Source organism: Bacidia gigantensis (genome assembly GCF_019456465.1).
Source record: "Bacidia gigantensis strain McMullin 20006 chromosome Unknown contig_125, whole genome shotgun sequence".
NCBI lineage: Eukaryota > Fungi > Ascomycota > Lecanoromycetes > Lecanorales > Ramalinaceae > Bacidia > Bacidia gigantensis.
In genome coordinates, this window is record NW_025408591.1 from 27,762 (window position 1) to 139,757 (window position 111,996).

The window sequence follows — 111,996 nt, forward strand, 5'->3', positions numbered from 1 at the left end:
AATAATTTTATTAATATATCCTTAAATTAAAAAAAACTTAATAAAGTAAATATAATTTCTAATAAAAATAAATAACTTTTATATTTAATAGTTATATTTTATATAGTAAAAGAGGTTACTTTATTAAGTTAAATTACTTTATTAATATAAAAAATAATTAAAAATATTCTTAAATATACCCCCTTTTAAACCTTATTATTAATAACTTTTAAGTAGTAGTAAAGCTTTATTAAGCTACTAACTATTATTATATAATAATTTAAACTTATTTAACTAAACTTATTTTTCTACTTTTTATAATAATATTTTTTTATATAATAGTAATCCTTTTTTATTATTAAATATTAATTTTTAAAATATTAATATATAATATTATTTTAATTCAAAAGCTTAAGGTAATAAATAATAATGCTATTTATAAGCTAGTATATATTATTAGGAAAAAATTATATTTATTAATATTAAATATAAAAAAAAATTTATAAATTTAATTTTTTTATTTAAAATAAGAATTATAGTTAAAGCCTTAGATCCTAAAGTATTATTATAAATAAATCTAGATAATAAAATAAGACTAAATAAACTTATATAGTTAATATAAAAAGAAATAATATTTAAGTTAAATATTAATTTAAATAAGCTAAATAATAATATTAATTTAAAGCCTAGCTTAACTAAGATATAGAAAGTATATTATTATTAATATTATTTATAAATATAGCTAATAATTAGCTATTTTCTAGATTTTTAATAAGCTTAATAAAATTAAAATAAAATTAATAATTTAAATATAATATATTATTAAGAATTATTATATTTTTAATAAAATAAAAAGTTTAATTTCTAAGAATATAATAAAGTTAATTACTAAAAAATAATAAATAGTTATTAAGAATATTAACTTTATAAATTATATTATTATTATAAAGTATCTTTTAAAGTTTAAATATTAATATATTTATATTAATCTACTATAGTTTAGAAATATAAAAAAAAGTATAAATTCCTTAATAATATTATTATAAAAGTATTTAAAAACTTGTTTTTTATTAAACTTAAATATATTATAGATTTTATATTTATAATAATATATTTATTTAATTTAATCTAACTACTTCTAATCTAGTTACTATATATAATACTTTATATAGCTATTTAGGATTTTTAAATAAGTTCTAAAGAAATAGTCCCTTTCTAAGGTTTAAATATTTTTAATAATAAAATACTTATTTTTTTATATTTAAAGCTATATTAACTAGTATTATATAGAAGCTTAAAAAAAATATAAAAAAAGCTAAATAAAGTAGTTTATTTTTTAATAAATATTTATTTAAGTTACTCTAAATAAAAGAATTAATTAATTTAAAAATATTATACTTAAAACTAAAAATAATAAAGAAAAAATTAATAATAATTTAAATAAATTAAAAAAAAGCCTAATTCTAAAAATAATAAAGATATAAGTAAGAGTATAAGTAATATAAATATTCCTTATACTTTAATATATTAATAAAAGACTAACTAATAATAAGAATAATAAAACCCTTATATAAATATAGATAATAATAATATAATAGGTAAAAATAAAGAGATACTAGAGTATTTATAGTATAGGACAACTTAAGTTATATATAATAAAAATAGTTTAAATACTTTTAAAAAGCTTAAGTATATAGATATAAAATAAAAAAGTCTTAATAATAATTTCTTAATATATACTTATACTATTATTTAAATTTAAAATTCTAACTTTATAATAGCTTAATCTAGACTTCTTAAAGCTTTAAAAAGTTAACCCTTAACCTTATCCCTATATATAAACTACTAGTATAATAAGTATATTTATAAGTAAAAGTCTTAAAATATATTTATTTTAAAACTAATATATTATAGGAAATAATATACTTATAATAAATCTTAATATCTTAAGAAGAGAGGGAGCTTATAAATAGTCTTAATATTAAATACTTTATTTTTTAAGTTACTAAATATAATAATAAAATAAAGATAAATATTATATAAATAAGCTTTATAAAGAAATATAAGTTAAAGGAAAATAATTATATATAATATTTTAGCCTAACTTAGAAAATTATTAATAATAAATAAAGCTTCTAGTAATTTAAAAAATAGGCCTTACTTATTAAAGTTATAAGAAATTAACTAATAAATAATAATAATAAATAGTTATTATAAAGGTTAATTATATAAAAAGGATTAAAACTATATATTATAATAAGGGTATTATTAATAAAAGAGTAATAATATAAATATTCTATTATAAAATTTAAAAAAATTATAATTAAGTTAATTTAAGCCTTAATCCAACTAATACTTATATACTATAGATTATAAATATAATATATTTAATAATAATATATAAATAAGTTTATAAATCTAATTTAGAAATATTTTTAAATATTTAAAATTAAATTAAATTTAGCTTTTTAATAAAATTTAATTATTTATTTAAGTTACTTAAAAATAGTTATTTATATATATATAATAATAAATTTAAAGATAATATTAATAGCATTATATATAATAATAATATTTAGAGAAAGTTATAATTATATAAGCTATACTAAGGAATATTGTATTTACTAGTACTTTAATATAAGATCTACTTATAAGAAAAGTATTACTAGCTATAGTGCTCCCTAGTATAGCCTATATAATCTATTAAAGTTTATAGATATTTATATATAAATATCTTATATTTAAAAAGTCTTAAATCTAAAATATTAATTATATAGTCACTTTATTAATAAAAGCTAGAATAGAAGTAACTAGTTAATTTTAAAGTAAATTAAAGTATAATAAAGAAGTTAGATTTAATAAAGTTAAAAAGTACTAAAGAAAGCTAGTATAAAAGGAGTAAAGTATTACTAAATAACTTTATTACTCTAGTAATTCTATTACTACTATAATTCTAAAGTTTTTAAAAAGCGCTAGTATAGCTTAATCAAATATTATTATAAAAATAAGTAGTAATAAAAAGAATTAATAATATATTCTAAAGTATATAAATATAATAAATTAATATTTCTTTTAATATAATTAATTAAAGTTTTTAATAGAAAGAAAAAAGCCTTTATTATTTTAAATAAATATTTTATATTCTAGAGGTTTAAGTAGAATTTAATAAAGGTAATTAAAAAGCTAATTAATATAAAAACTAATTAATATATATTAGTAAAGTATATATTAAAGTATCTTAAAGGTCTAGAAAGCTATCTAGTATACTAAAATATAGTAAGTATATACTATTATTTAATAGGAACTAGATTTATAAGGTAGAAAAAGCTTATATTTTTAAGTGCGGCGAGAGCCGCTTTCTAAAGTGCTGTCCTACTCGTACTAATGCGGCGTCCTATATGTATCGCGCCGCACTCTAACCTAATCCCTAACACTTAGTAGTAAGAGATCCTTAAACCACTAGTACTATTATAGAAGTCTTTGTTGTAATTTATTAAATAAAGTCTTCAACAAGTGAGAATTGGGCTAACTCAAGGATATGAACTAGGTATAAGAATTTATAGTCTTGTTTGTTGACATAAATTCAAAACAATGTAGTACTTGCGTATAGCTGCAAAATGCGAGCTAGAGTTTGCGACCTCAATCGATTACTAGGCTTCTAAGCTCTCCTATATGCTCGCCTTAACATTCATATAGTAATTCCACGTTGGAGCTCAAAGAGGATAAGCTCTTGTGTGACTTCAAAGTTCTCTTCTAATTGCCCTACAGACCGCATATTTCGTGTCATGTGTGCGAAATCTCATGTCATGCTTGACTTGGTACAAGCCTATCAAGTGCTACTTGAACATACTTCCTCAATGTACAACACGATGATTGCAAAACCTGAGCGAGCGCACGTGGAGCTTGAATCAACGCGAGCCTATCAAGTGCTACTCTAACACGGCTTCCTTAATGCACAACACGATCTTTGTACAACATTCACCAGTACCACGTCCACATATTCCAGTGCTCCTACTCTTATAAATAAGCTCTATGAATCCTTTTGCTCTTTCCTTCTACACATTCTTCACAATACTCTACTACATCCACAAATAGTTTCCTTACTACGCTAGCACAGTATGTCTCTAAGTCTCTCAGCACTTGAACAGCTATCAACTTTCATGCAATAGACTGTTCATATCCCCTTCAAGTTAATAAAGCTAACAGCTGCGTACTAGCTCGCCTCATTACCTTCAACCTACTATCGCTATCACAGTGTACCAAAAATCTTCCTAGTCCAAGACACTATGTGTTGCATGACCTTGTACATCTACACTGTTTGCGGCCACAGCCGTTTCAGAATTGAACGATGCCCTGGCTACCATGAGCAATTGACCGATAAGGAGTGAGTCTATAAGCAGAGCCCTGTGTTCCGCTGCCATGGCTAACTTTGTTCCAGGGTTAGGATCCCCAGTATCTGCGGCCACCATCATTGTCAAAGATATTATGGCATTGGTCCAGAGGGCTAGCTTGAAGCAACCTACAAGGCCTTGACGCAATCAAAGGCATGGAAACACCACTGGATCGGAATTCATATTGGTGATAGAGGGCATGTATTGCGGGTATCATACTGACACCTTGCGTAGAACCATTCTTGTGAACATACATGGACGACTAGGACAACGGTCAACACATTCTTTCATTCAAGACTAGTGGGGGATTCATGAAACATAAGTATTTGCGATCAAGATAGATCGGACACTCTTTTAGCAGATAATCACATACATTTAGTGACAAGCCTCCATGATTTCCCTAAAACTAATAGTCTTTCAGCTAAGAATGCTTGAACTCAAACCTTTGTTCTTGTGCTACTACTGACACGATGCTACATAACAATAGTCCCTTTCATTAACTGGGACATAAAATAAAAACAGTCTGTGTGGATGCCACAGCTAATGGTCGTCTGCTGCACTTCGAGGCAGATTTCGAGTGAATAAACTTCATACGCGTGCTTACGGAAGTGGTTAAATACGGCTGAGAGCGACCAGAGCGGAATGTTATCATATCAACCCCTTCTAAATCATAAATGCAGATGCAAGTGAAAGTTGGTACAAGGATCAAAACAAAGGAAAATTTCCCCGTCTGATGTCCTGAATAGATATCACCATGTAGCACTGACCAGAGTTGGAAAACCTCACAGTACCATAAGATTCAGGTCAGAGATTACGCTGTCGCAAGGCAACATTGTCCTGCTTCATTTCTCGCTTCATTCCTCAAAAGTAAATACCTGACATTCTTCATGCCGAAAATCCTATGCGATCCTTTGACCAAGCGTTCTAAAGTTCTCGTGCAACCAGAAGCCTTACTGCCAGTGCAATTAGATGCACAAGACCTGTCGCCCTCATACGGCCCGGCTGAAGGGAACTCACATGTTTATGCTCAAGACTTACGACCGGTCGCTCTGGAAATGTGTCTCCATTTTCTGTGCAACTTGCCTATCTTTCTCCTCGCGTTGCGAAAGGTATCTATCTTGCGGCGAATACTGAAGCTCATTCTTGATCCGGGACTTGCAGGGACGTCAGTGATCTGTATCTTCGGGGTAATGACTCGTAATCAGCGTTCTCTGTGTTCAGCGAATCGAAGGTTATTTAACACACATCCTCAAGAAATGGGTGGAATTGACGATTGGTTTCTTTATAATTTCCAGCAATGTGGAGCGCGTTCCCAAAGGAATTGATATCTCTGTCCGCTTTGCATTCATACTCAATGGCAAGTTCGATGCACATGGAACAGTACACGGTAATGTGAAGCGTGCCCACATCGTTTTTATCATGAGTTAGAGGGTCAGCTCTAAGACGTATGAGACGGTTCAACACATCTGGGCTACACGCTATCGCCACAAAATATAGGACATTCCTCCAGTGTCATCATGTGCGTCGACCAAGTCACCGTCACGAGCATGGTGATTGAGATGATCCAGCAGAGCTCTTACCCTCCCTAGATCCCCCACCGAAAAATGCGGAAGGGTTTGGCCGTGCTCTGTTCTGGCTGGGTAATCGGTATCGCGGTCTTGCAGTATCTCAATAATTTTTTCGCGTCAAATGTCGTCCAGGATTACAATCCATAACCCTGGGTTGATGATGAGCTAAAAAGGCAGAAGGTTCCACGTCAACCAGTCATCTCGGCCCCTTGCAAATCTTACTCTTCATTGTTCATCAAGATTCCGCAGCTGAAGAGAGTTGTAAACCCATCACGTATGAATGCCCCTCGTTGATGGAAGGCATTGGGTTACATGACTACCTTTTATAAGAGCGATCTATCTCAGTGAACAATTCTGGTGGCTAGGCTTTTCGTTGATAGTGTCTTATACAATCCTGATCGTCGTCATTTGGTCCCAAGGGTTGCTTCGGGACTTCTAATTCCGTTCTCATTTTCAGTGGCTTCAGATCTTTGCAAATATTCATGATGGCCTGCTTAGCTCTAGCTACGTTAAATTTGCGATTGTTGGGGTGTAGGCTTTGATTTCTGCGGGTAGGCTCAGACGGCCTTGTCCCTTAAGAACTCTTTGTGTCTCATGGAGAGCTGATTTTCATGATATTCAATCTACAGCCCGGTCCCATTGAGAGTCACTGGTAAGTTTAATGCTGACGTATTGACAACAGTACCGTTGATCACTGATTCACAGGGTCGGACGCTAAGTGTCACGAAGCCTAAATGACATATCAACAATGAAACTTTCACATCTGTCTAGGCATAAGAGTAGGTTATGGAGACTAAGCAGCTTATTGAAAAGATCGTCGTCACTGCATTCAGCTCTTGCGCAGGACGCCGTAGCATTCAGAAAAGTATTGTTGGTGCAGACTTTTGAGTCCGCAAGGCTGGTGATGCCTGAGACAGCGAGGATTGTGGTTTGGCATTCTTTCTTTATCCGCTCAACGTAAGCTTTGGAGTGGAGCCAAGTTCGAAGGACGTTCGCAGATTCAGTCATCTCACAGCACAAGCAGGACAGCTCGCACTATCCTTCGGATCCAGTCCCTCTACAGCAACGGCGAGAGATAATACCTTGGCGACTGCCGAAGTTACCGCGTTCGCAAAGCCATTGGTATTCTAATATACCACATCACAACCTTTCGTTGCCAGCATCTGCGTCGCTACCTTAACCACTCAGCACAAAACTCTCCTTTAAATACATACATTATCGAAGAAGTAATCACCATTGAAATCCCCCCACTGCAGAGGTTCCTTTCGCAAGCGGCTGTAACACTCCGAGATTATGGGCCGCAGGAAGACGTGAGGTTGCCTGGGACATCGTACCCGGAAGCCTCGGAGATGATTTGACAGATTTGTTGCTCCCATGACGGGATGGGTGGAAGAAATGATCAGTAATACTTGCGGCACAGCGGAGGTAGGACTTAGTGTCGCCTAGATCGCTGAGTTCTTGGGTTGTCAATACAGCGGCGATGAGGATGAAGTAGAAAGAGATTGGTGGTGTGCGAAGCCTCCCCAAGACTTTAATTATATGCTCCACTTTGTCGACAGTGTACGGGGGAGATTATGGATTTGAGGGCTTTTGCTTCTCTTACATTCTTGCGCCTTAGCATTGGTGGTGTTTTTCTGGACTACAATCTACTCAAGATTTCCAGCTCCGGAAATTCGTAGCCAACGTTTTCAGAGGGCGCTTCTAATCGAGTATTTTCTGCACCGAGCTCTCTTGGTCGTAGAGTTTGTGGATCATCGCCCTGAATTTTGTCTGTCCTGTGGGGCATCTGTCTAGCTAGGGGGTGTATGACTCGGCGTTTAGCTCAGACTTCTGCCAGGTAGTAGTCACTTTGGTTTTGCCATAGCGATTTCGGTTTCGGACGAAGAAAATGCATATACCGCTCATCGCAGCTACTCCCATGAGGCCACAGATTGTTGAGCCAATTATTGTTCCTTTATTTGTAGAAGATCTTCTTGTTCCCTTCATGTTTTTTGACATTGATGCTGGCTCGTTGGGCTTTGGTGAAGCAAGCTCCTGATTTGAACGCTCGGGATTATATTTCGATATGGTTTTCTTAAAAATTGCCACAGTATCGCCCAAGGTATCACGCTCTAAGTTTGCTGATCTTGTACTATAGTTTAACGCCAAAAAAAAGCGTCTAATTCCGAAATTTCCGCGTGTCGCGTTCGTGTCTTGTTTTAACCAGCTCCTTGATCACTAGTATTACTCAACCACCATGGCTCCCAGTACCCCTAGACGTCGTCGAGAGCAAGCCAAGACCCAGACGACGCCGTCGACCCGCGGGAGAATAGTAGGTCGCCGCCAATCAGGTGCTACATTCGCCGCGATTGCAGAGGACGAAATCTTGCCCGAATCCACCGTAAAAGACAGTTATTACAGATACTTTGAGCGAGGTGATGTCTATCGTAAGGAGGGTTCTGGACGTCTCCCCAAGATTACCGATCGTCAAAGACGTCAAATCCTAAGAGATGTCCGCTCCAGTCCAAAAACACCATACCGCGTCCTCTGCGATCGCTATAATGTCAAGAAACGGACACTGACACGAATCCTTGCTGAATATGGTATCAAAAAGTGGCTTGCAGCTAAGCGGCCGGCTTTGACAGAAGAGCACGCACGTATACGCCTTGCCTGGTGTCTTGAACGGCGGAATTGGAGCTGGCGACACTGGTCAAAAGTGATCTGGAGTGACGAATGCTCGGTGGAAATAGGCTCGGGTCGACAGCGTGAATGGGTCTTCCGTACACCATACTCAAAATGGGAAAAGGCGATGATACAGCCATATAATAAGAGTAAAGCGCCATCAATCATGGTCTGGGGCGCCTTTTGGGGCAAGAAGAAAAGCAATCTTATACGTATGCGTCGCGATCCTAATAGCCCAAGAGGAGGATACTCAGCGGAGTCATATTTAGGGGTGCTGGAAGATCAGGTTGAAGATATTTGCTTGGATGGCGACCTCCTCTTCATGCAGGACAACGCTAGAGTACATACAGCCAATAAGATCAAAGAGTGGCTCCGAGAACATGGCATATATCCTATTGATTGGCCACCATACTCTCCGGATCTAAACCCGATTGAACACCTCTGGCGGTGGATCAAAGAACGGGCATACCAACTAGACCCTGATATTAAAACCCGGCCTGGTGGCAAAGAGGAGAAGCTGAACCAGCTATACGCCACCTTGGAACGAGCATGGGAGGACATCCCGAAGGATATGCTTAAGAGTCTATATAGGAGTATGAAGAGGAGGGTGGAGGCCGTGATTGAAGCGGAAGGGTGGTACACCAAGTATTAGGGGTCGTCGGATTAGCTTGCAATTTGGACTGTAGCTACTCCACCTTATGACGTACATCCAGCTTTAATTCCAGCTTAAAAGGACTACTTTTGAATAAAATATAATGGTTGGAGAAAAGTGCTTTTTTGGTGGGGTAAGGGCGGTTTCCCCCGCGGTCGGTTTTTTTGGCCTAGTACTATACCGTCGGGATCACCTCCGACGACATCGATTACAGCTTGCGGTACTTTGTACTTCGCGTTCAAAGGCCAGTGTGTCTGTCATTTATAGGTCGTTGTATGAAGCATCTTCAGCGCAGGGTTATTGTCATCGCAAAGAGCAGTTTCGTAATGCTTGTTATCCATTTCACCTACTATAAGTAATTAATATAATTTTGATACTGAGACTTATTACTGCCACTACTCAATCCTTCGCCCAGCTTGCAGGCATAGACCCATACTCGGAGAATGGATAGTAGACTAGGGGTTCCAAAGAGCAGAGAGATCAAAAGGGAGGAATATGCGCGCGCACTTGAAAGTCTGAACCCCCGATGGCAGTAACGGCCAAGGCTAGGGGCTGCCATCGCGCCTTTGGCAACAGATAAGGATGCGTAAGGTAAGCGTTAGGACGGAGGAAGTTTTTGTCACTTGCCAAGTCGGAGCACCGTGATTAACGAGATTGTAATGTAGGGCAGTAATCCCAAGCTTCACTGCGACTGGAAGGGCTCACGGACGATTCATTGCAGCGCGTGGGCCTTGCTCGTCCACTATTCCCTAGCATGGAAAAGCTTCGTTGGCGTCGGTATGCGGAAATAGGTGGATTGTTCACGTAGATAATTAGTCCAAGGCTACAGACTCGCTTTAGGATCGGATCACGTACTCCTTCACCGCCATTCTTGTCATCGGTGCCTTCACAGCCAGTGCAAAACAGGAGTGTCTTTAGAAGATCTCGATAGTAGCTACAAGCCTTTAAGTACCATCTGTACATTCTCTGTTCTTGGTGGGAATGCCTGCCTGCGCAGCTCGGTCGACCATTCACCCCAAGGACAGGGCACTCTTCTTTTCTACCGTCACATTCTTTGTGATAATCAATCGTTCTTTTGCCATTATCGTCCGTGCAGGCAGCATCAGAGCATTTTGGCTGTTCGTTCAACGCTTCAATCGGGCATTGAGAATCGTCGCAAGCAGCTGTTGTTAAATAAAATGTAATCCGACGATATCGCTCGCTGGCCTCGCTACTTACATCCAGCGTCTTTAACGATGACACAAAACTGGAGCTTGCCATCGCAATCGGCACATTTATGTTTCTGATCTGGGCTTGTCTTGTCACCTCCATCTTCAAGTGCCTCCTCAGGCGCCTCCAGTGCTGCAACTGCCCTAGCTGTTCCAGCAAAGCCTAACAGCTTGTGTCAGCATTCGTGATCTGAGATGAGATTGGCAAGGTTCAGTGAATCTTCCACATCATATATACCAGCAAGGACCCATGCAACACCACCTGAAAAACGACAACCGCAACGGTCCCAAGTCCATCACTTTCCGATGCCGTCGTAGTAATTGGATAACCCAATACTGATTGAGCGTAAATTTGCGACACATCGTTCTTGCGAGCACTGCCCCGTTTGCTCAAAGACATTATTCCCTCATTCGTGGATTCGTGTCAAGATATCGAGAATGATCTAATACCATGGTATGACTCTTTTGCACGACCTTACTCATGCGCCCATGGCCTAAGCTCTGTTGAGTATCCTGGTCCATGAGCAACGCTGACTGACGAGCTTCCAGGTCTGGATCCGGACAATGATACCTTTGGTTGGTTTGACCAGACTCGTGTGATTAGTGCTGATATCTTGTGTCGACCACGTTTGTGACTAGTCTGCTGATTTATTCATGTGCACGCGCAGCATTCTTAGGTCTGTTCGCCTATCTCATGGATCAACACAAGTCTCGACTCTGTGCCGATGATACCGAAGCGAAAAAAGGCGAGCTGGAGAGTTTGAATGACCCTCACAAGCAATGATGAAGCCAGATCTCATCTTTAATGAAAAGTCTTGCTCTTAATCATGGCAAAGTGAATGCAGAGCGGTCCGTGGACTTGCTGAACAAAAGATCGAGGCTTTTTGTAGCTGGATGCAGCTGCTCGCAGGACGCAGCGCACGCTATCAGTTGCTCATCCTAGACAAGCTGCCAAAGACCCCATGGAGAATCTGGGAAGTAGGTCATTCCTGCACTTCAAATCAAACACTCGCATGGAATGGAATCGCGGGCTAGGGTGATGCCTTATTTCACACCTAATACTAGATTGTCAGCCAAAATGCATAGTCAAGCACTTACTCCAAGTCAATCGAAGTACTGACTCGATCATCAGCCGATATCTCCATGCAACTTCTTGAATGAGCGCAACCATGAGCATTCCAACCCCTGCGAAACAGAAATCTCATACTCATAACACACTAATCTTACTGAGTACATCCCCCAGAGATCACCTATTGCATCATGAAATGAAGATCAGGCCAAGCGATATATGGCACAAACCGGCTCGACATTGACTCATGACTTCGAAGGAGCAGAATGATTGGGGACCTGAGTCTCAGTGGAAGACAGCACGCCATTCATATTGTCTCCGCGTTGAGAAAGAGCTTGCAAGGACAAAACTCGACTCGAGAATCATTGTTGCAATTTGCGATGTATTAGTACAGCGAAAAGTACACCCACTGCAAATTGCGATAACGTGCCGGCCCCAAGCACCCTTACGATGAATGAGATTGTGAATTTGTGCCTTCGGGAGGTACGGTTTGCGCAAAAAGGACTCACAGCTCTTCAATCCAGCTCAAAAGGGCTGACAGATATCAAACAATCTTGTGAAATCCCGAGAGAGCCAGATCAAATCCTCTCTTCTCCCATGCTTCCTCTTATCCGATCGGGTGAAGAGATTACAAGTGGCAGTCGCTGCTCTACGCGTGACCATGGCACAATAGCGTAATATCCGCTTTCATAGTACGAGAGACGCTCTTTCCGTTCAGTAGTGCGGGATCGAATTTTGTCGTATAGTGGCGATGTGTGTCTATCTTCCCCGGCGGGCAGTGCAGGGACGACGCGTCTTTTCGCCTTTTGATACGTTCATTCCAACGGCTGAGGGAAAAGACCCAAGATTTATGCGCATTGATCGTCTCGTAGAATGATAATTCAAAAGATGAGATCATGTTGGGGGGATTGGGGGGGTTGTGAAGGAGATTATTGCCCAGCCAAATCGATATGAGAAGGGAAGGAGCGACGACTCCTCAGGAATCAGATCCCATTCCCGCCCTTGTTTACATTTCATTCTACCTCCTTGTATACGAATACTTTCCGTCAGGGTCACGCAGAACTTCATGGCGCCTTTCTCTTATGAGCTGGCTATCTATGTCTGCAAATCGCATGACCACGTATCGATGGCAATGTGCACATTCTGTCGCACCCCCTAGAATGATTGCTGACGATCCAACAAGTCAGCAGAAGTCAAGTCCATCGGAGACTCTCACCTTCCCGCTTTCCGGAAGATCGTCATGCGTCTACCAACGGCTGTTAGGGTTATCGAAAGCATCTCTACAGGATCGGGGCCTAGAGTCATGTCAAGAGAGACAGCGCCCCAAACTGGCCTCATCGAGCGACACCGCATCACCGAGCCGTATCGTCCTGCATTTACCTCCTCTGCCACAACCTCCTCTACCACAACCTCCTCTACCACAACCTTCTCTATCCCCTACCACAGCCTCCTCTACCACAACCTCCTCTACTACAACCCCCTCTACCACAACCTCCTCTACCACAACCTCCTCGATGATAAAGAACCCTCAGCGTCACAATACCTCACACCCCATCCTCCCTCCGCCCCAGCTCAGGACATCCCCATCAAGATACAACCCACAACAGCTTTTTTGGATCTGCATTCACGGTGATGTTGCCTTCATGCTAGCACTTTGCCAGGAATTTGCACTGACTGAATTAGCTATCCATGTTCCCTAGCTACTCGTGTAAAGAAGGCCGACACAGCCTCCCTCCCAAAAGATCCACTATGAACAGCCTACCTCCGCCCTCCACTCGTCTCCGGTCAGTCATCACATACGACAAGAGCTCGCGGTCACAAGAAACACAGCATGATGATTCAAGAAGCAAAATGATCATCCATTACACAGTGTGGCCGACGTTTGACTTGTCGAGACCTCGATGACACTACCGCTCCCCCCTCCCTCACTCCCCTACAAAATTCTCATTCACTACCGTCCTAGCCAGCTACCTCATGCCTCTCATCGCATCACTTGCTACACATGATTCCCCACAACGAACACAAATCACATTGTCACTTGTGCTTGTGCCTTCCTCAATTCCCCTGCCGTTACATCTCCCACTCTCCCCTTGATCTTTCTTTGTGGTGGCGGACCTCCCTCCCCCGTCGGCACCGCTTGCGTGTTCTGTCTTTGTGCAATGTGGCCTCCTCCTCCCCCTCCCCTCTTCCTCGCCGCCCCCCCTCGCCTCCCGTCTCCCTAACCCTGCCCCCCAGCCCCACAGCACACCCACTTCCCTCCGCTGTGAGGCTGGGATGTCTCCCTTCGCATTGGCGATTCTATCCGACCGACCCAGTCCTGATGAATGTCAGCTGTGACGATCGGTACTCGTGCGTTGCAATGGGGCACTTACGAATTTGGTCTGATGACCGCGTCCTCTCGTCGGCTTGTACCCCTCGATGTGTGAGGTGGGGTGGCGGTGGGGTAGGCGCGATTCGGGACGGCGTGGAGAGTAGCTGTTGGAGAGGGCAAGTCGTGTCGATATTGTTGCATCGGAGTCGAGTTCTGGAGTGAGCGTGGGTTGCGGTGGATCGGTGTGTTGTTGTTCATTTATCTGTGGATTTGATCAGTCGCGATATCATGATCTCGGGGGTTGGGGGTGGGCATTTGAAATCAATTTGAGCGCCACTTTCCTTTGTATGCTTGAAAAAAATGAGTGAGTGAGTCGCCGCCTCTTGTTGTCATACCCTAGATACTGATCAGCCAGCGTACTGTAATCACGGGGGTGGGGGTGGGCATTTGAAATCAATTTGAGCGCCACTTTCCTTTGTATGCTTGAAAAAAATGAATATGTGAGATGCGGCTTCTTGTTTTCATACCCTAGACGATGATCAGCTATCATCATATCAGCACTGGGGTAGGGGGTGGGCATTTGAAATCAATTTGAGCGCCACTTTCCTTTGTATGATTGAAGAAAACGAGTGAATGAGTCGTCGTCTCTTGTTGTCAAGCCCTAGATACTGATCAGCCAGCGTACTGTGATCACGGGGGTTGGGGTGGGCATTTGAAATCAATTTGAGCGCCACTTTCCTTTGTATGTACGCATGAAAAAAAAAATTGATGCTCCGCCGGCTTCTCGTGTTGAAACCTAGATATCGATCAGCTACCATCATATCAACACTGGGGTAGGGGGTGGGCATTTGAAATCAATTTGAGCGCCACTTTCCTTTGTATTGAGATATTGAGTGAGACTGTCTTTTCGATTTCAATCTGTGGCATGATCAGCACGGCAGCATGTTCACAGGGGAGGGGATGGGCATTTGAAATCAATTTGAGCGCCACTTTCCTTTGTATGTATGTGTGTTGAAAAATTGCATAAGACGCGCTGAACCGGCTTGTTATTGTCCATCTGTGGCATGATCAGTTGCGGCAATATGCTCATAGGGGAGGGGATGGGCATTTGAATCAATTTGAGCGCCACTTTCCTTTGTATTATCTGAATTGAAGAGACACTGAGTGAGACGCGAGGGCCGCCTTTTCGGTATCAATCTGTGGCATGATCAGTCACGGCAACATGATCACAAGGGGCGGGGAGTGGGCATTTGAAATCAATTTGAACGAAGACTTTCCTTTGTATGTGTATGGCGCGGCAGATCGGCTTCTTCTTCGGGACGCCGATTGTATTCTGAATGCAGACCCTGCAACTGATCAGCCACGGCAATTCGATCTCAAGGAGTGGGGAGTGGGCATTTGAAATCAATGAGATAGACACGTTCCTTTGTATGAATAAAGAATAGATGCAATGAGACGCAGCTTCTCGCTGAAGACACCGAACAAATGCTGAATCAAGCTCTGGAAAATGATCAGTCACGATGGTATGACTGCAGGGGAAGGAGAGTGGGCATTTGAAATCAATTTGATAGACACGTTCCTTTGTATGAATGAAGCACAGATGTAGAAAGACTGTCTTGCACGTGTCGGGTTCTGATCGACCTCGTCATGATAAAAGGAATGCTGAAAAAATCAGGTGAAAAAGCCGCAAGATGCGTCGAGGATCGCGATGGTCAACGGGGAACGCGGAGGAAGGAGAGGTAAAGATATGAGAAATGAATCTGTAGCACTGGTCAGTTGCATATTTCTTGAGTTGGAGTTCTTACTCACTGTCGCTGCAAGCTATGGGCAGGAATGATGAAATGTTTGATTCGCTGTGGAGAGTGGTGTATGAGAGAAGAAGAGATGAACACCATCCAAAGGTGTTCTAAGGCGGGGATCCGAAGATTCTCCGAGAGGCGTAGACTACGATGGAATCTCATGGAATGCGAATGCGTCAATGGCAGCCAAATATGGAGAACATGAGCTTCCACTCCACAGCTGTAGACTACCATCAGCCACCTCAGTCGAGAGACGCAATGATGAATTGGCGTATGGCTGCAGATCCCCCAGCATCTGCCCTCCTACGAGAGGGATTCCAGAGGGGGAAAATGAAAATTTGCAGCGAATAGTGGATTCTGCGTACCCTCACGAAGCGCTCAGACCGTGTGTAGAGACGCCATGGGTGGCGGAAGTGGAGATGTAGTGGGTTAGTGACGGCGGGTCGCTCTGGGGCGTGTGGGCCGGACAGGGGCGGCTCGCTTATGGCGGCCGATGCCGGTATAGTTTTGGAGCTTTACGGGCTGTAATCTTTCCGATAGGTATCGCTTCGGGGCTCCCCCACCCCACACACTCCACTCTTAGGGCGCGAAAAATTACATTCCCCATATTTTACGGTATCATGATCTAATCAATCTTTCAGCTTTGCCTTCTTGGGCTAGCGCCACGGGTGCATCCGCCGCTATCAATCAGGATGACATCTGTATACTGACGTTCGCAGGTGCTCCCTCCAGTGTAGACTGCCTGCTAGAGGTATACAAAAGTGAGGCAAAGGTAGTTAGAAGTGAATGACGTCGTTGTTGCAGCCTCGTTGAAGAAGAGAATCGATTGAAACAGGCTCTTGCACATCTTGTCATAGTCGCTAGAGCCAGGTATAGATTTGAACTTTACGTAGTGGAGACTCTTGCAGCCTCCACAACTCGTGAGGCTGCCTGCAGAGAGAGAGAATCTTCTAGAATGAACCTGCCTTTAGCTTTCCCAGATTGTTTTCTGCGTAGCTTCGCTTGGCATTCCCTTAGAATCAATTTCAGGCTGGCATTCTTCTTTCTTCCTTCAACCCTCCCGTCAAGCAGCAATGCCTGAGGGCAGTCATAGTTATCGTTTCAACTGGCAAAAACACGGTCAGCGATACCCTCATAACACACAATGCTGACTTTTAGAATAGGAATCAACAGTAATCAAGCCTGCACCAACCAGCCCACACAACAATCAAACCGATTTTAACCAATTAATTCACTTTTAATGACGATACCAACCCTCCTCCACCACCGCAACAACCGCCCCGCCGACCTCGCCAACATGTTTGGCGCCATCTTTCGCCGTCTTTTCTGCTGCGGCAGCCAGCAGGGGGAGGAGGAACCCACTCCTCCCCCGTCGTCAAGCCCGCGGTGCGGGAACCAGGGTGGTACACCCTCCACCGCGACCCCAACCCGCCCGCCAAAGCAGGGCAATTCGGCAACAGCAACCCCTACCTGGTCCCCCAGGACCACCCGAGATGGATCTACGACGCCAACTACAGATCCTGCCGCCGGTTGGGGGCACCATGGCTCGAAGACCCCTACGCGTAGGGGCGGGTGCGGGTACGACTAGTGCGAGACAGCAACCGACACCATAGTACGACAATATTACGACATTTACCAGGCCTACGAGCCGACTTTCTTTTGTTGAGGCGCACCCGTCAGTCAGAGCCAGAGCGGCCGCTCGACTTAAAAGGCTGGCGGGGGCGCAGCGGGATATCGCGAGTGGGATTTAGGCAGGAGAGCACTCCTGTACTGTTCGATGGCGACATCGAGCACATTGTGGTTACCCGGCCATAGTGCGGTCCTAGGGCTGAAATACTGCCTAACAGCACCGGTACAGTGAACTGTCCTGCTTCGCGTTGCTTCAGGTGGGTTGTCTGAGCACTCCTTTTCTGTGATGGCGACATCGCACAGCTGGTCTACGAGCCACGCTGCGGTCCTGGGGGCTGAAATATGCCCCGATAGCACCGGGAATGTGAACTCTCCCACCTCGCGGGTGTTGGATGGCGTTTGGAATTGGTGATTTGGGGACCGGGGCGTTTGGAGTTGGGGCGTTTGGAGTTTCGGCGTTTGGTGTTGGGGCGTTTGCAGCGTGTGCGACATATTACTACACCATTATTCTTATCGCGACGATATTCTTACGCCTTATTACTATACGACTATTGTTACGCCGGGTGGGTGGGAGCGGCGGTCCAGACGCGGGCGTCTGGATTCGGGGGCACAACATATCATTACACCACTATTCTTATCACCACCCTATTTTTACGCCGTTATTACTACTCCACCACTATTCTTACGCCCTATTTCTATTCAACTATTCTTATGCCGGGCGGGAGGGAGGGGGCATTCGAACGCTGGCGTCTGGATTCGGCGGTGCGACATATTTTTACGCCTCTATTACTATCACCACCGTATTCTTACACCATATTTCTACACAACTATTCTTACGCCGGGAGGGAGGGAGGCGCGGTTCGGATGCCGGCGTCTGGATTCGGCGGCACGACGCATTACTACACCACTATCACTATCACGACGATATTTTTACGCCGATATTGCTAGACCAGAGCTGCAAAACCAGGCAGCAAAGACAATCGCCACGACGCCGAGTGGCACGTCAAGACGCCCCCAGTCACACGACGGCCTCCTCGCCCCGTCGCAGCTACGAAATCAGGCTCCCTCCCGACGAGACCAGCGCTGTAGAGCCAGGCAGCGCCGACAAGGGCCATGACACCGGATGGCAAGCCAACGATAGCCACCCAAAGCGACGGCAGACAGTCACGTTACGATGGCTAGGTGGTACCGTCGCTCACGATGTTCTAGTTACATGCAGTCTGTTCATAGCCAATACAATGTTTTTCAATGGCACTGTTACTAGCACAGGCCTTCTTATGTGACGATGGTACTACAGCATGTATTCTTAGCAGCTATCATTCCTACTAAATCTATTCTTTTGTGGTGGGAATACAATAGAACATAATGATAGCAGCCACAATGAATACGAGACTTCACTCCTATCAACGAATACTCTGATCCGATTCATTCTTTCTTGCCCGTGGCAGCCAGCAAGGGTGGTCACTGTCGTCAAAATCACCAGCGAACCGCACCCAATCGTACCCGCTACAACCAACAAGGCCGACAATCAAGGCAATATAAAGCCATCGAACACGTCGGCGCCGGCTGCAACAAGTGACACCAAGATACGAACGTGGAGGCGAAGCGGGAAAGAACGAGGCTGGTGGGCTGCAGGGTAACAAGTAGCGTTCATATACCACCAGATAATGAAATTTGTTTGAATCTGCCTTCTTCTCGTTCCCTTTTGCGGCGTAAGAATAGTTGTGTAGTAATAAGGCGTAAAAATGCTGTCGCGATAGTAATAGTGGTGTAATAATATGTCTTGGAGGAGGAAGGCGTAAGAATAGTGTCGCAATAGTAATAATGGTGTAAGAATAGGTCGTGAAGAAAGAAGGCGTAAGAATGCTGTTGTGATAGTAATAGTGGTGTAAGAATAGGTCGTGAGAAGTAAGGCGTAAGAATACTGTTGCGATAGTGAGAGTGGTGTAATGATAGGTCTTGGAGGAAGACGGCGTAAGAATAGTGTCGCAATGGTAATAATGTCGTAAGAATAGGCCGCACACGCTGCAAACGCAGAGTTGACAGTAGAGACTCCCAAGCACACCTGTTACACCTCTTTCGATCAATGAGAGACTGACTCATCAATCAAACGCTCATTGATCAATGAGGTAGTTCAATCCATGTATTCGACCGATTGACGGAGGAGGTATGACAACGCCCATTGCTGCCGCCAGACCGCCTGCGCAACCTTCCCTTGGCCCTCCACCTCCAGATAGATACCGCTACCGCCTCTTCGTTACTCAATTCCTGCTGCCTCTTCATCATGAGACTCGGCGTTCGAACAGAGATCATTCGTAACATCGGCTGGGACGACGTGGTCATCACGATCGGGTTGGTACGTCCTAACCCATCATCGGACCAAGCCAGCTTTCAAGAACCACACCATCTCATACCGCCTCTTCATTCCAGACCATCTTTGTTATCAACCTCTTAACCCATTGCCAATACTCTTAAGCGGCTTCGGTCACCATCTCTACTACCCGATAAAGACCGCGCTCCTACTCTCATTATTCGTAGATCCGATTGGAGCAGCACATCGGAATCTGCGGCCTCATGAGCCTTGGCTTCTTCACTGATTGTATGTGTGGCGCATGGTGACGACACACCGAGCAAGCGTGGGATTCTGGGTTCGGATTGTGTTGATTGTCGGGGAAATCAGGAGGAGGATGTCCGGGCAAAAACGAATTCTGCGGGAGGAGCGCGGAGGGAGGTTCGAGTACAGACTAGGATAGGGGTGGATGGATGACATTTGACGAGCGAAGACCGATGTGGTGGTTGGCGAGGACAAATAGTATTATGCACCAGATTGGATGAATGGTATTGGCGATGGTGGGAAGAGGTTGGGTTACCAAAAGCAGCATTGCTTATGTTGATACGAAAATGTTTGTAAACAGAGCAATTTGAGAAGGCGTTGGAGGGTCAACGGTTGCCGTGTCGATGTCATTTCTGGATTCAGAGCAAGCGCCTTCTACCATAATGGAAGTAACGTTCGAACAACATTGAATTGATTAGCTGAAGGATACTTGCGCTTGTACTACGGTCTAGAGAACTGTTTGCAAAATCATTTCATACTCCACATCCCGCCTTGTGGTGGACGACCTCCGTTTCACCTTGCTCGACATCGACATTGGCTTCAGAATGTTCCCCCCATTCCGTGTTGTTTCCGCGCGCGCACACCTGTCATTTACTGTGAGAGGACGGAGGCCCAAGCGTAATGGGTGCTTGAAATCGACCGGTAGAGAACTCGATCCCCAATGGGATCTGATCAATCGCTGACGCGATCCTTTTCAGATGCATGGGCATCCAAAGCTCATAAATATTCTTGACAAATTTATACGATGTCCATTTGTTTGCGCCATCGTCAGCGGCGAAATCAAACACATCGATAGTGTGGCGATAATACGCTGTTCCTGGACCATTGATCAAGGCGTAATGCCCATACAATGTGACATGGCTGCCATCAATCAACACCGAGAAAGCGAGAATTTCCCGGTTGATCTCGGCCTCGCGATTTGCTACGCGGAATAACTCGACAACACCTCTGACTGCGACAGTCATATCGTGCGCATTCTTTCGATCGGCGGCTTCGAAGACTTCGGCACCCGATGTCATTCGACTTGTCAAGAATGGGAGGAGCATTTGAGATGTGGCGCCAAAGAATGAGGCGTCGGTGGAAGGGTCTCCGAGTAAAGGGTGCAACCTCTTCATTTGCTCTGCTGAGAAAGCAGAGGGCCGGAATCCAACTGCGTAATCCGGCTGGGGAAGTGGGCCTTCGAACGAAATCGCAGCAGACCAACGTTCGTTGATATTTTCGATCAAATTGTTGAGTTGCGTCGCTCCATACTGTGCTAATGTCTCTGCGGAGGGGACAATCAAGCGACCAATATCTTGTGCAACTCTTGCCTTGTTCCTGTCCTGCAGCGCAAAACAGGTCTCATGGAACAAATCGTCTCGGAATATAGTGTCGGTTGGGACGGTCTGTGCAGTGGTTTTCAATGTCTTGCACCATTCTCGACTTCTCAGAGCTAGCCCTTCTTGCGCCGGCCCCATATGACTTCCTTTTACCGCAAGCGATTCGGGATATCTTCTGTCGATGTATTTGAGGAATCTACCGTCGCTTGATTCGCGATCTCCAAGATGCACAATCATACTGTCGGACTTTTCAAGCCTGGCGATTGGGACTCGCGGCCTCGCCATGTGGTCCACTTTGTCTGCTTGGTACTCTTTAGGCTCAGTGATAGCTTCGTATTGGGGGATTGATGCCTCTCTTATCTAAAGTGTACTCATCCTTGATACCCGACTCTTTAAGGGGGAGGATGTGAGGTCCCTCCGGCCGTTCTCTTGCAGCAAGGGCGAGAGATAGGGAGAGAGGGAGATATTTTCTCTTTTGTGCATCTAAAATTGAGTCAACCTCTTCCATTTTATGTACAGACTTAAGCCAGGCAGAACGGGCTCATGAATCATGCTTCTTGAGAGCCTTATCATCATGAAAGTCATCAGGACGGTCCAGTGCGACGACTCATCCATCACCAGTGCCTGTGAACCAATCCAACATTCAGGGTACAGCTGCAAAGAGAACGATGCGCAGGCAGCAGTTTCGATCCTTCCTCTCATCTTCACACTTCTCCGAGTAGACTGCATAAAGCCTGTAATCGTACCATGGTTGATGTAGCCGCCGAGTGAGGTGAAGATGGGACGAAAAGATCGGATGGATGACATGACGCGTCGGAGATAGACGTCAAAATCCGACGATAGATCTAGCATCGATCAGGCTAGCGCGATGTAAACAAAAAAAGACCGGCTCTTGGCATCCCAGGCAACGGAGGGTAAGGTATTCGCAAGAGGTGCACACGAGAAGAACACCCCTCGCTGCTGAGAGGTTTGTGCCCGACTATTCCAATAACTTGGGTAACGATCAATCTTCACGCAGGAAAGCCCATTTTGATCCGAGGGACTTTGCTTGACTGTTGTCATTCCATGGGTCGCGCTTGCATCGGCGCATCCCTTGATACCTACCGATAAACAACAACCACTGCCGCACCGATGAAGCCTTCCCAATGACGCTCGAGAACGGACCAAGATTTAGCCTCTCGGCCTCATTTAGAGACCGCTGACAGTGCATGCATATTTTTATTGTTCCAAGAACGCCTGTCTCGCTGCAAAGTCTTTCTAATTCAATTTTATCATCATCTTCTCCTCAACTTCATCATCATCGGCCTCAATTTCCAGCAGGAACGAGTCTGGTCGCACAACAAGTTTCAACTCCACCTCAACAACCCTCCCAAACTTCCTTCCAAATGATTCAATCACAAAATGCACCTTTGCCAGTAGTGTTTGCTGCAGTACGACTTTAAGTCTTGTGTGACAGGCTTGGCGTACGATGAATAGTACAAGCAGCCGGGACCAGGGAAATGATGTTACCGTCGCTGCTGAAGGCTACGCATGCGCAAAAGAAGAGCTTGGGCGTGAAGGAGGAGGCACTGGATTTACATCAGCGAGCGGATCAAAATTTGCAAGGGGGAAATATTGTGCACTCACGATGTGTCGATCGGCTTGATGAACACTCCTGTGCCATCGTCTTTCATTTAGGCATCATACGAGGGCGGACTCGGTGGCACAATATAAGTCCCTTACAGGTCTTCAATGAGGCAATTAAGGTCCTCATAAGCAAGCGTACCACCGGCCGCCTTATTGACGGGCGTAATTTGCGTCAGATTTAGAGGGTTGCTGAACTGGCGGGGGATGCAATGGTCAGTGAAAGATAGTGCGATGGATTGAGATATCGTTTATCTTGTCGATGAATGACACCGTCTTTACACTCGCTGAAGCTATGGAGACATGCTCAAGGAGGAGGAGGAGCAGTATTCCGAAAGCATGGGACACGAGCCGATGAGGGTCATCCATCCGTTGATGTCTACTGACGAATGATCTTTCTGAAGTGCGACCTGGGGACTTTGGTGTGTCTCGACGGTTCGTGGGATGTCCTAGCGGCCGGTCAATACACGATATCATGATCGATGTATATGTCAAAGCGCGCCGAAGATCCAGTGGCATCGAGAGAATCCAGTAGCATTCATTTGATCTGAGGGTACTCACCTGCCTTACTCCAACAACATATCTCAACGTTAATCCGCTCGTGTGGCGCAGAAGATGCTCCGTTGCGAGGGGTATTGATCCTCATGCTTCCGGCTTATTTTTGGTGTTATGCTTGACACGTACGGCCAAAGGAGAAATCGACCAACAACAAAGAGAGATTTCAATACGAGCACAATTTGAGTGAGGACGGTGGGACTGAACGCTCTTGATTGATTCCAGTGAGAAATCAAGACAGCCCAGAGCTCAATGGATGTAAGAGCACTCGAGTCAAGCAAGTCATTTCATTGAGTGTCCAAGTCTTTGCTGATATGCGCACAAGGTCAGGCAAAGCCAGGCATCATCTGAAGACCTATGTTCGACTTCAATCATACCAAGCACTACGAGGATTCTTGATAAAGCCAATTCACTCGTCTCTGCAGATACGACGCTTCAGGAATTTGGACCATGAACCATCAAAGCCTAAGTTTATGCCGTCGCCATTGCGCAACGTCTCAAGCATGATATCCGGATCAGCGGTGAGCTGGGGAGATTTCATTCTCATACAAACATGATGTTGCAATTCAGCGAGAGCCAGGACTTCTCGCATCCAATGAAGGAGATGGCTTTCCCATCCAAACGAACCTGAAGACCTACACCCGGTCAAAGGTTTATCCGGCTCCGGACACCGCCCGGCATAGCCACTTTTGCGACAATCAATTTAGGCACGTTTGGCAAGGCAGATTCGAGGGATCACAATACACCACCACACAGCTATAGTTCTTGCGTCATCCAGTCGATTGGCGTCTGCAGCGTGATTGCGCCTTCCGCCAGCCTACAGCATTTTCAAGGGCTACGGTCGCTCTTGCTTTGAAGGTGCATACATACGATATTCACCCATTTGTTCTCCTAAAAACCATCTATTGCAGTGACGCGCACTGCAATTGTCGTATTTATCCAGTTCTTGAGCCAGCAAGATCACTTCCTGGGGCTTGCAATTTTGCTGCGCAGTTGAAATTTCCTGCGGCGAGACGAGATTCTTATTTCTCGAACATTCATACTGAAGAACACCTTCAACCAAGCCGAGACGAAGCTGTCTTGATCAAGCCTTAAGTATTCAGGTTGAGGTTGAAAAATACTACAAGGCTGGCTGTAGTAGAAGGGAACCTCCTGTTCTACGGGGCGCTCCGCCGCAGCTAATGCACGAGGTTGTGATTACAGTGGCTTAGACCATGCTCCGGCTACAGTAGCCTGTCATCCGCAATGATTAAACACGGCTACTTGCTGCTTTATTCTGGTGAAACCAATCAAATGGGTCTCTCAGCCAATCGTGCTCACGACAAAAGCGACCTTAATCGTGGCTTAACGCTACCTTCAACAGGCGTATGGCCAAGCGAAAGCCTCGTTGTGGCTCATGGCGAGGCTAGTCTGACCACCTTCAAGGATACAACCTCTGCGACCCCGATATATCATGTGTCCCTTGGTTTCTGCGTAGATCATCCATTTAAATACCAGCCACCTACTCTCTCGCCCCTTCATTCATTGAAACTCTCGCCATCCAGGATACTACACGCATCGCGATCATTAGTGTAACCGATAGCTCCTTCCGTCGTCATGCCGAACCGCAACCAACCACCCTATGAATCTTCTTTCAGTAAATTCTATTCTCAAGTACAGCAACTTTGCGACAGCACCTTAGGCCAAAGTCTGTATGATGTCCGTACCATCGAATCCTCAGACGATGCGGAGCTCCTCTACAAGGCTATGAACAAATTGCATGCTGCTGTCCGCAAAGTACGCTCAGACCACGGATCTCAAGGACCAAACACACCATGGAACCCCGTGTTTGCGCAAGGAGCAGGAGCTCAGATGCCTCCGACACCTCCGGACACACCACCCACTCACCGGAGAAATTCAGACTTGAAGTCAGATATTGAGAAGCTCAACAAGGAGATCAACAGACTTGAAAAGAAAAGTGCAAAGCTCGACGAAACCCGGCAAGAGCTTTCGAAAGCGAACGAGAATGTCGAGACTCTTGCGAATGCACTTGCATCCGAGTATGAGGTCAACAAACACTACCGGTCAGCCGCTGAGCAGTACGAATTCTTGAGCAAGATCAAAGAGAAGGATATGCGCCAAAAGAAGCTGAAGAAAGACGATGATGGTGCTCGTGTTGCAGAACACGAGTATCTCAAGTACCTCCATCTGCAAGGGAAAATGTGGCTTCAGGCCGCTAAGTTTGATAAAGCCGAACACGCGCTTTGCCAGGTCCTTGAGAGAAAGAAAGTCCTCCTCGGTGATTCAAGGCTGAGAAGGCAAGAGAATCGTGACACTCAATTATTGTTGTGTACCGCTCTCCGCTCACAAAATTCGACGTCCAAGCTCAATAAGGCAGAGGAGTTCTACTATCACGCCTCACTCTTGACCCATCTTGACACGCAGAACACAGCTGATCGCACCTGGGCAATCCGGAACGCCTTCGAGCTCGCCGCCGTACACATCGAACAAGGCTCCTACGAAGGAGTCATTGACGGACTGGGTGGGGTCTGGGCTGCACGGCACCAGGCATCTTCGGAGTGCAAAAGCTACCTGGAGAAAGAGATCGTGCGGCTCTGGCAACTCCTCGGACGGCGACAGCAAAACAACCTCGCCACCAGAGTGCTCAAGATGTGCAGCGATGACAGCGGTGGTCTACCACAAAGCTTCCTCCCTCATGTGCGAGAAATCGGCAAGCTTGCATACGAGCAGGGCCAATACGAGACAACGATTCTCTACCTAAAGAAAGCGTGGGCAGATGCTTCCGAGCCCGAAAAGGATCGACTACAGACTGGTTGGCTACTCGCATGGTCCTTCTGCCACCTGAGACAATACCCGAAAGCCCAGACAGTCCTCGCAGCGCTCCTCAATCACGCCAGCTCCACCACATCTCCCTCAAAGCTCGAAGTCACAGCCCTGCTCGCCCACGTCTACTTGCACCTGAAAAAGTACACTGAGGCAGAAAAACACGCTCGTATTGTCTACAATCAGTGCGGCGCGTCCACCCTGCTTAGCTCTCACGCGTACAACCATGCTGACATCTTGATTCGCGCTCTCATCGCGTATGACCAGAAAGAGAAATATCAGGATGCCCATGGTGTTTGGAATCGGATCTTTGCGGGTAGGGATCGAACACTGGCACAATCGCAGGGGAAGAAGGCGCTCCGACACCATGCTGATGTAGGCAAGGAGCTGAGTGCGGCATGGGCGAAAAATATCAAGGCTCGACCAAACGGAGCCGCGCATCCGAAGAAGCCGGCGGAGATCAGTGCGGAGGTAAAGGTACTTGAGAAGATGATTGCAGGATAAGAACACGATGAATTAGTTTGGGATGATGGAAGGACATCGGTGTATGAGTGCCTCACGACCTTGATGCTCATCCAATTCCTGCTTCAGTAGACACCATTAGTCATACAATAATGAATGTATTTTCATATTTTCATAAAAATGAACTAGAATGTGCAACTCAGAGCTTGACAGCCAATCTCCCTTCCCCCCATCAATTCCCAAGAAGTGCGCACTTCGCGCATCGGGTCCGTGCGTAACTTTCGAAATTTTCAAAAAGGGGCGTTCCGAAAACCCGCACTAGCAGCAAAACTCCCGGGGGACGCCCCCACTTTCGAGAATTTCTGCACTCTAGCGCCCCGTAACGGCGCTCGGTACCGTACGGAAACGGCACTAGTAAGCTTCCGCTCTGGAGCTCGTGCCTGATCCGACGTGGTGATGTGGGTACGTCTACCAGTGCGTCACAAGCATAATCTTGAAAGCGCCTATTATACGTGGATTCAACGGACTTTGGAGGCAGATTAGGATAGAAAAGGAAGTGTTGCAGTCGCTTCCATCCTGAAATCTCTGAATTTGAGCCACATATAATAGATCACACGAAGTCTGGAGCCGATTACAAGCGGCAGGGGAAGTCTGGTAGCCAAGTTAGCCCCGAAACAGATGAATTTGAGCCACTTTTGACGTTTTACACGAAGTTTTCGACCAGTTCCAAGCGGGATATGGAGATTTGCAGGTACGCGTACCCCGAAACGGACAAGTGTCAGCCATATATAACCTGTCATGTGGAGTTTCAAGTCAATTCAAAAGATTAGCAGAACTTTCACAATCAGAACTAGCCTCAGATCCACAATTTCAAGCCCCATTTGAGATTTTTCAGAGATTGTCAAGCCCGATTCGCCTGACCAATAAGATATGCCTACCAGATATCCACAGAACATACTGGAATTCCAGGCTCGCCGCGAGGGTGCAGCACGGAACGGAGGCACTGGCAGTCCGAGATGGGTATAAATTAACCCTTCCCCCCACTCCCCTTTTTGTTCTGTCCCCTTAGATCAGAAGACTTTGGGGACCCGTTGGCAAGCAATTCAAAACTAGATAGCAATCAAACCAGATTTACCAATCAATTCAATTGAACAAACCAATTTCAACCACACCATTCACTCCGAACAACGTTTTCACCTGGATACCTTTGCAAGCTCTACCAGGCACCTCCTACCTCTCCCACCACCACAACCACAACCACCACCACCATCATGTTCCGCTGGCTGCTTTGCTGCTCCGGGCAGCGGGGAGGGAAGGGGTACGACCCCGACCCTCCCATCCAAATGACAATCGCCATACCGAAAAAGCATTGGCAGCACGCATCACCACCAACCCTCCGCCAACACATCAAACAGACGACCAGCGAGAACTGCGCCGGTTGGGCAATCGGCGGCGACGGCAAACCATTCCTCCGACCATGGCACAACGTCTAAGTGTGCCTCCTCAGTGCAGGCCTCAGTCACGAGACGTTCGCCGCCAGAAACAGCGGCGTTCGGCCTTTTCTTTCCTCAGTGCAGCTCTCAGTCAAGAGACGTTCGGCCCAGGTCACGGGGTCGTTCGAGCTTTCCTTTCCTCAGTGCAGTCCTCAGTCAAGAGACGTTCGTCCCAGGTCACAGGGGCGTTCGGGCTTTCTCCCCGACAATCGGTGTGGCGCCGGACACCAACCAAAGACAAGCGCTGCGGTGCAAGGCAGCAAACCAGACAAGCGTCACGGAGCCGGGTGACAACAAATGACAAGCGGTGCGGCGCCGGGCACCAAACCAGACAAGCGTCACGGAGCCGGGTGACAACAAACGACAAGCGGTGCGGCGCCGGGCACCACCCAAGACAAGAGCTGCGGCGCAGGGCAGCAACCAGACGACAAGATCCATACGCACGCCAGATGGAACCAAATTTCCTTACGTTCACACCATTATTATTATTTAGCATGGTTTTTTACGGCGTTTGCAGCGACACACATATTCTTAAGAGGCATCGATTATACCAAGAACATACTTATCCGGCATCAATTACGGCACAAACATAACTACACGGCATCAACTACGGCATGAAAATCACTAGACACCACATCCCCAAGAGACGACGGCTGGAAACGGGCTCGCAGGCGAGCAGAGTGGGAAGAAAAGGGCTGCTAGCGAGCAGCGTACGAGTGGAACGAGGCTGGGGGGCGAGCAGAGAAGAGAGAAACGGGCTGCTAGATAGCAGCATACATACAGAGCAGGATACAGCCAATGAAATCACATTCGTACGCACTATTTCCACGCATTGGCATCGTCGTTATTACCAGTATACATACGAATCGCGACGTATCGAGGCAGCAGCACCATCAACGAGACTTATTCCTGCTAGTTATCGACGCCGATATAGCGAAGAACGACGGCGGCAAGCGTGGGGGGATTCGGAGAAGGCACTGTTACACCAAGCGCATGATGAATGCGTCGAGTCGACGGGATGGAACCGAAGCCACGGGCCACGGAAACGATGATGTATCGGCGAGATGGGGTTATGAGGGTTTCGGATCGGGGGTTTGAGAGGGCGTTGGTGAAGGCTGTCGACATGAAGAGAGGCTGTATTACTTACATAGCGAACAATCAAGTGGTTCCAACATCTTCATGACCTGTCTCTCACTCCATATGTTCCTGATCCGACTCATTCAAAAAGACACTTTCATCGCGCACCTTCACTCCTATCATTCTTTGTATCGAGATAGTACCTCCTCATCGTCCCCAAATACACTCTCAACACATCCCTTCCCGCCTCTGCTTAGCTGAACATTTCCCTGACCGGCCCCATCCCACCGCCCTACCAACCTAGACATGGTTTGCAGCATGAATATCTTCATCTCCAGCGCCACCATCTCACGAAGTATCTCACCTAAAGAGCCTGGCTCCACAGCTTTCGTCCACTAGCCTGCCCTCCCCCCTCTCCCCATGCCCCCGTGCCCTCGACAGCACCATCCTCCTCCCCCCCTCCTCCCCGGGGGCCGACGTACAAGCGCTCCCTCGCCCTCGCTCAGGCATACACACTCAGCCAATTGAGCCGTCAACCGTCCTTTCTTGTCTTCACCAAGATAGACTATAGGTATATGGACAATTGTACGACGATTTGGTATCAGGCGCGGGAGACGAATGGATAGACAAACTGCGCGTGGGAGGGGGGTGAAGGGTAGGATTTTGTTTTTAGAGGAGCTGGGGGGGGCGCTGGGGTTTATGAGGGGTGTTGAGGTGGCTGGTTGGTTGGGTTGGTCGAAGGAGGGGAGGGAGGGAGTGCGAGAGATTCGATGAGGGAGGGTGGAGGCTGGAGGCTAGAGGGTGGGGGAGGTCGTGGAGATGTCTGCTGATTTGGATGCGTATTTGCGGGTTTCGAGAAGGGGAAGACGACGGAGTAAAAGGGGGGAGGAAATGCGATGACCCTAGCACCACGTAGAGTAAGCCGCAATGTTTGGATATATGCATTCGACCTTACCCGGAAAGTGGAGAGCGCATAATGCATTATTGGGTGCGGATCAGGGTGAGTAGGTCTACTATGCATGCTTGGATGCAGCGTGTGTAGGCTCTGAGCCGTTGCGTTTCTTGTATTGTTTATCTCGAAGATGGAAGGGAGTTGCCTGTAGCATGGTTCCTGTGAGAACGGAAATGAAAGGCAAGAAGTCTCGACGCTCTCCAAATGCTGCCACTGCTCCTTCTTTGAGAAGTCATAGCCCGCTCTACTACCTGTTAGAGTCGGTGATTGCTCCTGTGCTGAGAAAAGTGATGCAAAGCGGACTACAACATGAATTTCGCGCAGGAACAGTACGAAGAGCTCACTCGAATATGGTATGTCTTAGAGATAAAATTCTGTGGAGCAATTGCTTCTTCCCTCCAAGGGTTCATTCATACATTTTCGATACAGCTATGGCGAAAAGATCACTGGCACTTTCTCCTACATCGAGACATGTAGCGTTACCTAGCCAACGACGCGTACACGACCATGACAACAAAGGCGATCGTTCGGCTTGGAACGGAAGACTGTCCATTTCACGGCGAAAGCTACTCGACAGAATTTTGCACAAAGATCTTACTTCAGCACATTGGATACTCATACACGCGAGCTTTCACAACCATTTGGTAGAGTCATCAGAGGTCAAACTCGCCTGATGCAATGATGTAGCAAGACTGACGCTAGACTACAGAAGGTGCTAGCTACCGCCAGCCCTAGCCCTAGCTAGAGCCTAATCGGGACGAGAGTGACTCATTGCCCCAGGTCTCTTTTCTCCAATTGTCCAATGACTTTTTGGGTAGACACAATTGCTATCGCAAAGTGAGCATCCCATCCACCATGTTACAAAACCTCAGCGCCGTCGAGCTCGCGCCGCTCAAACCGGGCATCTCCCACCCCATCCCGCAACCCCACAACCCCCCAGAAAGCACGATCCACGCCCTTAACAACGACACCGAACCCCCCATCCCCACCCCCTCATCCTTCCCCATCCCCAACCCCACCCCACACCTCTCCAAATCCCGCTCCATAATCGTAATCATCATCCTAACACTCGTCTTATTCCTCAACAGCGTCTCCACCGGTTTCCTCACCGTCTCCCTCCCGCGTATGTCCCTCCCCACCGAACTCTCACTGCCCCCCAACCTCCTGTTGTGGCCTCAATCCGTCTTCGGCCTCACCACAGCCACATTTCTCCTCCCCGCCGGCTCCATCGCCGACGTCATCGGTTCCCGCGTCGTCAACCTCACTGGCACCGCTTTCCTCGGTGTCTTCATCATCTTGTGCGGATGCGCGAGAAGTGGGGGGAACTGATCGCGTTCAGAGCCCTGCAGGGCGTTGGGTTGAGTTTGTGCTTGCCTACGGGCATGGGGATTCTGAGTACGGCTATCCCGAACGGCAGGAGGAGGAATACGGCGTTTTCGGCCCTCGGCGCAAGTCAGGTTGTCGGGTTCGCGGCGGGACTGTTGTTGAGTGGCGTTTTTGTCGATACGATTGGCTGGAGGGTTGGGTGGTATGGGGCTGGCGCTCTCACGCTGGGCTTGAGTGGGGTTGGCGTGTGGGCGTTGCCGAAGGAGAGGGTAAGTGAGAAGCCCGTGTGGGGGAGGTTGAAGACGGATATTGATTGGGTCGGTGCCGGGCTGGCTTGTGGTTCGTTGGGTTTGCTGTCGTATGTTTTGGCGTTAGTGGTGATTCTCTAGGTTGCGTGGCGAAGTGAGTTGACTGTGTTTAGGATGACCACGTCGGATGTGCGTGAGATTCGCCGGCCGGCTCATGTTGCCATGCTCACCATCAGCCTTGCACTTGTCCCCGCTTTTGCGTTTTGGGTTGGGCGACAGGAGCGACTGGGCAAGCCGGCACTTATCCCTAATTCGATTTGGAAGAATAAGGCGTTTACGAGCATTTGCCTGATGGTTCTGTTGGCCTTTGGTGTCATGCAGACGATGGAACTGTTCGTCAGCCTCTTGTGAGTTTTGAGTCGATTTCCCCATCAAGGTCCTTCTCTGATTCGAGTCAGCTTCCAACAAGTCCAGCGCCTCTCAGCCCTTGAGACCTCCATCCGGCTACTCCCTGCAATCGTAATGGGCCTCGTTCTCGAAGTCACAACCGGTTTGTTCGTACACCGTATCTCCGTCCTCTACCTCGTCGTCATCTCATCCCTACTTTCCGCTGGATCACCCTTACTGATGGCAGTCATAAACAAGAACTGGCCGTATTGGTATGATGCCTTCTTCGCGCAGTTCCTGATGTACTTTAGTGTCGACGTGCTCTTCACAGTGGGAAGTTTCGTCATCAGCGACGTCTTTCCGCCGCAAACGCAAGCTCTGGCCGGTGCCATTTTCAATGTAATGAATCAATTCGGGACGTCGCTTGGTCTGGCTGTAATGGGTGTCATTGCTTCGGCTGTGACCAAGCAGTCGGACATTGCGGACAAGGCTTCTCCTGAAGCTCTCGAGGCGGGATACCGTGCTACATTCTGGGCCGCGATGGCTTGGATGCTTGTGACGTGCTGCATTGGTGTCTTTGGGCTGCGGAAGATTGGCAAGGTGGGTGTGAAAAGAGACTGAAATTTTTGCATCATTTGTGGTCATGTCTTGAACGAATGATTGGATACAGTATGATCATAGAATTCCAGATAAAAATTCTTTGTGTTTGCGAACCTTAAAGCCCTTAGCATTGTGTCCGCTGGGTACAAATTCCAGGATGACACGGTTCGCCACGCAGAAATGGGTGTTGAGATATTCTGTTTGCCTTTGTCACGACACAGCGACATCTCAGTGACACAATGGAGTCCCGTCGCACAGAAAGCACTCCACGTCACATTCGACACCGCAAAAGCTCGAGAAAATCGGGCCAGCAAACTATATCTCACAGCGCAACCCCTCCGAAAGTCTCCATCATCCCCCCAAACCCTCCCTCCTCCAAGAATTCCGCAAACAACCCCCCTCACAATGGAATACATGCGCGCCCTCAGCTCCAACAAAGCGGACTTGCAGAAGAAATACCTCACTAAAGACAGCAAACCCTACGACCACATCACCATCGGCGCCATAATCCTTTCCAAAACAAACTCCCCCGACCCCGAACCGCGCCTTTTATTGCTAAAGCGCGCCGTGCACGACAAACTCCACCCGAACGTCTTCGAAATCCCCGTCGCCAGTATGGACGATACTGATCTTGATGTGCAGGAAGTGCTGAAGCGCGTGGTAAGTGAAAAGATGGGGTTGCGGGTTGGGTGGGTTGTTGGGGCGTTGAAGCCGCTTGTTTACACGACGGAGAGGATTTTGGCGGAGGCTGATGGGATGGGAGGGGGCGATGAGGGGGTGGCTGGGGTGGGAGAGACAGCAAAGGAGTCGTGCATCCAGTTTACTTTCATCTGCGAGTCGAGGGCTGGTGAGAAAGAGGTTGAGGTGGATCAGACGGAGTACGATATGGCGGTCTCGCTGGACGTGTTTGAGATTGATGATTATTATATCGTGGAGCGGACGAGGGAGGTGCTGGAGGAGGCGTTTGAGTTGCTGGGAGAGGGTTTGGGTGCGTGAGGCGATTTGGATCCATGTCGGAGAATGCAACAGTCTTTTGGAGGAGGAGCCTTTACACGCTGTTGGTAACAGCTGCGAGGGGCTCGATCAACGCTTTGGAGAAGGAGAACCTAATGTTCGTTCGTGCTTCGTAGGATTTTTGACTAGTGTCAGACTCAGCAGAGGGTTTAGAATTGGACTTAATTCAACGCCTAGGTGCTTTGAATAGCAAACAGGGCATTCACAGGCTAACATGTTTGGGAGTTCCCTCCCAAAATGCAACACTCCGGATCGACTGGCGGTCACGTTCACGATTACTTCGCCACAGGCTTCTCAAAGCTTCGCGGTATCTGGGTCGGTCGGTGTTTATCGTAGCGCTAGGCCGTCAATCTTGATCAGCAACCCACTTCATAATGTACCAATCTTATGCGAGCCACATTCAGTTTAAACTCGTCGCGTTTCTCATTATCCTCATTCCGAAAGAGTAGTATAGAAGATGTAGCACCTTTAGAGATCCCCTCTTAACCTACTTTCGACCTACGGCATTACCTCTCGATTGCCTACACCTAAAAAGATCTGTTCTTTCAAGACGTTTTGAGGAGCTTGTAAGCCGCTCTCAAGCGCAGACCACAGCCAAAGAAGCCACAATGTCCATGTGATATTACACCTCGCAGTCACTTCCCTCAAGCTCTCACCACCCCCTTGACTCTTACACCCTTCGCTTCCGCCGACGGCTCTCCCAAGAAGAAATCCCTCTTGGCATCGATATCGCGTTCGCGGATCGTATCGTACAATTCCAAGTCAAATCTTCTTACCACGCTAGCGATCACGATGTACAACTCTGCCATAGCGAGACTATAGTGGCATCAATACTCATTCGCAAGACAGATAAGAGAGGGACGGGCGCAGGGAAGAAGAGTGGAGAACGAGGAGAACGAGGAGGGCGTACTTTAGACCGAGACATATACGGCTGCCGCGACTGAATGGCGCGAAGACTTGGTTCATCCGATCCAAGTGCTTTGAGTCAGGGTTGGTAAGCCAGCGCTCGGGCAGAAATGTTCCTGGCAAGGGAAAGATGGTAGGGTCGTAGAGGGTGTCGCGCTGACTCATACCCACGGGTGTCTGAGCTTATCAACATGAAGTCTTGGTCGAGTAGTGCATGCTTGAATAATTGCGACTTACTCCTGGTGGAATCACCCAGTCACCGTACCTCAATGCTTCTTTAGGAGAGATAAGGGGACTACGAGACGTCACGAGTGCGACAATACGCAATGATTCCCTGATCACCGCTGACTAGAAATATTGAACGGGTATTAGCGACGTATCTCCCCAAGAAATAATTGGAGACCTACGAGCCATGGCAACTGTTCGAGAATCTTGAGATCAACTTGCGAGTCCGGCTCGCTCATGACTTCACCCAATTCCTTCTGCAATCTGTCGAGTACCCTCTCCTTGTTTGCCAACATGTGAAATGTCGCGATGCTAAGGACGCGAGCTGTAGTCTCACTAGCGGCTGTGAGTACTACAACTCCTTCCTGAGCAAGTCGTTCGGTAGATTTCTCGTGTGGCGGCAGGACCTTGCTCGTCATTATGCTCTCAAAGAGGGTCTTATGTTTGATGACATCTTCTGCTGACGAGCTGTCCTTTTCCGATGTCATGTCCGGTCGGGTGCGGAGGAAAGTATCGGCTTGATGATGTAGATCCTAGACAATCAATTGTCAGACAACAGGTGCAGGAAAATTATTGGCACAAGGGAACCTCACGCGATCTAGTTTCAGCAACCGGGCAGCGTCAGGTACTAATACTTGCAAAGGTCTCAAAGGTAGTCTCATAATCAGAGGATTAAGCCAGGGAAATTGTTTAACGATGGGTATAGCTAAAATGATTGAATCCAGAGTTTTCAACCATTCCCCAGCTTTCTTATCATCATGTAGCAGGCCTTGCGTCTCACTGAAGACGTAGTCGCAGATCGTGTCTGTGGTGTAAGCCAGATACTCGCGGCGTATGTTCACGATCCCGCCGTCTTTCAAAGTGCGCTTCAATTTTTGAGTGAGTAGGTCTATGTTTTTGTAAAGAAGTGCCTGCGTTGAAAAGACGGCGCTTTTGGAAAAGAAGGGGCTGAGAGCTGAGCGACGTTTTCGATGGAGCTCGTGATCGATCGTGGCAAACACTGCCTTGATCATTAACAAAGCGATACGAAGCATGTTGATCTGAGAAAGTACCTCCGACAGGGCTTCCACTCATCGTTGCCGCCGGCGGATACCTATCCCGAGCGCCCTACGACTCTCAGTATCCACATGTATGCCAGACAGAGGATGTCATCACCGCTGCTGGATTTGCATACAACACTCCTACCCATGAGGGATCCTTGACATGAAGCTCCTGAGGATTGATTCGCACGATTGGTCCTGTCCACCAGTGCCTAGATCAGACTTGGACCAAAATATGGAGAGCCAGCAACGTTACGCATGGAAAGAGGTGTGACAAACCGTAAACATCATGCATACGCTCAAGCTCCCACGCAAATTGGCCGCCAGGCGCCTTCAGAATATCGAAGTAGAACTCGTACCATTTCGTTGCTGCGGCGAGTTTTGGTCCCGGGAAACGTGCTAGAGGATGCAGATAAAGACGATAGATGACCAAAGACAGTGCGTATATCAGCAAGACACCAGCGGCATACACGAACGTCTTGAGGATCTCAATCATCATTTTCGGCAAGTATCAGAGCAGAATCATAAGTATTATGAGCAAAACGGAAGAGGAAGATTCCATGCAGAATTGAAAAAGAGGATTGTGCGGGGTAGAGTCATGGCTCTGCAGAAACTTGAAGGCTGGCACACCTCACGGATGATGCACAGAAGAAGTCATGCAAGTAGCCGTGGAGAGACGGGAAGCCAATCGACTGTGCGTGGAGGCAACGCCATGCATAATCAATGCGAAGGTATGCCAAACTAAAGCCTGCCCTTGAAATAAAACGCGGTATCTCCCCCTCAGTGCCTTACCCCTCGTCTAGCAGACCGTTATCTTGAGTGTCGAACTGAAGTCACAAGCTCAAATTAATGTGAATATTCATTCCTTGGCTTATAATCGATCCCATTGCAGAGAGGGGTCTTGAAGCACCATTCGTGATGAAGTTTGACTGTCAAGTCTATAGTGAATCTAGATGCTAGTCAATATCGTAGGGTAAACTTGCGAGGCACGCTCTCTCCAGGCCTTGAATAAACAACGAGAAGCCGTTCGTAGCTAGGCCCAATATTTTTCGTTGACTTCATGGGATAGGCTTGTGCTACGGACTCCTGCAAGTCTTCAATCAGTCTAACGACGGAGCCATAGCAACCATACTAAAGTCCATCTCTTCTTCTCTAGCATGTTTCAGGAAGCTTCGGACGCCCAGTTGCAAAGCCTTTTCACTCAGCATATCCTCATTTTCTGCCAATGCTCCTCGATCTACCGGGCCCTTCATACCTCCATTCAGCTCCCACAAGTGCCCGTCACTACCCTTGGCAAAGCATATGTAATGGTTTCCTGAAGGCTCTTCCGACCGAGGAGCTTCTGTATCGCCAATTGTCGCAGCAGCCATGTGGACATCTTCCAATTCTTGTGAATCATAGAGCACCTTGGCTCTTTCTGTTGGCTGCAGTGGTATGGCTTCCTTCAGCAGCTTTGCTAACAATGACCCTGGCTTGATGTACTGCTTTGCCTCGCCATTGCTCAAACCATGTAGCAGTGCCATCAATCCACATGTATGACCAATAGTTTGACGGAACCACATAGCGGGTTCGGAGTCGCCAGAGCCTTTGTACTCTTCCATTGCCTCATAATCGGCGTCTCGAGCTCTGAAGAACACGGCTTGCTGACATGTGAAGAGTAGGGCGTATACGGGGCGAGGAATGAAGGAGAGGAGGTCAGGATCATCGATGCTGTAGACGTCGTAGAATCCGAGGGTAGGCTGCACGCCTAGGGCTTGAGAGAGCTGGGTAAACACGAGAGGGTTGTTCTCTATGGATTAAATTAATTCGAGTGTTGCAGCAGAGAATTCGATGCTTGGCACACACCCAGAGGGATCAGAACCTTTCCATTCCCAATGCGTTCACCCATGGCTATCAGACGTTCAGTACTTCAGATTCACGCAAAAGCGCAGGGTGTAAGCGATGTGTTGACTCCGAGGATACCAACTCAAAGTGTATCATCTCCCTCGTGCGTGGTACAGTACCCTGAGCCAGGGGCAAACGGGTGAAGGACATTTTCATTTTGGGCTTGTCATACGTACGAGCAGAAGCCTAGAATTCCCGCCCGGGAGATCTTTAGCCACTGCCGTTTAGGGGTGGCTGACCCCCGGAGCTAGGAGAATTAAAGCCGGAGCTGCGCCACACCAAACAAGTTGACTAGGCCATGAATCGCGACATTCTTGACATCAGCTTGCAGCATCTTGCATACTTGCTTGCAGTCTCAGAAGCCTTTAGCTTGAAGTCTTCTGAGCTTTACACGTATTCCCCGTATCAGTCCCTCACACCCTAGATCCTCTATTGGCAAACGTACACAATGAGCGCAGAGGAAGAGGTAAGCCATTCGCTTGCCCAGATATCCCCGTCGACTTTCACGCTCGATGGCTAAGATGCCCGCCTATGTTGTAGGGCGCAACACCACGCGAACTCCTCCTCGAATCATGCCGCCGCAACAACGCCTCCCTCTTGACCTCCCTCCTCACGCCCTCATCCCCTCAATCACACCCAAGCCTAGCATCACCACCGCAACGAGCCCATTTCCTCAACACAACCACCGACGGCATAGGTCAATGTGCGCTTCATGTCGCAGCTCTGAACGGCTCGTGCGAAGTACTGGACGTATTGCTCGACCAGGATGGGTTGGAAGTGGATCCAATCGATAAGATTGAGGGGGACACGCCGTTACACAAAGCCGTGAGGTATGGGAATGACGGGAATGATGAAGGAGGGGCCCTGGCGATGGTGGAGATGTTGGTGGATGCTGGTGCGGATATACGGTGTGTGCCACTTTCCGGAGGGGGTGGGGGGGATGTGGGAGAAAGGCTGACGTGACCAATGCGCAGGATACGGAATAAAGGCAAACTCAAACCGATAGACTTGGTGGAGCGGCATGTGCCAAAGGTGAAAGAGGTGCTACAGAAAGCCGAGGTTGCGCTAATGGTCGCTGATGAGGTCGCTGTGGACTCGAAGGAGGAGGATGAGGGCCCGGCTGGGAGCGCGAGCGATAGCGATTAAGTGCTGGCGAATAAGCAACACAGGAAGATTAGAACTTCTTAGAAGATTTGGCGGCCTTGAGTAGCATCTGAGCGGGAAGGTTTGGTTGCATTTAGGTAGCATGGCGTTTGTAGCGGATAGAACAGCTTCTTCAATTATCTCTTCGCACCTAACATGGTACAACGACTTTTCAAATCCAGTGCCTGACTTGCTGAATGCTGTGGTGCCCGGCCTTGCTTCCAAGTCAGTCCGCACCGTGGCCTCCCTTCGCGTCTTGAGACGATGTTCCTACAGCACATTCTAGCCTCTGCGATTCTCCACAACCCCGACTGCCAGGCATTTCTGTTCAGGCTCGCCGATACACTGATCAAGTATCTGTTTATCCACCAGGCAAAAATGCAGCTACCTTCGCCAACCTCGATGACTGCTCAGCTTTGATCCATGGCAGTAAATCAATTCTCTTTCCACTTCGTCCCACATTTCTTACACTACCAGGTGTCAATTCCATTTCCTGATCCACGCCAGAGAATGATACTTACCTCATAAAACGTAGTCATCGGCTCGTCCGCGCTTCTCGTCTGTACTTGGTAGAATTTCGCCTCGCGGTTTCCGCACCCTTCACGAACACATTGTGCTATTGAAAGCATGGAGTCAGCGCCTACAACTCTAATAGTCTTCCCACTTCGCCTCTACTCTCTCATACTCCCCTACACCCATTCCAACAAATCGATTTTCCCGCGGCGTCACGTCGTGGCTCACACCAGTCAAACAACACCCACAAAGATAAAACAGCCCAACCAAGTCGCAAGAACACGAAAAAAGGAGAAAAACTCACCATCCGTAACCTCGCCCTCGTCCTCCTCCCCCACCGCATCCTCGACCTCCTTCTTGGGAAGATATCGACGCTCATAATGGCGCTGTTTCGGAAAGACGTATTGGAACGGGCAAGTGCGACATTCGAGGCGGTTCTGACCTGTCAAGTGTTCGTCGGTGGGGAGCGTGCGCGAGACAGTTAGCATGTTGCTGCAGGTGGGACAGACTGTGGGGATGTTAGTTTAAGAGCAGGAAATTTAGGTCCATAGGGAGGGCAAGAGGGAGGGGGTGGGGGAGTTACAGAGAAGCATTGTGAGTGAATGTCAGAAAGATGATTGTAGATGGGAGTCTGAGTGTATGAGTGGAAGATCTGATGGCGAGAAATCGGGTTAGTGCCCGCTCGCCAGGCGCCGCTGTCAGTCAAGCCTTATTTTGGGTTTAGCTCCGAACTTTTCCGGTTGCTGGTTCTCAACGTCTTTCCTTCCTGTTGTACTGCCATAGACGCTCAAATTGAATTATGATGCTGACTAATTAGACTCAGCCAGAGCACTAATGGCGATTCCCGGAAAGGCAGTCGATCTCATTGCTCCACGAGCCTCGTTGTCCTCGTCGCGACTGGAGCTTTACATGTTCATTTCAACCTCATCGTCTACGCTTCTGTAAGTTTATGTGATCTTCGATACTGGTCTTGCATCTCTCGGTAATGTCGGCCTTGCGCTCAATGATTACTCTATGCTTCAATGTTGACACTTCGGGCCTTTGATCATTGTGATCGATTTGGATACACGCAATATGCTTCAAAAGATCTGTCATGTTCCACACCTAAGACAAAGCGATTGACATAAGTGCTGCATATGTTGTCTGACGTCTGGGCTTTTTGGTCCACCTGATTTTTAATTCACAGCAACTATGTCCTTTGGGGTAGCAATCGGCGACTTTGTCGCCATCGGAACCTTGGCATGGAATATTTATCGCTCTTGCAAAGGCATGAGAGCCGAGTTTGAAGAGGTGGGAAGGGAAGCATTGGCAGCTCACACAGTCATGAAGGAGCTGGAATATGAAGTCAATGATCATCAATCAGCACTAAATCGATGTCATTTGACCAAGAGACAAGAACTGATACAGCTCGTCGAAGGTCTTCGCACTACGCTACAAAATTTCGATAATATTATAATCAAATACAAAGGCTTTACTCGGCGAGAAAGACGTGTATGGGATCAACTCAGATTCGCCGCCATAAACTTGAGCGCGCCGCGGGAGCAGCTGACACTCCACTTGACTGCTATAAATGCGTTCATGGATGGCGTCTCGCGTGGAACCCTAGCTCGCCTCGAGACAGTACTGCTTGAGCTAGTACGTGAAGTCCGCGAGGGCCGGCGCGCTCCAACAGTAGTATCAATTGATCAACCTCAAGACACCTCTGGGTGGAAAGAACTCGAGCTCGAGTTGGCGGAGGACGGAATTACTGCTTCTGACGTTGCAGATCATAAAGTTGCAATCAGAGCCTTTTTGCTCGGGCGCTTGAAAGACTCGACCACCGATGATCTATCATTTTACGAGGTTGCATCCGCCATCGTGACCAGCAAGTACAAGGGAACAATGGCCGATGACATGTCGTTCTTGACTCTAGAATCAGCGCAGAACTCGATAGGCTTTGAAGATAGTGGTCATGCTCGAAACAGTGAGGACCCTGCTGCCAGCCAGCAATCATTCAAAACCGCTCGTGAGCATATCTTCGAAGAGATGGAGTCGATGCCAGCTACAGAGGCAAGGCGTATTTCTTTCGCTCCTTTTACTAGGATCCCAAAAGACAGTCTGCCTGATTTAAGTGCCCCATCTAAACCAAATAAGCTGCTAAGACGCTTGTCCATAAGCAAGACTAGCGACAAACACATCCTTCGCCATAAAAGTTCTCTCGAAAGTGTGCTTTTCGACACACTGATACCGAAGCCACAACGGGTGCTTATTGTCGATCCGATTCATTCGTGTGAGTTCTCTCACCGTGACGTGTGAACTGATGGCTGATTCGTATTAGCTTTCTCGAAACTAATGCACGCTTATCTCCGCTCGCTGACCAAAACACATCCGACGGTCGGCCAGAGAATTGACGCCGTTCGCTCCACGGGTTGGAGAATGCACGAAAGTGGTGGCATGGAAATGTATCCGGTCGACAACATGATCAGAGAACTACTGCTAAGCAAAAGAATCGAATTGCCAAGTTCAGATACGTACATGATCAAAGAGTTCCGCTTCGCCGACGTTCTGCAATTCGACCACATCATCTACCTCGACTCACCCTCATTCACAGAGTATCTTGAAGCCAACATCCAAAAGATTGCCAAAGCCAAAGCTAAAGAGGAATTCGAGGGTGCCCAATTCGCCAAGCTTACGAGATACGATCGACCTAGCGCCCTCTACTTACCGGAGTCGATGAGCAAAGGCATTGGCTTCGCTGCCGGCATGTTTTCATATCGACAAAAACTGGCCTTGGAAGAGATCTTGAGGACTGCACAACGCTGTGTACATGAATTCCTGGAACGCGAGTTCGGGTTGAGGAAAAGTGGGCAAGGGTTTGAGAAGACGCTTTCTAAGCGACCGTCGAAGGCCAGTCTTCTCTCGCATTCGGATGACAGAAGACGATCTGCGTCGCCTGAAGGTAAGGGGTAGGGCAAGTTATCTGGTGGTGCTTGTGGGGATTTGCCAATTTCATGATAATGAATTCGGCAATGGGGAGATCAATGCTTTACGGCCTACCTACCTAATGGTATGTGACCTTGGACTAAGCCTACGCAGCATCTATGGGAACTCGAGCATCTTGAACAGCTATTCTCGACCACTCAAAAAACATGGCAGCAAGCTTAATTACATCGTGGAGAAACATCAGCATCCGGATGAGTTCCGACGCGGTAATACGGCCTGCGTTTCAGGCGAGATGTGACTACAAAACTTCAGTCCAGAAATACTGCACCTGCGACTCACCGATCAACTTCTCGAACAGTGGAAAAGCGTGCGTTGTAAACAACAGGTTCATTCAAGATCTCTAGATTCATTCAACATCCAAACTACAGAAAGACCTGCAAACACCAACAACTTCTTTAGCTATGACAACCTGCTATTCATCGCCCAGATAAAGAATTTTCTATCAAGAAGTGCTCCCTCCCCTCCCCGCCCGTCTCTCTGCAGAACGCCAAGTCCGCAGCTTAAACGCCACAAATTTCACGATATCTTGTCCAGCGCCATCCTTCATAAACAGCCAATCTATCACCAGTATCTTCCTCCTCTGAACCTCAATCACCACCAATCTCCATCATCACTTCTCCTCACTCCCTGCCCCTCCTCCTCCCCCTTCCCCTCCCGCCTGCCTCAATTGATCCAAATAGCTCCAGCGCAAATTCACCGGCTTATTCCGCGCACCAACTGCCGGTGGTGGCCGGTGAGGACTGGTCGGCACGGTGCTGGTTCGCTGCCTGCAGTGCCTGGGAGATGGAGAGCGTGGGTTGTTGGGGCTGTTGAGGTGTCGCGATGTTGTTGTTTGGTGTGGGTGGAGAGTTGTGAGGTGAGTGAGGGGGTCGGGGTGTATAGGGGGGCAGTGGGGGAGTTGTGAAGTCCGCTATTATTGGCGCGAGCAACCAGCTGCTGAGAACGTGCTAGAGTGGTCTGAAGAGCGCTGCGCAGAGCGGTGCTGCTTGGTGCGGGCTGTGGCTGCACATTCTGAGACTCTGTAGCTGGCTGAGCCTGTTGCCGAGCCTGTTGTTGAGCTTGACGCTGACCTTGTTGTTGAGCTTGTCGCTGAGCATCACGCCATGCATCACGCCTCTCATCCCTCACCTCCAACACCCCAGCATGCGCAGCCGACAAGGGCATCCGATTCCTCACCCGCTCCTCCGCCTCCATAAGCACCTTCTCCTCCCCCGTAGCGCCCGACTTATCAATAGCGCGTTGCCGCTCCGCACCGCGCGCCATCAGCGCGTTTCCGTGCGCGACTGTCAGGAGCTGGCGGTTTCGCATGCGCGAGTCTGCTTCCGCGAGGAGTTCTTCTTGCGTGAGAGGCGGCGCTAGGTTGCCGAAGCTAATCGGGCGAGAAGATGTGGTGGTTTGACGCTTTGCAGGCGGTAGGCCGTTCTCCTTGTCGCTGTCGCGCTTGCGCTTTGAGCCGGCGGCGGGGGCGAAGTGCAAGGAACGTGAGGGGTCGTTATGGCGTATGGCTGCGTTGGTGACTGGGTGAAGAGCACGCGAGTGAAGGCGCGCTGGTATGTCGGTCTGCTGTACGTTGAGATTATTGGTGAGAATCTGGTTCGTTGGCCGTAGCTGCGTGGCGAGTGGATCGATGGTATCTGGCGGAAAATGCGTGTTGTGTTGCAATGGACCATCGTCTCGACTCGTTGAAGATTCAGCTTCTTCATCAATTGTGTGCAATACTTTTGTGGAATTTTGACCGTCAGCGATCTTGGGTGCATTCGTTTCATGCTCCTTAGGCTCAGGCGACGGAGCAACTTCACGTTCTCGGCGCAAGTCCTCTTCATCGTCGTTTTCTGATGCACCGGAGGAGGATCGTTCCTGGCCTGATGTAGTATCTTCGACCACCTTTTCTTCTTCAACCGAAGAGTGCACATCAGAAGCAGGAAGCTCATCATTAGCAGATTCACTGGAGTGATCTTCTTGGCTGTCATCCTCGAATAGGCTAAACTTCTCTTGTTGCTCGATTCCATCAGGATCCTCGTCGTCTTCGGAGTCACCCTCGGAAGCCTCCGCCGTCTTACTTGATGTGGAGGTCTCATCGTAAAGCTGTGACTGGCCCGAAGATGAAGGCATCTGCGACAAGTTACCATTGAGATTGCCCGAAGCCTGGTAGAAGGCCGCCTGAGGATCGTAAGATTGATACGGCACACGAGCAGAATTCCATATCTGTAAGCCCCCCTTCACGTATGGGAAGTCTTTGTTCGAGCCGCGCGAAGATTGCGCCAGTGTCTCCCCCAAGCGAGCATGGGTTCGTGGAGGCAAGTTCTTTGATGAATTTGCTTTCGCAGCACCGACCTGTTCCGGATCATAGGTATGCCACTTGCGATTCATGATCTTATTTTCTCGACTCTGTCGCTCTTCATCGGAGAGGTTTCTACCATTGGCCTTTTGGAGAAAGTTGCCCCTATTAGCTGATCGTGCCTGGAGTTGCTCTAGAGGCGTCAGAGGCGGAATTCCGCGGATCGAGTTGCTCGAGATGGCAGCAGCAGGCAGTCGTTGCGTCAAATACTCCGTCATATTATCAGTGCCGGTCCTCTTGTCCCACGAAATCAGTCCTTCTTTCACGCGGTACCGATCTTTCCTATTGCCGAGAGCTTGGCAGGTGAAAATTGGCGTGACCTTTCCAGCCTTGCCCTTTCGGAATTCGCGTGGACAACGAGCCAGGATATCGATACGCTTGATGCGCGTGTCGAGACGTGTGATGGCTTCAATGTACCAGTCCTCGATTTGCGAGGATAACGTGGCTGGTAGGTTGTCGAGATTATTAATGTTTGTGAATACCTTGACGGGGTTGTTGTCTTCGTCGATAACCAGGCAGACGCCTTCGAACATGAAGTCTGTGTCGATGTCATCATCCCGACCGACGTATCCTGCCTTGTCTAGGCGATTCAAGATGTCGTCCCGAATGTTTGATTTGTTGCGGTCGCCGTTCCAGTCATCTTGTTCTGGCTGGTAGGCTGTCTCATCCCAAGGAAGCTCTCCTGATTCGCGCGGGGGCTGATATGCTATCAGTCCGTTTTGACTCGCCCGCTCAATCAGGTTCTGTCGGATGTCATTGTGGTATACCGCGGGCGCCCAATGTTGAGCAGTCTCGTTCCACCAAGATAGTGAGCCATCTCGGTTGTTGCGGACGCTGCCTTTTTCCTTTTCATTTTTTCCAGGATCTGCCAGGCTGGCGAGCTTTTGCTGTCTCTTTGAAATCCCACCTTCGGAGTAGTCTGTCTCCCTCCGTTTTCCCTTCCCATTGCGTGCCATATTACCTTGGACTTGGTAAGGCGCTGTTAATTGTCTATGAAGGTCTGTTCAGTGATGAGACACAAGGAATGACGAAGAATGGATTTAATACCAGAGGCTCATAATCACTTACGACACCAACAATGGGTATCATGTGGTACCACATGACATTCTCAGTTCTCACGAGAGGTACTAGAGTGTCGACCCATTGTACTGTGGGTTGAGGGGAGCAGAGGCTTTCCCACAGGCTCAATCGTGACACAATTTCCGTGAACGACACCAAGTGACATGACAATGGCATTGTGTCGCCATTCTTTTTGTCTGAAATTTCCATTGTTCTGTATTGTCAACGAGGAAACAAAGAATGGACTTGCGTCCCTGTGGATGGTGAAACTTCGCTTGGTGTATTCCTCTGCGCACGTGCCAAGTGACGGATCGTTAGACTGATCATGATGAAGTCAGGACGTTCGAGTCTGAGCAGAAGTTGTCCAAGGAGGTTTCGCTAGTAGAAGTTTCACTATGACGGTCCTGTAGAGCAGAGCACCATAGTACGTACGTATGTCTATATGTCAGCATTCATTTTGCAGGCGCAAGTAACAGAGATGCAGGTTTGTGAAAAAGGATGAACGAAGAGAGGTAGATTCAAGCTCTTAAAAAATATAGAGGATGTTGTGCCTACCTTATAGTCTCAAACTAAGTAGAGTGTCTGTTGGCCTCCCATGTGTCTCTCATGGCACTGACCTAAACATTGCCTGAGGTCGTGGGAGAAATCGAAGACATTTGACCTTTATTCAGACACCATATTTGACCATGGATTCGTTTAGTGAAGCTGTTCCAACACATTTTGTCAGTAAAGTAGCGCAGATCAAAGCAACGATGCGCAGGCAATTTGCTGAACCCTCAATTGTAGGCATGAGCTCCAAGACGTATATCATAAGCCGACTGGATCTAATTATGTTCAATCGGCTGCTCCGACAGCAACTCCTCTCTCTTTCTCCTCGCACAAGCTCTCATCGGCGGCTGCACGATATCATTGAACAAGAAAGTCCCATAGACAAGCAGCGCAAAGCCCACAATCTGCAGCCATTTAAACGTCTCCCATCCAAGTCCCAGACTCACGATCCATATGAACAAGGTCCGACAGGTATCGATGATACTCCTCGCCGTCGCACTGACGCTTCTCGTAATACTGAGTCCAAAGAAGTTGAAGCCACCGATGCTGATCATGATCAGCACTGATGAAACAGCAATGGATCTGTACTCCGTAATTTCCCGCCACCCTTCCACGGCGTCAAAGTAGCCATTTTTGCCCTGCTCTGTCCGCCCAACGGTCAGGTGCAGGATGATCATAGCGACGATTGTGACAATGAATCCAAAAGTGCCTTCCCACCCCACAACCTTCAATGGCTCCAATGCATAGTTTTCCAGGATCCACTCCTCCAGCACGAATTGACTCGCCGTAAACACTTGCGCGCCCGCGATCGCCAGTATACCCAGGATTGTAAGCAGCACAGCGCTGGGCTCTGCCATCGTCTGCACCTCTTCACCCATCCCTCTGACCATCCTCATCCCTCTCTCCCCTAATGTAGGATTACCATCAGCGCCCGTCTCCGGCTGCGCTTGTGGATTTGGCTGAATGGCCCCCGCCAACCCCACGACAGCCACACCTAGTACAACAATGAAGAGTGAACTCCACTGATACGCCTGTAACCTTCTTCGCAGGAATACTACGCTGAAGAGTCCAACGAATAGCACCAGCGCGCCTCGCGTCATCTGGTAGATACTAGCGGCCACGAAAAGGAGTCCGACATTCATGAGGGTTGTACCGCTGAGATCGCAACACGCCGGTAGCGCTAGCAGCAGTATCTTCCAGCCATTCAGCTCACGCCGGTGTTCTGTAGGGTCTGGGAGGAGGGATTTTGCGATGGGTGTGTGAGGGTCGAGTGAGCTGAGGGATTGGCGGAGGTCTTCGACGGGTTCGTCGTCGTCGGAGGGAGGCGTGGAGGTGGAGGCTAGGAGGGGCTTGTAGCCGCTGTTTTTGGAGCGGGACAGAAGCCTGTTGTAGAGGTTCAGGAGGAGGACGATTAGCCAGCAGGCTGCTTCGCCAATGAACATTTGTGCACTATGTCGAGGTGAGTATTGTGCCTGGAAATATTGAGGGAGGATGGAGAGGGAAGGGGAGGGATGCCCACGTTTGAATGACTGGCTGCGAGAAGCGGCGCGGTTTTGGGGTGTCGCAGTCACCGACGCATACGAGATCCTGTTACAATTAATTGTGAGCCTTGGGGAGAACGGTCGAGGGATAGACTGACTTGGTATTTGGTAAGGAGCGTGTTGCAGACTCCGGTCAGCAGCATCATGCCGACCAGGAACGGTATGAGGAATTTGTTCGCCATTGTTGGAGTAGAGGAGGGGGGCGTGGAGAAGAGGGCAACGAGCGCCGATACTGCCTATACACGGTAGAAATGAGAGAAAAGTGTGTCTGCTAAGGCGTCATGGGGCCATTGTAGAGGCACCACTCTTATGATGAATGACAAGAGGTGGTCATTTACCGGCCCTATTCGGTAACTGTTATCAGATGCTGCGAGAATACGGCGAATGACTACGACATGTTATCGGGCTCTAGCTCTAGATTACGGTAGCTCATTAACTCAATACTTTCAAAATTAATCTTTTGCGTCAGCGATAATGGAATCCTCAGCATTTTAACCGGAGAATGGCAACAAGTTGCCTGAAGGGAGAGATGATCTACATACTGCATTCATAGTCATGTACAGTAGGTGTACATCGAGAGAATGCCTCGCGAGGTTGCGAGCTATAATTAGGCTGCTACACGTCAGCTCAGCCTTGTCGAACCGCCGCTTTCAACGACATGGCTGGGTTCCTTACCACTTTCTTTCCTTCTCACTCCTTGTTAAGACTTTTGATATCTACGAACTGTAGAACGCGGTATATTGCGTCGACGGCCATGTGAAAATGACTCATTTAAGACGATAGTCTCGTGATTCTGACGGAAATGGAGGTCGCTTTTGGCGTCATCGGCGCTGTAGGCTTGGGAATTCAGCTAACGGAGACTGTGAAAAAAGCGCACACATTTCTACGAGGCGTTGAGGATGCGCCAGAAGACGTGTTGGGGCTCGTTGACGATCTTGCACAACTATACATGGTTCTTGACCAAACATGCCTTCTTGCGGAGCAACAGCGAAATTTGCAGCCTACCATTCAATCTCTTACGGTGATTGAAAGCGCACTTGAAAGCTGTCAGATCAGTGTGCAGAAGTTGGAACTTATGGTGAACAAGCTTCAAGCATTGTTCGACCGTCGAGGAAAAGCTCGAAGAGTCTGGGCGTCGGTGAAGACAGTGGTGAAGAAGGATGATGTAGCGCTGTTTCGGAGTCAGATACAGGGACGTTTGCAGACACTGCAACTGGCTGTGTCCCTGAATTCGAGTAATCTTATGTAACTGTGCTGCAATTCTTGTGGTTTCTGTACTAATAGTATTTGCAGATTACATCAGATGCATGTCGGACCATTATACATGAAGCCAGTGCTTTCTTCCGAGGCCTTGACAGAGTCTAGCAAAGATCTAACACCCATTGCACCTAACCAAACAGCTTCACCTCCCGAGACCACAGCCTTAGTTAGACCGAGCTATATCATCGAGACTTCAGAATCATATGAAACACCCTACGAAGGCATCCTTGGCTGCGTAAGAATGCAAAGGAAAGCCAAAAAGATCATCACACCTTACAATCGCGGTCAGAAAACGATCATTGAGGAATCAAGGATCATTGTTGCTCCAATTTTCATGAATAGGGTTTTTGAGTACCTGTATTTTCAGAGCTATGGCCAAGTTGCGCGAGCTCTGAAGAGCTTCCCGGTCCTGCCGTGGCACTCACCTATTTTTACAATGTGTCGGATGGGAGACATCACAGGCATTCAGCGAGCTTTTAGCAATCGTGAAGTGTCGCCGTTCGCAATTGACGAAGATGGCTGGACGACTCTGCATCACGCTTCAGATACCTGTGATCTGCAGGACAAGACAGCTGATCTCTGTCTCATGCTGATTCAAATTGGGATTGATTCCATGCAACCTTGTCATGGCGGCGACCAGGCTTGGCGTTTGGTATGGCAACGAGATTCGTCAGAGAGACTCTTAAGAATAATCACTCCAGATTGGGATGATGTCACGTTCAATGATCTTGAGTCGATCTTGGACTCATGGGAGGGACCTGTATCAAAAATGGAATTCATGCTCGCCCATGAAGGAGTCCAAGACAAGATAAAGCGCGGATCTCGTCTGTGCGGTTCAGATGTTCTGCTGAATCTGGCCTTGAAAGAATATGGCTCGGGAGAAGAGGAATGGAAGAGTATTATTAAAACTCGGCTGAGGTGCCATCCTAATCTTCACACCTATCAAAGTCGGTACGGCTATGGAGACTGTTATACTTCTCATTTGGACGCCGTTTTTCATTACGCAATGTCTCCCCTTGAAGCAGACATAGCCGGGAAGAAGTGGCTTGATCTTTTGGCTGAGGAAGGGTATGATGTGGTCACATACTTAAAGACAGAAGAGAGACTACGTCTCAAGCGTGCACTGATTCTAGATCACTCTAGTCAATTTTCTTATCTTGGTTACGAACCCCCACGAAAATTGGTCTTTGCTTCAGGGGAATATCCTATGGTCACTTGGGACTGGTGGATTGATTCCAAGTCACCTGCCGGCCTTGTACGTCATGAATATCGACATCTCGACTACATAGAAAATCAATGGGAAGCGTTGTATCCTTGTCCTTGGCCATTTAGCTACGCAAAGTGGGACTTTGAAGGAATAAAATGGGGAAATGATTGGCATATTGATCAGTATGATTTTGCCATGAAACGCTACGACCGGCGAGCAGAAAAAAAACGACAGAAGCAACTACGAGCACAAGGCCGTCACAAACGTTCTCGAATGCCAGGAACCTGGGTCGAATAGAGCCCATAAAACACGCGACCCGATGAAGCACAGTCAATTGGCCCCAGCTTCAACACCATGATACCTCTAAATTGACGGGGGCCCACGTCAACGGTACCAGCGAGGAAGCACTTCCTCATACCCATCAGCCGCCTGATGGACGTCCACCTGAAACCCGAGACCACGGAAACGATTGACGGCGATGCCGATCTTTACCCACAGAAAGTGGTTGAGCCCTCAATCTTCGCCGCCGACGGGATCACCACGACTTTGGACAATTCTTAACCTAGTAAATCTAAATAGCCCCAAGCAATGAGACAAAATGTTGCATAGAAAAGAGCATCACGAAACGAAGCGATTTGTCCCCGTGAAGTTCTCCTTTATTGCTGTCAGCGCGACGTACCAGTATATAGAAGGTAGGAATGGAAAGAAAGCGTCAAGCAAGACAATTTGAGAAGCCGAGGGTGTTTGCGGAGTCTTTAGGACTGAATGGGATGCATATCAGGACCATCATGGGTCTTGAACAGCTGGAAAGTGGAGAAGGAACGGCGGGTACTGCGTACAGCTGCTGTGAGGACACACTACAACTTTCATTCCCAAAGCTCAGGAACTTTATGTCGGCAATACAAACTGGTGCACCACAAACCCTGAATTCTTTTTGAGCGCGCTTGCTCCGAGCAAACGGTTTCAAGACCGAGGTGTTGGGAGCATGCTCTTTAGAAATCATCAGCTCCACGATATAGAGATTTTGTTCACACGAATGGGGACGACTGCCTCAATACACACGAATGATTGATTAAGGATCGCTGCTTGCCTGTACTTTCGACCCTACAATTCGCGGTTCTGGCAAATTTCTCGATGATCATTATTGGAATGCGAGAGGCGTATTTGGGCAATTATGAAACACTGTGTAGAGCAGTCTATGAAATCTACGCCGTCCGAAGGGTTTGAACGAATACGGGTAACGCTATCAACCCTCGCCTTCGCGCAAGAGGGAGAGGGGGAGGAAGGCGGAGGCGGAGGCGGAGGCGGAGGGGAAGGGGGTCGAGAACCCCTTACCCAGCAGCCCCTCTAAACAAAAAACTCGACGAAATTGTCCTCCGTTGATCATTACAGGTGTACACAACACAAACATACGAAAAATCAATCTAAAGGCGTACTGTTGTGAATAGACGTTAAAACCTAGCCGGAGCTGGTCGAAGCATTTCGATATCACCAGTCCTTCACTCCGCTAGGACTTTGCTTGGTAAATAGAAGTGCCTGGCTGTTGGTAGTATCGCGTACAGAGCTACTCCTTCTGATAGGCTTGTTCATGGCTGATACTCTTCCCTTCCCCCCCACCTCCCGCCCCTCTTCCAATAGGATTTCGATATCCCTCAAGCATAACCCCCAACCCCTACAAAAAACAAAAACAAAAGAACCTCATGCAACGCCGTCGCAAAGCAGCAGCAGCGGCAACTCCCCGCCGTGAGTGAGTGAGCAACCATCAACCCACTCTCACACACGACAAAAAATCTGCAAGCCAATGGTATTCGGTCAATAGTAAAAAACTCGCTATGACTGACTGATTAATTTGTACGAAGACATCCAAGCCGCTATGCACAACCCAACCCCCTCCCTTCGTTCTCCTCATCCAAATCCCCTTTTTAAATCGATCTTGTCCTCACCAAACCCTCTCCCTCTCTCCCTCTCTCCAAATATCCAAGCACACTCACAACCCACCCCTCAAACCCAACATACTCCTAGCAGCATCCGCCTTGATCGCACTACTCGTCAGACGTTCCTCTTGCTCCTCGCCTCCACCCCCCCACTTTTACTCCGTTTCGACGGACTCTCCTCATCACCTCCAGACCGCGGACGTCTAAGTCGAGGCAGTGCGGGGGTTTTGAAAATTTCCTCCCCCTCCCCCTCCCCATCCCCGGCCCCGGCCCCGGCCCTAGCACCCTCGCTTCGTTCCAGCGACATCAGTGGACCCCCCTGCCTCCCCTCCCTCCCCTCTTCCCCCGCCGACGCGCCAGGTAGCGCGGGAGATACGAGCTGTGGATCAATCGGGCCCGCAGGGACGAGTGGCGGTGGAGCGAGTAAGGTTTCCCCCTCCCTCATGACCCTCAATTCCTCAAACGGCACCTCTTCCTGATTCGTGCGTATGCGATAGGCGGCCAATCCCAGCCTTAGGCGTAGTTTCTCGGCGATCTGCTCACGCCAGCTTATGTCAGCCTAGTTCCTTTTCCTTGATCTCGCACCCCATTGCTCGCTCGCCCCGTAGATGTGGGCCCGGTGGGGAAGGAGGGGGAAGGGGGGGGGAAACGCACCTCACGGACATTCCGCTGCACCGCGGGGGTTGCAGGCTCTGATCTTGCAAGCTCCGGCTGCGTTATCTCTGTGTGTTGGGATTGGTAGGAGTCGTCCCATTGGGAGGCTGTAGCTGGGCTTTGGAGTGTGGTGGTGGAGGAGGAGGAGGAGCGCGTGCTGGTGGCGGGACTCGTGCCTGCACCTCTGTTTTCGTTCTGCAATTCCTCCTCTTCTTCGGCTGTGGGCTTCAGGGTGGAAGTTGATGAGGCTGTGGAGTCCATCGTGATGTTGATCGTGGGGGTCGTGACCTGTATGCTTGTGAGTAAAGGAGGTAGCCTCAAATTCGTGGGGAGAGGGGAGGGGGGGAGGGGGGCAACGGGGAAGAGAGAATAGAGCCACCTTTTCAACCCTCATTGCCTGGCTACCTACATGAGCCTGCTTGACATTCCTTTCACTCGCGTGTTCGAGTTTACTCTCGGCATCTTTCATTGCCTGGTATGAACGCTTCTTCCCGCTTCCGTACGACTGTTTGTTTGCCATAGGCGCGCCTGGTGACGTATTGACGGTGTTGACCGACAGGTCGCCGAGGACCCGTCGGAGAAGGGGCGCGCTGGTCATGTTTGTAGGTCTGGAGATGCGTTTGGTCAAGATCCTTCACGCCTGATATGCTACGTTTGCACGAATAGCAGCAGTCACGTTCAACAACGGAGTTTGTTGGGGTTTGGATAGACCGTGGGAATGAGGCACAAGGGGGGATGGGAAGATGTGACGGTGGAGACGCGTCAGGGAAATAGAATGATGGACAATGCAACTACGCGTCTGTGTTGTATCCAAGAGTATCCAAGTTGCGTGCAATGTCTCCGCAATATCAAAGCGCGTCTTGTCTTTATTGACGGGAATAGGAGATAAGAGGATCTGCCGAAGACGGACCGGCGCCGGCACTGCCTTAAAAGTCTCCCCTGCCTTCTCACGCCTTAGGGTAAGCCTTGACCTAATTGGCTTGAAGTAGTACAGATATGTTATTGCCTTTATGAGATTGCGTCCAGAAAGATGTTTGTATAATTCTTGAGTCTGAAAAATACTGTTCCTCTATCTATCTACCATAAGCCCATACATAGCTTATCATATATTGCCATATCTATGTTCCTCGAGATACCTTTGACCTAAATGTTCACGGCCAAAAATTTGCAGACAAAGCCATCCAAGCACCGTCGCTAACTATACATAGCCACCCGTCATCCCAGCACGCCGACAAAAGGTCCACCCAAAACAAATAGCAAGCATTTCCTAAAAAAACGTTTGACCTCACAATTCTACCTTCTCCCCTTCCCCTTCTTCGCCTTCCGTTCCTCCAATTCTTTTGGTGCATAGAATTTCAAGAACTCTTTCACTCACCAGATCTTCCTCCTTCTCTTTCCCATCCACTCGCTTCCGAGTTTTGGGGCTGCTCTCCCCAACTTCCGTCGCCGTTGATGGCGGTGTTGGGAAAGCATCTTCCCATTTCATCCCAAGGATGGGATCTATCATGCTGGCATTGATACTGTCGGCAGTGATACCGTTGGTGAGCCACTCGGGAGGGATGTAGCTGCGATCACCCTCGTTGCCTACTGTGGCCCCTGTCCCACCATTCTCTGTTTCGCCAACGGTATTGGTAATGATGGCGTCGCTGGCCGTCAAATTGATGTTAAGATCCGCGCCGGTACTGATGTCGCTATCATGCGGGCTGTCTCCCCAATCTACGAATGGGAGATCAGGCCTGTCCATCTCGAATTGATGAGATGAGCCCCAAATTTTGACGAAGTCGTCGTCAATTCCAGCGTCATGGTCGCCAGATACCCCACTATTGAGGTCTTTCAAGGGTGAGAAGACGTTGCTAAACCAGTCTGCTGGAACTTGAGCGCCGGCCCAAGGGTCAGGAGTTGGAGGCGTAGTGATGACATTGTTCTTTTGATCTTTTGGCTTTGTGTCTTGGGAAGGCGACTTGGCATTGACTTGCGCTTGAGGCGTTTTGAGACTGGATGGAGATTTTCCGGAGCTTGTGGGATTTCGAGACATTGGTGTTGAGGCTTCGGGCTTGATGTAGTCTTGAGCCGAGGCCGACTTTTTCATGGCAGTCGATTGAGCCTGAAGACCTTGAGCCGAAGGTGTCTTTTTCATGGCCGATGACTGAGCCTGAGAGCTTTCTGGCACAGGTCGTGCATTTCCGTTCTCGTCGAGACTAAGAACGTCTCGTAGGGCTTCCAGACAGAAAGCAAGGGGATCTGTAAAGTCGTCAAACCGTGGTGAATGAGCTTCAGCAGCATGTTGATTAAGCTCTGCTTGAGAATCGAATGCCGGTTTCTGTTTGCAGTTGTCCACTGTGCATCTGAATTTGGGAGGTGGCGGGGCACGCTGCGCTTGAGGTGACTCGATTTTCGCAGGGGATGCTACCTGCTGAGAAGGTGTTTGGGCAGCATTTACAGGTGTGCCTGCAGCGCTGGCTTGATTGTTGCCCTTGCGCTTCTTTGGCTGAGGCATCCTCAATTGTTCCTGCGTCAAGGTACTATTAGGGTAATAGAACGGAGCCCCATTGGGCGATTGTTGACCAAGTGGGAATGGTGGCTGTGAGTTCGTAGGAGCAGCTGGGGGCTTGTTATCGCCTTTGTTCTTTTGCAAATTCTCAGCCCGAGACTTCTGTATGCCCTCCTGTTGCTGTTTCAGTGCTTCAGCTGTCAACTTCTGTGGTTGTGTGTTCGTGGGTGTAGGTGCTTGAGACTGGTTATTCACTGGGCCGGCTTGGCTGGGTTGGCTGGCCGCAGATTGCTGTGCCTGTCTTGCTTGCAGTTGTGACATAACATTGCTCAAAGTTTGTTTGAGTGTTATGAGAATCTGATCCAATTCAGCCGCGGTGATGGTAAAATTTTCAATGGGCGTCATGTCTCTGTCGCGGACCTGTGCTTTCAACAAAAGGTGCTAGGTTATGTCAACATCTCATTTTCCATCCTCAAGTGCTTTGTGCTCACCATGCGTGCAAGTTCTTTCACTTTTTGTTCATCTCCAAATACACTGAGATGAAATAGTAGACCGGTTTGAGCTTGGTCCAATATCTTCTGGCTTTCCTTTAGCTTTTGTACCATTGACAACCTTGTCTTTGCATTCATTGGCACAGCTTTTCGCTGTGGCATCGATTGTGCAACCTCTGCAGACAATTGTCGAAAACGTTGCTGGGTCTGATTACTCATCTGGGGCCTGGTTGGGTTCGCGAGATTCTTGGGTTGCTGTGGAGGCTGTGGAGGTTGAGTAACGGACGCGCCTTGTTGCTGCCGCTGGTTTTGCTGTGCGAGGAACTGCCGTTTCTGTTGATCAGTCATACTATTTATTTGTTGGGCAGTGAAATGTGGCATTTCTTTGGGGGTATGAACCGGCTGGTTTGCCTTGGTTGCAGGGCCAGTCTTTGGAAGCTGTGGATTTGCTATTTCTACCACCTCATCGCTTGTGTTTGCGCGCTTTGCGCCGCCCTTTTGATTGCTCTTGGGGGCTTTGTTCTGATTCATGTTCGCTTCTGGAGCTTTCTGTGTTGTTTGATTTGCGGCATTGCCTTGTGGTTGATGCTGTGGTTGCGTCATTTGTGGAACTTGCGGCGCCGAATTTGGCATTTGAGCTTGTCGCTGTTGTTGAGCGCGTATCATGTTCTGATAGTGAGCTTGCTGTTGTTGGTTGTTGTTCGGATTGTTCATTTGCATCTGCTTCTGTCTCATCAACCTTATCCGTATCTGGTCGTCGGGCATGTTTGCTGCATCTGGAACTTTGCTCCTCACTGCCTGTATATCCGCCATAGTAGGTTGTTGTATCTTGGACGTTCCACCGGCGGTCTGATTCATCTGCGCCATTGGTGCTTGGTTGCCCCCTGGTAACATAGGAGCGGTAGGTGCCTGAGAGACGGTACTGTTCTGTTGCATTTGAGCAGCTCTTTGTTTCCTCATGTGGAAGGCTCTGACTTGATGCTGATGAACTGTAGGCATGAAGTTTGGCGGTAGCACATGGACGTGTTGGGACGCAAAATTCTTTAGCTGGCCCCACGTCTTAGCATTATCGGGCATTTGGGCAAAGACTGGGTGACTTTGTCTCATCTGTGGGTTGAATTCCATCCCATCCATGTATCGCATTTCATTTGGTGTCAAAGTCACATTCTGTGGCATTTGACCATTGATTTGGTTGGCCATTTGAGCGGGATTCCGTTGAGCCTCTGGACCCTGGGGGCCCCAATTCTGAGCATTTCCAGTATTGGCAACGCCGCGGGCATTGGGATTGTTGGCAAGCCCAGCGCTTGCATTAGATGGTTGTTGTGGAGGCTGCGACGCCTGCGCCGGTGTGTGTTGCTGTTGCTGCTGCTGCTGCTGCTGTTGCTGCTGCTGTTGCTGTTGCTGCTGCTGGTGCTGGTGCTGCTGCTGCTGTTGCTGCTGGTGCTGCAGCTGCATTTGCTGTTGCTGAGGGTTAGGGACACCTGCTTGCGCCATCCCCTGCTTTTGGTTGTTTTGATTCCGTAGAAAGTTCGCTAGAAATGCTTTCCGTGACTCGTCTGTTGGCAGATTGGCTACATGCCGTTGGACCTGTGGTGGCAGGTTCGAGAACCAATGGGGAAGCTGTCGAAGTCGTTGTTCATTGTTTGGTTGGGCGCCTGCTGGAGGAGGCTGATTTATAGCGCCTTGACTTACTTTCCCCTGCTGTTGACCGCTAGGTTGGCCCTGTCTCGGAGAAGGGCCTGCTTGGGATTGGCCAGTAGGATCCAATGGTTGGTTGAGAGTTGGCAAAGAAGGTGTCTGTTGACCCATATTCATAATACCGTTTAATTCACTCAGTTGTCCTGGCATGTTTTGCTGTTGGGTGACCTGGGGCATTTGTGGGGTAGGCTGCTGTTGACCTTGATTCGAGGGAATCTGCGACCTCTGACCAGCGTTCCAGAGAGATTGTTTCTGCTGCTGGAAGGCTCCTTGGGGCTGGCTCTGCCAGTTATTGTTTGGTCTATTGAATTGCTGCTGCTGTATTTGAGATTGTGGTCCAGCCTGCTGAGCGTTTCCTTGGCCTTGCGCAGGATTAGCCGGCACCACCGTCTGACCAGCTTGCTGTAATCGGAGTGCTTCCTGTTGCCGGGCTATGATCTGTTGGCTGATATCTCCTTGGAACGTTTGAATCGGTCGTTGACCGTTGGCACCTGGAAGGAACATGCCACTCTGAGGTGCTTGACCAGCTTGTTGAATACCATTTGACATGCCCAAACCCTGAACCTGCTGCTGTTGTTGTTGTTGATGTTGTTGTTGTTGTAGCTGCTGCTGCTGCTGCTGTAGCGACCTTTGCTTCGCGATTCGAAATTGCCTCATGGCCTCTCCTTGAATCCAGACCTGGATTGGGTTCATGCCCCTGGCGTGCATTTGGGCTCTGGACTCAGCTGGGATGGTTGCCACCTTCTTCGCGATATCCTCCTTCCGCTCCTTTGACATGTTGAGCTCCATTTCACGAATCCTAGCATGTATCATTGCTTTTTCTGGCTCAGTCAGGTCGGACGTGTTCTGAATCGACATGGGTGGCTGAGGAGTTCGCGAAGGCTGCAATTGTTGTTGATGCTGCTGTGGCTGCTGATACTGCTGAGGTACTTGCATATTATTGGAGGGTGCTGTCCCGTTGTTGAATCCTGACATACGGGCAGCATTGGCAGCCATCTGCTGCTGCAGCTGCTGCTGCCGAGCCACTTGCTGGGCTTGATTGATTTGATTGATTTGAAAAGGCTGCTGAAGCTGATTTGGGTTCATCATGCCTTGTTGGAACATTGCTTGCTGCTGAGGGTTGAACCCCTGCCCGGATGGATTCATGGTCCGTGGGAATTGTACACCGGCCTGATTTTGCCTTGTCTGGGCTATTTCTTGAAATTTCCTATGACACGCTTGACGGTAGGCATTCTCATCAGACGAATTATTGAATTCCCGCTCTTCGAAATTGAACGCCACGTCCAAAACTTTCTGTGGTGTCAGGTCTGGCTTCAACAAAGAAAGCTGCGTCAGGATTTGCTCGATGCAAGAGACACGATTTTCGAGGCGGAAGGTGCGCTGCCAACCCGGAGGCGTAGGTTTACTGCGAAGGGTGGCTAAGATCTGGTGTCGAATAAGCTGGCCCTGGTGTTGTGGTTGAGGAGTTGCTCCGTTTTGAATGGGATTGGAATTCATCACGGGGTGCGATGATTCAATGTGGCTGGTGTGGTGGCGTCGTACAAGACCTACACCTGCTTAGATTTCCTTCTTCCGGTATACGCTCCTCGGCTCTTCACGACACACGACCTAGAAACCAACTCCTGCGTCACGCGTGTGCGACTCGGCTAGCCAGGGGCCGACGCTTCATGAGGAGGAGACGGGCAGACAGGGTCGAGTCTGCTGCGGGTTCTATCGAGTTGCAGGTGAATGATGAACCAGCACTCTCAACACCAAACAAGCTTCTTTCTATCATAAACTTCTCTTTATCTAAGTATGGGCTTCCTGCATCGACCGAGTCACAGATAATGGAGAGGCTCAAAGCACCCCACCAAGGATCCCCGTGAAAGTCTGGCAAAGGAAGAGGACTGAGGACTGTGTATTCAGCAGAGGTGAACGTGGATAGTCAGACAAGGGTGATTCGTAAAGCTGTACAGTGAATAAGTCAGCCATGCTATTTCGAGCGGTGTACGAGGAACCGTCGGCTGCAGGATAGCGCTTACAGTGGGTCGGTTGGAGAGACTTGTGGTTCGGGATAAAAGGGCTGACAGCTTAGGGTAGAGTGAACAAGGTAGTCTGATGATGCCAACGAGTGTATACAAAGCATGTCCTGTGAAGAAGCAGAGCAGAGCGAACGGTGGTGCTCGGGGAGAGCAGCACAAACATCGAGACTGGCAGCAGATCGGCGTATTTCCCGCAGCGGCCAAGCCCTGCGCCTGGAGTGCGCCATCGTCCAATAATCCCGCGAATGCCGCCTCGAAGGTTCCACGGCGCCCAAAGAGACCCAGACTAGACCCACGCCATGCCTGGAGAGGCCTAGAGCTGCTTCACTCTTTAGGGTCGCTTCCGCCTAAAGCGTCACTAGCTCTAGCGCCCGCTTCCCAGCTGGTGCGCAATTGGGGGGCCTTATTCTGGCTCAAGTCTGAGAGTGCTACTTCATACGATGATACCTTATGGATGAGAACATCGCAGAGCAACGTTCTTGCACGTCAGACATATCTTACTGTCTGTGGACTCTCTCCACTCTTAGATGATCTCTCCCGATTAGTATAGAAAGCCGGCCTGAATTCCGCTATCTTGGCATACTAAGTCCTGTGCAGAATAGCGTCTCCTGCGCAATCAGCGTTCGAGGGATTTTGGCAGGCAATCGCCAACCTCATCATGATACATCCATCTCTACTGCTTCCTTGAACAGGATCTCAATGCAGTCACGACAGTCATGACGTCCTCTATTGGCTCTGATGCCTTCGCACTCCTCGCACTCCTCCTCATCTCCCTCTTCGTCCTCCTACTCCTCCGCCACTTCCTACAGCTCCGTACGACGCCCGCCTACCTAACGCTGCCTGTCTTCTTGGCCCTTGCACTCCCCATCAGTATCATACTCTTGGTGCCGATAGACCTTGCATCCAGCTCAGGCCCCGAGGATGCCCTTCCACGTGGGATCTGGTTGCCGAAGAGAGCGCTGTTGGTTGCCTGGCGTTTGGCATACTGGCTTACCTTCGCCCTGACATGGTAGGATGAAACATAAGACCTGTGATTGAGATTTGCTCAGAGACTATAGGGCTATTCTACCCCTCCTTGGCGAGTATGTCGACTCAGGCTACCGAGCCCCCAAGGACAAGTTCCTATACTCGCTCCGGTCAAATGGGAAATATTACTTGCTAGTGTTTTCATGTGCAGGAGCTGCGGGAATATACGTCTTCCTGGTCAATGGATTCAAGACAGGATCGTTGAAGTCATTGGTGATGGCGTGAGCAACTCGACACTCATCATGTCGAAGAAAGAGACTAAGACAGGCATAGGCTTGCGTACTGCTACGGGTTGATCCTAGCGATCTATCTCATGGGGCATGGCCTAGTGGCTGGCCCTAGACGGCTCTTCCGAAACGCCAATCTCCCAGAACGACTTCGCCGTATCCAAAGTCAGGCGCCAAAGACGCACGAAAAGCTGACAGATGCAACAACCGAGCTGGAAGAGCTGGAAGGTCAACTCGTGCAGCTGAGAAGGAGGAAGAACGCTGTGTCAAGAGATCATGAAGAGTGGATAGAAGAAATATCAGATGCGTCAAGTATACGCGATTTCCGGCTTCCAGCCGCAACCAACCAACTTTCTGCACCTGAGCTACCTGCTGTCATCACCGATAGATACCTCGCAGACTTTTCAAGAAGGCTGATGCGAGCCCGACACAAACGGCTACGATTTGTAGACGAATGGGATCGAGTGGTACAGGAAGCTGCTGATGTCCAAGCCGTAGTCGATGCGGCAGCGTCAAAGCAGCTTGACTTTGGCAAAGCATCACCGAGCTCATCATGGGTGGAGCGGATAAGGTTCCTCACGCCATATACCAGATATTTGCTCCACTCAAAGGTGATTCCAGGTGTGAGGATGTTCTTTGGCGCAATATTTGCCCTGGCGTCGGTGTGTATTGTCTGGTCTGAACTGATCAAGTTTGTTGCGCCACGGCTCTCAATCATCAGCTTCACCATCCTCTCTCACCCTCAGGCAGACACTGCCTCCACTGGTTTCAGAGGCCAAGTGACAGCTGCGCTCTGGCTCATGTACATGTCGCTATGTACCCTCGCGAGCTTCTCCGATGTCAAGATCTGGGGCAATCGGGCTCTCGTACCGCGGAACACCTATGGAGAAAGCGCCACATGGTATTCGTCCCAGGTTGCCAAACTTACAGTACCATTAGCCTACAACTTCATCACCTTCCTCCCACCTTCCATTCACCGCGAGACGACATTCTACGGCTTCCTTGGCCAGCTCATCAATCTCACCCCACTTGGCAAATGGTTTGACTACTTTTTCCCGATCTTCATCCTCTTCCCCGTTTGCGCCACTTTATTCAACCTTTATAGTCGAGTACAGCGCATCTTTGGATTCGGCATTATCGACGAAGACGTCGAGTCGGGTACTTCAGCACTCGGCACCGGAGGTTGGAGAGAAGGCCGCGACTTAATCAACCGCGAATTGCAATCCTCAGCACGACTTGGCCTGGCTTCGCGCAGTGCTACGGACGGCGCATCATCGCCTCTTCCACCAGGCAATCAAAGCCCGCGCCGCAATACACCAAATGCCAACCCTAGCAACGCCAACGCCCGTCCAGAGCTCGGCCGGCAATCAACGGGAGCAAGACAGGCTCAGCGGCTTGCTGACGCTACACTTGCCGCTGAACAAGAAGATGAAAGTTTCTTCGAAGGATTTGCGCACCGGGTGAAGAATACATTCGACACGATTGAACGACCGTCGTGGCTCGATGAGCTAGGTAAACGGCCGAAATGGATGGGCGGCGTAGAGGGTAATCAGGAGAGCTCTGGTCGCGCCGAAAGTGGAAGAGGGTTGGGGAGGTGGTTCGGAGGTAGGGGTGACGATGGGAGAATACGATTATGAGTAGCTTTGCAAACAAATTTCACGTTAGAGAGCAAGGCGTTTGGGAGGATCCTCAGGTAGCTTCGTTGTCGTAATACATAGATCGCTATGAATTGATATGATATTGGTCCCATGAGACCGCAAATAGTTTTTCACAGATGAAGACCAGGGCAACGAACATGGAATCTTATCATTGACTACACCTTTGACCCTCTATCAGAAAGTGGTACCACATGTCGCTGTCTGTAATATGGCACCGAGAGCATTTGCCGATGCTTGACGTAGCGGCTTGGCTTTGTGTAGATCATGTGCCGAGCGTTCTGATTGGTCAAGGCCCCAATGGGTCAAGCGCGCCTGACTTTCTGTAGAATATGTGAAGGATTGGATATCCTCACAACCGTTCCCCGACCACGAACTGCCTAGACGCCCGCCATCCACATTTCTATCGCAACACTCGTACAAAGCCAGAACAGCGCTTCAATGGGTCAGACTATGCCTACGCGATACGAGCCCCTCATCGTACAATAACCAAACCTCCCCGAGAAGTTGGATGTAAATACGTGAAGAGCCTGGAAGCTGTGTAAATGACCCGATCGCATATATTTGAGCCCGATCATTCATTGAGAACTCAATTGACCGAGCACCTCCGTCTTCAGCCTGTATCTTAGCTCGTGACGCAAGCACTTTGGACCTGGAATTCATGGGCTTCTCGGCAACACTACAGGCGCTGCACGACTGCCAATTGTATGCAAAGACCGATACCCACAGCAAGTCAGGCAAGGGATAGAAGGCCGGGTGTATCATGACTGCTGTCACCACCTCACATCGAGGCTTCCCGCCATCTCAGCGGGTGTCTGAGGCCGACTCAGACCAATGGGACTTCTCGGTCCCAGATCCATTAGTGGTGAGTCAAGGATAGATAGCGATATCGAATCGATACTACACATCGAATGCTACACCATAGCTACATGACCTATTGATATACTGACACTGCACGAACAGAACAAACAGGAGCAGCTGCCTTCTCACCAGGGCAACCAGCAGGGTACCCATCAGAACGGAACGTACGCGCCCTCGACACAATATCAGCCAGAGTCGAGAAAACGGGCAAAACCAGCCAGGGTGGAGGGAAACGATCACTTCACTGCGAATGCGCCAGGGAGCATATCCAAGGGATCGAAGAAAAATTACAATTTGGATAATGCATACCTGTCTCCCCTGAAGGGCGAATTTAAGCCTGGATCAAGGGGCAGCAGAAACAGCAGTGAGCCAGATAGTCTACTAGAGCTGTATGGAAATCCTAGAGGTGCGGATGGCAAGAGTATTAGGGAGAACACACCCGACTCCAAGCGATCAGCCTTTCAACCGCCACCAGAAGAGACCAACGATATTGAGGAGGGAGGAGCAGAAACGTCCCATTGGATACACAGAGACAAGCTGCTCCAGATTGAGAAACAAGAAATGCAAGAGCTAGGTATCAGTCCACCGCCCGCGCCCAGAGCAGTCAGCAGATCTAAGAGTCGCCGAGAACGAAGTCGGAGTACTCCTACCGAAGGCGATGCTGAGGGCGATCTTGATGCACGACCCAGTAAGGAGAGCAAAAAAGAAGGCTGCAATCGCCGATTAGACAGCTAGAGGAGGATCCTCAGCCTGACCAGCATGACCCTCAGACTCTCCAAGACGCTGGTATGGATCCTGATGCTGAGAAAACGGCATCTCCGGTATACCGTTCGCAGCATCTACGCTCCAGCTCATCACGCATACCGCTACCACGATCCAATCCGATGTCAGTGACGCAGAACGCCGACAAAAGTACTCCAGTGTATCACACACGCACCGCCAGTTCAGGAGACGATGTAGTGTCGTATTCCCGCACAAGGAGTCGAAATAACAGCGTTGGCTCTCAAAATCTTCTGAACGATCCGCTCGGCACTTCATCACCAACAAGTCCCTCCAACAATACCCAAGGCTCGCCCTCCAAGAATCGAAGCATCGGCAGAGCAGCCGGTCACAACCGAAAACCCTCCATCTCCAGCCCCGACGGCCCAAAATCCCCCACCCCGAACACCTCACGTACGCCATCCGCATCGACACCAACCATCCAACCCAAATCACGTCAAGGCCTAGAGGCCCGCCCACCAACTGCGATCAACCGACCAGAAGGCGAACCGCCGTGGATCAAAGAAATGTACAAGCCAGATCCACGCCTCCCTCCAGAGCAGCAAATGCTCCCCACACACGCGAAGCGCCTACAACAAGAACAATGGGAGCAAGCGCGCAAAGAATCCGAAACGCGCCAACGCGAGCTCGAGAAGCAAACGGCCCGCAAACCCTCCAACGTCCCCATCGAACATGACCGCGACAATGAGAAGAACGCCCAGCCCCACGGCCGTGGCTTCAGCCCCGTCGCCGTCCACACGCGCGACGGATTGCAGCCTCCTCCTCCCTCATTCCAAGACCAGCGCGCCGCGAGTCCCGCAGATAGGGATAAACCCCTGCCCAGCACCGGCCATTCTAATGAGAGTAACATCCCGCAAGCCAGTGGGGGGGCGCTGAGTGGCCGCTGCAGCAGAACAGTGAGAGAAAGCCGCCCTCTTTGGCGATCAAAACGTCGCCGACTTCGGTTGGCGGCGCGAATGAGGGCAGGAATAATGCGGGATATAGTCCCCTTCCGCCACGGGTGCCGCCGCAGGGGTTGAGGCAGGATGGGAGCACGGCTGCGAGGGGGAGGGGTGGGGGAATGGAGAGGGGGAGGGAGAGGGAGAAGGCGTTGAGTGATCCGTTTGTGAGGGAGAAGATGGCAAGGGCGGAGAGGGAGAAGGAGAAGGACGGGGAAGGGGGGAGGGGGAGGGGAGGGGGAGGGCAAGGGGGGAAGAAGGAGAAGGGGTGTGGAGGGTGTTGTGTTGTTATGTGAATAGGAGGGATCTGGGCGGGGAAAGGGGATGGGGATGGGGATGGGGAAGGGGAAAAGCGGTGTGAAAATGTCTCTCTTTGGCGAGTTTGCATGCGATGGTGTTGGTGGTGCGATATCTGGTTTCTGGAGGTGTGCTTATCTTATGATATGTTTATAGAAGACCGTAAAGACGCATATGGTTGGTTGGTCGGTTGGTTGGTCTGAGATGTATCTGTGAAAGGGGGGAGGGGCGGGGCGGGAGACATCTTCTTGTCATCTTTTTGCTCCCCATAAGATGACTTGTGTCTACTTGAACTATGTTCTTAAGCGATATCTGCGGCTTTGAGAGCCTGCCTTGCCTTGCCCCGTTTAGGGTACCGAGCGCTGTATGTATGTATGTATGTTGAGAACGAGGGGATTGTATGTTCAGAGACTTTGGAATATCAAGGTGCCTCTACCTTTCCCTCTTATATCTGAGTATTATATTTTAATATATCAGTGTAAATGGTCTATCTCCGCGGGGACACGGAGCGGAAGACAGGTATCGATGACACCCGCCGGCCCGAGAGCATCGCTAGCAGTGGGTCGAATGCACATAGAGTGTGCTACGCTATCGTCGAATGTTGTAGTCCTAATTTGCGTGTTAAAGTCGGGTCTGGGGGAGGTGAAGGGGGGTGGCACTCACCCCGCCCGACCGGTCTGGCGAAGATATCTCTAGCGTCGCGCCTCTCACATCTCTTTAGTAGTGCCAACAGCGAGAAGATGTTAAGACCAGAAGTCGCCGCCGCCGCCATATTAGCTTGCGCCGATTATCGAGCTAGTGAGGCAACGCCGTGTTGAGGTCATGGGAGGCCACATGCGATTCCGAGCTCGTTCGCTTTGGGAGGGTTGGTGGATGTGTTTCATCTCTTTCTTGGTCGTTGATGGTTTCGGTGTGAGGGCGAGGTAGTGGGACGAGATACGATGGTGGAATTCACCGGGTCGGGAGTTGGCAGTTGGGAGCTGGCAACGATGCCCGAGTAATAGCGAAAGGGCATCCGATAACTCGCAGAGGATCCGAGAGGCGGAGCTCGTTCATCCAGGCAGTGTGACCTGATAATACAGCGCCACGAGCGCGACCTCAGCTGTATGATCATCAGCACTTTTCGCACCCCTCCCCTTGTCCCCCACAATCACAAATTCCACCAGGAAAGGTCTCCACTCACCAGCAGCGCCCGAAAGCACAAAGCCCATAACTGTAAACACGGTCTGCAGTTCCCCTCCCCGTACACACCACACGATACTCACCACCACAATCGCCACGCTAACCGCGACCGCCACAACAGCCAGCTTCTCTGCCCACAAACCCTCCACAAACTCTAGTCCCACGCTCACCCCCTCATTATCCTCCGCCATGTACGCGAAGAAATCCACCCAGCTATGCTCCGTCCTCAACTGCTCAGGATGGTGATACGCGTGCATGAACGCGTGTTTATTCGGCAGATCCTTCTCTTCCACCCTTACAGGGACTTCATTCCTCGTATACGTGATCGGCGCCACGAATTTCAGTCTCTTAAACAGCAACAACCTCCTCCATACCAGCTGCAACTCGTTCCGGTAGATCGAGCGGATGTCGCTCCAGAGTTCCGTGTCCGTCGCGCGACGCCGGTCGTAGCTGTACGGTACCGTGTGCCAGCTCTGCGCCGTCGTGTCGCGGAACACGGACAGTAACAGCTCGATCTTGTTGGGTGGGTTTTTCTCGTGAGGTTGGCTGTACCCCGGCGCGCCGCGGGACCGGTTGTTGTGTCGCCGTTTTCGGACTGGAGGAGGGGAGTGCTCATCGTCGCGGCCGCGGGAGGGGGCGCGACGAGGGGCTGGAGGGCTTGGGGAGGGAGAGGGCGGCCGTGAAGGGGGACGTGAGCGTCGTGATGCCATGGGTACCTTATGCAAGGAGTGGGGAGGAAGAGGGAAATTGCTTGGCGGTCTGGGCGGGAGGCCTTGGTGCGTGTGAGGATGTTTGGCCTGCCGTAGTTACTACTTTCTATAGTTTTTAGACTGCCATAACGCTTACAAAGTTTTGTCGGCCAACGTAAAGTCATCAACTGGCGGCGCTGACGTGCGTCAATGACTGCGACCAGTGGGGTTTCCTGTCTGTCAAATCTGCCCGTGGAAGATGGCGGAAGTCGATAATTATGAATGAGGCTTAGCTTGCTATTGAAAAGGATTCGATTGGTTAGTTCTACAGAAGTCGAGGACTCGAAAGCCGAGGTATCATTTCAGCAGGAAGACAGATCGTAACGAATCGGCATCGACTTGCGAGACAGTTTGCGGATTACGCTACGACAGCTACAGCTACATCAAATGGAAAAGCGTCAGATTGGCCAAAATCGGAAAACGCTGAACGTATTATGCTCAGCATAATATCAGGCTTCATCTCATCGCCACCGAATAGAACATAGAGGGTTGGACACTTTCAGAGAATATCTACTGAGAGATTGGCAATATGGGCGACGACAGCAGCCCAGCAGAGCATATTGCGGCGATGCAAGCCCTGGCCTCCCAATACACTCGAGGGCTGCCCTCTGTCACCACCAGTGCTCTTCAAACCACACAATCGCACAAGGACATCCCCAAAACAATCATCCTCACCGGCTCCACTGGCTCCATTGGATCCTACTTACTACATTTGTTCCTCTCAGACCCCAGCATCTCGCACATCTATTGTCTAAACCGGCAACGATCTCTCTCGCCCTCTCTCCCGGACCGCCAACGCCGGATCCACACCTCGCGCGGTCTCACCACCACCTTTCCTGCATCCAAAGTGACATTTCTCCCCGTCGACCTCTCAGCCGCTTCCTTCTCTCTCCCTCAGCCAACCTACGATCATCTCCTAGCAACAGTCACCCACATCATCCACAACGCCTGGCCCGTAAACTTCCTCCTCCCATTCTCCCATTTCAAGCCCCAAATCGCCGCGATCAGAAATCTCATCAATTTCTGCCTTCCCCCTCCGCATCCGCAACCAGAACCCTATTCTCGAATCACAACGCCAAAGCTCTTCTTCACCTCCACCCTAGGCGTAGGCATGAACCCTCTCGCACCCCACTGGCCATCCTCCACGCACCTCCTTCCAGAGAAAATCCTGCATGATTGGGACGCTCCCACGTACACCGGCTACGCACAGGCCAAATTCGTCGCTGAGCAAGTCCTCGTCACAGCCGCGGAACGATGTGGGCTGAGGGTAGAGATCTGTAGATTGGGGCAGATCACAGGTCCGGTGGGACGGAAGGGGGTCTGGAATCGAGGAGAGTGGTTTCCGAGTTTGGTACAGAGTTCGGTATTTTTGGGGGCGGTGCCGGGGGATCTGGGGGGCGGAGGACAGGGCACGGGGGAGAAAGCGGGGGCGGGGGAGTTGAGATGGGTGCCTGTTGATATTTGCGCGAAAGTTATGGCGGAGCTGGTCTTTCTTGATGAAGACGGGGCAAGCGATGAAAGGGACGAAGAAGATTGGGTCAATGATTACCTTGGCGACAGAGCATCCAGATCTGATCAGCTGGAAAGGAAAAATGGGGTTAAGGTCTGGCACATAGCTAATCCCACACCCACAGATTACCACGAGCTGCTTCCGGCAATCAGGGAGTTCTTGCCATCCACGACAAGAGTGGTGGGGTGTAGCGAGTGGGTAGAACTACTAGCGAAGTCGATGAATGATCAGAAGCACAATCCTGCGAAAAAGCTGTTGGTGCTGTTTCAGAACCTAGCGGCGATGGGGGAAGCGGGGCTGATATTGCCTGGGCTTGATACCGAGGAGACGGCGAAGAGGAGCAAGGTCTTGAGGGATTTGGGACCAGTGAAGACGGAGTGGGTGGGGGCGTGGATGAAGCAGTGGAGCTTCACGGGCGGAGGAAGGAGTAAGATGTGAGGAAGGCAGGAGATGCGTGGTCCGTATAATTATTAAGGAAGATGCGATGGGGTTATGATTTCCATTCGTACCTAAAAGCGAAAATTCGATCTCTTGCTTAAGAGTAATACTTAACGATCAGTACAACATACCTCTACACCACCGATATATCAGCAGCTCAATCGACGCAACAATTGGCTCGGCTATATTTTCGAGACCTCGGTACATGCAGCGCTAGCATCTTGACGCGAAGGATCAGGTTGAGACCACTTTACAGTTGCACAATCTACATACTGCCAGAGGAGTCTCCAAGGTTGCTTGCACGGGTACACGCCTAGTATTCAAGATGTTTGATGCAATATCCAATGCGTCTTTGGCCCTCGTGTCAGTCAACCTGGATGGACAGCCAGCTGTTTAAGACTACTACTCAGAGACACACTCGACGAACTACATACACTTAGACTCATTTCGGATTCGGCAATCGTGCCGACATGTTTGCGCGACGTAAGGAAAAGCACAGAGAAGGGTCTACAGAGGAATCAAGAAAGAAGCGAGATCGAAGGAGCAAGAGCGCCGAGAAGCATGGACTTTTCCCTTTGAATTCTCCAACAGATCATGTCAATAAGTACCGACCCACTTTCTTTGATTTCCGTGCAAAGCTAAGCATGATCAAAGTATTATTGCTATCCATGGTCTGGGTGGTGATGCTTTCAACACCTGGACTGACAAGAGCGGCCACATGTGGCTTCGTGATTCCTTGCCCAAAGACTTGCCAGGATCCAAGATATGGACTTACGGGTATGACTCGGCAATAGCATGGAGTAGTTCAATTTCAGGAATTACGGACTTCGCTCATGACTTGCTTGAGCGGCTTTCATCAATTAGCATCTCTCCTGATGGTGCTAAATTTCCATCCATCCTGATATGTCATAGCCTTGGAGGTATTGTCGCAAAAAAGGCTTTGACATTGGCGAAATTACTGCCTGGTTACGAATCGGTTGGCAAGAGTATCAAGGCAGTAGTATTCATGGGTACACCGCATCGGGGTTCTCGCATGTCGAGTTACTTGACCCCGCTCTCGCGTATCGTGAATGCTGTTACGTTTTCAACGCCCATTCGTGCCGACCTGATTGGAAATCTTCAAGTGCTTTCACGAGAACTCTCCGAGATCGCCGAGTTAGCTGGTCATCAATTGAATCAGATTCCCGTGATATCATTCTATGAACAGAAGAAAATGAAAGGTATTGACTGCTTGGTAAGCTATCTCCTCACTTTGGAGTGGTCTCTGAACGTGATCCAATAGTTGTTCAGGTTGTTGAACCCGCCTCCGCGATCTTGGGGATAGACAACGAGCGTGCTATTCCTATAAATTCTAATCATAGGGACATGGTGCGTTTTGCATCGCACGAGGTAGAGAGATATCACCCAGTCAGAAATAGAATAAAGAACCTGGTCGATCAGATTGCCAAAGGTAAAGAGAGTCATCAACCAATGAAGACGACCCTAATGATTGAACAGAAAATCCACAGGACTCAAAGTATTCTCGTTATGTCCACAAACTCTACTGTGTTGACTATCAGACTCTCCTGGTCGAAACGGTACAGCCGTATCCTGGTACCGGCACTTGGCTCTTTGAGAACAAAGCTTTCAAGTCTTGGGCCAGAGAGTCTTTCTCGGGTATATGTTGGCTTAGAGCACCTGCTGGTTTCGGGAAGACAGTCATTGCTCGAAGTATCGTAGAAAATCTCAAGGCAAGAACAAAGCTAACTTCCAAGCTTGGCTACCTACGGAAATCGGTCATCGTCCATTACTTCTTTCGCCACGAGAAGAGCGACACTCTTTCAGAGGCTTCATTCCTCCGATCAGCCCTTCACCAGCTGCTGCTGGAATCTCCCAAATCACATCTACTCATGGACGACAGGCGATATATTCATAGTCCGAGCCGTCGAGAATTCGAGCAAACATTTAGCCTGGAACTGCCTTGGATGTGGAGTGCCTTGGAGAAAGTCCTGGCCATGGAAGCCTTCGAAAGGAGCGTGGTCATCATGGACGCCTTGGATGAAGTCAGCGCGGTCGAAATATCATCGATTTTGGAAAAGCTCATTTCAATGATTCGCGATCTTAACCGTGAGAAGCCGTCACACCGGATCAAGATCGTAATTCTTGCTCGACCAAATTTCCATATTGAGAAAATTGTTCGTCACAGCAACGCAGAGATTATTGAGATTGGTCCAAGAGAGACTGCCACAGATCTGGAAACATATGTAAATTCGATCGTAAAGGACTTTGGGGCAGAGAACGGCTTTCCCCGCGATACTGTGTCAAAGATTCAGAGTCGACTCATTTCCGGGGCGAGTGGGATGTTTCTGTGGGCACACCTAGCATGGGAACATTTCAAGCATGGAGTTACGATTTGGGATCGAGCGAGGATTGATCGGAAGCTTACCTCGCTTGGTCATCTTCCTCGCGGCCTTGAAGAATTGTACCGAAAGCTTTTCCTGTCTATTGGTGAGGAAGTGCAAAAGGAGCTGGTTTCCATATTCATGATCATGTGCGCAGCCGCTAGACCCCTCAACTGCAACGAATTAGGTATCTTGCATTCTATTGGAGAGTGGGATGAAGATGATCAGGAAAACCACGTTCCTCTAGAGTTAGAGCTGACGTTGCAGAGATACTGCCCGAATTTATTTTCCGTGGACTCCGATGGACTAATTCACTTTGTGCACCTTTCTCTCAAGGAATATCTTGTGGAACGCCTGCTCAACGTGACTGTCGAATCCATTCACCAGCACCTAGTCCAAAAGTGTATTAAGTATATCCACTCTGCGCACTTCGAGAAGGACGCGATTGAGGATCACTTGAGTGATAAGCTTGAAGAGAGCCATGTCTACAAATGGATGTGGTGGGCCAGACGTGAAGAATGCCCTCTTCATAAGAAATATCTGCTTCTCGACTATTGCGCAACCTTTCTGAAATACCACATGGAGCAAATCGCTTACGACGACCCGGCTTGGATTCAATATTCTCAATTAGCAGGGACCCGTGAAGTCTTCCATACACTCACCGAACGAATCCATGAGAATCATGCTCGGCATTCCTTGTACGGGGGTGAAACTCCCTTAATGCATGTGCTTCGGATCAAGAATTGGGATATGGTGCCAAAATTTGTCGAAGCCAATTATAACATCAATGAGCCAATAGATTCACCTTATATCTGGTACGGAATATCAACAAATTTACACGAGCATATTACAGACACATTCGTCTCACTGCTCTTGCTGGCAAATGGAGCAGATCCGGATGCAAAAGACGGGAGTGGCAGAACTTCTCTACATTTTGCTATATGGAATCGGAATATAGCCGTAGTCGAAAGACTGCTCGAAATTGAGGATCTTGATGTGAATGCACAGGATGATCATGGGGACACCCCACTTCATTACCAAGTATCATGTGGCGCAGTACCAACGCTTCTTTCTCATAGTCGTATAGATGTCAGCAAAATCAACGGACAGGGTATGACTGCCATGGCTCTTTCAGCTATCTGGGGTGATCATACAACATTTTGCAATTTTCTGGACGAAACTGATTTTGACCTTGACAAGCATTGTGGAGGCCACAGTCCCTTGATCTGTGCCTGCCAACAACACTGGAGAGAGATCACACTGAAGTTGATTAAGAAAACGTCTAATGTCAGCAAACATCGAAGCCTCGATCAGAAAACCGTACTTCATTGGGCAGTGGTGAATGGATGGGATGACGTCCTCCAAATGGCGCTTAGCCATGGCGCCAAAGTAAACATAGCCGACAATTCTGGCAAAACGGCGTTGCATTATGCTGCTCAGCTGGGCCATTACAAGGCTGCACGCTATTTACTTCGGCATGGGGCGTCTGCCAGGATACAGGATGCTGCTGGTCGTACAGCAGTCCATACGGCCGCTGTCGAAGGATTTGCCGATACCTTAAGACCGCTGATCTTAGAGTCAGACTGCGATCCAAATGATAAAGACCAACAGCACCGTTCTCTCGTGCATTGGGCAGCATCTTGTGATTGGGCTTTCCTCATGCTGACAGTACTTGAGATGCCGGATATCGACATAAGAAAAAGAGATCATCACGGCAGGACTGCAACTCATGTCGCGGCCATATGCGGTTGTCCCAACGTCCTGAAACTATTGATTGAGCACGATATTCACGACTGCTCAGAGGTCGATGCCTTCGGTAATACGACTCTGCATCTGGCTGCCCGTGGACAAAGCGTAACTGCCGTGGAAGTCCTCATACCGCACTATGAGCTGCAAAAGAACCGTATCAACTTTTGGGGCCAGACCGCCCTTGATGTAGCGATGACATATGGAGCTAAAGACATCAAAGATTTGCTTCTCGGAGAAGGCGTGAGATTCAATTCCACTCGTAAATTCAGAGTCGATAAAGACGAACAGGCAATCGCTGTCCACCCAACAGATTATGTCCAAACGCCTGATCATTTATCTTTACTCATTATCAACGAAGAAGCAAGGAAACGCCGAGATAAGTTCTATGGGAAATATAAAGTGGAAATTTGTGAAAGCGACGAAAGCTCAGGCTTCGAGGACAGCGAAAACTCAGATGAATCTTATGAGTCTCAATCCGAGAGCAAGCTTTGAATGCCAATGTTCATGGTTATGGTTCCCACATCGGGCTTGACGAACAATGTTTACAGGAGTACTAGAATCAAAGTCATCGTGTACTATACGCGCTTGACTTTCCACTAACTTCAAAGACTTCAACTGGAAGGGGAGCTCCCTTCCGTTGTACTCCGATCTTTACGCTCTGGGTTCCATGAATGAAGATCGACACCCCAACCTTGCGCCAAGAAAATGCCCAAAACATCGAATGAAAGTCATTCTACTTGATTGTCGAGCATTGCGCCGGTATGGCTTCAAAGGACGAGCCAGAGAAGTATCCCCTAGTCAGAAATAGGCTCAAGAACATGTGTTGCCTTGTCCAGCGTAGTCATATCACAGTTCTCATGAAGGCACTTTCTACATTTTCCTTGTTCAATACGTCTAGACTTCCAATGGGCGAGAGTCATTGTTGTACATTTCCATTCTGGTACGACGCTTTGTCCGTCAAGAAAGTACCATCATCTTGCTTTGTTCCTTTGATTCCCCAATAAAGTTCCGACATCCTCTCCGTCATCGTTCCATCCCTACATCTTGGAGGTTTTAAAGTTGCTCAATCTCAAGTCAAAATCATCTACCACGTCAAGAATGACAGGCACCGACTTCATCAGCAGGCTTCCATTCGAGATTAAGACTCATATTTGCAAATGCATCTTCAAAGGTGCAATCACCTCTCTGATGGAGCCTACACATGTAGCAGATGAGTCTGCGACCACCACCACAAACGCTGCGATATTCGAGCAAAGCATTGATGATCTCAACAACCTCTCACTCGCAAACAAACACTGGCGCATCATTACCCATCCCGTGCTCGACAAGATACCCCGATTCATTCTACAGGACTTCCTCAAGCCTGCGCCATGGCAAATCGCAGAGACACAGCTTTCCCATCGACGTACTCGCGAAGGTTTACCGCCAAGAGAGGAACAATCAGCGCTCTGTCCCTACATAGACTCGCTATGCAAGCTACCAGCGAAGTTCAGACCATGGGCCGTAGCCAAGACAGCGCCTTCTACGCCTTACAAACTGGAGAATTTCCTCCAAGAGCGCGGCGAGCACTGGGCGTGGTGGACAACACCCGTAGCGAGGGAGATTTTACTTCCTGCTTTGAACATCCCACCCATTTATCTTGACGATATTATTTCCTCTAGTCAGCCAGAAGAACAAGAGCAAGTCCACTGGATCGAAGGCGATTTCGCCAGTCAAACACTCCATCAGATCCTCATAGGCTTCGGCTACAATCTGAGCCAGAGTCTCGTCATGCTCCTCAAGGCTATGGATGTGGATAAGATCCGACTGCGATTCAAACCCAACGAGGAGGAGAAAGCTGTCATGAATAAGGTCGTGGAGGTTTCTACCATTCAGCCTGAGGAACGCGGCGGTTATTGGAGAAGGAAGGCGGAAGGGACGAATAGGACGGAGGTGAAGACGATGCAGGCTGCGGGCTTGGTTTGGCAGTATCAGGATGCTGTGGATGATGGCGATTGGTAGGAGTTCGTGGAGAGAGTGGAACAGGATTAGGAGGTATTTTGAAGCCATTGCAATGGCTTGTTTGCCAGCGCATCACATGTGGTAATGTGGGTGGCCGAGATATTGCTTGTCTTGGAACAAAGAAGGTCACCAGCTTTAAGTAGGGAAGGCTGTCTGTCGTCTGCAAAGCTTCCTCTTTCCTTCCTTATCGCAGGTATATGTTTCTGTCTATTATTGACTCGTCCCAAACTCTAGAGCTATCTCGTCCCGAATCTCGCTCATGAAAGCTTGAGTTTTACCTTCGAGAACGGCCATTAGACAAAGGTGTGAAATACGCTTTATTCTTTCCGGATGCGTCAACATTGTGCTTTGATCCTGAAATACTCAAAAACTTGCATTCTATTACCCAAGACGAGCGATTCTTATTAAGTTTTGTAGATGTCCCATGTACTGACGAATTGCACCTTGTAGATCCAAGCTGTCATTCATTCGCAGCCCCAGGCATGACAACCATCGACCGGATCAGTGCATGCCCGGCAGAAATTCAGAAAGACATATGCGAACGCTTTCAAAATGACGTACAGACTTCTCTGGAAAAGCTCTCAAATAGACAAAATTCGAATCACATCACGCAAAACACTCTCAGCTGCGAGCAGAGCCTTGACGATCTTCTCAATCTATCCTATACAAGTCATTATTGGCGCAACACTGTGAAACCTTTTTGGAAGAAGATCAATGACTTCATACTCAATCAATACCTCAAACCTGCGCCATGGCAAAAGGCAAAGCAGCGCGAAGTTCCAGAGACGCAACGTGTCACCCGTGTTACCCGACAGACTCGCAACCAGGGACCTGCATTACATACAACTGACATTGAAAAACAAGAAGACAGGAGTGATCAATTAATGCTCATTGCGTATGTGGACTCGATTTGCAAGCTGCCAACAAGATATCGCTCCTGGGCCATCGGAAAGAGCATGCGAGCCAAGCCATACAAGCTCTTCGCCCGGTTTTGGGACACCCGGTATCCGCAAGCCGGACGAGACTCGGAGGTCAAAGAATGGGCTTGGTCCAAGATACCGCTGGCAAAAGATGTTCTATATCCCTTCATGGCTCCAAATCGTACCGATAGCCCGCCAAAGTTTCTAGCACCCAACTCGTTTCTGAGTGTGGATTGGATTGCAGATGATGTGCTCCGTCGATCTTTTGACCAGATTCTCTTGGAACTTTGGGACAATGAGACATGGAGTGTGCTTATCCTACTGAAAGCCTTGCATGTCGATGGAGTAAAGCTGTCATACGCTGCTCGTAACGCAATTTTTGTGTCGGGGCCGACGCCTCCAGAACCAAAACAAACGGGACAGAAGCAAGCGGGACCGAAGCCGAAGAAGGCAGCAGGCAAGCAAGGAGGGACGCGAAAAGGGACGCGAAAGGGTAAAGGGCGTGGTCGTCGTACATGAGAATGCCACGTATGATTAGCGAAGACGAGTGTGATGGGCTGCAGCAGTTGTAGACACTCTTGGAAGTGGACCAATAAGGTCTCATTTTGTCAAGTGTGTGATCCCGCGTTGTTTACTGCGTATTGTCCAATGATACATCCAAATTCACGAGAACATGACATGACACGCAAATTCGCACGAATGGCCTTGTCACAGTCGTGACACGTCTTGGTTTCGACCTAATTCTCTTGAAATTCTTTTCTCTTTCACCTAATTCTTCCTTCCTATCACTCCAGATATCTCCAAGAACCTGCTTCTATCGCTTTCATCTTGCAACACCATTCATCTGTCACCAAGGAATACCAGCTCAAAGCAGATCTATGATCGCTCCTGAACAAAGAGATCATGAATAATTTACCATTCGAGCTCCAGACGGAGATAGTCAAGAATATACAGAAAGATGTGACGGATGTAGGGGACTTGCTTAGGAGAGCGAGCGATGCCCAAACAATCGAAATCGCCGGATCTCTGTTGAAGACACACTTGCATGACCTCTGGAGCCTTACTCAAGTCAGTCGTCGACTACGAGATGTCACAAGACCAATACTAGCTCGGATACGCCAATATATCTTGCAAGATCTTATTCAACCTTCGCCGTGGGCGTACAAGGAGGCAGAAAGCTCAGGACAAGCAGCCGTCGAAGCCCTCATTAACAAACTTCTCGATGACAGTCCATATGTTGCCTTCCGTGAAATCTGCAAAGAGCCCAACAAAAACCTCGAGTCCATCGAAGACTGCCTGTTATTCCCATACTTAGATTCGATCTGCAGATTGCCGAAGAGGTGGCACTCATGGGCAGTCCACAACACCATGCCAAGCAAACCCTACGTATTTCCCTCACCATTTCAACTCGTATACGCAGAACGCCTAAAACCAGCACTAAAACTAGTAAAAAAGAATGAGGATTGGTCATGGTTCAAGTTTACAGCGCCGGGAGATCTGCTGAAGTCATTTGCAGACGAGAAATCCGGGGAGAAATGGTTCCTGCCTCCGTGGGTTCACTATCCGCTGAAGACTGACCCCCTTGGCTGGAACCTTGATAAATGGATCCTGAGAGAATTGCGAGATGGAGAATACAAGGGTTTGCTGGCTTTACTTAAAGCCTTCAATCCCGATACAGCGGTGCTGCGGTGGTATAGAAAGGAGAATCGGTATGAAATTGCCGCGAAGCCGCCTGCCGAACAGCAGAAATCAAAGAAGAGGAAGAGGGCAACGGCTTCAAAGGCAGCAAAGAAGGAGAAAAGGGTAGCGACCTCAAAGGCAGCAAAGAAGGAGAAGCCCAAGAAAAAGATGACGAAGAAAGGACCCATAAAGGAGGGAAATCGGGTAGAAAAGGCAGGACGAAAGCAGAAGAAGTGACTTTACGAGAGGCAGCATCACTAGTTGTTGCAATAGGTCACGAGAGTATGATGGGATAAACATGATCCATTGTCGTGAACAAAGGAGATAGCGAGGTTTGCAGATCCTGCATTGTGAGATTGTGTAGTGTTCTAACCTGCCTGTTGATAAGATCCTGCGATTTGTGGCTCTTGTGCGAGGAAAGGCGGAGACGGAGTGATAGAACACCATGATGGACTACCCGAAAAAGGCACGAAAGTCGTTTGCGCTTTGGGAAGAATGCTGGATGACACTTGTAGAGAGGAACATGGTGGGACGGTCGAACGGTGCAGCTGTAGACTTTGTTAAGAACGTAGGCCGCGCGTGCAAGTCCGTGAGCATCTGCCTTGTGCCTGTCTCCACTCTCCTTGCAGCCTGGATCTTGCTCCGGCAAAGGACGGTATCAGTGCTGTTTCACTTTGAAGTGCGAGGTTGCTGCTGTTATTCCAATGTAGAGATAGTCCTGTGGCGAAGAGGGGGGGTCCGTGTGACATAGAAACATAGCTTGGCTCAGTCAACACACATGACCCCTTCTTTCAAATTCCTATCAAAGCCTTCAATTTATGAACTCTTATTAGTACTTTCCTCGATTGGGCTTAGTATACACGCAGATGCGGAATTTACCTAGAACAGTGCGAAACTACTCTAGCTAATAAAGTAAGTAAGATAAAACTATTTTATATTAAATATTTCTTACTATCTATAATAATTTTATAGGGCTAGCTAAATATCTAAGTACCTTTTATAGTATAAATTAATATACTTAATAGATCTTAAAATATATAAAAAGTATTCTTTTTATAGGAACCCTATATTATAGCTTAGGTTTTATAGAATAAATAGTTGTTAGTAGTAAATTCCTTTATTATTTCTATTAGGTTAATTAGGGAACGCTAGAAGTCTTATAATAGAAATCTAAGGTCATAGCATAGATACAGCAAGACTTCCACACAATGCTAAGAGGGAGGGATCATAGTAAAGAAAAACAGATTGCCATCATATACTTTTATGAAGAACTACCGGTGCGGACTATTGGGAAGGTAAGTTTCACCTGGAATTACTCAGGTAGTCCTGGTACTGATCCTCGCAAGATTGTACTAGAAGCTTCGGCCACCCTTGACAGATACATATCTATTAGCATCCGTGCGAACCACATGGATATGACTAAGTTCCTAAGCAATGAAGATCCAGACTATCGAAACGTACTTTCCGAGCTTCAGAGGTTCATCGAGTCTGGTCAGCATCAATCGAAAAGGGTGGTCTCAGCGTCTCCTGAATCCTCCAACAATGGAGAAAAACCTCACCGTGAAATACAGAAAGAGATTTCTTCAGCAGGGGAGCAAGATCAGGCTGCTGTGCATGGAAAAGCCAGTTCAAAGGAGTCAACCAAATTGGTCAACAACTTTTCTGGCAATCTTGATTCCGGGGGAGGAAAAATGATTCAAGGGAATACATTCAATTCAGGAGGCGGGTCAATGAGCTTTTGACGAGAGAGCACAAAATTTGAGGGACGCATTAGTTGTCCAACCTTGCAAATTAATGAGTATGAACGTAAAATAGCGTAAATTAACTTAGTCTTTATACAGCCATTATAGAATTTCCTGGCAAGGGTTCACCGCTCGCAGGCTCAAATTAAGGCAGGCGCCGGCGAGTCAGTCTTCGCCCGAGCTTTAAAAGAGCTTTACGGTTCCACGTCGCTCTTCTGAAGTTGCAAGTTGCGGAGGGCGGCGCTCATGATAGTCCTTAGCTGGATTGCCTAAGCAATGGAAAGGTCCGGTGGCCATTGTGGCGTGATAAAGACTGCACGACTAGCCGTGCAATGAGCTGAGGTGTCCAATCAGAAAGTACAATTCCATTGAGAGCTACGCGGACAAGGCTTGGTCGCCCGTCGTGATCTGCGCGCATACAAACATCATGAGAGTTTGGCATGCCTGCCAGACATGCAGACAGATCGCACTGTTGTCGAGAGAAGGTTCGATGGAAATTACAACAGCCATGGAGGGTCGCAGCTCCTGGGGAACAAGTTTGATACGAACGGCGGGCCAATCTACATCGGCTCCCGCTCTGGTATGTGCCGATTAAAAGCGACTAGTCAGCGGCCTTCAACAGCAACCTTTACCCTCCTCAACTTTAGCCCGTGGTTTTGACTAGCATTCTCAGCCACCAGACTCCTACATGATTCATCCAGAAATGCCAAGCTACTTGTATACAATATTGAGCCCAACACACCAACCATAGAGACTGGGGACGCCCACTCCGCTATCCCTCGAATCATCTATGAACGAGCTCCTAAAGCGCGCTAGGTCTGCATCAGACCTTGACCGACACCCATGTATCCTCCGAATATAGTCCTTTTCCAATTCCCCATCTTCCTCTCGTCCTTCTACGCGAGACATGGAGCAGTCCCGTTCTGAACTTACACGAGGGGGGCTTTGTATATCTTCCAATCAAGATTGAGCTGTCGCGAGCTCTTACGGGAAGCTACATCAAATGATATGAAGCGGAGAATGGAAGTCTGCGGTTCTACAATTAGTCTTCTTTACTCACTGAATATTTTGCCCATCTGCGAAGGGCTTCTCTTAGCATTAGTGGTATCGCTTGTATCTTACTATAAGATGCTTATTACGACGAGACTAATAATATGCTAGGCAGTTCAAGGTTCTCAGTTTCCCTAGGGTATTCCATAAAAAATGTTTCTCTTAAAATGAATATACAAGCAGCAAGAAGACATTTCCAAGGGGAGCAAAAGGCGCGCAGACCCTCCTTACGTGTGGGATTGTTCTGAGAGATCTCTTAAAAATGCATGCAAGCTTCTTCTTTGCATGAGCCTGATTGTCTCTTATTTCCAGCAGTCGACAGTCCAGAGAATCCTTTTCACTGTACGCTCGCCTGTGGACTTGAATCTTCGCAGACGCTATCTACGATCTGTTGTTCACGATAGGTGTGAGAGAGCACTAGACTTGCTGGGCTATCGATTTTGTGAGTCTTATCTGAATATCATAGAAACAAAACTGGATGCTGGAAGTAGTAGGTTTGCATAGTAGATAAGACTCTTCTACTACCTAAGGCCTGCTGAGCACTTACGCAGCGGGCAGCGACTGCAACAAATCGAGAAGCGAAGCGCCAGCAGAAAGCATCACTAGAGGTATGAATAAGAGATGCAGAACCAGATATCTCGGTTCATCTGCTGACCGATCAGGAGAGGCTTAAAGTTTTTTAGCGGCAGCAGCCTGTGTGGTCTCGGAAAAAAAGCGTGCCTCAACACTGAATGCCAGGAGATCGCAAGAGGCTACGTCCTACAACTTTAAGCACAAAAATCATAGGCTGGCACTAGTTAAGAGTATTGAAGACAAGTTACTGTAAACAGAAGGATTTGTATGTCCGCCACAATAAAGGCCTTCACCATGGCCTTGGGCATGTGGCACAGTACTGGCGGCCGTCACAATCGCAGCTCACAAATGAATGACGGTTCTTGTTCGACGAACCGGCACAGATCCTTGCTTTACTTCCTCCGCAAATGCTGCAAGCGATCTTGTAATAGTGAAGCAATGTTTTCTCCCTTAATAACTCCATGAGCAATCCTTCAACTTGATTGATTGCGTTTGCAAACGCTTGGTTCCCAACAAGTTTGTGCAGATGCTTTAAGATGACTTGAATTAAGAGATTCCGAAGTAAAGTGTCTGACTCTGGCGTATTGCCGAATGCAATTGATATGGCTGTAGCAAGGTCATCCGTCTCCCAATCCTGTTTCGCTGCAGCGTCAAACTTGCTCAAAGACGTTGTTTGTAGAGAAGGGATGTGGTATTTCGAGCCCAGCACATACATCTTGCTCTGTATTGTGAGAACGCCCCCTCCCAATGGGCCATCCACTGGAGAGAAAGCGGCAGCAGCGCAATTGTCCGTTGGGTCTTTACCTCCGTCCATCTGGTTTGCGTCAACGACAGAGTCCTCAACACGCTTTTCCTCTTCCCGAGCGGTATCTTCAGCGAATCCATCATTTTCAAGGGTTGAGCCTCCTCCAAAAACTTCATCGGAATTCTTCCCGGGTAATGGATTATTCGATTGGTTTACTGCGCTGGGTGGTGTGTCAGGCTCATAGTTGTGTAGGTAGAGGAAGTCAATCATCAACTTCACGGCCTCCGGATCATCGCAGCCAAAGTCGTCTGAATCGTCTTGGCCATTGATGGCGCGCAACGGGATGATGCTGTCGCCGTTCCGGGTCGGGAAAAGGAACAAATGCACTGTGGCCGACGAAGAGACTCAAATGCCCTAGCTCCGTCAGAGCCACTTGCTACGCTGCCGGACAGTGATACTGTGGTGATTATCCCATCGGCTGCTAGGTGCCTTAAATCCGAGATTTTAACCCCCATAGAATGAATCCTTTATATCTTAATGAATATACTATTAAATGAGATAAAATTAATTTTATAAGCTTTTATAACTATATAGTTAATTCTTAAAAGATTATCTTTATAAATATTAAAATATTAATAATAAAATTTAAGTTTTAAAACTTTAACTTTTTTTAAAGAATTTTAAAGTAATAAAATATATTTAAATATATACTCCCTTAAGCACCAAACTAGTATACTATTAACATAATATTAAAACTCTTAAAATATAAAATTTTTATATTAATAAGTATTTAATTATATTTATTATTTAATTGAGATTGCGCGATGAAAATACTTAAAAAACTAAAAAAGCAAGTAATACCCCTGAAATAAGGCACCTAGCAGCCGATGGGATACCTCCTACCTAGTGACTTCAGCGTGCGCATCACCGGCGACGAGCTCAAGGCAAAGATGGAGGAGGCAGGCTTCGTCAACGTCCAGGTCACAGGCTTCAAGCTCCCCATCGGCGTCTAGCCGGCTGATCCCAAGATGCGCGAGACCGGCAAGTATCAGCTCGTGGCTATGCTAGAGGGGCTGCAGGGTTACTGCTGACTCTACCAGGTATTCCATTTATGGACAGAAGCCGGAGGTGTGATCGAGGTGGGGAGATCTTGGTGAGGAGCCTTTTCTGCAGAACCAAATCGGATTTGCTGGCGAGGACATTTGTGCTAATATATTTGTGTCAATCTCCTATTCGACGAGCCCGTATCGGCCGATGGCAGGACCCTGTAGAAATTCATGGCGCCCTTGGCAGTCTTGGCAGGACGAGAAGACATTATTGTAGGCTGTATACGAAGAGAAGATTTAACATACAAGTCTTCGTCCAAAGGAGCCCGACCCCTTGACGCTCAATCCAAAAATAGGTAAACCACTCCTGCAATGGGGTCTCCATCAACGTGTTGCACTCATGAATGCTTCCAGGTAGGCTAGAAACGCGGAGAGTCGGACGAGTAGCTGTGACAATAAGTCTGCCTGGTCGGAATTTGAACCCAGGCATCTTTCTGTGGCTGGCTTGGCTTGGCTTGGCTCGTCCCAGTCTGTACAGCTTCTTGCTTTAATGCTTCGCTGTGGCCAGGCTCTCTTTGCTTTTCTTGTGTCTTCACGGACAGCTCTCAAATGATCATCGCGTTCTCTGATATCTGGGCGCATCGCATGCTTTACGAACATGATTTTCTTTACGCGCATCCGCCGACTAGGCTTATTGTCCCTTTTGTCCCTGGTTATTGGGAGTTCTATCCTTTTCTTGGTGGGAGCCAACTGCCTCGCAGGCATGCGCGAAGAAGGGCATTCGGGCGTGCAAGGACGGCGTCAATTTCGTGTGGGGTCGTCGCACAGTGTGCAGGCATGGCTCGCCATCCTCGGTGTTGGCATCAGCTGTGTCATATACGGGATGCATGAGGCCTGGATCCATATCTTCGACGCTCGGTGCACGTCGATGGCCCTTTCGCTGCACGGTCTCGATTACGGCCGCTACCAGAACTCGCAGCCCAGAGCGCCGGTTCTTTATGGATGGCACGGCTTTCGGTGGATGATCACTTGCAGGTATTTCTTGGTCGCCTTGGGTGTTATCGCGACCATTGCCTATAAATTTGCGATCGTGCAGGTGTCGGTCGCGGTCGTCGAGCCTCTCACCCTATCTCAAGTCAAGCTCTCTGTGCCATCGCCAAATGGGATAGACAACGGTACAACGAGTCCATTGTTGTCCGACAGCCCATCGGGTCGTGAGAACCGAGGCTTTGTTCACCTGGGGGTTACATCCGTACGAACTGGCCCAGATCAAATCATCATGGTTGGCTTGGCAACGTGCGACGATGTTTTCAGAACCTTGGATAGTGGGACACTCGTTACTCGGGAACTCGTCATGGTCGCTGATCGTGTTGATCCCGAAGGTGATTATTTCATGAAATCTGACCACACGGGGTGGCAGCGAGATAGAGCAGCCAGTGAAAATAAAGATTCCGAATGGGTCCCAGGGGATGTTGGCGCCATCGTTGACTTTGCCATACAGGACGCAGGCTCAATCGCCATTCCATGGGCGCCTATCTTTTCAGCTTGGGATGAATGCGGCTCATTCACCTCCAAGGATTGCGATCCGACTCCCCATAAAGTGATCAGCCGCTTGAACTACAGCATGACGTATGCCATTGCGGAGGTGAGGCGGACGGTCGCTGTAGGATCTTGTTCTATCTTCTCAGATGACAGCAAGGCAATTGAACTCTTGGCCACTAGCCCACAAAAAATACAAACCGAGAATTCAGACGGTTCGATATCACTGTACAGGAACTGGGTTGATGCTATCATATACAAACAAGATTCCACTCCTTCCGAAGGTGTGAGCGCTTTCGTCCGCGCAGTAATGATTGGCTGGGCGGTGCAATCCCCCGACTCCGCGCCAGAGTTTGGACATGCAGCAGGGCAGCCGTTGGGACGAGAGGATAGCGGCCGTCGCCTCAATTCAGAGCTACCATACCCATACTTCATCGGCGTTCGTGCCAATCTGAGTTCGGGAGGCTACATAGGCGTAGCTGTTGTCTTTATCATAATCGCATGCCTCAGCCTCTTGGTCCTTGGATGGAGGCTCCTGAAGGGGGCACCAAGATTGACTTCTTGGATGGCCCAACATGTTAGCCTCAATCATCGTGGTGATGGTGCAGTGCTGGCCAACGGTCAAGACGGTCTTGCTACAGGATACGATTTAGCGCCTGTAGACACCGTTTTTGTCAAGTTGGAACCCAAAGAAGTCCTGCACGATGCCCACGTTGAGAAACAACAGATATTTCATATTATGATTGCTGGGCACGCAAGGCAAACATCGCCGCAAGAGGCAGTCCTTTGATTCGGCTGGGATTGAATGAACTTTTTGGTCCTGTGTTTGTCTTGGGGGAGTCTGATGGATAAGCGTCGATTACTTGGGGCTTTGAAGGTTCGCTCGCTCGATCTGGCCACGTGTAGTCCTCGCCAGGTGTCTTCCATACCCAAGATATGTCTGGTCGCACCCTTGTATGTTAATTAATCACTGAATGTTATACTCTGTTTCCTATCCGTACCTATGGCGCTGGCAAGCTGTTTCCGGACCACGTCAAGATCCATGCATCCGCATGTGGACACTTGCGGTGATACGATGGTGATTATTAGTAATGTGCTTAAGAGGGGATGGACAAGCAAGATTCATGCGGAAGAAGCAGATGCGTGGATGAGTAATAATCCAAATAATGACTTTTCGAGTGATGGGTTGCACTTCGTCATTATCTTTAGATAGATGGGAAGCTTTTTGTCCGGTCTTAAGGTATATTATATCCGTAATCAATCAAAAGATCGGATAGGTTTTCCTGTTTTGGACAGATAACTAAGGCAGCTTCGCCCCATTCCTTAATCGACCCGATTAACTCTTAAGTTTGTGAAAACGACAAGAAGGTAAGGGAAGGAAGGGGCTTATGACAGTGATAACAGTGATTCGCTTGAAGGTTCAAGTCCTTTTATACAGTCATCAGCTGAGCATTGATCGATTAACGTGTCATGAGCATCTTTTGGGGGTTCAAAGTCCTCCTGTACAGTCATCAGCTGAGAATTACCCCCTTCCTTCCCACACCACACTCGAAAACCTTGATGTATGCAAATACATCAACACAAGGGATACTGGCATAAGAAAACCACCCGACGCGTTGTTTACCTGACTCATACTCAGGCCCTCTACCAGGCTTCCCAACAATTGAGGCCGATTCGGCTACCCTGGTGGACGTGATATTGTCTAAACACGCGATAGGACACCCTTGGGCCTTTCCCGCTCTGAGATCGTGCAGCATTCACGGCGAGGGTAATTTGGGATAACCTCCGGATCTCTACCTCACTCGTACTGAGGACCTGAAGCTACTACTGGGAGTGAAGGTAGTGGTGGATGTGGCACCGTGCCTAGAACCGGGGGGAATGAGGCTTGGTTAGTGAAAGAATGGCAAATACATCGCGGGCAGGGTGCACGGAAACACCACTCTTTTGCAAGACATGGTCGGCCTGTATCAGCTATCTTCCCTCAAGATGCTGTGAAAGGGAGACCTCAATAGGTATCACAAAACAAGCATTAGCTTGCGGGGCGAGGTATGCAATGGCGGCCACTGAGGAGACCGTCTGTATAGCCCGAGAGGACGGATGCGCATGTCGGTGTATAGACTGTGGGTCATGCCCAATACTATATGCTTAAGGAGCAAACTACTGCTAAACTAGCGATTGAGATGGTTCTCCTCCCCATCAACAGATCACGTCCAGGTGGGACAGCTAGGTTAGGACCCTCAGGAAGGGGTTACACCAAACCTACATACCGCGCGAGGGACTATTGAGATCATTGCGGTATTCAGTAGTGGGCAATAAACAGCTGGAAGGAGGATTGGAAGACAGCACCGAGAGCTTCCAGCTTGAAGCAATGGTTCGAACAACCTTCCATAAGCATCCTGAAGGCCCATAAAGGTATGAAAAAGTCTCAGTCGTCGCTACTGACACAGATCAGAACGGAGAAGATCGGGCTTCCCGCATTCCCGTACGAATGTAAGGTCCCAAGGATCACCTCCCTATACTGCAAATATACGATCCCAAACAAGAAGCATGCCGCATTCCACGCCATTATGGAGTGTCGGCATCACGAGGACTGGAGGACACCGGTGTGGGAGGAGGCGATGAAAAAAGCGAGGGACAAACGAGGAGCTAGATCGACGGGAGTTCCTTACAGCAGGTTAATCACAGAGCTAGCTTCGACAGCAGCTTACATCATGAGAGACACAGACCACATACGGCAGTTCGAGGTCTTGAACGAAGAGCAAGAAGAGTGGGTTCCCCACGGAGAAAAGGAGTAGTGAGCCGGACACCTACCCACGTAGACAAGTAGAGATCGATGGACGACAGCGAGGTTAAGTCGTACCACCGACGGTATATCAAACATCTTCAGGAGGATATAAACACCAAGAATCTGGGTATATGTCGTAAACGTATGCTCAGCATGCTTAGTAACGTAAATCCCGGTATTTTGGCCCACCCCTCCTCCAAAAACGCGTTTGTGACCAACAACTATTTATTATTCCACAACCACAATGCCAAAAGATATAAGTTACTATCTTCGTTACATCATGTCCAAGAGGGTATTCATGAAGATACGAACAACTCCAACTCGCATTGAAAACATTTTAACATAAAACAACAGGACGCTAAATAACACGGATTACTTAAAATCGACTTATTTCGACCAAATCAAAACGTTGAAGTTTAATCCCTTTTTACATGATGCCAATGCCGTAGCGCAAGCATAACAACACCCTTCACCGCATCTGATAACTGCGTGTCTCGCCCTTTCCGCACACCATGCTCGGGCTACCGTCTCCTCGTTCTTCCCCAAAGCATTGATGACCAAAAGTTCGTTGGGAATGGGATAATGGTTTTTTAGATCGGGTACTCGGACCGTATTTTGGTGGTATTTCTGTGCAGTTCTCTTGTGCAGTGGATGCGTGCCTACGCACGGAGGCGCCGATACAAAAATAGGGTTTGAATACAAGGTATATGTGACGCTGACCCCATTAACGAGGAATTTTAGAGATGCACGATACTGCTCCTGAGGCAAATCTGTGTCGACTAATGGGCTATCTGGTCCAGGTGCATTCAAAGCCAGCTCGATGGATTTAAGGACACTTTGACTCGAATCGTTTGGAGGAATACTCGGAGGATCTGCAGCGGCCCAATTATTGACATTGGTAATACTCTCCACGATATTGGACGAATCCTCGGAGTTAGGATCAAAGCCAAACGTGACCAGGATATCATTCTTCCTGCTGACAGGAACGGGGACATCCACAGAACGGCTTATCAGGCGGACCCAGCCTGACACGTTGCCCGCAGGCTTAGGCAAAGGACCCACCCAGCCACAAATTGACTTACAGCTATGAAAGCCTCCGAGGACGCGACCAAGAACCGTAATCTTGGGCCAGTAGCTTTTATCGGCCACGATCAGGCCATTATCATAGAAAGGGGCGCCCTTGAGGGCCCGGGAGGAACAGGAAGCGAAAACCAAACAGCACAATATGCGGTGGCGGAAGAATTTTCCGGGCAGAATCAGTCCATAGAGCCAGTCGCAGATGTCTAAACTGATGGCCTCTTTTGCAGACCCAAGATTGATATAAGCGTCCTCCATGTAGTTCCGTGCTTCGTCCATGTATGGCCATTGCATACACTCGGCGAATCGTATCAATGCTTCAGAATTGCGGCGGTGTTCTTGAGCAGCGAATAAGTACCGCAGTCCTTGTTGTCTGGGACCTGTAATCGTCACAGACTTCATCCAGGCGGCGCTAGCCACCAACAACGCGGAAATGTTGTCTGTCACAATACCTTGATAACTAATATTGACAGGTTGCTTACGCATTCGAATTAGGAGCTCTGCGCCGATCACGATCTGGAAAAGAAAGCTTTTGCAGCCGATATCCTGATCTTCAGTGCCCAAGACGTGCTGGGTCAGGGTGCGGGATTTAGAGAAGTCTAGGAAGCGCGTGGGATGATCATATAGGCTTCGATTGAGGGCTAGACACAAGCTATCGATGCGCCTCTGTCTAGTACCAGTGGCCGAGAAGCCCCACAACTCACACTCGGTGCTGTGAAGATTTCAGCTATGAGAAAAGAATAGGACTCCAGTGCCAACCTTGATAAGTTCAACAGTTTCTTGAGAGCCTCATCATTTTCCGTGGTCGGTAGCGACTGGATCAGCCGCGCGTGAGTGACGATCTTCTCTAGATCGACTTCTTTGAAGCCCGAGCTCGCCTCCAGGGCCAATTTGACGAGAGGCCGTTTGATCAACTGGTAGGTCCTGTACTCCTCTGAATACCCCTGGATGGCGACAGTACCACCTAGCTTTCCTTCGTAGTGTTCCGAGCTTTCAGGGTCTAGGTCGAGCCAATTGGTCCCAGGTATGTTGTAACTTGAGACCACCATTGACTCTAGAATCCAATAAGCTTTCGCTTCCGAGGGAGTAGATGGGAAGGCTTACTGAATTTATCATGAAGGAAAATGGGCTTCCCAATTTCACGTGTGGTGAGCTCAGCCTGGGTCATGCCTTCGTAGATCAGCTGGACGACATCGATACCATCGGACGTTGTGTAAGGTCTGATACCGATGCAGCCTTTATTCTGCGCTGCGAGGGCAAGATTTAGCTCAGTTGATCGTCTGTTGGCCTCGGTAATGGATATTGACGTGCCCTGAGAGTAGCTAGGAGGGGGTTCATTGGGCTGGGCTGAATTGATCAAATCCTCCCCACTGAATGGAAGTACGGTGGGCGTTGTAGACTGATTGACAGTTTCCACGTTGAAGTTTCTCGTCACCTGTGGCTGGTTAGATTGCTGCAGCGGAGCTGGTTCAGTATTTGCTTGTGTACTGATTTGCGGGGTCGGAGACTGAGGGTCAGAGACTGAATTAATGTTCTGCAAGGACTGGGATCGAGCGGTAGAAGGTTGTCTATTTTGATTTCCAAATTGGTTGACGTTCTGAGTGCGGCTTGGAGGCTTGCTGGCATTAGGTTGAGTCGAGACATGATTTGATGTATTGTTTGGAGCTGCTTGCTGAGGCTGAGAAGTTGTTGTACGGTCTGGGGCGGTTGTCGACGTGCTAGGAGGAGGACCTGTCCCTGAACCCTCTGGTGGCGATGGCGGAGATGGCGTTTGCTGGGTCGACGCAGGATTCACAGGCGACACATGCTTCACAGATTGTAGTAGTCTTTGCAGTTCAAGACGATCTAAGCCACTTGCAAGATCTGCTGCTTTTGTCAAGGCACCTATTGCCTCAGGAATATTTCCCTGACTACGAAGTATCTCGCCTTTTTGCTTCCAAGCCTTCCACTTTGTCTGATCGATCTGGACGGCTTGTTCAGCATCTTGCAATGCCTTCTCTAAATCGGGCGTCCGACGTAAAGTGTGAGCAAAGGAACGATAGAGGAGGGTAGTGACGTCTGAGTGTTCGTAGCTCAGGGCAGTGTCGTACATGGGAATGGCCCCGTCATAGTCGCCCGCTTCGGACAACTCAATACCTCGATCTCGAAACAGTTCTCCATGATTCGGGCTAGGAGATGGAGACAGAGGCGTGTTGTTGCCGATTGGAGGATTGTATCTATTGATCGATTAGAATGTGACTCTAATGAAAGGATCTGGCACTTGCTGGCTTTTCTCCCTATTCTTGCTCTTGAAGAGCTTTGGTATTCTCTTAGACATCTCTGTTGGTTTGACAGAGCAAATCTTAAGAGACTCAATAGGATCTGGGTTATTTGACGTTCAGCTTCAAGATAGGGCACAAGGCTGAAGGGTGAAGAACCGGCCATTACCCCGCACGGAGGACCAACTCATTCCAGGATCTAGCTAGACTAGGGGTTAGTGGGCCAAGAGCTCATTTCGCCTAATTTCTTAGGCGTTTACATAGTATTTTGGCAGCCCCTGCTCCATCATTCCTACAATCATTTCTGTCAATCAGGGGGCTTTTGGAACACCCGCCCACCGTCCCTGTACATAGATCTATAGATACAGACTCTAAAACTACGTCAGTAGGGGGTTTGGCTGGCCTAGGGGCAGCTGTATGGCTTTACCAGCGAGAGAGTCAGTCTTTGGCTGGCGTGGACACTCGACAGCGAGGTTTTCAAACTCCTAAAGCCCTAGGCCGGCACGGCCAATATTAGATTTATGACTCATTACATCATCATGTCCAAGCTCGTCAGACCACTAACGTCTCGAATACAAATTGCTTGGCGCTCGAAGCGAGCGACGGGACGAGTCCAGGTCTGAAGGAGCCTTGGCACAGCTTTCTTAAAAAGACAACGAATAAGAATTTGATGGGGAACATTCGAATAGCCCATGCCGTATTACTGGCGTGTATAAAGTATACTGCTCTCACGCCAAGAATTCTTGTTCCCTTCTGACTTTGCTTTCCTTGAAATGCTTGCTAAACGACAACTAACATAGCCGCTGGTCGAGCCTAAGAGTGCATTCGGTTAGTTTTTCTTGCGCAACTCTCCGATAATAGAACTTTTAGCGTCAGCTTATTAATACATTAAAAGTATCTAAGAAACCTACTATTAACAACTACTTATTCTACTAAACCTAAGCTATAATATAAGGTTCTTATAAAGAGAATACCTATAATATACTTTAGGATTCTTTAGGTATATTAATTTATATTACTTCCTAATTTTAATAATACTTTTAAAATATTAGCTAGCTCTTAATATAAATTATATTTAAGCTTATATCCTAGTAAAAAATACTGCCTAAGCTATATATAATAAATATAAATAGTTTTATATATTATAAAGTAGATCTTAGTCTATAGTTTAGATAATTACTAATAAGCTTATAGTTTCTATACTATCTCTAAGGTTAATTAATAATATTAAGAACTTTTAACTATAATTATTAATAATATTTTATAATATTATAGCTTAGAAATTTATTATATTTATATTATAATTATAGATAATAATTCTTATATTAATAAGGTTATTAAATAATAATAGTTCTAGCTAATAAACTATAATATCTTTTACTATTTATATAGATTTTTAACTATTTATAAAGCTATAAATAAAGATAATACTAGAAGTTAATTAAATTTAATAATATTAAGTAATTAATAGTTTATATTACTTTATAATATTAACTTAGAAAGAGTTATTTATTTATAAACCTAAGGCTAAGATAAATATAAAAGAATTAACTATTATAAAAGCTATATTTAAACTTTAATTCTTATCTTTATTACTTTTAGGCTAGAGCTAATAGACTATAATAATTATTTAACTTATATAGAAGCTATATAATAACTAGTTTAGATTATATATAAGCTAAGTTAACTTAGTAAGTAGTAATAAGCTATAAATATAAAAGAAAGTAAGCTTTAAATAATAAGCTTAAATTTTATAATAGTAAGGTAATATAATTTATATATAAAGCTTTATTAAGAGTATTTATAATAAATATATTAATAATTAAAAAGTAAACTATTTATTATAAAAAGAATATTATTATATAACTAAAGATACTTATAATATATAAACTATTTATAGTTAATAGAATTATAATACTATATTTATTATAAGCGCTATAAATAATATATAGTTAGTTACTTTTAATTAATAATAAATATTTATATATTATAAGTCCTATAAAGTATAATACTACTTTTTTATAATATTCCCTAACTTTATAATCTAGGTCATTCCTATTTTTTATATTATAAAATACTTTTTTTATTTTATTAATATTAACTTTATTTATATTAAATAATATAGTATAAAAGCTAGACTATATTTTTTCTTTATTTATTTTATTCTTATAATAAATTAAAAATTTATAAAGTATTAAAATATAAAACTTTTATAATAAATATATTTATATTAGCTATTCTAGGAAATTTAATATTTTTATTTTAAAATATATTTATAAATAAAAATCTATTTTCTAGAAACTTTTCATATTAATTAAATTTTTTTAAAAAAAATAACTTTAAAATAAAAAAAAATTTTATTTTTAAATTAAATTTATTTTTAAAGAATATAATTTTAAGTATAAAGAAGCTACCTATTATTATTATAAAAAAGCTTAAAAAGCTAAATTACTTTAGTATTATAATAATTAACATTTCTATTATTAGTAATTTATTTAATATTTATTTTCTAATAATATCTTTTAAAGAGATTAATTAAATAATTATTAATTTTAATTTTAATAATTTTTTTATTTAAAACTATATAAATTAAAGCTTAATATTTTCTAAAAACCTTATTTAAAGGTTTTAGTTAGAATAATTACTAATTATATTAAATTAATTATTTATTATTTTAATATCTAATTATAAATAGTCCTAGTTAATAAAACCTTTTTTTATATTAAAGTAGTTTTTTTTTAATACTTACCTTTAATTTTCTATTTTTTTAAAGTTAGTTAACTTTTTCTAATAATAGTATTTTATTTTTATTATTAGAAAACTTTTATTCTTTTTCTATTATTTTATCTTAAGATAAGAAGCTAAGTATTAGTCCTATAATTTATCTTTTTTTTACTTATTAAGTATAATAAAAGTTATTATTATATACTATTTATAAGGTTAGGGATTAATTCTATATTTAACTTATTAACTAAGTTTTTATTAAAATATATTAAATAATTATTTTTTTTAAATATAGTATATAAAGTTTCTAGATTTTCTTTATTTTAAATATATTTTTTCTATAGGATTTTATTAATACTTTTTAAACTTTTTTAAATTACTTTTATAGCTTTACTTTTATTAAGTTTCTTTTTTTAAATACTTTATTAATTTCTAAAAATTTTTTCCTAATTATAGGATATATTTTTTAAGTTTATTATTATAAAATTTTTATATATAAGTAAATAGATTATTTAGTTTTTAAATATTTATTTTTATAATTTATTACTTTTTATAATAAGTAATACTCTTAAGTCTTTATTCTATTCTTTCCTAAGAATAATATAGTTCTTTTTACTATTTATAATTATAAATAATATTATTCCTATTATTTTATATTTTAATTTAATATTAATATTCTTTAATTTTCTATTTTTTATTATATTTTATATTACCTTTAAATATCTTTTAATATCTTTAAATATTAATAAAAATATTTTATCTTTATTTTTATTATTAATAAAAGTAATAGTTTATTTTTTCTAATTTTAATTTCTATAGCTATTATAACTAGTTCTTAATAAAAAATATTAAATTTTTAATTTTTAATTTTTATATTATTCTTTTTTAGAGCTTAAATATCCTAAGGCTTTATTCTAATTTATTTTTTTCTAATTAATATATTTTATAACTTTTATTTATATAAGTTATTTATAAAAGTTAATTATAATTATTTTCTATAATTAGCTTTTTTAGTTATTTTAATCTATTATTCTAATACTTTAATAGCCTTTTTTAAGTAATTTTATTTAATATATCTAGCTTTATTATAAATATAATAAATCTTAATTTATAATCTTTTTCTTAAAATATTAATTTTTATTAGATTTTCTATAGACTGTTTTCCTTTTATTATAAACTTTTTCTTTTATATTTATTTATTAAAGTACTTTTCTTATTATTTATTATTAATCTAAACTATAATTTTAATTACTAAGTTTAATAAATCTAGCTTTTCTATTATTACTATAGTGTTTTTAACTTTATTATATAAGCTTTAATAGAAATAGATAGCTAATACTAAATTATTCTATTTTAATTTAATAAACTAATATCTTAAATACTATTATATATACTAATATTAATATTCTTTATCTTAGGCTCTATAGTATTATAGTTATACTAATTATATTAATATTATAACTATATAGATATAAAGGATATATAAGAATAGTATAAGGAAACATACTAGGTATAAGCCTTAATAAGTAATATATATAATATAGTTAATTAATAATAGATTAATTATTATTTATTTAAGAAGTTATAATAGAAATAAAGCTTTATACTAAGCTAGGTAGAGCTAAGCTAAGCTTAATTAAGAAATTCTTATTTTACTTTTATTATAATCTATAATAGTATATTATTAAAATAATAAAAAATAATATTTTTATTATAAATATAGCCTAATATTTATTTATTTATATCCTAGCTTTTATTTAAAATTATCTTTATTTAATTTAATTAAGTTTTAATTATACTTTAATTCTTTTATACTAAGAAAAGCTTATTTTATTAAAGGCTATATTAGAGTAAAATTAAGTTTAAGTAATTAAGTTAAAAATTATATTAAAAAGGCGTATTAATATATAAAAGAAGTAGTAAGAAATAGAAATTAATTAGTTAAAAAAGAGTATAGAAATTTAGAAGTAGGAAATTATTATTTTAACTAAATTAAAAGATTATATAAAATAGCTAAATAATTAAAAAACTATAGTTTAAATTATTTAAAATTAACAGAAAAGTAATTAGTAGGCTAGGAGCTATATAAAGTAAAGAAAACTAGTTAATTCTAAGCTTAGTAAGATTGTATATTAAAAAAACTATATTAATTATAGTATAAACTATTTAAATAAAAATATAGTTTATAGAGATATAATAATAATAGAAAATTAGCTTATAAAAATATATAAATAGAGCTTATTAATATATATACTATAAGAGCTTATATATATAATATAAAGGATGCTAGTTTAAACGTTCTTTTATATTATCTTTTAATTAGTTAAAAACTATAACTTTAAGTAATATAATTATAACTTATTTCTTTATTTTTTTTATATATATTTAGGCTTAGGAGGATATATTTTAAAAAAATAAGCTTAGAAGAGGAATAGGAATAAAAGTAGCTATTTTCTTTATTTCTTTTATATATATTTAGCCTTAGGAGGCTAATAATAATAATTAGCTTTTAACCTTATCTATAATTATATTAAGTCTATTAATAATTAGTTAAAACTATTTTAATATTATTATTTATATTATTTATATAAGTTAAGCTATATTTAAAAGAGCTTCTAATTAACTAGTAGCTATTAATAGTAAAGGAGGAGGAACAGAGCGTAATCTAGCTAAAGTTACTTATTTCTCTATAGTTTTTTAATTAATTAGCCTAATAAAAGGGTTAAGGAATATATAATTTTTAATAAAAGCTAGCTAAGGTATTAAAACTATATTTAAATTATTAATATTTAGAAAAATAATTATAATATTTAATCTTTTAATATTATTATTATTTATAAGAGAATACACTAGGTATAAGCCTTAATAAATAATATATATAATATAGTTAATTAATAATAAATTAATTATAAAGCTATTTAAAAGCTATAGTAAAAACAAAGCCTTATACTAAGTTAAGTAAGGCTAAGCTAAGCCTAATTAAGATATTCTTATCCTATTCTTATTATAATCTATAATAAATAAAGTCTCTATAAGAGTAAAAGCCTTAATATTTATATAAAAAGTATAATATAGTTAAGTTTATAGAGACTTTAGCTATAGGATTAAGGTACTTAATTATTAAAAAGATTAATTAAGTTAAATATAAAATTAAAGTAATTAAAGTACTTAAAAGTTAATTAGCTTAATTAAATGAAATATAAAAAAAACTTTTAAATATATAAAATATATATTTAATATAAGTTTTATTTTTTATTATAAAATTTAAAATAGTTATAACTTAATTTTATTTTATTATTTTACTTTTATTTACCTTTTAACTATTATTTATATTCTAGGAAAACTAACTTATATACTTATAATTAAACTAGCTAATACTAGGGTTATAATATAGTTTTATTTTCTTAACTTAAGTTTTTAAATTTATTATTATAAAGTTAAATTAATAATAATTATATTTCTTAACTTAATAAATTATATTTCTTTACTAGTTAATTTCTATTAATAAATAATTAATAGAAGGGTATTTAAATTTATTTAATAACTATTATAAATAAAAAGTCTTATTCTTAAAAATTAAGATTTTAAACTAATTACTATAAAATTAAATTAATAACAATTATATTTTTTAACTTAATAAATTATCTTTTACTAGTTATTTATCTTTAAAAAAAAGCTAATAAAAAAGTATTTAAATTTATTTAATAACTATTATAAAAAAGTAATTTAATTTCTAAGAATTAAAATTTTAAATTAATTTTTTAAAAATTAAATTAATAATATTTTTTAATATAATAAGAGATAATAAAATATTAGAAATAAAATAAACTTATAGAAATAAAATAAAAAATAAAATTAATTAAAATTTATTAAGACTTAGATAGTATAATATAGAATAGTATTAGAAATATATATAAAAAGGCTCCTATTAGATTCTAATAAGTTTCTAATAGGTACTTAATTTTATAAATATTTTAGAAAAACTATAAAAGAAGAACTAACTCCTATTATAAGAAAGTAGGGATCTTTATTATTTAATATAGGCTTTTTTATTTCTAGTAATAGGTTTCTAAAATATTCCCTTACTCCTTAGTAAGTTAGATTATTAATTTATATTTCAATATACTAGTAAACTATAGTATAATAGTTATTTCCCCTCTAAGGAACGCTATCCTTAGCATTCTACTAAGACTTTACTATTCTTTTAATAGTAAGCTATTACCTAGAGTCCTATATCTGTATATTAGCTTATATAGATAAATATAATAGGGTATACTATAGGAACATTTTCTTATTCTATATAATAATATATAATTTAAAAATATAATTAGACTTAATTATAAAATATAGTAATTAGAGCTTTAGCTAAAGCTAGAACCTAAACTAGAGCCTAAGCTAGAGTTAATTCCGCTTAGACTTTTTAAAGTTAATTTTTTATAATACATCTGCAAAAGGTTTTAACCCGCGAAACCTGCCAAATACATGCAAATACACGCGAATATATGCGAAAACCTATTTATATAGCTACGTAATATATACATAAGATATTTTAACTCCTAATAGCGATTTTTTAAAAAAAATAAGCTTTTTAATTAAAATTTTTAAGCTTTAAGCCTATATTTAGCTTCTTTATATTAAGGTTTATTATATAAAAGCTTTAAAGCTTTAAATATTTTAAGTTTAAATACTTAAAATACTTAACTAATTAAGAAACTTGAGTAAAAAATAAGTTTTTTAAAAAATAAATTTCTTAAATTACTTAATAAGCTTTAAATATAGCTATATTTAAAGTTTTAAAATTTAAATCTATTAAACCTTATTATATATAAGCTTAATATAGTTTAAAGTTTTAAAAACTACTTAAAATAGCTTAGTTATTAAGTAATTAATCTTTATATTTTACTAAGAAAGAACCTACTACTAATCCGCGTATTTCGCGGCTTTTGAGCCAAATCCTTCTGCAGATGTATAATCTTTATATAATAATATTATTAATATAAATATTTTATATTATTTTTACTCTAGTCTATAAGCTACCTCCGCTTTAAAGACTTTTTTTTAAGATTTAATAGTAGCTAGGCGCCTTTATTACTAGTTTTATTATAAGTTTTCTTAAATTAATTATTAATAGCTAGCTAATCTAGCTTTTAGAACTATTGAAAAAAGGAAAAAATAAGCTTTTATAATTTATTTATAGCTTTAAAAAGAAGTATTAATTATATAAAGTTATTAAAATTTAGTTTTTAGGTATTTAGTAATTTATATTCTATAGTAAATTTAAAATTATTAAATATTTTAATAAAGGAAATATAGAATGTATAAAGCTTATTTATAATAGATAGTTTATTAAAAATAGTAATATAAAGTACTTCTAATTCTTTAATATAATTAATTTTATTAAAAATACTTTTAGCTAATCTTTCTAAGTATAATAATACATTTAAAATAATATTAAACTTACTTAGCTTATATTAAATATTAATATTAAAACTTAATAAGTATTAAAAAGCTTTTATTAGCTTAAAGTTTAGCTTATCTATACTAAAAGTAGTAAAGCTTATTTAATAAATAATAATTACTATAGCAGTATAATTAATATAAATAACTATTAGTTTTTCTAAAGCTAACTCTATTATATACTATATTTTTCTTAGAACCTATATAATTCTAGCTACTTTTAATTCTATAAGCTAGTATTATTTTTCTATATTATTTAAGCTTTTACTTAAGAATATTATTAGCTAAACTAATATTTATAAAAAAGACTTTTTTAATCCTAGGTTATTTTTAATATAATAAAATATAATAGTAAAACTTTATATCTTAGATAAATTAATATTAATATATAAATATTTTAAAAAGTTGTAAAAGATAAGAAATATTAGTTCATAAAATACCTTCTAAAGTTACTAGAATAACTTAAGCTTTTAATATATTAAAATTATAATTAGAATGATTATATTTTAATACTTTTATCTAGTTCTTTTTATTTTAAGTTATTTTATTAATATTATTTTTTAATTTTAAAATACTTTAACCTTTTAAAAGTAATTATAAATTAAACTTTTTAATTAATTAATTAAACTTAGATAATATTTTAAATTTTTTAGTATCCTTAGAAATTTTAATTTTTATATTATTTTGATTTTATCTACAGTTGTTATTAAACTAAAATAATTAATTCATTATCTAAGGATAATAAGTAATAAATAACTTAGATATAATTTCTTAGGACTAAGTATAATTTATAATTTCTAATAAAGTAAGAAAAATTAATAAAAATAAGCTAAATATTCTTTAAACATTTTAAAATATATAATAATATTATCTATATATATTTTTATAAATTTTTAAAGTTCCTTAAATAGTTTATTTATTTACTTTTATATATAAAGTAATAACCCTTTATACCTTATTAAATAAATACTTAATTATTCTTAATTATAATATAAAATAATTATAAATTTATAGCAATTTTTAAATTAAATAAAGAATTAATAAAATTACGCTAAAGTGTTAATAATATTAATATATAAATATCTTATAATAAAATTAATAATATTAAATTATAGTAGTAATAAGTAAATATTAACTTTAATAATTTTATTTAACTTATAGATATTAATAACAACTTTTCCTTTAAAACTATCTAGTATATTATTTTAATATAATAAAGACTAAATAGCTAAATTTTATTAGTTAATTATTGCAACCCTAGTATTTAAACTAGTGAATAGTATTAGCTAATTCAACTATAGGTTAGCGTGTTAATTCTCCTAGAATATAAGTAGCAGTTAAAAAATAAGTAAAAGTAAAATAGCAAGATAGAATTAAGTTATAACTATTTTAGATCTTGTAATAAAGAATAAAACTTGTATTAAACATAAAGAAATCTATTTAGAGAGGGGAACAAAGGGTTCTATATATATAACTTTATTTAATTTGCTTAATAATACTTAATTTTTAATTACTTTAAGCTTACTTAATCTAGAGGTTGCTTAGTACTTTTAGCGCTTAAATATACTTAAATATTTTAGCTATCTTTTCCTTTTTTAGTTATTTTTTTTAATAACCTAGTATAGCTATAGTTTCTATACTATAGCGGTTATCTAGTTATATTTATTATATAAGGTTGTAATATTATCTCTCTCTTTAATATAACTATTCTTAGTTACTAATTTCCTTTATTATATAATTCTTTTAATTATATTATATAATTTTCTAATAATAGTATTTAATATTGTTATTATACTTCTAAGAAAAGAAAGTGTTATAGTTATTATATTGTTATATATTATTATAAGAACTATGTTTTTCAAGGTTCTAAATATATAGAAATTAATTAGTTAGTTTACTGTACTAAGTATAATAAATATAATTAAAAATGCAATCTAGCTCCTCCTAAGAAAGAAATAGATAAATAATATAATATTTTTAATAACCTAGATAAGCAAAAACTAGCTGCTTGTTCTAAGCTATTATATATTTGCAAAATAAAGTAGTTTTATCTAAAGAAGCTAGATTAATTAAATAATCTCAATATAAAAAATATTCTAGAGATAAAAAAAGATAAGTATTATAAAAAAAAGTATATATATCTGTCGACTTTAGCTCCTAAATTAGATTTAGCAATTAATAATATTTTTTTTAATAATTTTAATTTTTTTTTTATAATTAGTCTAACAAATAAATAGAAATTTTATTTACTTTTATTACTGATGCTAGCAGAAGCGCTAAAGCTTCCCTATATAATTAAATAGTAAGTATTCTTTTAGTTCTTATATATTTTCTTTTTCTAAGTAGTTCTTCTATTTAATAAAATTTTAAAATATTTTATTCTTTTAATATTTCTTTAACTTTAAAGGTATTATTTTCTTCGGGTTTATATCTAAATAGAATTAGAATTAGTTTAGTATCTTTTACTTTTTTAAGAAGTAATATATAAAATACTAGGTATATCTTTATATTGTTTAGTAGTTCTAGTTTATAGTTAATAGGTTCTTTTTATTTCCGAATTTTAAATAAGTTAACTTATAAATAATCTAGTTTCTTACTTAGTCTTTTTATTCTAAGATTTTTTATATAAAGCTATACTTTATCTCCTTTTTTTAGCTAAGGTCTATTTATTTTATACTTGTTTTTTTATTTTTCTATTCTAATTTATACCTTTTCTAGAAAGTTAACGATATTTCTATATACTTATTTAAGTTCTAATGCATATTTAATTGCCTTCTAGGATCTTAGTAATTTTTTTAATATATTATTTATATTTAGATTTCTTTTATAGTTTGTATAGAATAATATTATTTTTATAGCACTTAATATTAAGTTGTTAAATACTAATTCTATTATAAGTAAAAGCTTTACCTAATTGTTCTAGTTCTAGTTAATATAATATTATAAATATATCTTTAATATTCAATTTATTCTTTCTATTTGTCTATTTATTTCTAGGTAATATACTATAAAAAGCTTTAGCTTTATTTTAATTTCTATTATAATTATTTTCTAGAATAAAAATATAAATAATTTATTTTTATTTAAAATTATTTCCTTAAAAAATCCTTTAATTCTAATTACTCTATCTAAGAATATATATACTAATTATACTACATTATATATTTTATTAAATAGTATTATTATAGTATATTTTATATATCTATCGACTATAACTATTATAATATTATATATTTTTTTAGTTCTTAGGTTCTATAATAATAATAGCTTTATTATAAAATCTATTATAGTATATTACTATAGAAATTCTAATAAGTCTATTTTCTATAGATAACTATATTTTTTATAGTTTTTAGCTTTATTTCTTTTATATAAAAAGTATTCTTTAATATATTTATTAATTACTATTCTTATATTTAATAAAGACTAATTTTGTCTAATAAGTTTATATATTCTAACTATTTTTAGATATCTATACTTTAGATTATTATAATATTTCTATATTAGCTTTTATAGGAGTTCTTTTAGCACGTAGTACTAATATTAATATTTTAGTAGCTTTTTCTATCTTAAACTAATCTATTTTTAGGCTATTTCATTATTTTAATACGCTTTTTATACTTAGTTAATAAAGTTGTTTTTTATTAGTATATTAATTTATATTAAGTATAATATTCTATTTTCGCCTTTTCTAAATATTGCTATTAAATATTTATATTTTTATTAATATAAATCTAGTTGTCTACTAAATTTATTAGCAATAACATTGTCTTTTCCTAGTATATAATTAATTCGGAATTTATATTATACTAATAACTCTGCTTATCTTGTTTGTTGTTAGTTTAGTTATTTTATTATTATAAAGTATATTAAGTTCTTATAGTCTATAAATATTTTAATATCTTTTACTTTTTCTATATATACTTTTTATTATTAGAATATATTAACTATCGCTATTAACTCTTTATTATAAATATTATAGTTTTATTTTATATCTATTATTTTATATAAATAGTATACTATAAAGTGCTATTTATTATTTATTTTCTGCTATAAGTATGCCCCTATTATTATATCTAATATATTAGTTTCGATTTAGATTGCTTTTCCTAATTAAAAAGTCCTTAGTACTAGAGTTTTTATATATCCCTTTTTTAGTTAATTAAATACTTATTATTGTTTTTTAGTTTAATTATATTCTATTTCTTTTCTTATTAATTTTATTAAAGCTAATGTAATTTATAAAAACTTTTATATAAATCTTTTATTAAAGTTAATTACTCTAAAGAATAATTATAATTCTTTAACTATTATTAGTTCCAACTAATCTAGTATTGCCTATATTTTTTCTAGATTTATTGCTAAGCTTTTAATGCTTATAATATACTTTAAGAAGGGTACTTCTTTTTTATAGAACTTACACTTCTTTAGTTTAAGCTTAAAGTTCACTTTTGCCAAATATATAAGTATTTTCTTAATATTTTTTATATATTATTATATTATCTTTAAGAATATTAGTATGTTATCTAAGTATATTATAATATACTAATCTAGTAGGTTCCTTAGAACGTTATTAATTAGCTCCTAGTATAATACTAATATATTAATTAGTCTAAAAAGTATAACTATATATTTATATAATTTATATCTTATTCTAAAAGCTATTTTTTATTTATAGCTTTTAGCTATTTATATTAAGTTATATACTTTGCGTATATTAAGCTTTAAAAACTATTCTACTTTTTATAATTAATCTTTAAGTTCGTTTATATTAGGTAATAGGTACCGATTTTTTATTATAATATTATTAAGTTTTTTATAGTCTATATATAGTTGTAGTTTGCTATTCTTTTTTAGAACAAAAAGAATTAAGTATTTAGCTAAAGAGGATAATAGCTTTATAAATTCTTTTATAAGGTTCTTTTTTAAATATTTATTTAAAGCTTTAAGTTCTATTTCTAATAGTTAGTATATAAGTTTAAATGTTAGTTACTTACTATTAATTAACTTAATCTAATAATCCTAAGGTTAATATAATAGTAATACTTCTTCTTTTTATTTTTTTTAAAAAATTATATTTATTTTTTATATTCTAATAGTATAAAAGTTTTATTAATATTCTTTCTTCTAGCTTTATAATTAGTTAACTTTTCTTCTATATTTGCTAAAGTTAGCGTACTGCTTAGCTGCTTATTTTTTAAGATCTAGGATATATAAATACTTATAATATTTTATTAAATTTTTTTATTTAGGGTTATAATTATAAACTATTTAGGTTTCTAGGCTTTAATAATAAGCTTATCCTTAAACTTTAATTTTCTAAATAGCTAGTTAATAACTAGGTTTTACTTTTTTAATTAAAGTATTCTTAGTATAACATTATAAGTAGTTATTTTAAATATATCGAATACTATACTTTTATAGTACTATTAAATAGCTATTTTTATTTATACAGTTTTTTTTATAATTAAGTTAATTCCTACTATATCTCCTATAGCTATTATAATTATAGATAGTTCGCTTATTACTTGTATTTTAATTTATACTTCTTATACTTTTTATTCCGAAATATACTTTCTCCCTACTCCTATATTTACTAGTATAGTTTTTAATATATTATTTAGCTATATATTTATTATAATATATAGATTATATCCTCTAGTATCTTATACCTTACTAAGATTATTAATTATTATTTTAAGTAAAACTCCCTATTATAATTTCTTATTTTAATATATTCTATATAGTGCGTTTTTATAGTATTATTATGTAGGGTTCTATTACTATATTAAAAGCTAGTTTTCTTTTTATAGGATATATAGCGGGTATATTCTATCCTTTAGTTCCCTTAATAAAGATTAGTAATATAAACTATACTATTTGTTTCTATAATTTAGAAAGAACTTATTTTTATATTTATTAACTAAATAAGATATATATTAGTCGATTATGCAATCGGTTTAAGTAGTTTTTTTATAAGGTTCCTAATAGATAATCTATTATATTGCTATTTTAAGGATTCTATTTTCTAGTATATATATAATATTGTTTATCTAGTATTCAAGCTAGAAATCAATATATAGATATAGTACCTTCTTAAGAAGTTGTTTGTTGCTATTTTTTAATTCTATATTTTTATACTATTCTAGTTTATTAAAAAGGTTCTATACCTTGTTTCTAAAATAGTTTTATTTATAATTATACTATTTATATATTTGTTGTCTTTGTTTAAGTTATTTTATTATTTTATTAAGATCTATATTAAGTAGTTTATATATTTCTTCTATATTTTATAGAGTATTGTTTATCGTATTAATTTATTCCTATTCTTTATATTTAATCGGCGTTTATTTTTAGGCGTTGTTATCTATTATTATAAAAGATAATATATTTAAGTTTATATTACTTACTAAGCTTTTAGCTTCCCTATTATTAATTAATAATAAGTATAGTAATAGAAGTTTTTATAAAATATTTAACTATTTTTATACTTAGTTCTTTAACTAACAATTATATATAATATATCCTATCTTATTATATCTATAATATTTCTTTTAGTTAGGTTTTTTATAATTGCTTTTACTATTATATTATAATGTTAATATATTTAGCTCTATAGGGTTACCTTATAAATTAGTATTTCCTAGCTATTTTGCTTTATAGTTATAGTATTTTTAATATCTTATTGTATTGTTGCTATATCCTATAATAATTCATCTTATATATTATCTTTGTTATTTATTTTATTTTATATATTATTAATATAGCTTATTATTAATTTTAATTACTATTTTTATAAAATTATTAATATTTTTAATTTCTCCGCTATAGCGTATAAGCTTGTTTTAAATATTGTCCCTTAGTCTTTACTTAAATATAAATATTTAAGCTTTATTATTCTATTTTATTATTACTATATAGTACTAGAAAATAATTATATAATTAATTGCTTCTTTAGTTTGCTATAGTTATTATATTATTAATTTGGTATACTATTTTTTATTAGCGGGTCTAAATATTTATTAAATTTGTTTTTTAAATTTAGAATAGTCTTTAATCTATTCGCGGGTTTCTATACTAGCAATTTTGTTTATATACTTTCTAAAGTCTAAATTAATATATAATAGTACTTTGCCTTTTATATATATTACTGTAAAAGTTACTTTAATTTTACCTTTAATATTAGATATTAATTTAAAATAGAAATCTAATTAGAATAACTAGTTATTAAACTTATTCCTTTCCTTATAAAAGAGGTTAAGCTTTAAAGGTTTAGTTTTACTTTTTTTAGAAGCGATTAGTCGACGTATTATATACTTTTGCTAAGAGTATTGCCTACTTATAATAAATCTAGTTATACTTATCCTAAAGGTATTTAATATATTATAACCCTAGTATTTAAACTAGTAAATAGTATTAGCTATTTTATTATAAGTTAGTAAGTTGGTTTTTCTAGAATATAAATAGCGGTTAAAAGACAAATAAAAGTAAGATAGCAAGATAAAATTAAGTTACAACTATTTTAAATCTTATAGTAAGGAATAAAACTTATATTAAATATAAGGAAATTTATCTAAAAAGGGGAATAAAAGGTTCTATATATATAACTTTGTTTAATTTACTTAATAGTACTTAACCCTTAATTACTTTGAGCCTACTTAATCTAGAAGTTACTTAGTGCTTTTAGCGCTTAAGTATGCTTAAGCACTTTAGCTATCTTTTCTTCCTTTTAATTATTCTTCCTAGTAACCTAGTATAGCTATAGTCTCTATACTATAGCGGTTACCTAGTTACGCCTATTGTGCAAGGTCGTAATATTAATTTAATTATTTTATTTTCCCTTAGAAATAAAGCTTATTATAGGTTTTATTAATAATTTTTCTATTTTTTAGTTTTAATAAATAAAGTTATTATAGTTTTAAGTTAACGCTAGGAATTAAAAGTATTAGTATATATTCTAGTTCTAGAATATTAATTATTTAACTTTAATTAATTTAAATATTAAAATATTCTTTTACTACTTTAAAGATTTATATTATATTATTTAATAAGCTATAAACTCTTATATTATTAAATAATATATATTTTAAGTTTAAGTTAATTGCTAGTATTAATTATACTAGTAATAGATTATTTATTATACTAGAAAGTACTTTTAGCGACTTTATTATCTATATTATATTAGAATTAAATAATATTAAAAGGGTAATTACTCTTATAGTAAGTTTTATTTTCTAGCTTATTAGCTTTTTAAGTAACTATAAGTAGGCAGCTAAAAAGGCTACTAATAGCTTAATTATATAATATTTATCTTATATATATTTTATTATTAATCCTAGTAATATTTATTTTAAGATAATAATATTCTAGGGTATAGAATTCTTTATTTATATAAAAGAAAACAACAAATTAATTATATAAGTATATACCCCTTTATTATAACTTAAATCTCTTTTATATAATAGCTTAAATAGAAAATCCTATCTAGTTAGAATTTCTTTATATTAAATAGGGATAGGAATTATTATTATTAAAAGAATAACTATTTTCTCCTTAACTTAAATCCTTTAGTAAATAGCTAGTAATTTTAATATAGCTATTATTAATATAATTATATTTTAATAAGTTTTAATTTTAAGCTAGCCTTCTATAGAATTAATATATATTTTCAAAAATATTATATTATTATTAATTAGAATATTAATATATAATTTACTAATAAAATAAATTTTTATATTTATTTATATTTAAATAGAATATTTATTTAGGTCGCTATTAATAAATAAGGGAATATTTATATATTCTTATAATTTATAAATATTATTTCTAATACTATAGATAGGAATTATTAAAAAAAATTAATTTTAGCTTCTAATATAAGCTAATAAAATAATTCCTTATTAATAATAATAATTTTATATCTAGAATTAAAATAAATATTAAAAGTACTTTTAATAATAGTTATATTTAGCTTAATATAAATATATCTATAGAATAAATAGCCTAGCGCTAAATCTAATAAGACTACTATTAAGAGTAATATAGCCCTCTCTCTTAATATAGCCTATAAAGTATTAGTATTTTATTCTAGTATCGCTTTAACTTAAAAATTATTCCTAATCACTATTCTATAAAGAAGATAAATATCTTATCTATTATATAAATATTAAAATAAAGTATTCCTTATCTTAAAATACTTTAAATAATATTAGTAATTATTATTTATTAGTAAAGGGCTAATAAAAAGCGCTAATAGTTTATTTAAAATAGTATTTTTATTAGTAGCTTTTTTAGCATTTTAATTATAATTATATTAGGCTTACTTATCTTATAATATCTGAGGATTAATATTATATTAATATAAACTCTAATTCCTCTTATAATTAATATTAATATTATATTAGTTTAAAATGTTTTTATGTAAGAATTCCCTATAATAGACTTTTAGATTAAAATTTAAATGCCTATCTTACCTAAAATAAGGGCTTTAATTTTAATACCCTTAGTTTAAATTATTAAGAGTATTAGCATTTTTATAGAATAGTGAACTAGACTAATTTATAAGGCTATTAGTAAGTAATAAATAATTTATTAATAAATGAAAAAAACACTACTATTATAGTATATTTAAAGATTAGTTTTAACTTAGATAATAATTTCCCTATAAATTTTAATATAAAAAGCTTTAATTATAAAGTCTTTTATATTAATTAAAATAAGTATTATTTTATTTTAAATAAAAGTTCTAATTTATAAAATAAAAAAGATAAAGATTTTATTAGTAAGGCTAGTTAAAAAATAATAGCTATTTTAAGTAATATTAACTAAACAATTAAAATATTCTAATATTTTTATCTATTTAAAGATAATTAGTTAATAATTAAAAACTATTATTTCTTATTATTTTTAATATATAACCCTACTAGTTATATTTAAGCTTATTTATATTAGTTAAAAATACTTTTAAACTAGTATTATCTTATAAGTAATAAAAATTAACTTAGAATTTTATATTAATATTATTATAGATAATATTTAACTAATTCTAAATATTATTAAACTTAATATTTCTAGCTATATAAAGAATATATTGAATATACTTTTAAAGCTTTTAACTAGCTATTATATTATATAATAAATCTTGTTTTTTAAGTAAATTATTTATAGCAATATTAATTAACTTATAAAAATAATTAATTAAAGTATAGCTTTATTTACTAATTTCTTTACTTAATTAAATAAAATATTTTATATTATTATTTATTTTTACTAACTACTAGGATAATATATTATTTTTTAAGTATATCTAAAGGTTAGTTTTAACTATTTCTATGCCTTTTATACTAATAATATTATTAATATATTCTAAGAATAAATATATATTATAAAAGTAAGTTTCTTTTCTAGTATACTCTATAGGTAGAGATCCTTCTTTAATAATTTTACTATTATATTAAAGATTAAAAAAGCTAATATTAGTAGTATTCTAGCGATTATTATAATAGTATAGAATTCTTTAGCTATTATTTCCTCCTAGGCTTTAAGGATTAGGTAAGCTAAAAGGACCTAGTAGTTCTAAAGGAGATTAAAAACCATAAAGAGCAACTTATAAAAAATTATTTATAATTTAATATATTTAAGCTTAAATAGCTTTATCTATCTTAAAAATACTTTCTAAAATAAATAATAAGTATTTTTAATATAAACTAATTAATTTAAAATAAATGTTTTTTAACTAAAGTTTAATTATATATTAATAGTTAATAAGAAGTATTAAAGTTTAATTTATTCTTATTTAAATTTATTAAAAATAAGACTATTAATATTGAAAACAATTGAGTTAAGAGATTATAAAGATTCTAAGTCTAATATATAAAAATCTAAAGCGCTCTTTAAAATGCTAGCTTATTAATTATCTAGTCTAAGGGCTAAATAAGCTTAAGTTTAATTAATTTAAAATATACTTTTTATATATAAGAAGATAATATTATTTGCTATTATTTCTTTAGAAAGTATAAAGTATTATTACTAATATACTTAAAGATAATATTTATAATATTATTAAATTCTAATAAGAAACTACTAATCTAATAGAAATTATAAAGTTAGAAAGTAAAAGTAATAATATTATAATTAATATATAATAAAGCCTCTATTAGTAGCATACTAAAAGCTAGCTTGTAAAAATAGTAATTAATTAAAAGTACTTTTAATAAATAAGTATATTAGTAAGTAACTTAAGTAATAAATAATTAATAAATTAAAAGTAGTTAATATTTAATTAAAGGCAATTATTATTATAGCAACAATTATTACTAATACAATTATTATTAAAATAATTATTATTAGAATAAAAGGAGCAATATTAACTACTTTACTTACTTATTACTAGAGAGTGAAAAGGCTAGAGGATAAAAAAGCTAAATTATAATATAATAAATATAATTATTTCTTTTTATTATATAATGTTTCTACTTTAGTCTTTCTAAGGGCGAAGTTTATATTAATTATCTTAGCTAGTTAGTTAGCTTAGTAGGCTAGCGTTTAGCTACTACCTAGTCTAAAGGGTAGAGGGACATTAGTTAGTACCCTTTACCTAAATAAACTAACTGTTACTACTATTAATATAATATAGTAAAGTGTAGGCCTAAAATAAATATAGTAATAAATACATTATCTAGAATTATAATCTTATTATTATTTAAAACTACTAAAATCTAAGATTAATCTAAGATATAACTAAAACTGCTCTCCCTATTAATACTTTTTAGCTAGTTTAGAATTTTTCTTATTATATACTTTTTTTTTAAATATAAAGAATATTATAAATTATTTTTATATATTTATTAATTATATTCAAATAGCTATTTATAAGGAAACGCACTAGGTATAAGCCTTAATAAGTAATATATATAATATAGTTAGTTAATAATAGATTAATTATAAGCTATTTAATAAGCTATAATAGAAGTAAAGCTTATACTAAGCTAGGTAGGGCTAAGCTAAGCCTAATTAAGATATCTCTATTCTACTCTTATTATAATCTATAATAATATACTATTAAAAATAATAAAAAATAATATCCTTATTATTAGTATAGCCTTATCTTTATCTATTTATATCCTAGTTTTTATAGGGAATTACCCTTATCTAATTTAGTTAAGTTTTAATTAAAAACTATATACATTATATTAGGAAAAGCTAAGGGCCTATAGCGATAATAAGGTTAAGTTAATTAGGTTAAGGATTATATTAAAGAAGCATATTAATATATAGGAGGAGCGATAGCAAATAGAAGCTAATTAGTTAGAAAAGAGTATTAAAAACTAAAGGTAGGAAATTATTATTTTAATAAAGAATTTTAAAAGTTATAAGATTATAAAATAATCATATAGCTAAAAAACTATAGCTTAAATTATTTAAAACTAATAGAAAAGTAATTAATAGACTAGAAGCTATATAAACTATAAAAGGCTTAATTAATTATTATAATAATATATATAGCCTATATAATTATAGTAATAATTGTTGCCTATAGTATTCTAGGCGTCTATAGATATATATTCCTTATTATTATATATATTTTCTATATTATATAGTATATAATTAGGATTATAAGCTATAGGACTAATTATACTAATATAAGTATTTATTACTATATTATATTCCTACTTTTATTTAAATTTATTAATAAAGTAAATAGTTATAAATAGTATTCCCTCCTCTATATTTATATAATAGGCTAGCTATATTTACTAAAACGGTAGCACTAATTGATACTATTAATATTAAAGTTAAAAATTTTAATTTTAAGAAGGTTAATTTTATTAACTAGATAAGCTTAGATAAGTAAAACGAGTAAAAAAGGCTCTTATTAGCTAATTTTACTATTACTATAGTAGATAATAAG

The 111,996-nt window shown here is 42.8% G+C and overlaps 24 protein-coding genes across 24 annotated transcripts; 14 read left to right on the forward strand and 10 right to left on the reverse strand.

Annotated features, from left to right (window-relative positions):
- Positions 1-20,468: 20,468 nt before the first annotated feature.
- KY384_000834 (uncharacterized protein) lies at positions 20,469-21,485 on the reverse strand (the record flags this gene model as incomplete). Its single annotated transcript, XM_044809368.1, has 1 exon — positions 20,469-21,485. The coding sequence occupies one exon, from the start codon at positions 21,483-21,485 to the stop codon at positions 20,469-20,471; it is 1,017 nt and encodes a 338-aa protein (XP_044673275.1).
- Positions 21,486-24,974: 3,489 nt separating this feature from the next.
- On the forward strand, positions 24,975-26,705 carry KY384_000835 (uncharacterized protein; the record flags this gene model as incomplete). The annotated part of the gene is made up of 1 exon (XM_044809369.1): positions 24,975-26,705. The coding sequence occupies one exon, from the start codon at positions 24,975-24,977 to the stop codon at positions 26,703-26,705; it is 1,731 nt and encodes a 576-aa protein (XP_044673276.1).
- Positions 26,706-31,933: 5,228 nt separating this feature from the next.
- On the forward strand, positions 31,934-33,742 carry KY384_000836 (uncharacterized protein; the record flags this gene model as incomplete). Its single annotated transcript, XM_044809370.1, has 3 exons — positions 31,934-32,166; positions 32,218-32,746; positions 32,903-33,742. The coding sequence occupies 3 exons, from the start codon at positions 31,934-31,936 to the stop codon at positions 33,740-33,742; spliced, it is 1,602 nt and encodes a 533-aa protein (XP_044673277.1).
- Positions 33,743-35,034: 1,292 nt separating this feature from the next.
- On the reverse strand, positions 35,035-36,430 carry KY384_000837 (uncharacterized protein; the record flags this gene model as incomplete). Its single annotated transcript, XM_044809371.1, has 3 exons — positions 35,035-35,424; positions 35,485-35,780; positions 36,211-36,430. The coding sequence occupies 3 exons, from the start codon at positions 36,428-36,430 to the stop codon at positions 35,035-35,037; spliced, it is 906 nt and encodes a 301-aa protein (XP_044673278.1).
- A 601-nt stretch (positions 36,431-37,031) lies between these two features.
- On the reverse strand, positions 37,032-37,971 carry KY384_000838 (uncharacterized protein; the record flags this gene model as incomplete). The annotated part of the gene is made up of 2 exons (XM_044809372.1): positions 37,032-37,720; positions 37,935-37,971. The coding sequence occupies 2 exons, from the start codon at positions 37,969-37,971 to the stop codon at positions 37,032-37,034; spliced, it is 726 nt and encodes a 241-aa protein (XP_044673279.1).
- A 292-nt stretch (positions 37,972-38,263) lies between these two features.
- Positions 38,264-38,961, forward strand: KY384_000839 (uncharacterized protein; the record flags this gene model as incomplete). Its single annotated transcript, XM_044809373.1, has 3 exons — positions 38,264-38,281; positions 38,356-38,723; positions 38,790-38,961. The coding sequence occupies 3 exons, from the start codon at positions 38,264-38,266 to the stop codon at positions 38,959-38,961; spliced, it is 558 nt and encodes a 185-aa protein (XP_044673280.1).
- Positions 38,962-40,662: 1,701 nt separating this feature from the next.
- KY384_000840 (uncharacterized protein) lies at positions 40,663-42,420 on the forward strand (the record flags this gene model as incomplete). Its single annotated transcript, XM_044809374.1, has 2 exons — positions 40,663-41,740; positions 41,789-42,420. 2 exons carry the CDS (start codon positions 40,663-40,665, stop codon positions 42,418-42,420), a joined length of 1,710 nt encoding a protein of 569 aa, XP_044673281.1.
- A 980-nt stretch (positions 42,421-43,400) lies between these two features.
- Positions 43,401-45,747, reverse strand: KY384_000841 (uncharacterized protein; the record flags this gene model as incomplete). Its single annotated transcript, XM_044809375.1, has 2 exons — positions 43,401-43,449; positions 43,472-45,747. The coding sequence occupies 2 exons, from the start codon at positions 45,745-45,747 to the stop codon at positions 43,401-43,403; spliced, it is 2,325 nt and encodes a 774-aa protein (XP_044673282.1).
- Positions 45,748-46,674: 927 nt separating this feature from the next.
- KY384_000842 (uncharacterized protein) lies at positions 46,675-48,122 on the reverse strand (the record flags this gene model as incomplete). Its single annotated transcript, XM_044809376.1, has 3 exons — positions 46,675-47,848; positions 47,919-47,986; positions 48,039-48,122. The coding sequence occupies 3 exons, from the start codon at positions 48,120-48,122 to the stop codon at positions 46,675-46,677; spliced, it is 1,326 nt and encodes a 441-aa protein (XP_044673283.1).
- Positions 48,123-48,742: 620 nt separating this feature from the next.
- KY384_000843 (uncharacterized protein) lies at positions 48,743-50,704 on the forward strand (the record flags this gene model as incomplete). Its single annotated transcript, XM_044809377.1, has 2 exons — positions 48,743-49,185; positions 49,234-50,704. The coding sequence occupies 2 exons, from the start codon at positions 48,743-48,745 to the stop codon at positions 50,702-50,704; spliced, it is 1,914 nt and encodes a 637-aa protein (XP_044673284.1).
- A 1,752-nt stretch (positions 50,705-52,456) lies between these two features.
- KY384_000844 (uncharacterized protein) lies at positions 52,457-53,593 on the reverse strand (the record flags this gene model as incomplete). The annotated part of the gene is made up of 3 exons (XM_044809378.1): positions 52,457-52,876; positions 52,996-53,283; positions 53,375-53,593. The coding sequence occupies 3 exons, from the start codon at positions 53,591-53,593 to the stop codon at positions 52,457-52,459; spliced, it is 927 nt and encodes a 308-aa protein (XP_044673285.1).
- Positions 53,594-54,280: 687 nt separating this feature from the next.
- On the reverse strand, positions 54,281-59,172 carry KY384_000845 (uncharacterized protein; the record flags this gene model as incomplete). The annotated part of the gene is made up of 2 exons (XM_044809379.1): positions 54,281-55,927; positions 55,978-59,172. The coding sequence occupies 2 exons, from the start codon at positions 59,170-59,172 to the stop codon at positions 54,281-54,283; spliced, it is 4,842 nt and encodes a 1,613-aa protein (XP_044673286.1).
- A 1,792-nt stretch (positions 59,173-60,964) lies between these two features.
- KY384_000846 (uncharacterized protein) lies at positions 60,965-62,586 on the forward strand (the record flags this gene model as incomplete). Its single annotated transcript, XM_044809380.1, is given in 2 exon segments — positions 60,965-61,013; positions 61,025-62,586. The coding sequence occupies 2 exon segments, from the start codon at positions 60,965-60,967 to the stop codon at positions 62,584-62,586; spliced, it is 1,611 nt and encodes a 536-aa protein (XP_044673287.1).
- Positions 62,587-63,367: 781 nt separating this feature from the next.
- Positions 63,368-65,264, forward strand: KY384_000847 (uncharacterized protein; the record flags this gene model as incomplete). Its single annotated transcript, XM_044809381.1, has 3 exons — positions 63,368-63,469; positions 63,568-64,153; positions 64,201-65,264. 3 exons carry the CDS (start codon positions 63,368-63,370, stop codon positions 65,262-65,264), a joined length of 1,752 nt encoding a protein of 583 aa, XP_044673288.1.
- Positions 65,265-66,532: 1,268 nt separating this feature from the next.
- On the reverse strand, positions 66,533-67,372 carry KY384_000848 (uncharacterized protein; the record flags this gene model as incomplete). The annotated part of the gene is made up of 1 exon (XM_044809382.1): positions 66,533-67,372. The coding sequence occupies one exon, from the start codon at positions 67,370-67,372 to the stop codon at positions 66,533-66,535; it is 840 nt and encodes a 279-aa protein (XP_044673289.1).
- Positions 67,373-67,940: 568 nt separating this feature from the next.
- KY384_000849 (uncharacterized protein) lies at positions 67,941-69,359 on the forward strand (the record flags this gene model as incomplete). The annotated part of the gene is made up of 1 exon (XM_044809383.1): positions 67,941-69,359. One exon carries the CDS (start codon positions 67,941-67,943, stop codon positions 69,357-69,359), a length of 1,419 nt encoding a protein of 472 aa, XP_044673290.1.
- Positions 69,360-69,684: 325 nt separating this feature from the next.
- On the forward strand, positions 69,685-73,981 carry KY384_000850 (uncharacterized protein; the record flags this gene model as incomplete). Its single annotated transcript, XM_044809384.1, has 5 exons — positions 69,685-69,750; positions 69,800-69,963; positions 70,014-70,593; positions 70,650-70,809; positions 70,857-73,981. The coding sequence occupies 5 exons, from the start codon at positions 69,685-69,687 to the stop codon at positions 73,979-73,981; spliced, it is 4,095 nt and encodes a 1,364-aa protein (XP_044673291.1).
- A 606-nt stretch (positions 73,982-74,587) lies between these two features.
- Positions 74,588-75,490, forward strand: KY384_000851 (uncharacterized protein; the record flags this gene model as incomplete). Its single annotated transcript, XM_044809385.1, has 1 exon — positions 74,588-75,490. The coding sequence occupies one exon, from the start codon at positions 74,588-74,590 to the stop codon at positions 75,488-75,490; it is 903 nt and encodes a 300-aa protein (XP_044673292.1).
- A 482-nt stretch (positions 75,491-75,972) lies between these two features.
- On the forward strand, positions 75,973-76,929 carry KY384_000852 (uncharacterized protein; the record flags this gene model as incomplete). The annotated part of the gene is made up of 1 exon (XM_044809386.1): positions 75,973-76,929. The coding sequence occupies one exon, from the start codon at positions 75,973-75,975 to the stop codon at positions 76,927-76,929; it is 957 nt and encodes a 318-aa protein (XP_044673293.1).
- A 384-nt stretch (positions 76,930-77,313) lies between these two features.
- KY384_000853 (uncharacterized protein) lies at positions 77,314-78,327 on the forward strand (the record flags this gene model as incomplete). Its single annotated transcript, XM_044809387.1, has 1 exon — positions 77,314-78,327. One exon carries the CDS (start codon positions 77,314-77,316, stop codon positions 78,325-78,327), a length of 1,014 nt encoding a protein of 337 aa, XP_044673294.1.
- Positions 78,328-79,298: 971 nt separating this feature from the next.
- KY384_000854 (uncharacterized protein) lies at positions 79,299-79,832 on the forward strand (the record flags this gene model as incomplete). The annotated part of the gene is made up of 2 exons (XM_044809388.1): positions 79,299-79,385; positions 79,437-79,832. The coding sequence occupies 2 exons, from the start codon at positions 79,299-79,301 to the stop codon at positions 79,830-79,832; spliced, it is 483 nt and encodes a 160-aa protein (XP_044673295.1).
- Positions 79,833-81,679: 1,847 nt separating this feature from the next.
- On the reverse strand, positions 81,680-84,011 carry KY384_000855 (uncharacterized protein; the record flags this gene model as incomplete). The annotated part of the gene is made up of 3 exons (XM_044809389.1): positions 81,680-81,774; positions 81,831-82,586; positions 83,636-84,011. The coding sequence occupies 3 exons, from the start codon at positions 84,009-84,011 to the stop codon at positions 81,680-81,682; spliced, it is 1,227 nt and encodes a 408-aa protein (XP_044673296.1).
- Positions 84,012-84,174: 163 nt separating this feature from the next.
- KY384_000856 (uncharacterized protein) lies at positions 84,175-85,575 on the forward strand (the record flags this gene model as incomplete). The annotated part of the gene is made up of 1 exon (XM_044809390.1): positions 84,175-85,575. One exon carries the CDS (start codon positions 84,175-84,177, stop codon positions 85,573-85,575), a length of 1,401 nt encoding a protein of 466 aa, XP_044673297.1.
- A 2,411-nt stretch (positions 85,576-87,986) lies between these two features.
- KY384_000857 (uncharacterized protein) lies at positions 87,987-91,096 on the reverse strand (the record flags this gene model as incomplete). Its single annotated transcript, XM_044809391.1, has 6 exons — positions 87,987-88,037; positions 88,096-89,288; positions 89,352-89,359; positions 89,407-89,701; positions 89,752-90,863; positions 91,065-91,096. 6 exons carry the CDS (start codon positions 91,094-91,096, stop codon positions 87,987-87,989), a joined length of 2,691 nt encoding a protein of 896 aa, XP_044673298.1.
- Positions 91,097-111,996: the final 20,900 nt, after the last annotated feature.